The sequence below is a fragment of the Streptopelia decaocto genome (assembly GCF_964273445.1).
Source record: "Streptopelia decaocto genome assembly, chromosome: 1".
In the NCBI taxonomy this organism is placed as follows: Eukaryota; Metazoa; Chordata; class Aves; order Columbiformes; family Columbidae; genus Streptopelia; species Streptopelia decaocto.
This window is the reverse complement of record NC_138663.1, coordinates 1,816,841-1,954,796: the sequence shown is the minus strand read 5'-3', so window position 1 is coordinate 1,954,796 and position 137,956 is coordinate 1,816,841. Positions and strand designations below refer to the sequence as shown.

Here is a 137,956-nt window from a genome sequence, read left to right as displayed (position 1 = left end):
TTTAATTATAGGTGCTTGATGGTTTTGTGAATATCAAGGCTTTGACTTGTGTTTCACTTCACTGTCACAGAGCAAAGCTCAGTTCAGTCCACCAACTGAACTGTCAATATTTTTTACTATACAATAGACGTTGCAGTTGTTTCAAGAGCAAAAGTTGCATCTGTGGCATATGCTAAGTGATTGTTTTATTTTGTATTTTTTTAAGCTATTCACCAAACTGAAATTTGCTTGTTATCTAAGCAAAAATTTTATGTGGTAGAAAGAACAACCACACAAGGAAGGAAAATTGCTGAGTTAAATAAACCAAGCCTATGGCAAAGAAATGTTACAGACTATACATTTTGTAATAGTCTGCATTTCTGCAGAATCTGTTAATAAATTTTAAATAGCTGATTATTAAGAAGTTGTTTCTAGCCCATGCTAGAGCTTTGCAGTTATGTGGTAACAGCCTGAAGAGCAGCTAAATGAGGGGAATGTCACAAAAGGACCAAGACATCGAGATATTAAGAAGTATTAACAAGGTGACTTTGATTATTTTAGTCTAACCAAAGACATGACGGGGAAGGAAGACGTCTACCGAGGCCCGGCCATCCGAGCGCTCTGCAGGATCACCGATGTAAGTACAGATCACATCGCTATCGTGAGAGAGCTGGCGAGTGCATTTAAGCTAGAAAAACAACCCTCTTGCCAGGTGTATTCTCCTAGTAGTAACGGCACTGCTGCTTTAGGGAGGAGTGCTCAGAACCCTCTGCGAGTATAAGGAACTCTGGAGCTGTCGCATTGTAAACATGGAGTTAGAAGGCAGGAGCTTTGGAGCTCTAGTTGCTGATCTGAGATGGCTTTGCTGTAAACTTTGTGTCACTGAACCTTCAGGACTGAGCAGCTGATACTTGTGTCTCCCTTGCAGAATGATGAGTTTTCAGAATTAGCTCAAGGCTTTTTTTTTGAGGGCCTTTTGGATACGCGGTCCACACATTTTTGTCTTATGCTGCTTTTCTGCTCTGCCTCCAGAGTTATCAACGCTTTTCGATTTCCCTTTCGTAGGGTACGATGTTACAAGCCATTGAGCGATACATGAAACAAGCCATCGTGGACAAAGTCCCCAGCGTGTCCAGTTCTGCACTGGTGTCTTCCCTAGTAAGTAAAGCAGCGGATGATTGTAAATCAGCGCGTTGTATTGTGGCTGGAAGGCTGGTCTGCTGCATGTGTAGCTTTGCTTGCCCTTTATTTTGTTATTTCTTCATCTTTGATGTGACTCTTCTTTATCTCCTCACTGGAAAATTAAAAGTAGTACCAATGGACTTTGCTTTCTTTGAAGCAGACTTTGTGTTCTCAAACTCCTTCCTTAATCTTTTGTTTTAGAGTATAACAATTGTGATAATTTTTAAATGCAAAGTGCTCAGTCATCTATGCAGTTACTGTAGAACATTAATTTCTCTGGGGAGGGGCCTTGTCTGCTTTGGAAAGTCAAGCACGCCAATGATGGGAAAGCGCTTATCAGTTTGAGAGTAAGAAACCTGTTCTGTGCTGTGGGAGAGTTAATGACTGTGACAGAATGTATAGGTTCTATAGGAGGCAATAAAAGCAGTCTGCGTTGTGCTCTGCAAAAAGCAAATCCATTGAATTGCTGCCCTGATAAGGCTGCAATTCAAGATTATTTTTGCTAGTATGTAGCAGGAGAGCAAGATGAAGAAGCTCAGTGTTTTTCTCTCACTTCTTAAGAGAAAGGGCTGTAAAATTTCTTGTTATGTTAGTATTTTACTTAAAGAGGAGAATACAAGTGAAAACATGGTAGTCTGAGACTGAAATGTGAGGAAAAAAATGGTTTATAGGTGCATAGGATAAAGAATCTGGCTGTATTGGTAAGTGGAGAAGGCAGAGCAGGAGATGAGAGATACAGCTGATGGAGCAGAGCCTGTGTGAGGGTGCAAACAAAACTGAATTAATATTGACAACTGAAGCCTTCCTGCTGGACTAACCATAGGCAGGTGAATTGTCCTGATATTGTTTTCAGTTCTGCTTGAACATAAAACCTCTCTGAATTACTTTTCTCTTTATTGAAACAAATGCATCCGTATAAATGACATATTTGGGAGTTATTCCTTGTTACCTGTAGTATGCAGCAAAGCCATAGATTGTCTCCAGGTCTTTAAACTTAAAAACTGTTAACAAGGCTCATGTTTACTGTGCTTTGACTGTTAGTTCGTCTGCAGTCTCAGTTTGTGGTTTCTTCCAGCACATGATGAAGATCAGTTATGATGTAGTCAAACGGTGGATCAACGAAGCACAAGAAGCAGCTTCTAGTGACAACATCATGGTGCAGGTACGTTAGAGTGTGGTTGCTCCAGGAAGCTCTTGACCTTAGAAAAGTAACTGGTTTTCCTTTTTCACTTATTCTTTTATAAACAAGAATTGTGACTTGAGGGAAACGACATAACTGTTTCAAAAAACCACGAATTTCTTCATGATTCCAGTGCAAGACTCTTAATTAAAAGCTGACTGTTTCGTCCAAACCCTTTCCCCACCAACCTTCTGGTTGCTGGGATGTCCCTGGCTGTTTCACAGCAGTTTTTGCAGAAGGGCTTTGATTCTGTTTTCAAAAAGCTTAAGAAATTATCTTACTGCCTCCCAGAACCACCAGCATCTCGTCTTGGCCTTCGTAAAACTTGCAAGTTGCTGCAGGACTGCGGAGATGAGGCCAAATATCAGTAAGATGCCCATATTAGCAAAATCTTTGCACAAATGTTCCAAACAGCTGTGGAAATGAAAGTATTATGTAAATTCAGCCAGTGTTGCAGATCAGAAATGAGTCTGGAAAATCAGCTTTGTTCTTGCCCAATTAGCAGCCTCATTAAGCCTTACTGTGAATCAGTCTTATGGCAAAAGAACCCAAAACAATTTGGCAAGCAACTAGAAATGTTTGTTTTTACTTTCACCATAAATATCTCGAGTTTTGTAAGGTCAGTTGTCATTTAAAGTCCTTGGGGTATCTTGGATGTTGAGGGTACAAGAAATGCAAGTGTCATTGTGCAGTATAATTTAATAAGGTGAAGCCTTTGAAGTTGTGACATTTAATGCGGGGAGAAAAGAGAGTAAACTAACTTCACAGCTCTTTTGAGCCTCAGAAATATGTTGAGGCTGTCTTGTGGAAGACAGGAAAGGGAAAAAATTACTACAGATCTTTGTAACTTGTCAGAAAACCTGGAGCATAGAGGTGAGAAGGTATTTCTGCTAGAAAATGCCTTTCCCAGCTGCAGCATGTACTCAATAGCTGCCCATCTCTTTCCGATTTCCTAGTATCATGCTTTGGGGCTGCTCTATCACCTCAGAAAAAATGATCGCCTTGCGGTTTCCAAGATGTTGAATAAGTTCACTAAATCTGGACTGAAATCCCAGTTCGCGTACTGCATGCTGATCCGAATTGCAAGCAAACTCCTGAAGGAATCTGAGGAAGGGTAAGAGTGTGTGAATTACAAAACTAATTAGAAGGAGGGTGGTTAATAGGTCTAGAGAGGTTCTCCTTCCCTTCTCCTCTGCCCTGGTGAGACCACACCTGGAATATTGTGTCCAGTTGTGGCCCCTCAGTTCCAGCAGGACAGGGAACTGCTGGAGAGAGTCCAGTGCAGGGCAACAAAGATGCTGAAGGGAGTGGAGCATCTCCCGTGTGAGGAAAGGCTGAGGGAGCTGGGGCTCTGGAGCTGGACAAGAGGACACTGAGGGGTGACCTTATTAATGTTTACAGATATATAAAGGGTCACTGTCAGGAGGATGGAGCCAGGCTCTTCTGGGTGACAACCAGTGACAGGACAAGGGGTAGTGGGTTCAAACTGGAACACAAGAGGTTTCACTTAAATTTGAGAAGAAACTTCTTCTCGGTGAGGGTGACAGAACACTGGCCCAGGCTGCCCAGGGGGGTTGTGGAGTCTCCTTCTCTGCAGACATTCCAACCCGCCTGGACACCTTCCTGTGTAACCTCATCTGGGTGTTCCTGCTCCATGGGGGGATTGCACTGGATGAGCTTTCCAGGTCCCTTCCAATCCCTGACATTCTGGGATTCTGTGTAATTACAATTTGAAGTAAACATTAGCTAGGAAATTCACTCTCTTTTTTTCATATAGTTTGTGGAAATCTACACAAAAACAGAGAGAACTGTAGTGTTAAAACTAAAAGCAGGTAGAAGCAGAATGCTGGACTAAACTGAGTGGTGGTACGTGTGGCAGTTGTGTGGTGGGGTTTTGTTTTGGCACCACCACCACCAAAAATTGGCTGAGAGTAGGATTAAAATTGCCGAATAATGTCTGGAGAGGTTTTGTACTTTGTCTAGTTAGATGTATTTCAAATGCAATAAGGATCTGCCTGTGTTGTGGGGATATAAGTAAAATAATCTCTTTTATTCTGATCTCATGCTAGCGGAGGAGGGTATAGATACCCAAGAAAAGAATTTCATCAGGAGGTTAATTTATCAGTGGAAATTTTTATTAGTGGTGCGCGATAGCTGATTAATAATAAAATATGTGTTTCTAGAGTGCAGCAGTTCTAGCTTGAATAAGATAATTTAAAGATGAATACGAAGTTTAGAGCTCAAGTGTGAGTTGAGGAATATGACAGTAATTCGGCACCATGCTGTGAAATATCTTCTGGTTTGTAGCCATGAAAGTCCGCTGTTTGACTTCATCGAGAGCTGTCTGCGGAATAAACACGAAATGGTGATTTACGAAGCTGCTTCTGCCATCATCCATCTCCCAAACTGCACAGCCAGGGAACTGGCGCCCGCTGTTTCAGGTTGGTCATGAAATCCTTTGTACCGCTGATGCAGCTGAAAGAAAGGGCGGTAAAGCACATTGGTACATTACAACTAAAATCCTGAACTCAAAACCTGAATTTTCTGATTTTTTTTTTTTTTTATTCCCCAAGTTAGGTGACTTTTAGATCCCGAGCACATTGATCTCTTTTCCCCTATTTCATCTAGAGCTCTAGCAAATGGGCACAAGGGGTGACACAGGGTGATACTTGACTTCCAGCTGCAGGAAATTGGGGTGGGAGGGAAGGCAGAGAACTTGAAAGCACAAACATGCCAGAGATGGCTACACAAACCACTTATTATTGATATAAGATGAAAAACAGGAGGTTATTTTTAACTTGCTTGTGAAGCTAGTAATAAATTATGTATAGAGCTGCACAAACATTCAGCAGCATGTGGTTGAATGTGGATACATGAGATTTTCCTCTGCAGCCTTTCTTTGAAAGAGACCGTACTTGGTTTTCTCCTGTGGTAAATTTTGACTAAACTATTGGCACCTCTAAATATCCAAGTGCTGGCATAAGGCGATTCCCCTTTCCTCATTTGATCTGGTTGTCATGGCTCCTACCTTCTTCTCCCCACACATAAGTGCTGCTTAGAGGTGCAGTTTTCTTTTAACCAGTTTTCTTTAAATAGTCCCTACTCTGTAACATTTTACTGTGAATTATTTCTCTTGATTATTATTTTCTTTCTATTTTCAGTGCTGCAGCTCTTCTGTAGTTCTCCCAAACCCGTCTTGAGATACGCAGCTGTACGGACCCTTAATAAAGTGAGTGCTTCCAAAACCTTCTAAACAAGCATAAATCTCTGAGTATCAGCGGAAGCCAGACTTCAGCGCCTAAAGTAGAGCAGCTGCTTTTGTGATAACTGTATTTGGAAATACTCTGTGTTGGAGAATTGGCTTTTCCAGGCCAGATTTCTTGCTGTGACAGAAGCCTTTTCAGTGCTTGAGCTACGTTTGCTGATTTCTGGACCACGGGGCTATAACGAGCTGTAGCTGGATAACTTGTGAGCTTCCAGCTGTGAGGAAGCAGAGTCCCAGATATTTCATACTGCAAAAAAGCATGAATAAGGTGTGTGTGAAGGAAATAACGTACTGATTTTGAAGTTTTACGCTGCAACAGAAGCAGTTTGTGACTGTCAAACCCGTGAGCTGTAACTTAAAAGAGTTGATTTGAAACCCTGAAGCAAAAGGGGCTTTAATCCTTGCCATGTCAAAAGCTTTGAGTTGTAGGATGTTATTCCTCCCATATAATTTGGAATCGCGTTCTTTACAGGTAGCCATGAAGCATCCGTCTGCGGTCACTGCCTGCAACCTGGACCTGGAAAACCTCATCACCGACTCCAACCGCAGCATCGCGACCCTCGCCATCACCACGCTGCTGAAGACGGGCAGCGAGAGCAGTGTAGACAGGCTCATGAAACAGATCTCTTCCTTCGTGTCAGAGATATCGGATGAGTTTAAGGTGTGGCATTGGAGGCCTCTGCTCTTTCCAGCTGCAGGTTTTTCTCCCATTCTTGTTTTTATGAAGCTTTTCCTGTTTGTTGATCCTTCGGTGACTTAAAGCAAAGCCAGCTTGAAATTCAGAAGGTGTGGTCCCCTGCTTTAAACTTAAATATACTGTGTCATTTCCTCCCACTGCTCCAAGGAAGGAAAAATGTCTTTTGGTGGATTCCTGGCTCCTGTGCAGTATCCTGCAAAAATTTGTGCTGCCTTTGGAGAAGTGTGATTTAAACAGTTCTAACCGAGTCTATATCACTTCAGTCTGATGCATCATTAGGAAATAGCGTGAACTGTAAATTTCTACCTTATTTGTTGAGTTTAGTCACTATGAACTCAAATAATAACTTGGTTAAGGGTGGTAGTTCACTTGTACTCATCCCTTTTACACTGTGGAGTTGCCTTGAGTGTGTCTACAAAGTCATTGTCTGGTTGCATAGAGTGGTCTCAAGTTCTTGTTTTGATGAGAAAAGGAAATAAGTATTAGACAAGTTTAAAATTGCAAAGAGTTTTAATGGCAAAATGTAATTAGTTAAGTTAGAATTAGGTCAGGATTATCACTTGGCAGAGGAAATGAGGGTAAGCCTTTAAATTAAGATAGTCCCTCCTAAATTACAGTCCCTGTAGCAGCACGAGGTCGTTAACACACCCATGCTGAGAGTCCACCACCTGATTTTTATCCTTCTTGTACATGAATTCAGTCTATCAAGGTGACAACTCGAGATAGCAAGAAGCTTGTATTTTTTTTTATAGAAAAATCAATGCACGTGACTAACGTTCTTGTCTGTTGTTTTGCAGGTAGTGGTAGTACAGGCCATCAGTGCTTTGTGTCAGAAGTACCCTCGGAAACACAGCGTCATGATGACCTTCCTCTCCAACATGCTCAGGGATGATGTATGTATGAAACTGTCTTTGTGTAGTTATGAGCAGGCAGCTCTGACAGATAGTGTGGAGGGTCTGTTCTGTCTTGAATCAGGCGTACACAGCAATCATAGAATCATTGTGGTTGGAAAAGACCCTTAAGATCATCGAGTCTAATCATTATCCCAAAAGTGGCACTGATCCGTGTCCCCAAGAACATAATTTACACGTCATTTAAACCCCTCCAGGCTGCCCTGGGCAGCCTGTTCCAATGCCCGACAGCCCTTTGGGGAAGAAATTGTTCCCAAGATCCAACCTCAACCTCCCCTGGCGCAACTTGAGGCCGTTTCCTCTGCTCCTGGTGCTTGTTCCTGGGGAGCAGAGCCCGACCCCCCCTGGCTCCAGGCTCCTTTCAGGCAGTTCAGAGATCAGAAGGTCTCCCCTCAGCTCCTGTTCTCCAGCTGAACCTCCCAGGTCCCTCAGCCGCTCCCATCACACTTGTGCTCCAGCCCCTCACCAGCTCCGTTCCCTTCTCTCAACTCATTCCAGCACCTCAAGGCCTTTTTTGGTGTGAGTTGTACCTTTTTGGGTCAGGGGAAGCTAGGAAGACCCTGTTAGCTCATCCAGCACGCCTTATCTTTATGTGCAAGTGCTTCTTTTTCTCAATGGAAAGAGATAATTGAAGCGTGAGGGGAATGGAGCAGCATTGCGGTCTGAGCTCTGCCTGCTGGGTCATTGTCCTTGATTTTCCTTTCGCAGGGTGGCTTTGAGTACAAGCGAGCCATTGTGGACTGTATCATCAGCATCATCGAGGAGAATCCTGAGAGTAAGGAATCTGGCTTGGCTCACCTCTGCGAATTCATTGAAGACTGCGAACATACCGTCCTCGCCACAAAGATCCTGCATCTGCTGGGGAAAGAGGGGCCGAGGACTCCATCCCCATCCAAGTACATCCGCTTCATATTCAACAGGGTGGTGCTGGAGAACGAGGCTGTGAGGGCTGGTAAGTTCAGCTCAAATTCTTGACTGTTTCATGTCTGAGCTCACCAAGAAATCTTGGGGCTGAAAATTATCATTTTATATGGAAATATCCCCTCCATGTGACCAGGTTTCCTCCTTGGAAGCGTGTCACAGACTGATACTTCCATCCTGCGGAGCCTTTACAACAAACCCTGGAGAGTGTTGATTCTGTTTTCATATTTGGGATGTGGCATTGGAGGGTTAGCAGCATCAGCTTTATCTCCTGCGTGTCGAAGGGAAGGTGCTACTGGGAGGGAGGAAGCAAAACAAGCTCACAAGTACACTATGGTCCAGATTGATTTTTGGTGACAGGTTTTTTAGTCACAGTTTCCTAATTGGGACCTGAAGAGCATCCCCTGAAGAGTGTATGCTGTGTAGAAATTTTGTCGTCGTAAAAATATGGACTCAGAATCACAGAATCGACTGGGCTGGAAAAGACCTCAGAGATCATCAAGTCCAACCCTTGGTCCAACTCTAGTCCGTTTACTAGATCATGGCACTAAGTGCCATGTCCCATCTCAAACTCTTTTAACCACCCAGGCCATAAAGCTTGCACTTTCTTTTAGACCTTTCTCCTACATGTGGAATTTCTTCAAGCCAGTGCTGAGCTAAGATTAAATTACTTTGGACAGGCAGCTCTAAGCAGTTGCTGAAGGGTTTCAGCTCCTTGTGAAGTCACTGGGTGCAGTCTGGCCTTTGTCACCACTGCTTACGTGTTACCCCTGTGTGTGAAACACAGATTTATTGGGGGGATGAGCAACAGGTAATGGCAGAGGGGTCAACAACTGGAATGAGCCATGAAGCTTGAACTAAACTTTCCTTTTAGAGAGTTCTTTCAGAACAGATTTGTGGGGCTGTTAAACTGATCTTGTTCTGTTAATCCCTGATGCAAACTAATTTCCATTTGAAAACATGGAAATAGTTTAGTCTTTCCAAACCACTAAAAGCTTTATGGTGTGCAAGTGAAAACCTGTGTAAATTGGAACTTGAGGACAACACTACAGTTAGTGCTTTGAATCGTGACTGTAAGAACGTGTTTGCTTATAGCTTGAGCGCCTCTGACCTCTCCCCGTTTTCTTCTTTAGCCGCTGTGAGTGCGTTAGCGAAGTTTGGTGCCCAGAATGAGAATCTTCTTCCGAGCATCTTGGTGCTTTTGCAGAGGTGAGTGGCTGCGGCTGTGCCGAGCTTGTTGGTGACACCAGGCGCTTTGGCTCCACGGAAGAGCCTGAGTCAAATCAGGTCAGAACGTGCACTGGGATTGTCACAACATACCAGTAGAGGAGTTGGGAGGTGGCTGGCTGCCTCCCTTCCATCCTGCCCCTGTTGGAGATAAGCAAATGAAAGATGTGATTAGTTGTGAAAACATCTGATAGGAATAGGAAGCTGGGAGGGGACTTCTTACAAGGCAGGTAGTGATAGGACAAGAGGTGATGGCTTTAAACTGAAAGGGGGTGGATTTAGGTGAGATTTAGGGAAGGAATTCCTCACCATGAGGGTGGTGAGAGCCTGGCCTAGGTTGGCCAGAGAGGTGGTAGAAGAACCATCCCTGGAGACATCCCAGGCCAGGCTGGACGGGGCTCTGAGCAACCTGAGCTGCTGAAGATGTCCCTGTCATGGCAGGGGCTTGGAAATAGATGATCTTTAAGGTCCCTTCCAGCCCAAACTCTTCTGAGATGATAATCTGGTCTGAGAAAATACATTTCCATGTTACTCATAATTAACTTTTGTGTAAAGTTGAGTAGTGATTTCAGGTTCATGTCTCTTTTTAAGACCATCCAGCCTCCTGAAATTGTCTGTACCATAAATGTCATGTTCTTCATTTCTATAGCACTGTATTGTAAACCTGTGCCATGTCTGACTTCTGTGGTGAGAGAAATAATTCAAATTATGAAATGCTTCAGGGAGAATGCATCGGTGTAGCTGCGAGTGAATAACGACTTAACAGTTGGACTGGATGGTCTTAAAGGCCTTTTCCAATCTAAACAATTCTATGAATTAAAACTGCCAGAACTGACTTGAGCAATGTGAGGAGGGAGGGAAGTTGCCAGGAGGGGGAGAAAATCTCGTCGTAAATCACCATAACTGAAAAACTGGGTTAATACTTGAGCACACAGCTATTTTTTCCAGTCTGAAATAGCATCTTTAACATGTTTGTTTTTATAATCTCTCTTATTTCTTCTGCTTTTGTTCTATGGTGAAAGAATGCTGTTTAAAAAGAGTGCAATCATATGGTGTCCATCAGAATTATTAGCCCTAAAATGCAGGTGTATATTTTATAACCCAGCGAGTGTGCGCAGTGTTAACAATTCACATGCACATCTCCCTTCATCTTAGTTCTCTGATGTGACGCTTGCACATAAACTTCAAGCTAAACTTCAGCTACTATGGCATATGAACAGTTCTTTTTTTTGCATAATTTGAAAATGAATTGAGGGAGCGCAGGCTGTCATTGTGGTATTGGGTCTGATTTGGTCAGTGCCGTTTTTAACGTGTCCCTCGTGATGTCCTGAGCTGTCCTCTTGTCCCCAAAACAGGTGCATGATGGACAGCGATGACGAAGTTCGGGACAGAGCCACGTTCTACTTGAACGTCCTGCAGCAGAGACAGATCGCGCTGAACGCTGCCTATATTTTTAACGGTTAGTGGTAGAAAGGAAAGAAATCTGAGCTGTTATTTCACATTCTATGTTACAGATGGGCTTTGTTGCCCAAATAATAGTTTTCTGTACCGTAACTTAGGTCAGAATAACCAGAAAGAACAGAACTGTGGGGTTTTTCTGGCCTTAGTGCTTTCCTGTGAAGTATTTGTGCTGAGAACGGCGAAGTGAACAAAATATGGGAAGGATTTTCTAGGAAATGGAGCAGGAATACGGGTTGGGCTTTTTTTATCATCACCTCTTCCTTCACTTGGAATAATTTTCATCACCTTTGCTCCATCTTCTCCCTTACAAAATGGGGATGACACATCTTGCCAGGGTTCGTTACAAAACTATTTTATGGTCTGTGTTTGAAAGTTCATGCGAATAGAGAATTTAATATATTGAAGGCTATTGCAAGGGGACTTTTCTCGAGTGAACTGTTTATACCACAGTACCCTCTGGAATGGCAACTTTCTGTGTCATCTTCAGAGCAGGTTTTTTAATTCCATACAGTATCACGCAGTACTTTGTGTTTACTGAGAAATGAAAGTGCTTTTACCAATGTTTTTATTAGCCAAAGTCCAAACCGTATCTATCTAGCTGTAAACTCGAGATTCCCCACAAGAGTTGTTTTCTCTGCAGCCTGAGCCAATAGCCAGAGAGAAAATCTCTTTAAATAATCATCTTTGCTTATATCTCAAGAGGAAGGTAACTGAGACACAGATAAGGTTTGCTTTGGGGTTTGTTGTTTGGTTTCTTTTCAGACTGGCATCTTTTGGTGCAGTGTGATATGTAAAATTCACACTGTTTATTTGCGAACCTTATAGTGTAGTGCCTGTAAGCCTTAGATATTTTTAATAAAATTAACATTTTCTGCCCGTGCTTCTGCTTTGCAGGGTTGACCGTCTCTGTTCCGGGGATGGAGAAAGCCCTGCACCAATACACACTGGAGCCTTCTGACAAGCCTTTTGATATGAAAACAGTTCCACTGGCTACCGCACCGATCTTTGAACAGAAAGCAGGTAATGGGCTTTATTTAAATAAGCTGTAGGCAAAGCTATAAGCATTTTGCTTGCCGTAATGATACTTGATGTCTGGAAATAGGGTCAGGCTAAGACCAAAGGTGGGTCAGGTGGATTCTGTACAGGTTACAGGTCGCACGCCTGCCTGATATTCACAGATAAAGGAAGACAATACCTTGGCCACAGAGTCATTACTTGTTCTGCTAACCTCGTTATGAACGGGGAGTTTGTAACATCAGCAGGATTTATTAGTTTGTAGGTGTTTAAAAAAAGAACATCCCAGAAGCGCTTAGTCACTTCCCTGGCTTCCTCCCATCATCTTGCACAACTTTTGACTCTGCACAAATTTTTAAGAAAGTGTTGGGGGTTTTTTTTGTCCTTTTTCTCCTTCCAGCTGTTATTTTTTCTGGCTATTCTGGACTAACACGTAGTTCATTATTACTCAAACATCTCTCCTTACAACCCAACATTGCTTAGCAGAAAAGATCTATCAGTGTGTGTAAGGATCCAAGGTGGCAATGGTTTGTAGCAGAATGTGTGGAACACCACAAATTAAGGATTTTTTAGTGGAGATATAAAGACGCTTAAAACTCCCGCGTGATGCAGTTGACAGCACATCTTTGCTTTTTTCTTCACAGAGATTCCCCTAGTGACCAGCAAGCCTGAGAAAGTTGCACCTTCACGTCAGGATATATTTCAAGGTATGAGAGGAGACCAGTGGGTCTCCAGCGCTTGAAGCGTTGGGAGGATTTGCTGCAGGTCAAGCGAGAGTGAGGAACGAGCCTTTCGCTCAGTGTCTGTCACCTTTTCCTTTCCGTGCAGAACAACTGGCAGCCATTCCAGAGTTTAAGAGCTTGGGTCCATTATTCAAGTCTTCGGAACCGGTGCAGCTCACAGAAGCAGAAACGGAGTATTTTGTTCGTTGTATTAAACACGTGTTCACAAATCACATCGTTTTCCAGGTAAGAGAAGTTACGTGCCAGGGTGCAACAGGAGTTGGCCGGTAATGATACAGGAGCGTAGTTTAAATGGTGACTTGGAGATGACAACTTCTCTCTTAAGGGATTTGCGAAGTAGAGTTGAGAGGGCGTGTGTGCTGTTTGCTTCAAGAATAAAAAACAGATGGGGGTTGCGATCCCAGCTGTTAAAGAATTCTAGTAAAATTAGAGAGGAAAGCTGTTTAGTGAGAACAACAGGCTTGATAAAAAGATGCTGGGGCACATTGTAGCTGACTTGGTGTCGTGGTTTAACCTGAGGTGGCAATATAACCACGACAGCTGCCCGATCACCCCTTCCCCTTCTGCCCCCAATAGTGGAGGGAGTCAAAAGGGAGAAACTTGGATTGAGATAAATACAGTTTAATAAAATAACAAAATACTAATACACTACTAGTAAATATATAATAGAAATAAAAGATACTCGAGGCAGTTCCTCCTGAACACGCTGAGCAGCCAGTCCCAGGAAACAGCACCTGGTCCCAAAGCTGATCCCAGACAAAGAGTAAAAACAAAAAGGAAAAAGGCCGAAAGGCTCAGAGGCCTCTGCAAAATGGCAAAAAGCCAAATGAAACGTTCTGATCCAAACTCTCCCGGCTCTGACAAAAAGAGCAAAAAGTCCAGAGCAAGAAATGCCAAAAGAAAGAGCAAGAACACCCCAGAGAGAGAGAAAGAGAGCGGAAGGTCCCGACTCTCCTTAAATCTGAAGCATGACACTAATGGGCTGGAATACTCTTATCGATCAGTCTGGATGTTGATCAAGCTCTGCCCCATCCATCCCCAATTTCTCGCTGCCTCACGCCTGCGGGCAGAGCTGAGAGTGTCCTTGGCTCTCAGACCAGAGCAATTAAAAACATTAACTCTGTGCTGGGGTGTTATCTGCTTGTTCTCAAATTAAGTCCAAGTAATGACTGTGCTAGCTGTGAAAAAGAAAGAAAATTAACTCATTTTCAGTCAAACCAGAAATATTTCTGCTATGCTCAAGTCCTTTTCCATCTATTCTTCTGCAGTTTGACTGCACAAACACGTTAAATGATCAGCTACTGGAGAGAGTCACTGTGCAGATGGAGCCGTCGGACGCTTACGACGTGATTTGTTGCATCCCTGCGCCCAGCCTGACCTACAACCAGCCCGGCATGTGTTACACCCTCGTCCAGATTCCCCAGGACGACCCCACTGCAGGTACCACTGGGAGGGAGGAGTTCTGAGCGACAAATCCCTCAAATAAAGGTTTTTGAGAATATAAAATGTTCGGGGTGTGGGATTTGGCAAGTGCACACTGAGCTTCTAGCATCAGTTTTTTGCTCGTGTGTCGCACTTGCTGGTTTTTATGTAGAACGTGAGTTAGTGCAAAATAGCATACATGCTTTTTACAAATCGCATACATACACTTTAATCAATGCTATTCCTGATTAAAAATGGGATGTTTAAGAGTGTGCAAGTAATACAGGAAAATGAATTTATTACCTTGAGTTGAAAGGACCACTTTTGAAAACATGGGTGTTTGCTGATGGTAGTCAGGAACAGAATTGATAAAAGGAAAATATAAATAGGGGAAAAAAAGGTAGTTTAGCCTTCTACATATCTGGTTAATGCAATTTTTCCTCTCTTTAAAGAATTAGAAAAGACTGTGAAATTTGGGAATGAGTGATTTTCTTGGGCGTAAAACTTCCCTTTCTTGCTTTTATTATTCATGCTTAAAACAAACTCCATCGATTTTGTAATTGGTTTAATACGACTCAGCTCGTCAACGGGTCGATTTCATGATTATCACTTCAGTATACCAGAGAAGATTCGAACTAGTCTGAGTTCTTTGAACTGCGGTTTTGGGTCATAATCCACTTGTTGGAAACCCTGCTGGAGTTTCTCCTGGTAGCAAATCCAGCCTGAATGGTGCTGCAGAACTCCGCAGTGAACCTGTGCTTGTTACACCGTGGCCCTGGCGTATTTGTCCCCCAAAATCCCTTTGTGTTCCTCAGCTTAGAGTCTAAGGGGAAATTTTAAGTGAAAAGTGCTCCAGCTATGATCTTGTCGTATCTTCTGGGGCAAAGCCAATGCGCATTCTTTCTAGTCCCTTCTTGGGAAGCGAGGGCTCAAGCAGAATGAACTGCACCGCTAATCTATACCTTTGTTTTTCTTTCCTCTTCCCAGTTGCTTGTACTTTCAGTTGCACAATGAGATTCACCGTTCGAGACTGTGACCCAAACACAGGCGTGCCGGAAGAAGACGGCTACGACGATGAGTATGTGGTAAGTTCAGGACTGTCGTGGTAATTCTGAACACACGTGGCCATTGGGTTGATGGTCGCCTTTTGGATTTGAAGCCCGTAGAACAGCAGGCCTGACTGAAATACCGTTTCCAAAATACAGCAGCTTGTTGCGTTAGATGCTTCCCCAAAACCTTGTGTCTGCCAATAGCTTAGTGCCCTGTGGAGATGGGATTTGTGGGGACTAACAGGAAGAAAGGAGTAACTTCGCTTGTCTGTTTTTCAGAACTTTGGCCCAATCTTTCTCTCCACCCCAAGCATTTGCACTTCTTTTTGTTGTGTTTGTGTTACCAGTCACTGAAATACAGGTCAGACCTCAGGGAAGTGCTTGTCTTTTGGGCTTGAAGGAAGTAAAAGCTCCTTCTGGATTCTGAGAAAGTCTCCTCAGATGCCCGGTAAGGGCTGGAATGGGCTTTAACTCACAAAGCGTTTGCCCCGTTTTCTGCACTCATTTAATCTCATAAATATTTTAGTGTAAATATTTTTAAGCTTTACAAATCACCACCAGAAGTGATTGCTGTCATTATGCACTTCTCAAATTAAAACCAGGCATGCCAGAGCTGTCTTGGCAAAATGCTGCTGTCTCTCTTTGTCTTTTCTTTCTAAGATTAGGATTGTTTCTGTAAACTGGCAGCTGAAAAAATCTCCTTTCCTGTTCTTTCAGTTGGAAGATCTGGAGGTGACCGTGTCCGATCATATTCAGAAGGTTTTGAAGCCGAACTTCGCAGCTGCCTGGGAAGAAGTGGGAGACGACTTTGAGAAAGAAGAAACCTTTGCCCTTAGTTCGATTAAAACCCTTGACGGTGAGATGATCTCTCCTTGTTTATCGGTGACCCAGTAAATCTGCCATGCTGGGGGTATATTTAATGTGGTAGGAGGAGAATTTGGTGACATTATGTCCCAGCAACACAGATTTGTGTTGTAACGTTGGGATTATAGCGAGGGGAAGCTTGGCAAGTGTGGTTGAAAGGAGGGGTGTGTTCCTCAGTTGTTAAGACAGCAAAAGGAACACAAGGTGTGTTGGTGGGGTTGAATGGAAATGGTAAAGCCATGTGGGTGTTTAGAGAACGTTTTTAATTGCAAACTAGTTCTTATGGAAAGCTTGGCACCAACTTGGAAGTAATTCTCTTCTTTGATCTCTGAATGCAGAAGCCGTCAATAACATCATCAAGTTCTTGGGCATGCAGCCCTGTGAGAGATCAGATAAAGTGCCAGAGAACAAAAATTCTCACACGCTCTACTTAGCTGGTGAGTATTCATGCTCTTGAACTTGATGTTTTCCTGTCCCCAAAGATCTTTATTAAATGAAGGGAAATGGGTTAGGAGATTCCGCTCTTGTCTACAGAGTTTTTCTCTATAGAAAGCTAATTTGGTGCCTGCTGTTGTGGGTGTACTCAGGCCGGGTTCTGCGTCTCTTAGAAAGGAGGGAACAGTAGTGAATCCTTCGAATTAAGAACTTCCAGAGCAGACACCTAACTCAATTCCTTGCCCATTTTTCTCTCAGAATGGGGTTTTTAAGACCATCTTCCTTTCAAGTCACAAAAGACACTTCCTGCAGTACCCACAACTTCTTGTTCGGTGACTGTGCTCCGGGTTTACAATTTTGGGCGATCCCTGGAAGTGCTCTACAAAACTTTATTGAGGTTGTTAAAGCAAAACTGCAATGAACAGGGCACACAGTTTGGACAGAAGGGTCAGATCTCAGTTTATTTCAAGAGGAAGAATTGGGACCACCAGGTCTGCAGAGTGACAGTGACATGGAAGTGGGGCAGGAGGCAGCTCATCCTGCAGCCTGAATTACCTCCAGAAACGCCACTTCAAGCGCTCTAATAGAACTGTAGGAGGACTGTTCCTCCCTTAATGGCAGTGGACTGTGTCTTTGTGACAAAATGACAATATGTGTTGCCATGTGAGCTTCAGTTACCCCCTGTCTGGTTTCTACGTATTTAAATCAACCTCATCTTCCAGCAGCACTTGCTGACTGTTTAATTAGGACAGTATCTGCTATAGAATCGTTTTGGTTGGAAAAGACCTTTAAGATCAAGTCCAGTCGTTAACGCAGCACTGTCTCTAAGAACTTAATTTACACGTCATTTAAACCCCTCCAGGGATGGTGACTCCAGCACTGCCCTGGGCAGCCTGTTCCAATGCCCCACAGCCCTTTGGGGGAGAAATTGTTCCCCACATCCAACCTCAACCTCCCCTGGCGCAGCTTGAGGCCGTTTCCTCTGCTCCTGGCGCTTGTTCCTGGGGAGCAGAGCCCGACCCCCCTGGCTCCAAGCTCCTTTCAGGCAGTTCAGAGATCAGAAGGTCTCCCCTCAGCTCCTGTTCTCCAGCTGAACCCCCCAGGTCCCTCAGCCGCTCCAGCCACTTGTGCTCCAGCCCCTCACCAGCTCCGTTCCCTTCTCTCCACTCGCTCCAGCACCTCAAGGCTTTTCTTGGCGTCAGGGACCCAAAACTGCCCCGAGGATTCATGGTTTGGCCTCCCCAGTGCCCAGCACAGGGACGGTCGCTGCCCTGGGCCTGCTGGCCAGTCTTCATTCTTGGCCGCAAGACTTATGGGGATTTTTGTGTTTTGTTTCATTTTTTGGTCATTTCCTCCCCCTCTGCAACAGGCCACACACTCAAACTGCCTTATACCCACCAGGTTGTTGGCTTCTGGGTTAGGACTAGATCACTGAGCCTCTCCTAAAGTCATCTCTCATGGTTTTTTTTTGTCCTCAGGTGTATACAGAGGCGGCTGCGATGTGCTGGTCAGGTCCAGGTTGGCGCTAGGAGATGGTGTGACCATGCAGGTGACAGTTCGCAGCAAGGAAGAAACGCCTGTGGATGTCATCCTGGCTTCTGTAGGCTGAGCTTTCCAGTGGATCAACTGCGGTGAAAACCTTTGCAAGCACCGGTTGGGTATTTACCGGCTGTCAAGCAGCCTGTCTGTTCTTCTGCATGTAGTTTTTATTCCTCAATTTGGTAAATATTTTGTATGATGTTACAGTAGTGGCTGGTACTGAGCCTTTCCTGTGTCCCTTTCCTCATTGTCACTCACATTCCTGTCTAACTTATTGCATCTCTGGCCGCTTGCAGTAGAGCAGGGAAGGTAACAGGTGCAGGTGGTAAGAAAATGGAATCAGACTTTTGTCCAACTTGATTTTTATTAACAGAAAATAAACACTGGTCCAAGTGATTGAATTCATATGAATTACTGTTAATAAAATAGACATTTCTTGTTCTAATTCTGTTTGCGTCAGTACAGAAAAAGTAGCCCATAATGGCTGTTTACTCAGCAGAATCCCCTTATTCCTAAAGGGATGCTATTAAATTTCAAACCCAAGCAGTCAAAAAAACCACAAAACCTGCACATTTACCATTTCGTGATGATTATCTCCTCTGTTCCACACGGAAAATAATCAGTGTACAAAGAGAGAGGCATATTCAATTCTTTGAGCCTTATGTCAAGCTAATACCAAACAACAGTGCAGCCTCTTCTGGGCTCAAAAATGTGTAATATCGTGTATAAAAAGTTGGGAAGGAGGGACCTCGCGGTGATTTTCGTGTCAGGGAATTTCTGCATCTCTGTGCTGATAAACTGGTGTTTTCTTTAGTCATCAAGTCAGGGTGAGCAAGGAAGGAATATTATTTTAATGCTAATTTAAAGACGTGTCCCAATCCCTGCGGCTGGAACAGCTGATGCTCAGAACACCTTGGCTTTTCCTAGTGCCAGTATTGCATATTCAGCTTGTTTTAGTAAAACAGGCCCAAGCTTGCTTTGGTAGAACTGAGTGTTAAGCTGAGCTTCAGGAAAACTCTGAGACAGTCCCAAGGGTGTAGTGTCAGTGAGTGGCTCTGCTTGTTGAACTGTAAAAGAGATGGAGGTTTAGAGCTTGCTTTTGGGTAACTGGTCATTAAAAAGAGATTACCAAGGACAATTATGGTGCCTAAAAGCATCATTGCCTTTACTTTGGGGGATTACAGATCCAGTTCTCCTGCTGTATTTAATGTAAGGATAGAATTTAAACTGCCTGTGCAGCAACTCAGAAAACCAATATCCACTCCAAATTTTGGGAATATGTGTGTCAACCCATGTTCTTCTAGCGGTCCTGTCTACCTGTTCTCCCTAGAGCCTTCCTGGCCCTAAATACAGAGATATGCCAGACTTAGCAAGGTGAGCGCAGGCCATCACCATGCTGTAACTGTACTCAGGTTGCCAGTTTTGTCTGTGCTTCCCTGCAGACTCATCTTTTTCTGGTGCTTAAAGGATTTAACTGCATAAATGCAGCAGTTTGGCAGCCAAAGATTAGGGCGTTAGTGCAAAGTGTTGGATTTGGAGATTTAAAAAAATAAACAAGGTTTTTCCTGCCACCAAAGCCTGACTCATAAACAGAGAGCAAGAACTGAGCTGCAGCAGCTCAGAAGGAGTTGATGAAGTTCAGATAAGCGTTCAGGAAGCCCATGGGATCCTCCAGCTGTGGATAGTGGCTGATGTGATCGTCCAGCACCGACACTGTGGACGTGGGAAGCACCTTCCTGTTGGAAAAACACAGCAAGGCTTAAGCACAGGAACTTAAGCTCGGCCTGAAACCAGCCAGATGCTACTGGTGAGAAGGGCAATACTACTGCACAGTTGGGATTCTGCCCGTATCATCGTTTTGGGCCAAAAAAGCCATTAGTAGCTCCAGTTGAATACTCTTCCAAGTGCTGGATTTACTTCATGTTAGTTTGGAGAAGACTACCTCGTGATAAATCTTAGCCCTGTCTGATGTGGTTCTCAAATCTGTGATTGATTTGACTGCGAATTGTGACTTTTTTGTGGCTTTAAAATGGGGAAGCGATTTCCAAACTGCAGAAGGTTCCTACCAGATCACCTGGCTATGCAGGTTCTGAGCGGGAATTAAACCCAGATTCCGTGAAAAGGGACCGGAAAGAAATCCCTGAGACAAAACCTCCCTCAAAATGAAACCCCGGTTGCTTGATGGAGGTTATTTTCTTACTTGTAAAGCTGAAGAAACTCTGGATGTGGATTCACAGGGTCCAGGGGCCCGTAGATGAGATGCACTGCAAAAAAAGAAGCACAGGCAGAGCTTCTGTATCCAAGGACATCCCAAAAACAAGCCAAGGAGGTGGGTTGGAGACACGTTCACCCCACTGGGAGGCTTTTAGCAGAACATTGAGTAAATAAATGCCAAATGGCTCTTTTTTCTCTGCCCTGGGGTCAAGTTCAGACTCCAAAAATCCTCCTACAACCATCACACCTTTCCTTGGAGTGGTTGCAACTTCTCTTGAACTTGAAAAGCACCTCAGCTTCTCTGGGGCAGCAGCTGGAGAAACCAGAGGCTGAACCAGCCCCTAAAGGAGACTTTCCTCTTCTTAATAGAACAAACGTTTTGCTCTTACCTTAGCAAACGGAGCCTTAAACTGGAGCAGGGACGTTTGTGATGCTACTGACCAGATTTGAGCCGCATCGTCCTCGTCAAAATAACGAGAGGCTCCCACAATTAGTGGTAGGAGCCAGCAGGCAAGGGGAATGATTCCCAAAGTTAAATCGAGGAAAACTGATTCCTACTCACGTGGCACAGAGGTGGACATCAAAGCCCCAACCCAGCGCTCTCTGTGCTTCTTCCTCTGGTTTATATACTGCAAAATACTGAAAATAAACCTATTGTTACGTAGCAGATGGTGCCTCGAGGTGCTGTAGAGCCTGGAAATTGCGATGCAGAAGCTTGTGGGCATTGCAGCAGCTCTGAAACCATCTCAGTGCCCCGCAGAAGAGGAGTCGATGCTGAACTACTGAGCACGGAGCAACGCAGAAGATAAAGCGCACAGTGGAAATGTGAACAGCTAAAAGCTCCTCAGCCTGTCTTGGCCTCCCATCCTTTCTTCAGCACAGCTCCCAGGGGCTGAGACTCCCAATTTAAACAGCAGGTTTGAGTCAGTTGGGTTATAAAAAGCCTCCCAAGGATGGGACGCTATGCTAAAGAAATAAACAGATACTCTGCCATGTGACATTTGAGAAGCAGGAGATATTTTGGCACTGAGATTCCCATCACCACTGCACTGCAGCCAAAGGTGACGTTGCCAGGATTGGCCGTGACAAGACTCGTCAGCTGTGTTGCCGGGTTTGGGCAAGTATCCCTCGTTATCTTAACAAAACCCCATAAATTTAAGCCCCTAATTTCCAAATATTAAAAAAAAATCCCACATTGTACAGCTCCAGAGTGTCCTCCAACCACGTGCAGGATCAGATCCTCCTGACTCCAGACGTCATTTACCTGCCTCGCATCATCTCAGCAAGAATCCCTGCTCCTCCATTGCACCCCAGCTCTTTTTGTGACACAATGATGATCCCAGATCCCAAAAGAAGCTGGAGGCTCCTGGGAGCCAATGTGCAGGGACCTGCCTGAGCTCTGATAAGCTCTGAGCTGCGGCGCCGCTCTGCCTGCAACACAAGGGCGGCGCGGGCGTAAAACTAAGCTTGTGCGGCAATTAACGGTGACGAACCTGTCCACAACGAGGTTGCCATCGTTAGTCCGCACCGCCGTCCACATATCCCAGTACTCTGCCTGCGAAGGCTGCGTGTACGGCCCAAAAACTGCTCCAAGCCTGGAAAACCAAACAGAATTCAGAGCAGCTCAGCAGCAGCCACGTTATCATATGGCTCAAAAAAAACCCAAAACCAGTCGAGTGCTTCCAGCTTCCACTGTAAAATATGTAGGTGCCAGCACAGCACTACAAGTCATCCCCCACAGGCACCCAGTGCTGGACATAGTGGCCAGTTTAAGAGTTTTTTTGGGGAAAAAAAGAGGGTTTGTAACATCTGATGAAAGTATCTGTGTGATTGTGTGGCCGGGGTTCCCATCGCCACTGTAGCACGTGAAGTCTAACATGGGAAAGAAAGATTTCACCGTACAGTGAAAGGCCGTATGGTTTATTATTAGAATTACAGAATCATTTTGGTTGGAAAAGCCCCTCAAGATCATCAAGTCCAACCATAACCTACCCCATGTCCCTGAGAACCTCATGTCCATCTGTCCAACCCTCCAGGGATGGTGACTCCAGCACTGCCCTGGGCAGCCTGTTCCAATGCCCCACAGCCCTTTGGGGAAGAAATTGGTCCCCACATCCAACCTCAACCTCCCCTGGTGCTTTTGCTGGAGAGAGAATAGCCCAGAGGATCGAACTCATTCACATCCAGGGGCAAATGTCTCCTGGGATATTCACCTACTAAAAATCCGCTCCACTAATTCCTAGATTGTCTCACAGCCCCTGTACAGACTGTGCCCAGCCCGACTCACCCTCTGGAGAAGAAAAAGAAGTTCATCAGCCGCATGATGACGGGAGACAGCAAACCTCCATCCTTGAGGAGCTTGGGCAGAAGGAAAAGAGACAGCACCACTCAGTATCATACAGAGGGGTAAATCCTGTCTCTCTAGAGGGTTTTTCCCCCCCAGCTTCCTCTATCGCAGAAATTTCCCAGTTCAGCCCTGACCCTCGGTAACACCGAGATGTACGTGAGCTCTCAACAGCAAGATATCGAGGGATGATTAATCGAGATGTTGGACGGGATGAGCTGCATCCTGACATCCCCGGCTCCTCCCCACGGCCCCTAACGCCTGTGAGCAGCTCAGGTGCCGTAACCAAAGTGGAAAAAGCAGCAGGTATTTGAGTCAGGTAAAACCCCAAACCCACAGAGTCAGCTTTCTGCTCCAGGAGCGATTGAGTACAACGGGAGCGGGGGGCAGCTCACCTTCTGGATGAAGCGGGGGTAGTGCGTTTCGGGGAAAATCCCTGGAAGGACGGCAAAGAACAGAGTTGTAATGCTACAAGCATTTTGTTCCGCATCTCCCAGTCTCTCCCCTTTGCGGTGCCGCAATGCAGCCTGACGCTTAATTACAGCACCATAATTACAATTTGCTTGGGCCATCCCGTGGATCCCCATCCCTCCCATCCCACTGTGCGGGGTAAACCTCACCTCCGTTGGATAAACAGAGGCTGTTGATCAAGATGCTTCCAGTTTTATTGTGTTCATACCTGGGGACAGAAGAGAAGAAGGTGAAACACAACTAGACCTTCTACAGGCTCTGAGAAATGACTGACCAGCAGGTCAAATTAAGTGTCAGATCATCTCTGCTCCCCTGGTGTTCCCGGTTCGATAAGGAGCTCAGGAGAGAAGTTAAACATCCTGCCAGCTAAGAAATAAGGGACGGAAACCTCGGATCTGCCTACTCAGGATGTGCCCTGAGGCCTCCCAGCCTCCGTTACAGCTGTAGGTCCAGGGAAAGGGGGTTCTGCTCTACGTCCTTCCACTTATCTGCTGGAAATCATCTTGATGGGGACCACAAAGAGCAGGCAGAGCATCAGGGGTTGCAGTGACCTGTGGAGCAGCTCCTGCGCGACCGTGTCCCCGTAATCGTGGGACAGGAGGTTAATCCTCTGCCGGCGGAGGCCAAGGTGTCGCACCAGCCTCTCCACGATGCTGGCTTGCTCGAAGATGGAGTAGCGATGGGGCCTCTGCAAAGCAAACCAGGAGAGGAGCCACAGTGAGAACCCGCTTCGAGCCCCAAAATTGCAGAATAAACACCCAAATTGAGGAATACGTGGCGGAAGCCAGAAGTTTGTGACCTCGGATGGAGCAGTGGGGATGTCCTGGGCCAGCAGCTACGTCCACAAGCCCACTGGAGTGCTGCTCATGCCCCAAAGGGTCTTTGCTTTGGAGTCACATCAAACCCAAAGCAAGATGGTGACGGAGCTGATCTCCGCCACACATCTTCCCCACTTCTTCTGCTATTTTAATGTCTTATTCCGTTTCTGAGGCTGCAAATGCCAATTTTCTGGGGATTCTGTTGTGACAGAACAACCTCTGGGGCAAAAGCAACTGCAAAAATCCCCTTGCCAGGCTACTTACAGGCTTGTCACTGAAACCAAACCCGACAAAATCCAGAGCAATCACCCGGTGAAACCGCTGGGTCAGCCCTTCCCAGATCTGGAAGAGAAATTAATTCAAATAAAAACCAACAACTGATGGGAGCAGAGAGAGGAGAAGTTTGTGGCGACACACAGCCATGGATGGACACACTCCCCTCCACTCCCCCAAATACCAACTTCCAGCTCCAAGAAAACTGCAGGAGGTTGAAATTTCCCAATAAACAGCAAGACCACTCCCAGAACCAGCTAAGAAATAGTTGTGGCTCTTTTCCTCCTGCTTTGGGTTGGGGTGTGGGAAAGGGCCATGTGAAAAGAGTTTGGATCCTGTGCAAGGTGTCAGGTGAGGAACAGGGCTGATCTCCCAGAGATTCCAGAAGAAAATGAAGAGCCTGAGGTGCTGGAGCGAGTGGAGAGAAGGGAACAGAACTGGGGAAGGGGCTGGAGCACAAGTGTGATGGAGCGGCTGAGGGACCTGGGGGGTTCAGCTGGAGAACAGGAGCTGAGGGGAGACAGGGACACAAAGAAACAGCCTCAAGTTGCACCAGGGGAGGTTGAGGTTGGATCTGGGGAGCAATTTCTTCCCCAAAGGGCTGTGGGGCATTGGAACAGGCTGCCCAGGGCAGTGCTGGAGTCACCATCCCTGGAGGGGTTTAAATGACGTGTAAATTATGTTCTTAGGGACGCAGGTTACTGCCAGGGTTGGGTTAACGGTTGGACCTTGATCTTGAGGATCTTTTCCAACCAAACAATTCTATAAAAATCCTCTGGAGCATGAGCCACCACCCATGTCCATCTGCTCATCCTTAGGGAGGGAGAAACCACAGAATTTGGTGTCACCGTCCAACCCCCCCGTGTATTCGCTCCCCTCACCTTGCACCAGTCGTAGCTGGAGGTTGGGAAGCCGTGCAGGAGGATGATGATGTCCGAGCTGCCGACGGCACCGCTCGAATCTGGGGAGAGAACGAGGCACCTCAGGGTCAGCTTTTTTCTTTTTTCTCCCCAAATTTCCTTTCCTGTAAGACAAGCATTGCTGGGAGCCCAACCAGCCCCACAGTGTCCCCTGGTCCCAAAAACCAAGCATGGGTTTGATTTGCACCGTGGCTTCCAGGTGCCAATGTGGCTTTGGAAACCCAGCCAGATGAGCCTCCAGTACCAGCTACTTGATGCAAATTAGGGCTTTATTTAGCACAAATTAATCACAGCTGCCTCTAAATTGCTACAACTGGTAATTGTGGCTCCAGGAGAAAAGTCTTTCAGTATTTTTTCCTTGCTGTGACCTTTTGGGATCGTTCCCCATGAACACCAAGATACTACCAACACTGCACAAAAACCAGCGCTTGTGGTTTCACCCGTTTAAAAGGTTTTGATAACAAACAGTGACGCTGAAACTGGATCCCCAAAGAAGCCGTTATATTTTGGAAGGAATCTGCCATCACCCTGGCCTTGGGGACATCCCTGGGGCCACCAAGAGGAGCAGAGCCCCCCGCCCCGCTCCCCATGGGGACAGACGAGGTGTCCCCAGGGCTCGGCGCAGCCCCGTCACCTCTGTAGAAGATGTTCTGGTCCTTGTAGGTGAAGTAGCGGCCGGAGGATCTCCAGGAGAGGAGAGCTGGGGACAGCTTGGGGGGCGGGATGTGCAGGTAGATGGCGAGGAGGGGGACGAGCAGCAGCCCCACCTGCACCCACCACTCCTTCATCCTGGGGGAGAGCGCGAGGAGCTTGTCCCTCCATGTCCCCATAACCTGCCACCGTGTCCCCAAAACCTCCATGTCCTCCTAACCCACCCGCATGTCCCCATAACCCACCCCCATGTCGCCAAAACCGCCACGTCCTCCTAACCCACCCCCATGTCCCCAAAACTGCCACATCCTCCTAACCCACCCCCATGTCCCCATAACCTGCCCCCGTGTCCCCAAAACCTCCATGTCCTCTTAACCCACCCCCATGTCCCCATAACCCACGCCCCTGTCCCCAAAACCGCCACGTCCTCCTAACCCACCCCCATGTCCCCATAACCCACCCCCTTGTCCCCAAAACCACCACATCCTCCTAACCCATCCTCGTGTCCCCATAACCCACCCCCATGTCCCCAAAACCTCCATGTCCTCCTAACCCACCCCCATGTCGCCAAAACCGCCACGTCCTCCTAACCCACCCCCATGTCCCCAAAACTGCCACATCCTCCTAACCCACCCCCATGTCCCCATAACCTGCCCCCGTGTCCCCAAAACCACCACGTCCTCCTAACCCACCCTCATGTCCCCATAACTCACTGCCATGTCCCCAAAACCCCCACATCCCCATAACCCACCCCCACGTCCTTAAAATCCCCCATCCCTCTGACCCACCCCCATGTCCCCAAAACCCCCATGTCCCCAAAACCTGCACGTCCCTGGGGTGACAGGTCCGTAACAGAGGGGTCTCTGATGTGAAGGTGATGGGTCTAAGGGGGTACATGGGCCCCATTGAGGGGCTGAGGGGGATGAGGGACCCATAGGGGATCAGTGAGGGACATGGGCACCAGTGGGGGTCTAAGGGGGTACATGGGCCCCATTGGGGGTCTAAGGGGGAACGTGGGCCCTGTAGGGAGTCCAAGGGGGAACAGGAGCCCCACTGGGGGTCTGAGGGGGAACGTGGGACCCATAGGGGGCTTGAGAGGGGTTGTGCCCCATGGAGGGGGAACTTGGGCCATACAGAGGTCTGAGGGGGATGTGGCCCCAATCTGAGGGTCAAAGGCCAGTCCAAGACTGGGGGAGGGGCGCCAAAGTACCGCCCCCCGCCACACCTGTTAGTAAGCTCCGCCCACCACAACGGGGCCACACCCCATGAACAGACCCCGCCCCTCTGCCAAGCCACGCCCCCCGGTGCAAAAGCCACGCCCCCCTCCCGCAGTGCGCCCCTTCCCCTGAAGGGGAGCAGGCCCCGCCTCCCGGCGGCGGTGGGCGGAGCCTCTGCGCCCGGCGGGGCGGGTGGGGGCGCCGCGCGCGCCTCACCTGCCTCAGGTGCTTCGGCCGCGCGCCTTCACGGCGCTGGCCCCGCCCCGCGCATGCGCCAGCCGCCCCGCCCCGCCCCTCGTGGGGAGGAGCAGAAGCCCCGCCCCATTCCTTCCCGCGCGTCACAGCTCACGCCGCCGCGGCGTCCTCCCCGTTGCCAGGCGACGCTCGGGAGCTGTCAGCCGCTCGCGCGCCCCCCGAGCGCGGCGTTTCTGATTGGCCGCGGGCGCCACGGGCGGCCAATCGGGGCGGGGGTTGTTGCGGGGTGGGGACGCCAGAACCAGAAGGCGGGTGGGCAGACGGGTGTGAGGGAAGGCGGGACCGGCGGAGAAGGTTGTTGGCGGCCGCTGACGGGAAGATGTCGAGCAGGAGGAGTGTCGGGGACCCTGAGGTGCGTGAGGGACCCTCCCCGTGCCGGCCACCCTCCCAGCGGCGCGGGGCACGGGCTGCAGGGGAGCGGCGGCCTCATGTCCTGAGGCAGATGTGGGACGAGGGGCCCGGCGGCCGCGGCGTCTCCGGGGGATGTGGGGACCGATTCTTTGGGGGCTCTCAGGGGGCTGGTGAAGCCTCCAGAGCCGTGACTCAAGGCGGGTGGGCGGTTTATTTGGTCCCCTGTTGCCGGGTGTGTTGCGACTGGGGAGAGAAAGCGAGAGAAATTCTCCTTTTTGAGGCTTTAATTGGCGGTTTGGCAGAGATTTAATACCGAGTTGGCGATTCCGAGATCTCAGTGAGAGCAGAGCCATAGGATGAGGAGAAACGGCCTCAAGCTGCACCAGCGGGGGTTTAAATTGAATATTAGGGAAAACTTCTTCACTGGAAAGGGCTGTGGGGCATTGGAACAGGCTGCCCAGGGCAGTGCTGGAGTCACCAGCCCTGGAGGGGTTTAAATGATGGGTAAATTATGTTCTCAGGGACACGGGGCAGTGCCAGGGGTGGGTTAACGGTGCGACTCCATGATCTTGAGGCCCTTTTCCAACCAAAATGATTCTATAATGCTACATCTGAGAGGATTCCTGTGGTCTCTCTCATTTCATTGTCTCTTAGAGCTGTTTAAATTGCCTTTTTTGTTAACTTTTTTTTTACTTTTAAAAGAAACACCTGGCTGTATATTGACTTCCTCTCATCTTTTCCTCCTCAAAACAGTATTTAACCAGGCGCATCCCTCAGAACCCCAAATATCAACATATCAAAACCCGCCTCGATACTGGTAAGTGGGAAAAAACAACCAAATGTAGATGTAGGAGTGCACAAAAATACACTGAATGTTTTAACTCTTCCTATGTCCTGAGCTGCTTTACCCCTGATACTGTGTCAGGACTCACGTCGCGATTGTGACGTATCTGACCATCTCTGTTGCGACGGTTCCCATCGAAATTACTGGCCTTGGAGTTTTTATACATGGGCTTTTCTTTTATAAAGTAGTATTATGACAAGGGTGTGAATAGAAATAATTATTTGGGGGGTTGTCATTGGGGAATTTTTGTTGTTATAGCGGTTGCATTTGTAGTATCCACACAAAGGCATTGAGGAAGGGACAGTGTGGCTGCAGTTGCACTTGAAACCACGTGTCACAGGGAGGATTTGAACACCAAGGTCCTGATTTCAGCTGAAACATACAGAGTTTTAGGTCGTGACGTTGTGAAGATGATGATTTTCTTCTCCGAAGCAGCATCAAAACAACTTAACACTTTTAAGCAGAGTGGCCTTGGTGCGGAATTTGTAAACAGGAAAGGTGCCATGAGGTTGTTTTTTGGGGAATATCACCATTCTGTGGATATTTTTACATCCCTTACTGAAAATCATGGAAAACAAAACTCAAGCGTGTTCTGTCGAAGAACTGAAAGAGCACTGTGGGTATATGAAGAAGATTTTTGCTCCTTCTGGTCATGAGCGTTCCCAGTGAGTTCCCCTCTCCCATGCGGAGTCTTTGAAGACAGAAAAACACTAAGAGGAAAATCAATGTACTTTTTGATTTATAGCTGCTTCTATTTTCATGAGGAAACAAGCTAACTGATTATTTTTCTCTCCTTACAGGAAACAGTTTAACAAAATACGCCGAGAAGTTGGAAGAGATCAAAAGAAGTGAGTATCTGGAGAGAAGCGGGATGGAACTTGCGGTGGGTTAGTTCAAAACTGAAAGAGCGTCGAGGAGCTGGTTTGAATCCCAGATTTGCTTGGAAATCTCCGCTCCGATGATTCCCACAACCATTTACAGGCATGAACAGTAGAAAAACGCAGCGATAGGATGCAAAGGTGCTTCTACCCGGGCACTTTCCGCTCTCTCCTGCGCCTTATTTCTCTGTCTCTCGTGGTGCTTTACAGATTTAACTTAAGAAACCGGGGAGGCAGGTCCAGAAGTTTTTCCAGATCCTTCTTTGCGCAGATTTTCTTACTGAATGGCAACCAGGCAGGAAGAAATTCTCTGGACTAAAAAAAATAGACCAGACTTAACTAGGAAGACTCAGACGGAACTTTTGAGGCTTTATTTCACTTTTAGTTATATTATGGTTGGACTTGTGATCTTCTCCTTTTAGATAATTTTACTATATTTGGATTTATATCAGAATACTCCAGGATAAGAAAGAGATGAGCTCGTTCCTGTGTAACTCATTGATTTGACATTTTACATCGATGTTTTGAAGACTTCGGGACATTCAGGCTAACGACAGCTTAACTTATTTTTACTTCAGTCTCTTTTCCCACTGAAAATAGACTTTTAAAAAAATTTTTACTAATAAAACTAACATTTTACATCTTTATTTCCAGCTTCTGTCAGGGTTATTTTCCCATGGAGAGCCAGGAAAGCTATTAAAGCCCAGAGCTGCATTTATTGACGTGCAAGAAAACACCTTCCCATTAATTAGGATTTTGAATGTTTGGTTTGAATTCCTAGACCCATTTCTGTGTTCTTTTCAGATTCAGATTATCAGGGAAGTCACTCATCCATCACATAAATATATTTGTGCTCAGCTTAGCGCAAAATGGTTCTTTGTTGCTGGGTTGTTTGTTGCTTTTTCTTTGTAAAACCCCACAAGTCTTTGGGGAAAATCCAAAGAGAAACAACCTTGTTTTCCAAAATCCTGTGTTGACCGACTAAGATTTCAATACTTAACGCTGGCTTGCCATCGCTTTTTATCTCTGCTGAAAATCTTGTTGCGTGGGCCGAGCTGCTTTTCAATCTCCGCTGCGAATCTGATTCCGTTTCGTGCCGAAGTTCTTTTGTTTCGTTGTGGTTCTGGACTCCAGGAGAAACTTTCTCATTCTTTTTTTGGGTTGAATAGACGCTTTCTGTTCCCAGGCAGTTTAGAAACTTCTCCCCCTTGGTTTCTCATGGATAGATGACACCGTTTGGACACGACTTTTAAATACCCAGCACAGTCAACTCTCTGTCTCTTGTGTAATGTGAGAGAGTGGGATTTAATACCACAGAATCAAAAAATGATAAGAGAGCTGGAACCGCAATGATTTATCCTTTGGAGAACTGACTTGAGGAGAGACACCAAGTCTCTTCACTCATTTCCGAAGCCCTGAGGAGCATCTCCTTGAATACACAATAATTAGAGTTTCAGGCCGGTTCACTGAAGCAAAAAAACATGTCAGAAAATCCAGATGGACCTTCCAGGACAGAACCGGGTACGTCATGTTGCTTTTGTAGTTGGAAACGGTGATTCTGGATGTTCTGATCTCAGCGGGGACTCTCGCGCAATTGTTCAGATTGGGCTGCTCTTGCCTCTGTAATAACGGTTTTATTGTGGTTTTTCTCGTTGCTGGAAATAATTCTGGGTGGTAAAGGCAAGATCTAGGTCCTAAAAGCTTGTTCTGGATTAAATAAGCCTTTCTTGGGCTGGGAGGAAACACCCAGCAGCTGTTTTGTGTGAGCAGTCTGCCCACAGTTCTGCTTATATATCCAGCATAAGCTTTACTGCTTTTAGTTGTCCTTCTAAATTAAGTTTATTTCTTGCTTTTCACATGACTGAAGGGCTCTTTTTGCCCATAACTGGGGAGTTTTATTGATGTGAACATGGGCTACGTGTGGGTTTTGTGTTAGGCAGGTGTAAAAAGGATAATTTTTGCTGTTATTTCCAAACTATAAAGGGAGACTTTAGCAACCTGAGCTTGAGGCTTGAAACCCAAGTGCTTTTGCGTGAGCCGCGAGGGTCATTTTTGTGTTAATTGGCGATCTGAAATCTAATTTATACACAGGTCTTGTACTTCAGACCAGGGTGTTTTGGACGGGCTCCTTTTTTCAGTTGTTCAGCAGCAAATAGGCGCTTGCATTGCAGCTTGATAAACATTATTTAGGGCTCCTACCCTAAACATGCATCAGCTTGAGAGCTTCCATACATTATTTTGCGGTAATTTTTGCTGCGGTGGTTACAAGGATATGGATTGGAGCCCTTCCCCCTTCTGTGTCTTCCCTTCGGGAAGCGATTCAGCGATTCAACAGATGGTTTTAGAGGATTTAGCATCGCTTAACTGGCTGGATTTGATACAAATCCTGTTGTCTGTTATTAGCCGAACAGCATCCAGTTCAGAATATCCTCCAACAGTTGCTAAACTAGTAATAGAAAAATTGCAAAATATTTGCCTTATTATTTTAAAAATCAAAATCTGTGGCTTTGGAGGTGGAGCTGAGTAAGGGAGGGGAAAGAAAAGAAAGGAGGAGCAATTTAGTTTTGTGAGAAGGCTTAAATTCATTCAGAACTCGTTTACAGCTCCAGTACCTGATGGGGAGGAATTTTCTTCATCTTCTTTCCCTGCCAGTACAGCATTGACCTTTTTCTCTTCTTTTCCCCCTCCTTTTCCATCTCCTTTCTCACCATAAATTCCCCAAAGGACGAGGCTTCTATTACATCCCATGGGAGACTATTTCACATCGAGATGTTCCTGCCGATACCCGTTTGAGCTTCTCCACACGCCCTTTTGTTACCCCCTGGAAAGCCTCTCTTTTCCTGCTGTTTAAGCATCACAACTATCTGTTCACAATCAGATTTCCATCCTTGTCATTGCTTATTTAGCACCGTTAATCTCTGCTCTGGTGCTTTGCCAACTGTTCCAACACACCGCTCCGTTTTCTTGCCGCCTAAGCTTTGTTTTCAGGCTTAAGATTCAATTAATCTGTTTTTTCCATGGTGATTATTTGGTGCTTCAAGCTGGTATCCACGGTTTTCTGCATTAAACATCATCCCTGTTTCTTTAGATATTCACCTTACCACATTTTAAGAATCAGAATTTGTCAGAGAAAGAAAAACCGGAGCATTTTAATGGCTAAGATTAAACACACACATTATCTTAGTCTTTAAAAAGACATAGTCTGAGATAAAATGTCTCTGTGCTCTGATTCTGCTGTAACTTACACAAATTAAAAATTCAGGTAAATTAAACCCTTTGGTTTGAGAGGCTTTGCGAGCATAGCAGGCAAGGTGATAAATTCATGAAACCGTTTCCTTCCCCCAGTGAGCACAAGAAGCAGAAAATAATACAAATTTGGGTCTAGAAGCACCTAAATCTGCCTTCCCCACTTTAGATCTGGACAAAAATCTTCCTTGATAACCGCTTTAACTTTTTACAAAGCCTTCGGGTTTGCAGCCGCAGCGGCGAAGAGACTCTACACCAACCTGGGAATGATCTGAAATGTCACATTGTCCTCTTGTCTTTTTGAAGATTACAGATATAAAAAGGACGAGCTGTTTAAAAGACTGAAAGTGACTACTTTTGCCCAGTTGGTACGTATCGTTCCCTCTCTGGCTTCTGGAAATTCTCTTCTATAAACATTTTTGCTTTGTCCAAATCCTCTTGTATAATTATATAGTCTTAGCGCGTAATTCTTCTGTATCGCCTTCTTCCTGCACTCGCAGATTTCCCTTAATCAAAGCAAATCACTCAGGCTGATATTTTCAGAGCAGCCAAATGCTGCGTAAAGTAGTTGGGAAGGTTGCGACTTCAAGGCTTTCTGCGTATTTATTTTAATTGAAAATCTGATCGGTAAATAAGGAGCTGTGTTGCTTATATGTTGGTTCAAGAAAATTAGTAAAAAGATAGAAATTAGTAAAAACTCAAGGGGGAAGGGGAAGGGGAAGGGGAAGGGAAGGGGAAGGGAAGGGGAAGGGAAGGGGAAGGGAAGGGGAAGGGAAGGGGAAGGGAAGGGGAAGGGAAGGGGAAGGGAAGGGGAAGGGAAGGGAAGGGAAGGGAAGGGAAGGGAAGGGAAGGGAAGGGAAGTGTCTGCTCTGAAATGTTTCAGTTGCAGCCAGTGACTGAACTTCATAAATATCAGAGAAAAAAATCTTGTATTTGATATTACCGCACGGCACATCTAGTTTTCCTTTATTCTAAGGCTGATCCTTCTTTTTTTTTTGCTACGATTTTGATTTAATAAAAGGACGCACTTGTAGTACAGGCATCATATATGACCTTGAAGTCCGGTAGAAGTTGCATTGAGATAATTAGTATTTTTGGCTTGGGGATTGTTTGTCTCAAGCTGATCCCTGCTGTCTTTCACTGACGCCGGTGGATGCGTATCAAGGTTTTTGTCCCTCGCCTTTGTTTCCTGCAGGTCATCCAGGTCGCTTCTCTATCTGATGAAACCTTAGAAGTGCCAAACGAGGAGATCCACAAGCTGGAAGGTAACAATATTTATTGTAAGCACAAAGAGGAAGAGCCGTAGATCGCTGACATGGTGAACTGTGTCCTGACAGACGCAGCTGATTATTCAGCAAGTCTTTTAATCATGAGGAAAAAGTATAATTTAACCTGCGGTTTGCAACCATTGCACTTTGGGAACAGAAATACTCTGAAAACAGAAAGGCTCACAAATACTGAATTACTACAATAAGGATTTTCTTAGACATCGTTCATCAAGAATTAAGTTTGAACTGAATTCTTAAAACGCGATCTTGAGCCCTTAAAAATCATACGGCTCTTTATTATTTTTAATATGAGGCTCTCAGTCAATCCTCTTTGTAAGAGGATGGAGATCAGGTTGTCTCTAAGAGAAGCGTTTTCTTCTAAGAACAGAACCCAGGCTTAAAACCTCCTTGTTTTATTTCCTGTGGCATTTTAACTCTTTGTCCCCCGTCCCTTCCCCAGATGGTGATTCTGCTGCTCCAGATGCTGAAGTCACAGCAGAGACAAACGGGAAAGGGAGCCCTGAAGGGACACCCAGTCCGGTCCTGTTCATAGACGACGCGGGAGCTGGAGAATCCTATCGGTCCACGCTGCAGAGGTGCCTGATAATAACACACTATTTTCTTCCTGTCTTAGAAAATCATTATATTTATCCGGCTAGTGATTTTAAATCGCTACAAAGTGGCTTTATATTGTATTTCTCATTAAAGCCTGATTTTTGTAGATCTGGGGATGTGAGTGAGAGAGAGGGTTGGCAGGTTTTCCTGTCTGAACGAGTTTTATTTGCGGCTGTAACCCAACCACCTGATGATTGTCTGAATGGCTGACAAAGAAATATGCTTGTGGGATTCGATCCAGGTCCCTGGGTTCAAGAATCCGTGTTATAAACTGCTCTGATAAACTCAGTAATGTGCCTTCCTGGTGATCTTAATGGATTATCGTGTGACTGAGAGTAAGAGTCCGATTCTAAACAAAATAAATAATTAGTTGAGGTCAGAGATAGGAGGAAGATGCTGGAAGCTTTGTTGCAGCCTTTTCCTTGCTGTGCCTGATGTGAGCAGAAAAGTTAAGCCCGACAGGCTTGGCCATCGCGTATCAAAGCCATCGATTTAGTGACCACCACGAGTATCTGGAGGTTTCTGTTCGTGTGCCGTGTCCAATCAAGGGATGAGATGGGAAATCTCAGCCTAGCACGGCGTGTAGACAACTGACGGCTATTTACTGTGTCTTATTGCTGAGATCTCGATGCTGGCGGCTTCTTAGAATTATTCTCCCTCACCTCAGAGTCATTTAGGACATAAAACACCTGGACTGGACTGATCCAGAAGAGTATAGTATTGCAAAGCTCTACGCTGTTTATTTCTTTATATTGATGTACTGGAAAGCCTGAAATAGAATCTCTCCCTTTCTATGTGGTGTCTGGCTGTACTGGGATATAATTTGCTATTGGAACAGTTGATGGGAAACCACTCTGACCTGAGGAAGAGACACGGAAATATTCTGAGTGCAACCTCTCACCGTAACCTCCTCTCCCCTCTTGCAGCGTGATAAGCGGCATTGGTGAACTGGATATAGAAAAAGATGCTCCGAAGAAAGTGGATGCTCAGGCAAAAGAGACGCCCTATCCCGACTGCCCCTTCCTGCTTCTGGACGTACGAGACCGAGACGAATATGACCAGTGTCACATTGTTGGAGGTGAGGAGACCAACATCCCACAGCAGCCTCATGTCGCCTGGGGTCGTATATTTGACTATTAGGGGGACATCACTTGGGTGCAGCTTGTTCTCAGCACTCATCCAGCACACCCACCTTTCCTGGAAAGGGCTGAGAGGACCGAGCTGATTTTAATCCCTTATTCAGTGGGGTTTCAAGTTTGTTAAACTCTAATAAGTCGTGTCTGTTGTATTCCAGCTTGTCTGATGTTTTTTCTCTCTTATTTTTTTTTCCTTTTTCTCCTCTGCAGCTTATTCCTACCCTATTGCAACGCAGTCTAGAACCATGAATCCGTATACCAATAGTATTCTGGAATATGTATCCTTTACGTATAAAGTGCTGGAATAAAATAAAAGAAATCAGGAGGGGTGTTGTTGAGAGCTTCCAAAAACAGCTGGAGCTAAAACAGTTGCTGTGTCCAGGACGATGCTTAACCAACAACATCTGGGGGGGGAGATTATTTACGGCACCTGCTCCGCTGCCAACATCTGGATTTAGTTTCTGTGCTTCCTCTCAGCACCTTGACAGGGACTCGCTTTTCTCTGGAGGACAGAAAGAGGATTATTCACTAGGATTAGGTTGATAATTTCCTGGGTTGTTCGCTTGAGGGCTGCAGGGGAGAGGGCAGGTTGTAAATGAAGATGTTTCATGCTGTTGCGTCTTATTAAGTAACCAAGTGGTGGGATTGTTCTCCAGTGGGGATTAGGCTGTGCCCTTCCAGCCTCTGGCAAGCTCCAGCTGCTGAGAAATCAGTTTTAAAACATGGATGAAGTGAAAAAATTCCTGCCTGATAGTCACAAATCAAGCAGGGAGTCTCTCGGTCTCCAGTCCTATTTGTTTGTAGCTCTTTTTCTTTCTAAAAGGTACTAAATCCTTAGCTCTTGTACCCATCAGAAAAACGCCCATGGCAAAATTATAATTTTATACGACAACGATGAGAGATTAGCCAGCCAGGCTGCGACCACCATGTGTGAGAGGGGCTTTGAGAACGTGTTCATGTTATCTGGAGGTAAGTGGGGACGGGCAGGACTCCCTGAGATCTCAAGTGGATCGAGAGCAAAAGAGCAACGGTTGTGTGAGCTGGAGGGTGAAAAGAGCTGGATATTCAGCCCTGCCAGGTGTTTTATTGTGACTGGTAAAATTCCTGATGGTGGCCGCTGATAAATTGCCATCTGTACATCTGCAGGCCTGAAGGTCGTTGCGCAGAAGATCCCAGAAGGTTTAGTCACCGGCTCAATCCCCGAATGTTGCTACGTGGCGGCTCCCACCAGATCCGCCCGGAAAAAGGCCCCTCCCAAAGCGCCACCCGCGCCTGCTGAAAATAAATGGAGATTTTCCGCGGACGACCTACAAAAGATAAAGCACCACCTGGAAGAGCAGCACCTTCCTTCGGACACTGCCAGTAAGACTCCAAGACAAACGCTGCTGCCGCTTTCTCTCTCTTTGCTGTGTTCTTTCCATGAAACTGCTGGCACAGAGAGAATTCTTTTCCAAACGGACTGAGAAAATCCACCAAAACCTGGGCTGTGCTCATCCCAGACAAAGGAGCTTGGAGCCAGGGGGGTCGGGCTCTGCTCCCCAGGAACAAGCGCCAGGAGCAGAGGAAACGGCCTCAAGTTGCGCCAGGGGAGGTTGAGGTTGGATGTGGGAACAATTTCTTCCCCAAAGGGCTGTGGGGCATTGGAACAGGCTGCCCAGGGCAGTGCTGGAGTCACCGTCCCTGGAGGGTTGGACAGATGGACATGAGGTTCTCAGGGACATGGGGCAGTGCCAGGGGTGGGTTAACAGTTGGACTCAATGATCTTGAGGGTCTTTTCCAACCAAAATCATTCTATTCTATGATGGCAAATGGGCCCAGTGATGGCAGGCATATACCATTCCGCCCGCTATATTTAAATGTCTTTAAGTTTTCCCAGTGATTAGTAAGTTTTTCAAATTCTTAGACCTGGATTGAGACTGTGCCTAGAACCCCCAGCTGACTTACTTTTTGGTCTATATGTTTCCAGTGAGATCTGGAGAGCCAGCGACAGCGAATCGTCTCTGTGTCCTCATGCTCCATCACACACACAACTTCTGCTCTCTCCATTTCTTCTCCAGGCCGTCTTAGCCACGGTTCTTCAGGCCGTGATTCCAAAGTGACGACCATGAGGAGCAGCCCCAACCTCTCCAGCGCCGCTGGCTCCGTGGGATCCCTCACCACTCGCTCTTTCAGCAAGAGCAACCTCCAGAACAAGCCATGGAAATAAGCAGTCGTGTCTTCTTCCACTGAATAAACGTATGTCCAGGTTCTGGGAACCCTGAGCAGTGCAGCCCGTTTGTCATTTTAGGAATTCCACAGAGAAAATAACCAAAAAAAGCAGCGGTGGTGAATAAATGGCAGCTCGGGTAAGGCTGAGGGAGCTGAAACGGTTGATGTTTTATAGAAGCGGGAGCGTGATCGCTTTGGCAAGGTTGATTTTTTTTTTATTAGGTGCAGAGCCAGTTCAGAGTTGATGCAACTGATTTTAATAGGGGAGGGAGGAAACTCATCGTAAAACCTGTGAGCAGTAGAAATGGTTCTGCTGATGTTATAGTTCAGACAAAATTGTGTCTGTAACAAATACTCTCCCTGTGCTGCGCCCGGAACCTCAAACTGTGCAAACAGGAGAATGCAGGTGACGGTAAATAAGCCAGAAATCGTCTGCAAGCGAAAACCGCCGTGTTTTGTGGCAGAGATACAGACGTTCAGCAACTCGCCAAAGTGTTGGAGAGAGGATTCCCTACGTTTTTGGTTTCTTTTAATTTATGTGAATGGACTGAAGTATTTGTAATAAAGATTTGGAAACAACGCCCAGTGTGTTTGCTTCACGGGCACTTTGTGAAACACTTCTGTGTTTTCCAAAGTGAGCTAGAAGAGAAAATACGTGTTTTCCCTCCGATCTCCCTTATTGTCCGGAAGGTTTCACTTCTAACTGTGCTTTTTCTGCTTCGTTCCTTGCTGTGGTTCTGGAGATCTACTGCATAGTGAGTTTTTTTTTGTTCTAAATGAGATTGAATGAAGCTGAGCAGTGTTTTAACCGACGTATCTTAAAGCAAAATCATCTGCCATGCCCCTTTTCTTGTTACTTCATCTATGCACCAGTGCTTTGCTCATTTTTTGACTTTCTAGAGCAGTTTGCTGGAAAGATACGACATATATTGAAGAGCCGGTTGTTCTTCTGCTGACAAATTGATTTCCTTGAAGCAGCTGCGAGTCCAGGTGAGGAGGCAGAAGGTAAAATGCTTCATAAAACTCTTTTGTGCTACTTAAACTGTATTCTTTGAAGCAGCAAAGAGCAGTTCCAGGGCCTGATGGAAGCTGGAAAGTTATTCCCGCACCTTTGCCGGTGTTTTTGGAGGAGCTGCTTTAAGATTTGGGTGGCTGAAGGGAAATTTTCTTATGCTTGTTCACCAGTGTCCCTAAAACTTTGCAGGGACTGTGAATCTTGTAACTAAAGATTTAATATAAAATTAATAGCGCCGTTTTCATCAAATCAGTGCTTCCACTGTACCAGTATTAGCTGCGTGACCCAGAAATTATCTGAAAACACCCAGTGGCAGAGAGTTACAGACCCCAAAGTTCGCCCATGGTGCGTGTTATCGGGGGATAATTCCAACCAAAGGACAAGGTGAGAGAAATCGCACAGAATTTCTACTTTGACAGTTTAAACTCAACATCCCTGAGCGTGTTTATTGTGTTTCTACGAGTCTTTAAATCCTAAATTGCTGATACAGGGACTGATGGGGTCATTTTGATGCGACCCGTAACCTTGGTTCTCTCTGGAGACGAGCGACGTGACCAGCACAAACCCATAGGGATCCCCCGGAGGGCGAAATCAAGGGACACGAGGCAGAACTAGAATTTAAAAATGTATTTAATGAAGAGCTGAGTGCCCCTGTGTATTCAAATATACATCTATATTTTTAAATGGAAAAAAAATCTGATTAAAGGGGGGTGACTTAAAGCTCCTGGCTTCCCAAAAATAACTCCTTGAATGCTTGGAGTTGTACCAACCAGCTTGAATTTGGATAAACGGCCCTTCCAACCCATTCCACGTGTCCTGGGTTGCCAGAGAGAGTGTGTTTGCGTACGTATGTACTATAAGTTGTACATATATACTATAAGAGTTGTATGTATGTACTACAAGAGTTGAGCTGGTCAGGTATGAAGATTAAAGAACTCGAGATCTTATTTCAGCTTGTGATGCACCTCAGTGTCTTCCTATCTGCTCTGCTTTCTCACCTTCCTCCTCAATTCCCATTTCTGGAAGATTTCTTGCTGTAGGTGTATTTATTTTGAACAAAGTAGCTTGTCCTAGGTCAGACGGGTTCTATGGAACGACAGCATCGCTTTTTGAGGGAAAAAAGCGCGTTTATTTAAATGATGCGAGCCCAAAATAGGAGCCACAGGGACTTGATTTGTGGCCACACTCTTCACTCGCAGCCTTGGGAAGCTGACTCTCCTCTTGAGGTTTTAATTATGAAGTGACGATGCTACGAGGTGGCCTAATCAAATTAATAAAAGCTAAACAAAGATTTTAAAGGAGTTTGGTGCTGAAGCATCACAGAAATCTTGATCTTGATGGCCTGAGGATGGCACCTCTGTTTTTATGTCATCGTGAAATAAAAGCATCAAATGAAACGGCATCTCTTGAGTAATTGAGTTTGGAGCTTGTCTGGGCTGCCTGTCCGAGAAATTATATCATGGGGTTGATTTAGCTAAACGTGCCCAATGGGGAAGTGAAGAGAGACATTGATTACGTGCTCGGAAGATCTTTCAGTTGGGAAATGTATAAAATGCATCTATAAACACAGATGAGCGTAGCGGTCGTTGCGTTGGGTTTAATTCCTGATTTCCACTCTCCAGCCATGGGAGGCAAATGTAAAATCTGTGTGAAAAATCATTGGAAACGGAGGGACAGAACTTGTCCGAATTGTTTGAGATCCTCCCAGTCTGCGGCGTCAAAGGAAGAACTGAACCTACTTTCCCATCATCTTGGTGGATTTGGATGTTTTGTGGCCTTTTGAATTGCTGGTGTTTGGAGGGTAGAGTCGAACTCTGCAGAGTCTGGGAGCTTTAATTGTTTTACTTAACTAAAAATTCAATTGCACCATAGGAATGAGTGTTTCTCGTCAGTTTGAGCTTTGACAGCTCATGGAGAACGCGGAGCGGCACATGTGGAATCCGAGCAACAACGAGGACCTTTCAACCACAAAAACACGTCAAATAAACCACATTAACCCAATTGCGTCATGTCCCAGCAGCACTGGGCGCACCAGGGATGATGAGAACCCGCAGCTGTCATGTCTTCAGGTCTCCACTTGGCTTTTTTTCAGTGTCAAACTGAACCTCTTCCCCTTCCAACCTCTACCAGAGAAAAGGGAAAAAAACCAACAACCTCCTTTTATTTCACATCACACCGTTTTCATGCCTTTTTAATCCCCTTTTTGGGCCACTGGGCCAACATGTGTTGTTTATTCTCTGTTCCCCCCAAAAATAAGACAGGGTCTTATATTAATTTTTGCTGCAAAAGATGCGTTAGGGCTTATTGTCAGGGGATGTCTCATTTTTCCATGAACAACAATCTACATTTATTCTTGAACAAAAACCCAACATTTATTCAAATACAGTCAAGTCATCACATTCTGTCACATCTGTCCTGTTGCGTTCTAGCGCCGATTAATTTTACTTTTTTACATGTACTTACGCTATTTAAATTGACTTTTTAAATGAAATGTAACTAGGGCTTATTTTTGGAGTCGGGCTTATATTTTGAGCATCCTCAAAAATCCTGAAAAATCACGCTAGGGCTTATTTTCAGGGTAGGGCTTATTTTTTGAGTAGGGCTTATTTTCGGGGTAGGGCTTATTTTTTGAGTAGGGCTTATTTTCGGGGTAGGGCTTATTTTCGGGGAAACAGGGTGTTGGCGCTGAGTCAGCCTCCGAAAAAAGCTTTTCACCGCAAAACCAACAAAAAGCATTTCTCATCTTTCTTTATTTATTTCGTTCTTTTTCCCCCCAATCCAGGTGATTCGGCCCCGGATCGTGGTCAGTACGGATGGTCCCTCGCGTGCTGCATGATGACCCTGAGCGCCAGCCACGTCTCCTGGGCGGCGGGGACGATCTGAGAGGCCGGGAGGAGGAACCCGTAACGCCCCGTGTCCCGCAGCTCGAAGGTGAAGGAGTATTTGATGCCCTGGTTGTACGTCCAGTCCACGGTCGAGCCGCTCGCTGGGTCTGGGAAAACAAAGGGAGGGATACGAAATATTCAGTCACTTTGCGTCCGGGATGTTTTTGTCTACGCCGAGGGGTGGTTTGGGGTTATTTTTGGGGCGCCGCCGCCCCCCGTTACTCACAGATGGTGGAGTAGATGCTGCCGTACTCAAAGTCAGTGCCATAGAGAGAAGCCAGAGCTGCCACCGCCTGCTCGGAAATCTGGTGCTGGGAACACACAGGAGAGAGAAATGAGACAGAAAAGGGGAAAATCTGCAGGATAGAGGCTCCAGGAGAGGGTTTTTTTGTTTGTGTCACTGGCAAAAAATGATGCCAGAGCTCAGTAGCCTTGGCCTGGGGGAGTCCCCAGGGGTGGCAGAAGAGCCAGGGCTTCTTCACAACTTGTGTCTCCTCCACAGTGCGTCATATTAGGAACAATTTCTTCCCCAAAGGGCTGTGGGGCATTGGAACAGGCTGCCCAGGGCAGTGCTGGAGTCACCGTCCCTGGAGGGCTGGACAGACGGACATGAGGTTCTCAGGGACATGGGGTAGAGTCAGGGGTGGGTTATGGTCGGACTCGATGATCTTAAAGGTCTTTTCCAAACAAAATAAGTCATGAGCCAGCACTGGGCCCTTGTGGCCAGGAAGGCCAGTGGTACCTGGGGTGGGTTAGAAGGGGGTGGTCAGTAGGTCAGAGAGGTTCTCCTGCCCCTCTGCTCTGCCCTGGGGAGACCACACCTGGAATATTGTGTCCAGTTGTGGCCCCTCAGTTCCAGCAGGACAGGGAACTGCTGCAGAGAGTCCAGCGCAGGGCAACAAAGATGATGAAGGGAGTGGAGCATCTCCCGTGTGAGGAAAGGCTGAGGGAGCTGGGGCTCTGGAGCTGGACAAGAGGACACTGAGGGGGGACTCATTCATGGGGATCAATATGGAAAGGGTGAGTGTCAGGAGGATGGAGCCAGGCTCTTCTGGTGACAACCAGTGACGGGACAAGGGGCAATGGGTGCAAACTGGAACACAGGAGGTTCCACTTAAATTTAGAAGAAACTTGTTGGGGGTGAGGGTGGCAGAGCCTGGCCCAGGCTGCCCAGGGAGGTTGTGGAGTCTCCTTCTCTGCAGACATTCCAACCCGCCTGGACACCTTCCTGTGTAACCTCATCTGGGTGTTCCTGCTCCATGGGGGGATTGCACTGGATGAGCTTTCCAGGTCCCTTCCAATCCCTGACATTCTGGGATTCTGTGAAAATGCTTCTAATTTTATGATGGAGGTTGGTCCTCTGTGTAGGAGAAGAACAGCCTCACATCATCCCACCCCCCCTTCAAACCTCCACATCACCCTACCAGTTCCTGGTGGTCGGGCGCTGGGGTCCTGGTGTAGCCGTAGGGGTAGAGCAGGAGCTGGGAGTAGCTGTGGATGGAGATGAAAGCCTTGATGTTCCCATGGTTCTTCACGAAGTCCACGATGGCCCTCACCTCGGGCTCTGAGTTGGCGTAGGGTCCGTGGTACGTCTCCGAGCAGGGGTTCGAGCTGGAGCCGATCCCTGTGGGGACGTCAAAACACAGCGTGGGTGTTTAGTGGCTTTGGTGGCAGTTGGGTGGCTCAGAGAGTCACAAGGTCAAAAGGTGTTTACTATTTCCAAGCCCAAGAGCTTTTCCCACCCTTCAAGGAACCCTCATGGGGCTCCTCCTAGATGTTTTATGATGGTTTTCTTTTGTGGTCCCCACCACGCTGGTCACTAGGGGATGTCAAAGCCCTGGTGGATCCCAAACCCACGTCTCTGACACAAAGAGCAAATCCCATCTCTTCACCAGGGGACACCAGTGGATCTTTCTGGGACAGAAGAGGCCTCAGAACCTCCACCTGGAGGGCAGAACCCCTCCGTGGGAACAAGGGGAGAGCTCTGACCTCCGAAACCTGCGTCCCAGTTGCGGTTGGGGTCCACACCGATGCAAGAGGAGCTCGAGTGCCGGGACCTGGTCTTTCTCCACATGCGGTTCTGGAAGGATGGAGCCGTCTCAGCTGGTGGCCAGAGCTCCACCAGCCTCCAGCAGGCATGGGGCTGCCATCTGGGGTGTCTAAAGGGTCCCGGTGGTTCCCTTCCCACCCCGTGGAAATGTAGACAAGGAGGATTTGAGCTTTTGGAGGCCTCCATGTGCAGGATGGAGATGCTTCTCATCCCCATCCAGCATGGTGAGGGTGAGGAAAGCCGGGGTGATACCTGGGTGTGGGTGAAGGCGAAGCCATCAGGGTTGGTGACAATCTCCAGGAAGATGTCCATCTCATTCAGGATGGAGGCCAGAACTTCATCTTGCTCATGGTCTGAGACAATCTAGAGAGGATGGCGGTTTGGGGTTCTGGATGACCGTCCCTCCATGGGGTTGGCCACCGTAGTGGCTGCAGGACCTCGTGGCCATTTGGGGACATCAGGCATGGCCAGGAGGTGCCCGTACCTTCTTGGCGAACCAGACGCCGCTGGCTTGTGTCACCCATTCTCGGGAGTGGATGCCGGTGTCGATCCAGATGGCTGGACGGTTCGTCCCCCCTCTGCTGAACTGGAAGAGCAGAGACGGGGGGGTCCAGCTTTGTCCCTGTCCCCTCTTTGGCCACCCCCCGAACTCCAAATCCTCACCTTGAGCACATAGAGCGGCCGATCCTCCGTTGACCGCCCGATCTCAAGTTTGCTGACCAGGTTGGGGTTCTCAGCCACCAGCAGGTCAATGAAGTCATAAATCTGGAGGTGGGGACAAGGGTTGGGGGGGTCACACCTGGCTCATCCCCTGCCCTTGCTGCTTGTGGAGCAAAGGGCTTTGCGAGAGCAATTCCAAGATGTCATTTTTTTCCCCTAAAATGCCCCAGATCTTGGGTTTTTTTTCTCACCTCAGCCAAGTTGTGGTAGGAGTCATAGCTGAAGGTGTTGGTGGAAAGTGGCAACCAGCGGCGGGCACGAAGCATCTCCTTCTTCTCACGGTCCACCAGCGCCTGGGCGATGGGGGGTCAGGATGAGACCTCGTCCCCCACCATCCCGAGACCCCCACGTCTCCCCCGCCCCCGCTGACCTGCACGTCCTTGATCATGACGGAGTAGGAGATGCCGTTGGACTCCAGGTGGGCTTTGAGGGGCTGCAGGCTGGGTAGGGGCACCCGGACATCGACGGGGTGCCCAGGCCCGCGGGGTCCCAGCCAGAAATCCAGCTGGAAGGGGAGGAATCAAAACGTGGGGGTTGCATCCAGCCTTTTGCTGCCCCCCCCGCACCAGCTTCTCACTTGTGTATCACCACATTGTCCCCATTGTCCCCCATCCCTGCTTTGCAGTGTGTCTTGGAAGTTGAAAAGTAAGTGACATGGGCTTGGGGGTGTCCCCAAAAGCCGCCCCCCCCGCCGCTTCACCCCGTACCTGCAGATCCTCGAGGTCTTGCAGCTCCTGCACCTTCTGCAGCTCCTCATGGGTGGTGGGGACAATGCGCAGCACCTGGTGCCTGCGGGATCAGCGGGTGCTGGGGGGGCCCAGGGCCAAGCTCTGGCCTCTGTAGGTCCAGCTTAACCCCCACTCCATCCAACCCCCCACCCTGGGGATTTGCACTGGGTGACTTTGTCCCCTCAGGGCTGAACCAGCTCCTTCCGTCCCAAGCGGTGCCACCATCCCCATCCCGGCCACCCCCCCCGCCAGCCAGACCCCCTACCCAACAAAAGTCTCGGTGCTGGTGGCCACTGCCACCAGGGCAGCCAGCAGGACGAGGACCCTCATGGTCACTGGAAAGAGCCTGTTCTGTGTCCCAACAGCAACCCGAAGCCTCTTAAATCCCGTGGGGATGGTGACCCGCAGCTGTCCCCTTTCCCAGGGCCGTGGGAAGGCTCCGGCTGACACCGGCCAAGGTTGGACACCACCGAAGGCTGGACACCACTGTCCTCCAATCTGCAGCACTCCTGGTCCTGGCTAAACTGGTCCTGGGAACTGGCCAGAGCTGTTGCAGAGTCACCCACTGGTGATGCAAGAGTTGATGATGTGACAAGATCCCACTGCCCACAGAGCTGCGAGGAGGAGAAGCGTTAAACTGGGCTGAGAAAAACGTGAGGTGTGGTGAAGCTGGGGAAGGGGCTGGAGCACAAGTGTGATGGGAGCGGCTGAGGGACCTGGGGGGTTCAGCTGGAGAACAGGAGCTGAGGGGAGACCTTCTGATCTCTGAACTGCCTGAAAGGAGCTTGGAGCCAGGGGGGTCGGGCTCTGCTCCCCAGGAACAAGCGCCAGGAGCAGAGGAAACGGCCTCAAGTTGCGCCAGGGGAGGTTGAGGTTGGGTGTGGGGAACAATTTCTTCCCCAAAGGGCTGTGGGGCATTGGAACAGGCTGCCCAGGGCAGTGCTGGAGTCACCATCCCTGGAGGGCTGGACATGAGGTTCTCAGGGGACATGGGGCAGGGACAGGGGTGGCTTAATGGTTGAACTTGATCTTGAACATGTATTCCAACCAAAATGATTCCATAATTCTCTGTGAATTTTGGCAGGGAGGGCTCAGTGAGCCAGATGCCTAAACTGTGGCCATGGTGATGCCGGCACGAAATTGGTTTAAAGGCCATCACAGGACAGAGGTCAGAGCAGGTGACGACCATCCCTGGAAGTGCTTTGCACCAGCGATGGCCCTGAGGGTGCCCAGTGTCACCTCTCTCAGCCCCAGGGAAGGGACAATGGAACAAAGTTGCCCAAAACCCCACAAATTTGCATTTAGTTGCCTAAAAAACACCCATCCTTTCCCAAATCCTTCAGGGCTGTTGTCCCCAATAGATGGGAACTTGCAGGGTCAAAGCCACAGGGGAAGAATAAACCTGTAGGGCTGGGGATCCTTTTTCACCATTTTTTTGAAATCTAGCATGGAAAAAATACAGGTGCCAGCCTTAAACCCTAAACTCTCCGGCATTATTTATTGAGACAAGGCGATTTTGTAGGGGACACCAGGTTCAGTACGGATGCTCCAGGACGTGGACCATGATGTCCAACAGCGCCGGCCAGGTCTCGGTAGCGGTGGGGATGATCTGGGCGCTGGGCAGCAGGAAACCGTAACGTCCCGAGTCCCTCAGCTCGAAGGTGAAGGAATATTTCACCCCGTTGTCGTAGGCCCAGTCGATGGCGGTGCCATCTGCTGCGTCTGTGGGGAGAAGAGGGGAGATGTGGTCCCAACGCTGAGCGTTCGTGGTGGACACGACGCCACAGGATGAGGGACACTTACAGATGGTGTCTGCGATGCTGCCGTAGGTGTATTTTGTCCCGTACACGGCAGCCAAGTCGCTCACCGCCTTTTTAGCCAGTTCGTTCTGCAAGGAAGAGCCCACAAGTGGTGATAACTGGTGGGCCAAGACCTTTGGGCAACAGAAAACAGGGGGCAGCGGGGTCTAGAGCCCCCTCTGCTCTTGCTTTTCCCCAAAACACCCTTAATTTTTGATGGATGGGAGGTACATCTTGCAATTGCCCTCCCTCCAAGAACCAAGTGATGGGCTCCAATGTGCAGGTTGTATCTCATGGGAGGAGCAGGGAGGGTCCTGGCATGATCTGACCTGACTTTTCCAGCAAGGCTGGTGCTCACAGCCCCACGTCTACATTTTGGGGCCATCTCACCATTTCCTGGTGGTTGGGCACGGGTGCTGTCTTGTAGCCATAGGGGAAAAGCAGCATCTGGGAGTAGCTGTGGATGGAGATGACCGATTTCACGTTCCCGTGGCCAAGGATGAAGTCTGCGATGGCTTTTACTTCACTTTCGGAGTGGGCGTAAGGGCCATGGTAGGTCTCGGAGCAGAGGTCGCTGCTGGCGCCGGGGCCTGGGACCATGCAGAGAGGTGTCCCCGGGGAAAGGTTTGTAGCCCCCAGGTATCTCCCCTCTAGCAGGAAACTTCAACGCTTTGAGGCACAAGTGATGCCCAATGTGGGGACCTGGTGGCCCAGCTCTCACCTCCAAAGCCAGCGTCCCAGTTTCGGTTGGGGTCCACGCCAACACAGGGGGAGCCGGCGTTGATGGACCTTGTCTTGCGCCACAGGCGGTCCTAGAATCGTAGAATAATTTGGGTTGCAAAGGACCTTCAAAGCTCATCCAGTGCCACCCCTGCCATGAGCAGGGACATCTTCACCAGCTCAGGTTGAGGTGGGGTTGAAGTTGGGTCAAGGAGGTTGAAGAGGTTGAGGTTTGAGTGGGGGAGGTTGAGTTGAAGAGGTGCAGGTTGGGTTTGTAGAATCTTGGAAGGGTTCGGGTTGGAAGGGACCTTCAAAGCTCCCCCAGTGCCCCCCCTGCCATGACAGGGACATCTTCAGCAGCTCAGGGTGCTCAGAGCCCCGTCCAGCCTGGCCTGGGATGTCTCCAGGGATGGTTCAGCCACCACCTCTCTGGCCAACCTGGCCCAGGCTCTCACCACCCTCAGGGCAACAATTTCTTCCTCATGTCCAGCCTGAATCTCCCTCCTTTAGTTTCAAACCATCACCCCTTGTCCTGTCACAACAGGCCCTGCTCAGAAGTCATTCCTCACCACTCAAAAACCATGACCAGCCAAGGTTGCTGGAGACAAGCGCAGGGACATGTCCCCCACACCCCACAGTGTCCCCGCACTCACAGAGCTGTGGGTGAAGACAAAGCCATCAGGATTGGTGACAATCTCGAAGAAGATGTCCATGCTGTCCAGGATGGCGGTGACAGAGGGGTCCTGGCCGTACTCCTCGGCAATCTCCATGGGGAGGAAGAGTGGGAGATCATAGAAGAGTTCGGGTTGGAAGGGACCTTCAAAACTCATCCAGTCCCACCCCTGCCACAAGCAGGGACATCTTCACCCAGACCAGGTTGCTCAGAGCCCTGTCCAGCTCGGTACCCCTTGGGGACAAGGGACACAACTGAGCAGCACCGCAGGGTGGGGTAAGAACTGGTGTTCCAGAGCACGTGGTTACCTTGTTGGCTGTCCAGATGCCGGTGGCTTGGGTGATCCATTCCCGTGGGTGGATGCCGGTGTCCAACCAAATGGCCGAACGATTTGAACCCCCAGTGCTGAACTGGATGGAGAACGTGGATTTCAGCCCCGTGTTCTCCCAGGGCTGGGCAAGGTGAAGGTGACCCTGGTACCCACCTTCAGCACGTGCAGGGGTCTGTTCTCATAGCTCTGCCCAATCTGGATCTTGCTAACAAGGTTGGGATGATCCTCCACCAGCATGTCCATCCAGTTGTAGATCTGAAAGGAACAGCTGCTGGATCACGAGGCTCACCCTCACTTTCCTTTTGATATTTAGTGTATCCAGCATCAGACACAACATGCAGAGCTCCTCTGGAGAAGACCAGGTTCTTCCCTGAGGAAGACCAAGTGCTTGGACCTTTGTGCAAGTAGAGAGGTTCATATGGCAAAGGTTTTTGCAAAAGCAGATGAATGATGGGGGGGAAAAAGCCCAGAGATGCCCCAACACCATCACAACCTCCATCAGCCACCCACCGGGCTCCAAGCAACAGGGTTTGACCCCCCAAAATGAAGCTGAAGATCGTCAAATCAGTTTGGTTGGAAAAGACACTCAAGATCATCAAGTCCAATTGTTAAGCCACCCCTGTCCCTGCCCCATGTCCTGAGAACCTCATGTCCGTCTGTCCAACCCTCCAGGGATGGTGACTCCAGCACTGCCCTGGGCAGCCTGTTCCAATGCCCCACAGCCCTTTGGGGAAGAAATTGTTCCCACATCCAACCTCAGCCTCCCCTGGCGCAACTTGAGGCCGTTTCCTCTGCTCCTGGCGCTTGTTCCTGGGGAGCAGAGCCCGACCCCCCTGGCTCCAAGCTCCTTTCAGGCAGTTCAGAGATCAGAAGGTCTCCCCTCAGCTCCTGTTCTCCAGCTGAACCCCCCAGGTCCCTCAGCCGCTCCCATCACACTTGTGCTCCAGCCCCTCACCAGCTCCGTTCCCTTCTCTCCACTCGCTCCAGCACCTCAAGGCCTTTCTTGGCATTAGAGATCAAGATGTCTTCAGTGAGGTGGGAAGGTGCCGGGACAGGCCACGCTGCACATGGAGGGACGCCCGGTCTCCTGGATCAGCTAAAACCTCCACCCAAGGAGGAGAGACATGTCCCAGGGGTCTTGCTGCCACTATGAATGTCACCACATGGATCCAACCATGGCACAGGCTGAGCACGCCCCTCTGTGAGATGAAGCGAATGTGCTGCAGAGCAAAGTACCTCGTCTATTGTGTGGTAAGAGGCAAAATCGAACGTGCTGGTGCTCCTCTCTATCCTCCTAGACTTCACCATGGTTCTCTTTTCCTCGTCCAACAGTTCCTGTTTAGGAGGAAGAAAAAAAACCACCAACTACAAACAGGCTGGAAGGCACAGGGGGTTGGGTTTTCCTTCCATCTCCTCCTGTTTTCCAACTTTTTGGACCTTCTATTGCAACAGAGCCACTGCTCCCCACCGCAGTCCTTACCTGCACGTCCTCAATCATGATGCTGTAGGAGATGTTGTTGGACTCCAGGAAGGTTTTAACGGCTGGGAGGCTGGAGAAGGGCACCCGCAGGTCGGCCGGGTGGCCAGGGCGGGTGGGGCGACGCCAAAAGTCAACCTGGTGTGGAGGAGAAGAAAGAGCTTGGCCCTGTCCTGTGCTGGTGAGCTCCCCAGCACTGAAAAGGCTCTCATACGAGTTTCCACTGAAGGATTTTAAAAGGTCTTTGGACAAGTCTGGGGACGTGTGTGGGTACCAGGAAGGTTCAAGGTCCCTTTGCCTCCCTCAATGGATCTTCTACATAAATGTTTTTCATTGCAAGTCACTTGGTTGCAAACATCCCTTTGAATGAGGAGTTTCTGTGATTTGAGCAGAAATGATGAGACGCTGGGGTTGCCGTGTGCTAGTTTTGCTTTTTAATTCAATAGAAGTATCTCCTTACATCAGCTTTGTGATGCAGGTTATAGAATGGAATCACAGAACTATTTTAGTTGGAAAAGCCCCTCAGGATCATCGAGTCCAACTGTTAACCCAACCCTGGCACTGCCCCAGGTCCTGAGAACCTCATGTCCATCTGTCCAACCCTCCAGGGATGGTGACTCCAGCACTGCCCTGGGCAGCCTGTTCCAATGCCCCACAGCCCTTTGGGGAAGAAATTGTTCCCACATCCAACCTCAACCTCCCCTGGTGCAACTTGAGGCCGTTTCCTCTGCTCCTGGCGCTTGTTCCTGGGGAGCAGAGCCCGACCCCCCCCCTGGCTCCAAGCTCCTTTCAGGCAGTTCAGAGATCAGAAGGTCTCCCCTCAGCTCCTGTTCTCCAGCTGAACCCCCCAGGTCCCTCAGCTGCTCCTTGTAAGACTTGTTCTCAATTTACATATAAATTAAACGTACCCAAAATGTGAAGGAAAATTGAATGGGCCAAAAGGAGGAGGGAGCCCTGGATGTCATCAGGGTTTGTTTAATGCTGGAGGGAGCTCAAGGCCCCATCGCACTCACCTGCAGCTCTGCCTGCTCCCCGAGTACCCTGAGCTGGGTGATCTGCTCCTCGTTGCTGGCCGTGATGCGGAGAACCTGGTCCCTGTAAGGGAGGCAGAGACATCAGGACATGGGGGAGGGATTACAGGATGAGGGGAGAAGGAGCTGTTCATAGAATCATCAAATCGTTTTGGTTGGAGAAGACCCTCAGGATCATTGAGTCCAATCGTTACCCCACCCCTGTCCCTGCCCCATGTCCTGAGAACCTCATCTCTGTCTGTCCAACCCACCAGGGATGGTGAGTCCAGCACTGCCCTGGGCAGCCTGTTCCAATGCCCCACAGCCCTTTGGGGAAGAAATTGTTCCCCAGATCCAATCTAAACTAATAATGCATCAAAAGCTGATGGATTTCCCTCCTTTGGGATGTTACCCTCATCACTGACCCCAAAGGAGGATGAACGAGGCTGGATATCTCTCAGTTCAATCCCTGTCCCCAAGCAAGGTGACCCACCACCCCCTGTTTTCAGCAGGACTCACCCCGTGAAAAGCTTCTCGCTGCGGGCGGCTGCCCCAAGGGCAGCAAAAACCAGCAGGATCTTCATGGTGAGTGGGTGCAGACGAGCCTCAGCCCCCGAGGACGTATATACCCCCCTATATACAGCCCCAGGGGCTCTTGGGGACCTTCTCACCAATGCCACGTCTGCTGTCCCCACACAGCAACAGAGCAGAGAGGAAGGGCTCCCAGGAGCCCAAGTGTCCGCTTGATTTGGCGAAGTCAATAAGAGAGCAGCCAAATTAGGGAGGAACTGATACCGTCCTCCTCGGCGCTCAGGGAGGACGCGTGTCCACGCACCCGGTTTGGTGGTCGCGGTCACAGTCACCACCCAGCCCACGGGTGTGCGGCGGTGGCAACAGTGGGGTCAGAAGACCCCAGAGTACACAAGGACACGGTGCTTCGTTTCCACAAATTGCTTTATTACAGATTACTATTATAAGTCAAGTGTAATTATGATTAGTAAAGCAAGTGTGTATTACAAGTTACTACAAAATTACTAGCAGAAAAGCAAGCATATAAACGTATATTTATGATTAATTACTTATATGCACACCTATACATATATAAAAAATTCAAAATATACCATTCAAATTATTACCGGTGCCGTTCATCAAACCGCTCGCAGGAGTGGGGCCAGTTGACAATGGATGGAGTTTCACTTGAAAGACGATGGATGTCACGGTGGCCCGAGTTGGGCACCCCCAGTGAGGCTCCAAGGGGTTGTACAGGTATATTCACCTGGGATTCATCCCTGCAGGGCCTCGGTTTGGGGTAAAAGGGGAGTTATTTTTACGTCTTTAGTGTAGATGCACGAGTGGGCGCAGGACAGCGGCTCCTGGAGCAGCCGGTGCTGATTTTTGCTGTCGTAGGTCAGTTCATTATAGTGGTTTCTTTGTTCCCCAGGTTACAGCAGCGCCTTTGTTCCTCAGGTTACAGCAGCGTCTTTGTTGGACACTTATCTACGATGACCCCGAGCTCCCACCTGCTCTTGTCAAGGATGTTCCGTGTTCCTGGGCCGGGTTCCCAGGCTGGCAGACGTCGTCTCGGGCAGTTTTTTAGCAGACATCTTCTGTGTTTTCTTTTGTTTTGATTTGTTTTGGGGTTTTTTTTTTCCCATTAAAATCAGGTCGTCTTTCTGCTTGCGCCAGGTGGGGAAGGCACCATGGTCGGGGGGGTCCGTTATGGCTCAATAATGTGGAACTGGTGATGCTGGTGGTGCCAGTGTAGAGGTTCTCAGTGAGGCAGGATCATGGGGTAGTTGAGGTGGGAAGAGACAACAGAAAGTCTGTATCCAACCTTCTGGACAAAGCCAAATCACTTCTAGGGGCAGATCAGGTTCCTCCACATTGGGTCTTGAAGTCCTCCAAGGATGGAGCCCCTTTGGGTGACGTGTCCTGCTGCTGGAAGAACATTTTCCTGTGTCCATGTTGCTTCATCTGATGCTGATGTCTCTCCCATCACACTTTGTAGTGAAGAGTTTGGCTCCGTTATCTCAATAACATCATAGAGACAGGAGGGGCTGTGTTAGGTCCCCCCACCCCAAAGCTGTCTCATCTCCAGGCCAAACCATCCCATCTCCCTCAGCATCTCATCATGGGACACATCCTCCTGTCCCTCTTGGTGGCCTCCATCTGTCTTTCTCCAGGTCTCCTTGGTGCCAGGTGTCCAAGAACAGGATGCAGTTGTCATCAGCCATGTGCTTACAAGAAGGCCCAGGTGGCCTCAAGATCTGGATGAAACTTCAAAGCCAGGGTGATGCTCCTCAGGCTCTGCAGCTCCTGTCAACATTTGTCATAAGGTCCCTGCTCCGGTGACAGCGGCTCAGCTGGATCCAGGAGCCAACCGTGTGCCCTGGGTAAAACCTTGGGGGTTTACCAGCTGTGGCTTTTATGAGCAGCTAGAGGACGAGATTTTGGAAGGGTGGGTCAGTTTGGGAAGCAGGTGCCACCAGACAGGGCCACAAGCAGAGGGGATGGGGACACGAGCAGAGAGCACCAGCTGCCCTGTACTCAGGTTTGCTTTCCAAAAACATCTCCATTTAAAACAAAACCAAACCCACGTGGTTCTTCTCAAAGCCTCAGCTGCACCTTCACCTTCTTTTCCCTGTGAAAAGCCTCCTTGGACTCTGAACTAATAGTTTACTCGCTGTGTCAGGTGTGTTTTCTCTCCTGCCACGTTCACGGAGGAGTGAGTAACTCCCCAGCTGCTCAGGGGACCACAGGATATCAAGATAAACCTGTTAGACTTGATAATCCTGGCAACAGCAGCAGGGATTGCTAATCTCTGATCCCTCAGTGGCTCCTACACGTGGCCCTGAGCTGTTTGCTCTTAATCCACAAGAAATTAGCAGGTTGAACAACCGAATGAGGGAGGAAGGCTCTTGAGGGAGTGAGGAGGAGAGGGGGTGTCCTCCCACCTCCGTTCTCCCTCTAAGCAAGACAAATATTTGGGGAAATTAGGCCAGCAGACCTCCCCGTTTTACCAGCAGTTGGTGGTTTGGCAGTGTCCTGAGGCTCATTAAAGGAAATTAAATGCCTTCCATTTCCTCCTGTGAAGTTTCGCAGCCTGAATTACGTTGCTTGAAGTCAGGTTCTCCGCACCAGCCCGTTCTGCCCCAAAAACTGAGCTCTGCCAGAGCTCCAGGATGAACAAAAGCAGCAACACGGAGCTGAAAAAGGAAATTCTTCCCTGTCCTCTCTAAACAGCCACCAGATGGTACTGGAGGGTAGGGCAGGGTCACGCAGTTCCTGCGCTGCTTACAGGGCTGGTTGGGAGGTGGCTGCTGCAAGGGGCTTTGCAGAAGGACAAAATGCTGCTAAGAGTGAGAAAATACATTTTGCATTGACTAAAAGAGATGGAGCTGCAGAGGGCACGAGGCAGGACGGTTTGCAGCAGCCACGAGCATCTCCTCCTTCCCTAGAACCTCCTTCTGCTCTTACATTTAATCTCTCCTCACCTTCCACACTGATACAAGACCCTCAGATGATTTCTTGTTTCTCTGGGTGGGAAAAAACCTGCTCACTTCGCCTCACCGGAGGTCGCTCTGACATCTCAACAGCCACACGAGTGCTCACATCTTCCATCCTCCCCTTGTCACTGTTCCTACTGTGTCTCCTTGAGGTGGACGACAACTGCGTCTTCTAAAAGGTCTACTACGTGCACAGAGATGCAGTGAACAAGACAAGCGCTAAATGCTTTTTATACACAGATGTATTAGCTGTAGGAGGAACGCACACGGCGTCTTTATTCAGCCAGGTGCTGTCACAACCACGTCAAGGGAAGAGGATTTATGACCTTGCTGTACAGAGAGCAGATTCCCACCCCAGCTTTTAGTAGGGATTGTCTCGCACGTGCTCCATGATTTTTTGCAGACCCAGCCAGGTCTCCTGTGCAGTTGGGATAATTTGGCTGGCGGGCAGGAGGAAACCGTAGCGACCTGTGTCTCGCAGCTCAAAGGCAAAAGAGTATTTGATGCCGTAATCGTAGCTCCAGTCAATGCTGCCACCACTTGCTTGGTCTGAAAGAGAAAGGGAGAAGAGCCAGAGGGGTGAACAGAGGATTGATTTCAGTTCTGCTACTGGTTGACAGCGGCTGAACATGAGCCAGCGTGTGCCCAGGTGGCCAAGAGGCCACCAGCATCCTGGCTGGGACCAGCACTGGTGTGGCCAGCAGGCCCAGGGCAGTGACCGTCCCTGTGCTGGGACCTGGGGAGGCCAAACCGCCAATCCTGGGGCAGTTCTGGGCCCCTCACGCCAAGAAAGGCCTTGAGGTGCTGGAGCGAGTGGAGAGAAGGGAACAGAGCTGATGAGGGGCTGGAGCACAATGTGATGGAGCGGCTGAGGGACCTGGGGGGTTCAGCTGGAGAACAGGAGCTGAGGGGAGACAGGGACAAAAAGAAACAGCCTCAAGTTGCGCCCGGGGAGGTTGAGGTTGGATGTGGGGAACAATTTCTTCCCCAAAGGGCTGTGGGGCATTGGAACAGGCTGCCCAGGGCAGTGCTGGAGTCACCATCCCTGGAGGGTTGGACAGACGGACATGAGGTTCTCAGGGACATGGGGCAGTGCCAGGGGTGGGTTAACAGTTGGACTCAATGACCTTGAGGGTCTTTTCCAACCAAAGTGATTCTGTGATTCTTCTTTTTATATTAGTGCAGGACACATATTAGTTTTTTATGCCAACACTCGGCTCTGACGTTCGACTGGTGGTGTTTCTCTACAGTCATCGCTGCTTCCAGGAGACTGAGAGAGACCCTGTGGGGAGGACAGAGACTGTTTCCCTGGGACAGCCCAAAAAGCTCGGACTAGTAAAATACTCACAGATAGTATTGCAAATGCTCCCCACTGTAAATGTGGTGCCGTACAGGGACCGGATGGAACGGGCAGCAGCTCTTCCCAAGGCATCCTGGAGAGGAGATGATGAAGGACGAGTCAGAAAATGAGACAAAATGTTAAGATTGCACCAGTCTGAACCACACTCGGGAATATCTCCACAATCTTTCACAAAATCTCCAATCTTTCACTCCCCCCAATAAACTAATGCCAAATCAATCTATTTCATCACTCATACTAGTGACAGCGCTCACGGTTTCCACAGTATTTTTGGGAAGTGACATTGTAGGTGAATTAAATCATAGCAGGTTCTGTATCTGACCACCCAGTGTGTCGTCTCACCGGCTGTCTTGTCAAGAGCAGGTTCAAGAGATACCAGAAAAACCCAAGGCAATTGGAGATCTTCACTGGTTGGCGTTGGACTCACTTCAACCAAGTAACAGGTGGTTGTGGAGAAAACAGAGCCAGGATTTTCTTGGAGGTGTAGGGGAAAAGGGCGAGTGGCAACAAACAAATCGCTACAAGGGTATTTAGGTATCAGGGGAAAAGAAAATCCCCGTGACAGTGGGGAAATTGGGTTGGAGAAACTGTGGAATTTGTCTTCAGAAACAGCAAAACAAATCAAAACAATTAATCAAGCGTGGAGAAAATGAGGCTGAGGGGACACCTCACTCTCTACAACTGCCTGAAAGGAGCTCGGAGCCAGGGGGGTCGGGCTCTGCTCCCCAGGAACAAGCGCCAGGAGCAGAGGAAACGGCCTCAAGTTGCGCCAGGGGAGGTTGAGGTTGGATGTGGGGAACAATTTCTTCCCCAAAGGGCTGTGGGGCATTGGAACAGGCTGCCCAGGGCAGTGCTGGAGTCACCGTCCCTGGAGGGTTGGACAGACGGACATGAGGTTCTCAGGGACACGGGGCAGTGCCAGGGGTGGGTTATGGTTGGATTTGATGAACTTGGGAGTCTCTTCCAACCTAAATGATTCAATGATTCTATCAAAAGTCAGCTGGGCAAGGCCCTAAACAACTCAATCCAACCTTCGAACTGGCTTTGACTCCAAAGCCTGCCTGCTCTCAGAGGGTTAGACTAGAGACCTCCAGAGGTCTTTTCTATTTAAATTATTATTGTGACATCCTTATCACCTCGAAGATATTATTACAGAAGGAAAAATGGATGAGCAAAGAGGGCTGAGAATGGGTGGGCATGGCACAGGTTTGCATACAATCAAATTTTTCTTCTAAAGGCACCACATTGCGCTGGGGTTTTTTTCGCTCTTGCGGATGGTTATTGTTACAGACGGCAAAGTTCAGCCTCTTGTTTGTATCCCGATATCTCACCGTCATACTGGAGTATGGAAAGACAGTTGGACAGAACAGAGGAAGCTAAAGCCAAGTCCTAAAGTCTCACCAGCTCCTTGTAGTCTGCTGGTTGAGTGCATTTATAGCCGTAGGGATACATCAGGAGCTGAGAGTAGCTGTGGAGGGTGATGAAGGCCTGGATGTTCCCGTGATTCTCAATGAAGTTGACAACAGATTGAACTTCCACCTCAGAGTTGGCCCTGGGTCCATGGTAAGACTCGGAACAGGGATTATTACTGGCGCCAGGACCTGTTGGTGCACAGAGGGAACAAAGGCAAACCTGCAAGAACTGGAATTCAGGAAAGCCAGGCTTTCCTAAGAACAGCTCTTCAGCCAAAGCAAGGCCTTAATTGCTGATAAATGCTCAAACTGCAGTGATAGAGCACAAATACTCAAGGGACTTTGAGATGATACAGATTACTGCCTTCATCTTGTGCTCACTGGCAATTAATCAATACAAAATTATCTTTACAAAATACAGCTACCACAGTATCACAGTATGTTTGGGATTGGAAGGGACCTCGGAAGATCATCTAGTCCAATCTTACCATTCTAATTGACCATTTTCTTTCTGAATGCCTTGTGTTAAGGCAATTGCTGGTCCCTTGTAACAGGATCCAGGAATATGAAAAGGAACTTTCTTCTTAGCGACAGGCCGAATGCATAAACTTCATTCCTACCTCCAAAACCTGCATCCCAGTTCCGGTTTGGATCAACTCCAATGCACAGGCTGCCTTGATTCCTGGAGCGGGTCTTGCGCCACATGCGATTCTAAACAAACACACACTCTGGCTTTGAAAAGGAGCAAATCTCAGTCCTTGCATTATAACCGCCACCCAGAAATAGTCGCCATTCACCAGGCAGAGATCCCAGGCATGAACCTAAAGTTATTTCTGATGGGCTGACTGCTGAGATGGGCCAATGGACAAAAATCGAAGGGCTGGTGAATTTACAGCAGGTTAAGCTGGGTTAGAGAAGTAATTAGTATTTTTGGATGCTCAAATCTTTCGTAACTCCTGCTTGCAGCATTAAGAAACGGACTTTCCAAGCCTACTTCCCTCACATTTATTGTTTACTTGGAAGAGCATTACTCACTGTGGTGTGAGTGAACACGTATCCATCAGGGTTTGTGACTGTCAGCAGGAAAATGTCCATTTTGTTCAGCAGAGAGGTGATGGATGGATCCTGCCCATAGCTGGAGGCGATCTAAGCAGAGAAAATACAGCACACAATGATTATCAGTGTATTCCTTCCCTGCATAAGTTCAGTGGCAAGTCTGGTTTTCAGGGCAGGCAGACAAGAAACATTAATTATCTGCTGGCCATAGCTGTTCCTCATTAGATTTGGAGCTTGGATGGAGTAATTAATCTATTTTACTAGTTTATTCTGAAGACAGGACGTTAATGGAAGAATGCAACAAAATATTCTCCTGCCTGTCCTGGAGAATGAGCCAATGCTGGCACTAAGTCTGAGATGGGAGAATAAAACTGCGCTGTGCTCCTCTGGTGGCTCAGTCATTCTTGACAGAATTTAAATGTTCATTTATATCGAGCTGCAAGTTTTGGCACTTTAGTGGAAGGTAACGAACCACAGTGTTCCCCTGTGTCAGCAGAGCGAAGCAGCAAACTAATCTTCAAAAAGTCCGTGGTTATTTGTGTAACTATCAACCCTGCAGTCCGCAACAGCTTCACATTTTGTCCACCTGAACTTCGCCCAGCTGTTCTAACAAAACACAGGATTTTTTCAACTCTTTGTGTAGGCAGCTGGCTAAACACATACAGGTGTGCTGGACTGTTAAATAGTCCGAGGAATTCCCAAGATAAATGAAAAATCCAGCATTGCTGAAGTGACCTTTTTAGCTATCCAGACTGCACTCGCTTGGGTAACCCACTCTCGGGAATGGATACCGGCATCGATCCAGATCGCACGACGGTTTGTTCCTCCGGTGCTGAACTGTCAAATGAAACAAAGTTTTAAAGCTCTCGCTGCCATATTTTAGTCAATAAAATCTCATACAGGCTGGGAGGCTTTGGACTGTATCTATAATGCATATGTATATGTACACACATATGTGTGCACGCATTTTGTGATGTATGTCATACCTTGAGTACATACAAAGGTCGGTTTTCATAGGATCTCCCAATCTCGAACTTACTGACAATGTCACTGTACTCATACGCAAGATGATCCAGTTCTGCGTAAATCTGAAATGTAAAGTGATTATGACATTTACGTTACATTTATGTACGACATTTACGTTACATTTATGTACAGTACTGCCCAGAACTATCGTAGGACCTGATGAAATTTCCTTTTCTCTCATTTTGCCTTCATTACTAAGGCCTCTTGAAGCCCCATCTGACCTTAGGTCACTATAGTCAGTGCTGTTCCGAACATCACAAAGAGGAAGGGAGCATGGCTATACCGTCAAGTTCTACGTATTTCAGGAACAAATTCAAAACCCTCTCTAAGAACTTAAAAATACCGTTCCCTCTGCTCTGCTTGATGGCTACTGGCTTCCTATATTTCCTTACTTCAAGATACGTTTATTTCTCAATCTCTTTTGAGGATCAGAAGGAAGGGGTTTGCCAGAACTCTGCAGTATTTGCAAAAAAATATGATGGACATTTGCCTGTTCCAACACTCTGACAGAGACAGCGTTGGCTCATTGTGCTGACCACAATATTAATACATTTAAAAACAAAACCATGTGCCAAAAGAAGCTGGAAAGACATTTTACATCCTAATACAGGATGTTCAATTGAAGATAGCATGAAAAAAGCTCAGAAAAATAATCTGCTCCCCTCAAAACTGAGGTACTCACGTCATCTAAGGAGTGGTAAGTTCCATAGTTGAAGGTGCTGCTGGCGCGTTCTCTTTGTTGACTGTTGGCCATATCTTGCTTTTCTTGATCTAGGACAACCTGAGAGAAGCCATTCAAATGCTGAGAAAAGCCTGCTTCATTTGCAAACTTCTGCCCAAAAGTTTCTCTCTAAAAATGACATTGTGTGCTGCATCCCGGCTCCAGCCCCAAACTTCCCACAGGTCCAGAGCAAATAGATGCTTCTGCTGAATGTATCTGTAGCGCAGCGGGCAAGAAAGCCAGTGTTGAAATCATAGAATGGTTTGGGTTAAAGGGACCTTCAGAGCTCCTCCAGTGCCCTCCCTGCCATGAGCAGGGACATCTTCAGCAGCTCAAGTTGCCCAGAGCCCCGTCCAGCCTGGCCTGGGATGTCTCCAGGGATGGTTCATCCACCACCTCTCTGGGCAACCTGGGCCAGGCTCTCACCACCCTCAGCATACAAAATTTCTTCCTCATGTCTGGCCTGAAACGTTCAGCATTATGTTTTAAATGCTTGGTAAGAGTAGCACTGGAAAGCTTGGAGGAAGAACAAAAAAAACCAACAACCAACAGGCAGTGTTTCTGCTCACTTAATCCTATTTTAGATGCCATTTTGAGATTACTGCTCATGAAGATATGTTGGATTAGCACCCAAGGGGGTGACTTCTCTCTCACACGGTGCTTTTGGATTATGATCCAGAGCTGCTCGTAACACAGTTCACTGAATTCTGAGTAACTTCAGTGTTGTAATTCCCAAACCCCTGAGGCCAAAACACCACATGAAATTCCTCAGGGGTCACCAGGAGCCCTGTGGAGCCTGTGAGTTTATTGATGTCACTGTCCAACTTGTTTTCAGATCACATCTGCAGAGCGATCCACACATCATCTTTGAGAAATTAATCCACAGACTACATGGGATGTGGTTTAGTGCTAGAGTTAGGTTATGGTTGGGTCGTGAGGGTCTCTTCCAACCGAAATGATTCTATGAGATATAAGGGGGGCACCTCATGGCAAACAGAGTGTAGAAGAGTCCATGAATTAATGAACAAGGTCAGATTGTGAATCGCCATTTATTTCCCCAGGATTTAAAAGCTAATCGTGTGCTAACGACGTTGCCCACCTGCAGATCTTTGATCAGGATGGAGTACTCGATCCCGTGGGATTCCAGGAAGGCTTTGACTGCTTGGACATTGTTAGCAGGGATTCGCAGATCCACGGGGAGAGCAGGACTGGAGGGACTTGTCCAGAAATCAAGCTGAAAAGAGAAAGGAAAATGGGTTTGGTGTGGGAAAAGCATTCCGCGCACAGCTCTTCTAAAGCTTTAGAAATGCTGATTTCTCCCAAATTGATCAGTTCCTGCAGCATTGCACCCCATGATGTTTGCAGCACTTTCCACTCTTTAGTTTGGCCTCACCATGACCTTGTATTAGTTAATGCGAGGAACAAAATAAAGATCCACAGAGGAGGATCTTTATTTTCACTGAATTCAGAGCTTCAGTCACATAAGCAAGAGGAAATTTTAGTCTTGTATGATGATTATTTTACTATTCTCCCCTTTACCATGTTACAGTGTTAGGTAATATGAAACCCATTGTTTCATTTCTCCCCGGTAGGGCTTATCTAATTAATTTCTATACTATTCAAATCAATGTTTTTAAAGAAAGTGATAATAAAAATTATCACCAATGGCAATACAAACAGTAATAACCTAGAATTTTATAGTGTGTTTTCCTGCTTCAATAGAACGTAGACTCCAACTTAATAAATTCCTCCCACACGCTGGGAGACAAGTACAAAAACATTAGCAACTCCATTGAAAAGACAAGTTTTTTGGTATAAAGATTAAGAGCAGCTCAGTTCAAATATAACTGGAAACACAGCAGGCAAAAAAATATGAGTGCAAGCACTCCTGAATTCCAAGCTGGTTCTAGAACTTGCAGATCAAACACCATGCATTGAGATAGTAAGTTTATTACAGCAGCTGCCACAGCATGGTACGAACCTTTCAAATGAGATGTAAAGTCCGACCCTGCTAAGTCCAACTCCAGTCTGAAACGTTAAAAAATGCCGCTGTGGTAACAACATACCTCAAGGTGTTCCAACGATTCCAAAAGCTGTAATTGCTTAACCTCTTCCTCATTTCTTGTCTTGATTCGGAGAACCTGGTGCCTGCAATAAAACATTAAGTCTGCAGAAATGGTCTCAAAAAAAAGGCCTGGTTGAACCAGCTTGTTATTAAGATCATTAGTTTGGTGGGTTGAGTGTTACCAGTCAGTACAGGCTTTTTTAATGCAGTTGAGTTAGTGTCACCCCAAAGTTCAACTCACAACCTGCTGCATGTGCACCAGATTATTAACTAGTTAAATGGCAATTTTTAATATTCCATCATAAACAAGATGTCAAGTGGATGAGTTTTTAATTGCTTACAAGGATCATTCTTGCATCTCTTATTTTTTGTCAACAACTTGCAGAGCAAGAAATATTCTGGTTGAGTTTGCGAATGGTCAGATGTTTGGGGAGCAAAGGAAACACTAAAGGTGGGATTAACTTAATCTTCAGCTTAGTCAAAGACAGCTGACAAACTTCCCTGTGTTGTCAGAAGCTGATACCATCAGGGGCTGACTTGTACCATTCCTGGTGGAATGAATCACTGTCTGGAAGTGCCTCGCTCCACCGGTCCTAGAGGTAATCTTGGTGATTAATTTAGACTGAGCATTTTCCAACATCCAGCGATCACGACGTACAGTGTCTGAGTGGTTTTTAGATCACTAAAAACATAGAAACCATTTGAATACAGAAGGCAAGCAGTACTGAAAAATAGAGATGACTCAGAGCTAAGATTATTTTGCTGGACCCAGTTAAATCAACACTGGCAGCACTTTACCACGTTAATAACTTATTATTGGCTTCTCCACCACCATAAGATTTATTTCTGGAATGGATTCCTCTGTGAAGGGATGAGGTTCATCAACCACAGCTACTGGACGTGACTGAGGGATGAATTAATGAGAATCCAGTCTAAATTATGCCAGAGCTCAGATTAAATGATCAGAATAGTTTCTCCTGGCTTCACAAATCCCAGAGTTTTAGTAAATTATGTATATTATTTCTTAATTCTTACATCTTCAAATACAGATTTACTCGCTGGAATGTAGTGCTCACTTACTACATTTCAGCAAGTATCTATTATGTTTTTTTTGGTCATCCTCTCAGTTTCAAGACTGTGAGAAAATACACCAGAAGGAGATAATTTTGCAATGCAACATACAGATAATGGTTGGAAATAACGATTCAAATTGCTCAGAAAGGCTCTGAAGAGGATTAAGCACTGAAAGCGAGACAAGAAACTTCAAAACCAAAGGGAAACTAGTGACCTCAAGCCAGGTTCTGGTCTTTCAGCTCAGCTTTGTGCAAGACCAGATCTCTCAAGCTGAACTCTCAAGCTTTGTGGCAAAGTTCAGCTCCAGATCAAGGCTCGAGATTGTTCCCTAAGTACAGTCAAAGCCAAAACAAAGCCTCGGTGAACATGAGTTTAGGAGTTCAACAATGCAGCTTGACCCTTCTCCCTGGGAAACCCAAATGAAACTAAAGAAAGAAGTTCCTTTAAACACTGGAGTACCAAAGCCAAGACAGGTCAGTCAAAAAAGAAAGCAAAGAACGTGCCCCAAGCAGATTTTGTAAAGTTAAGATCATGAAAAGCAACAACTGGATAGCACAGCCTTAAATGAAAGGTCTTCCACAAAGCATAACTCACCCAACAAAAGTTTCCAGGCACAAGGAAGCCCCGAAGAGGGCACTGAAGATCAAAATCAGCTTCATGCTTGGTGTGAGGTTGAAGTCAGCCTAGCAAAGGTGAATTTATACAGGATTTGTTAAGAAAGCCCTTTTCAGATAAAACGTATCTGTATTCCATGTGACTTAGTTCTCACATTTATCAGAGCTTACAAGGTCACATCCAAAAAGAATTATTTTCCACCGACACATTCAAACCTGTAAGGGAGGAATTGTTTTCAAAGCTTTGCCCGCAAAGCTCCGCGGTGTCCTTTGACACATTTTTCTACGCAGAGGAAAACAGAGTCAAATTGAATGTTACCCAAACTCTTAACAGGGTGAGGAGATCTGCCACTCAACTCTTGGTCATGGGTTTTTCTCCCACTGTAGATTTTTAGTAGCTCACTCCTCATTACAAAGAGGCAGCCAAAAGAAAGACCTCATTCCAGACAAAATATTCAATTTGAGTGATTATTTTGAAGGAGGAACTCCGGGTCCTACTCGCTATGAAACAAGTTGTCTCTCATAGAGTGGGACAAGGCAATGCTACAGATTCACTCATATATGTAAGTTACACACTTCCAGATATAAGCCAGACAGTTTAAATCCATTCTTTATTGAAATTACTAGCATTCCTCCAATCTTCAGGTTTCAAACAGATCCAGCCAAGCAAATAAAGGTTGCAGCAAGATTCACATGCAAGAAAGTTGTAATGTAGGAGCAGGAAAAAAGCTTTTAGTGAACAGGAACTTAGAGGAGCCCAACTCTGCAGCCAGACCCTTCTCATTGGACAGACTTGCTAGACATCCTCTTCCCTGAACCAGCAGCTCTCTGCGTCCCTTTGCTCCTGTGCTGGACTCTGTCTACGTCTCACTCCTTGGGGAATAGGCTCCATCTCCTTGACCTTCTGTAAAGATGCCCAGATATTTGAGTTTTCGATATCTATGCTGAAGGAGCAACGGCGACGGGCAACGTCCTGGCTGAGCTTTGGGAACCATCTCTCTTGGCTGTGGGAACACCCGGTTGCGGTTGTCCCAGAACGACAAGTAGAGTCGGCGGGCTGTTGGACACATTTTTCATCTGTCTCATTTAAAATGCTTTTGCCGAAGAGCCAGGTGCTGAACCAGGTGCTGACCTTGCTGCAAGAACTGCAGGTGTGCTTCCTGGGAACTAACACGAGACAGAAGGGAGACGGTTCAGCTACTCTGTGATCAACCTCAGGAGACCGAGGAAGCAAAGTTTCTAATAATCCCCAGATGATTGCACCCATACCGCTCCCAACATTCGTCAGCGCCTCCCCCAATCTCCACTCCCACCCCACTCCTCCGTAGCAGTGCCAGTGACTTTGTCTCATGGGTTCACATGACTCCAAGCAAGTCTTCTCTAAGACCAGGCCTCATGTTTTTTGAGAACAAAAGGAGCCCCAGGCAGGGATTCTGCCTGTTTTGACATTTAGGAGTTAGTCATCCTGCAACTGTTGTATCCTGGGGGCAGACTGTGGAGAACATAGGTTCTGCAGGCAGGTATGTTCCTGCGAGTCCCTGGGTCTTTGACATTTAACCTAAAACAACCCTTGGGAAACAAGTTCTCCACGCCCCTTGACGTAAATCAGGTAACACAAGTTTATCCTAAGAGACAGGAACCACCATGAGAATTTCCTGCTTCCAGCACTACATTAATTCTGGTTGAAGTCAAATCTCACCTACAGGCTTCAACATTTTCTAATTACCCTACAGACTGTCCACTCCATCTCCTGTGGATTCACTCGTTGAAAACAGGAAGGAAGAACTTAATTTTAGGGCACAATTATAACTCGCTTCATTACTCATGCTACATCCCACACGGATTTAAAGACTGCCAAGAGATCCCGCCAAACATGATGTCAGGGGCTAAAGTATGCCAACAAGCTCCGAGTGCCCTGAACAGCCTCTTCTGTGGCCTCCACCCATTACAATTAAGGAGCTGAATTGAAACCCAAACCTTTGTACCCACTCCTAATAGATGCCGCATCCCTGGAGACATCCCAGGCTGGACAGGGCTCTGAGCAACCTGGTCTGGGTGAAGATGTCCCTGCTCATGGCAGAGGGGTTGGACTAGATGAGTTCTGAAGGTCCCTTCCAACCCAAACTATTCTACGACCTCCTTCTGTAGCCACAAGATCCACAGTTTGGAGATCAGCCTTGAACCACAAAGTCCCATGAGTGAAGTCCTGCAAAGGCCAGAACCCTCCATAGTGTTCAGCTTAGAGCCTAAAACACCAGAGCAAATTGGGGAGCTGCAAGAGAAGAGGTCGACCACCACAGCAAGCCAGAAGCCAAAGGTGACAGCAAGGCAGGAGGGGGTAAAGAGCTCACCACAAGCAGAACGGCCCCACCGGACAGCAGAGCAGGTCTGGTGGCACTAACCAGGGACAGTCACAGTCCAGATCCTCAGGTAAATCACACAGCAGGTCCACAGCCAGGATGTCAAGCACTACAAGTCCATTGTGCACCCACTGCAGCTCAAACAAGGACCAGGACAAATGGCCTCAGCTTAAATGCAGCGCTGGCACCAAGGGGCGGAGGGTGCGTGGGTGGGGGCCCCACATTAGCCCTGTCAGGGCAATTAGCATTCTCAGAGCCCAGGCACACTAAAGCCTGTGGTGCTATGAATCATGAACATCCTGGAGACACGTTAAGAAGTGAAAGGTTAAATGAGTCTCATCTAAACAAACTTTGTTGTCTTGCTTAAAATTGCTGTACCGACATGGAATCGTAGAATGGTTTGGGTTGAAGGCACCTTCCCAGCTCACCCAGTGCCACCCCTGCCATGAGCAGGGACATCTTCAGCAGCTCAGGTTGCTCAGAGCCCCGTCCAGCCTGGCCTGGGATGTCTCCAGGGATGGTTCATCCACCACCTCTCTGGGCAACCTGGGCCAGGCTCTCACCACCCTCAGTGTAAAAAAATTCTTTATTCCAGCCTGAATCTCCCCTCTTTCAGTTTAAAACCGTTACCTCTTGTCATATCGCAACAGGCCCTGCTCAGCAGTCATTCCCCATCTTTCTCATCAGCCCCTTTTAAGTATGGAAAGGCCACAATAAGGTCTCCCCGGAGCTTCTTTTCTCCAGGCTGAACAACAGACAGTTTGCCTGTGCTCTCATTGACGGAGGGACAGAATGGATATTGAAACCCTTGCCAACTAGAAAGGCCTCAAAATTTATAAAATGTAGGTAGAGTCGGTCCTTTTCATTAAAGTCTGGATGCTCTGTTGTTGCCTCCATCTAAAAAAAGTTCTTAAAATGAAGATACACCATGCTAGTTCTCTCCTATCATTTCGGAAGGGTAAGTGAGCCCATGGCTTGAATTTCCACTTGTCTCACATCCTTCAAAAAAAGTGTTTGGCAATTCAGTAGGAAAAGGGAGGAGAGAGAACAGGAGATGACCTATGCTAGACTGAGCTCTCCTTGTGCTCCTGCTGCTCCTTTTGTCCCCTCTTCCCTTTCCACTTACATTCTGCATCATCTCCTCCTCTCTCATGGGGTCCAAGGTACCTTCTAAACTGCTTTTTTGAGCCCTATGCATAAGCTTCAAAAAGTCACCTTTACCTTTTGAATTGCTTTGCTCTTCGTCAGAACATGATCTTTCATCTTGGACTTTATGGAGAATCTGTTTCAGGAAAAAAAAATCAACATTGTACAGAGGTCGTTAGTTAGAACAACATATAAACATTAATTCCTTATTTAATGCTAATTCTCACGGCCCAGGAAAATGCAGCCAGGAGGGAAGAGCCCTCACACCTTCACCATTTCTGCCGAGACTCTCAACAAGCCAACATTCCTCAGAAATCCTGTAAATATTTCACCTTGGGATAGAAAAGTTTCTTTTCTCAGCATCTCGAGCCAGATCTTTAACACTGACATGACAAAGGGCCCCACCTGCAACTCATCTCCCGGATGATCACAGTTAATTGGTTGTAACACTATTTATTTTGGATTACTGCTGAGAGAACTATTATTTCTCTAAGTAATGGATTATTTCCACCTTCCTAACCCACAAGGCACGTTGTGAATGCCCTGGAAAAGGAACGAGTAGGGATTTCAATACATGGCTCACATTTGTAGATGTGACTGGCATCATTTTAGGAGCAATACCCTCATTTTGATCTCTTGGAAAACCTGCAGCTGTAGCAACACTGTAGTGGAACCACTTATTTCCCACTTAAATTTACTTAAATTAGAAACCAAGACCTTCATCTTCCCAGGGTTGTCCCCAGATTTCACGTGTCAGAGTCACACGTGTTTATAACATACCACACAATCCGTGTTGTAGCTTTGTGTTTTAGGACGGGAAGCACACGGATGAATTGTAACTGGTAATAAGAAGAAGGGGATGGGAAGGGTACTGGGAGAGATACAATCAATTACCTAAACCTGGAGATTTAAGACCGGTTCTAACGGTGAACATCATCCCATGAGACAGTTATAAATAATAACAACTTCCAAGGCTCTAAAAGCCTTTTAGGCAAGAAAGTTTTGTATAAGGCCCACAATAACCTCCTGCTAAGGGCCAGAAGGTGTCAGCAGAAAACACAGAACTAAATAATATCTTACTCGAGCACAGCAGATGAGACAGATAATCAAAACGCCGGCAGAGAAGCAGAGCAGGGTTTTCCCTTCGATCCCCAAAAAGTTTTCCTCGTCCTCATCATATTCCATCTCACGTGGGTTCTGATTAATGCCAGAGGAAAAAGGGTCGTTCTGCCAGTAATACCGCGAAAGAGAAGAAAAAGGGTAAGCCATGGAGCCTCGGCGCTGGACGTGGGACACCGGGCTGTCCCTTCTCAGCGTTTCTATGTTCGGATCAGCGCTTGGCAACGCATTGTCCAGGCAACCACCTCAGAAATCCCCAACACATTGGCCAACAGCACTTGAGGAGCTATGGGGACGGTGGCATAGTTAAATTGTCTTTTTTTCTGACCATTATTTCCTTTGGTTGTGATATGAGGAAGGTCAGAGTGTCCTCAAGTCCTCTTGGTCCGTAGTGTTTGGGGAACATTGGGTGGGATTCATCTCCTCTCGCTCGAGCTGAGTCAAAGTTGGGAATCGCACCAAAACAAGACTCTTCTTCTTCTATAACTGAAGAAGGGTGACTCACCCCATCCTCAAATAACCACTCAAGACCAAAAAAACAAATTAGGCTTTTAACCATCCTTCAATATTACCTCCATTTCATGTTTTTCTTGATTTCATAGACGTAGATGTAAAAAAAAAGCACCTTTTGGAGCAAAAATTAATATAAGACCCTGTCTTATTTTTGGGGAAACGGGGTACTTTTTTACATGTATAGGTGCCTGGACACTATTTAAATTGACTTTTTCAATGAACTGTAACTAGGGCTTATTTTTGGAGTAGGGCTTATATTTCGAGCATCCTCAAAAATCCTGAAAAATCACATTACGGCTTATGTTTGGGGTAGAGCTTATTTTTGGGAAAACAGGGTAAGCACTTTCTGGAGCAAAAAATGTATAAGACCCTGACTTATCTTTGAGGAAACAGGGTAGTACCGCCCCACGTTTACACCCCTCTTTCCAGGACTGGATAGTAATTTGTATATGGTTATGCAATTGTTTTCTTGTACTATGCATGTTTGTGGGTTTGGGTCTTTGCTCCCGTGGGTGTGATTTTTAGTAGTATAATGAGCAAAGTTCTACTAAGGGACACTTTATCTGACACTCTCAAGATATAAACTCAACTAATTGTGCAGGTTCCAGGTTGTTCAAACTGAAACAACAGGAGCTCCTGATAAAGGAGTTCTTCAAATCACTCTTATTTTTGTTAATGGAGTGGACAGACCCCAAAGTGGTCCACTGATTCATATATCTTTGGGTTAGTAATTGCTGACAGGATTTAAATATCTTTAGGTTAGCTATTGCTGACAGGATTTACAGAGAATTGTAGGATGGTTGGAAGGGACCTCTGGAGATCATCCAGTCCAACCCACCTGCTAGCACAGGGTCACCGGAGCAGATCACACAGGATCATCTCCAGGCGGGTTTGAATGTCTCCAGAGAAAGAGACTCCACAACGTCTCTGGGCAGCCTGGGCCAGGCTCTGGCACCTCAAAGGAAAGAAGTTTCTCCTCATGTTTAGATGGAATCTCCTGAAACTAAGAAATAAACTTAAGAGCAGAGTCAACGATACTGTTAAGTGACATTCATTATTTTATCAGCACTGGGGTGCTCTGGGGATCATCCTCCATAAGAGCTCCTGAAGAGAAACTGCCAAATTAATGTATACAGTGATTAAGTTACAAAAGACGTACCCATCATTAACCAACTGGCATGAGATAAATGCTTTCTGACCACCTGCAAAACGAGGGGATATTTTTAACTTTTAGATCCTTCTGCATGACAAGAGTGAGACAGAATATTAAGTAATACATTGTTTAGAAGCAAAGTGCTTAGTATATATTTAATAATTAACAGATGTATTGTAAGTAAGAAACTAAACAATTATAACTAGCATCATCAATTATTTCTTAGTATGGATGTATCGTATGTCAAAATTTTCAAAAATTGTGATGCATATGTAATAATTATGTGAATATAAGCAACTCAAGAGCATCCAGTCTTTGGAGTGAAATGAAGAAATAAACTTAACAGCAGAGTCAATTAAACTGTTAAGCGACATTCTTTATCGGTGTTGGGGAACACTAGGGTCATCCTCTATAAGTGCTCCAGTAAATGTATGCTCTTGCATTGCTTATATTCACATAATTATTACACATGCATCACAATTTTTGAAAATTTTGATATACATCTATATTTATCATGTCAATCAGTCAAAGATGGGCACGTCTTTTGTAATGTAATCACAGTGTACACTAATTTGGGAGCTTCTCTTCACTCCTGTGTTTCAGTCTGTGCCTATTGCCCTTCATTCTACAAATTCACATATCCTTAAATTAGCAATTGCTGACAAGATCACAGAATGTCAGGGGTTGGAAGGGACCTGGAAAGCTCATCCAGTGCAATCCCCCCACGGAGCAGGAACACCCAGATGAGGTTACACAGGAAGGTGTCCAGGCGGGTTGGAATGTCTGCACAGAAGGAGACTCCACAACCCCCCTGGGCAGCCTGGGCCAGGCTCTGCCACCCTCACTGGGAAGAAGTTTCTTCTCATATTTAAGTGGAACCTCCTGTGTTCCAGTTTGCACCCATTACCCCTTGTCCTGTCACTGGTTGTCACCCAGAAGAGCCTGGCTCCATCCTCCTGACACTCCCCCTTTCCATATTGATCCCCAGGAATGAGTCCCCCCTCAGTCTCCTCTTGTCCAGCTCCAGAGCCCCAGCTCCCTCAGCCTTTCCTCACCCGGGAGATGCTCCACTCCCTTCAGCATCTTTGTTGCCCTGCGCTGGACTCTCTCCAGCAGTTCCCTGTCCTGCTGGAACTGAGGGGCCACAACTGGACACAAGATTCCAGGTGTGGTCTCCCCAGGGCAGAGCAGAGGGGCAGGAGAACCTCTCTGACCTACTGACCACCCCCTTCTAACCCACCCCAGGTACCATTGGCCTTCCTGGCCACAAGGGCCCAGTGCTGGCTCATGGTCACCCTGCTGTCCCCAGGACCCCCAGGTCCCTTTCCCCTACACTGCTCTCCAATTTACACTGGAACCTGGGGTTGTTCCTACCCAGATGCAAGATTCTACACTTGTCTTCGTTATATTTCATTAAATTAATTCTTTTAAGCGGTAACGACTACAACTCCCGCCCATCCCCTCCTTCTTCGCACCTCCCACAGCGCGGCCAACATGGCGGCCGCGGCGCCCGCCTCACACGCCCCTTCCCGCCAAAACACGGCAACGAGCGCTGCCCCCATAGCAACAGGCCCCGCCTCCCGCCGTACGCGGTGACGTAGCCGCGGCGCTCGCGCAGGCGCAGACGTTGCGGCCGGCTTGGGCCGCGTGTGTGAGGGGTCGCTGTGCTGTGTGACCCCCCCCGGGCGGGAAAAGGGGGGAACTCCTGCCCTCTCTGAGGGGAATTGTGTGTCACCTCGCGTCCCCCGGCCCTCAGACCTGCGGCAGGTACTGTGACTGTCCCCCCAGCACCCCCCGGCTCCTCGGGCCTGCACGGTGGGGGGGGCTCTGAGGGGAGGCTGCCCTGAGTGGGTCCAGGGGGCGCAGGGTCACCCGTGTGTGACAGGGCTGTGGGGCCGCTTCTGGGTGATGGATCAGGGCTTGGGGAGATGGCGGGGCCTCCTCCGTGTGACAGCGGGCAGGGTGGGGGACAGATGTCGGTTCTTTTCTGTGCGATGGGGTGCGGGCTGTGGAGCTGCCCGTGTGGGGTCTTATATCTGGGCAGGAACAACCTCAGGTTCTGGTATAAGTTGGGGAATGACCTGTTGGAGAGCAGTGAAAAGGGGCCTGGGGGTCCTTGGGACAGCAGGGTGACCATGAGCCAGCACTGGGCCCTTGTGGCCAGGAAGCCAATGGTACCTGGGGTGGGTTAGAAGGGGGTGGTCAGTAGGTCAGAGAGGTTCTCCTGCCCCTCTGCTCTGCCCTGGGGAGACCACACCTGGAATCTTGTGTCCAGTGGTGGCCCCTCAGTTCCAGCAGGACAGGGAACTGCTGCAGAGAGTCCAGCGCAGGGCAACCAAGATGCTGAAGGGAATGGAGCATCTCCCGTGTGAGGAAAGGCTGAGGGAGCTGGGGCTCTGGAGCTGGACAAGAGGACACTGAGGGGTGACTTCATTAATGGTTATAAATATGGAAAGGGTGAGTGTCAGGAGGATGGAGCCGGTCTCGGTGACAGCCAGCAATAGGACAAGGGGCAATGGGTGCAAACTGGAACACAGGAGGTTCCACTTAAATATGAGAAGAAACGTCTTCTCAGTGAGGGTGGCAGAGCCTGGCCCAGGCTGCCCAGGGAGGTTGTGGAGTCTCCTTCTGTGCAGACATTCCAACCCGCCTGGACACAATCCTGTGTGATCTGCTCCAGTGACGCTGCGTTAGCAGGTGGTTTGGGCTGGATGATCTTCAGAGGTCCCTTCCAACTCCCAACCATTCTGTGGTGCCATGAGGTTTTGGACACAGGGAACTGGGGGGTTTGGGGCAAGTGGAAGTGTGGGGACCTCAGTGCCTTATGGATTGTCAAAGTGAGGCCTTTCCTCATTACTATGTCTTAGTAGAAGAGGGCAGGGTGTATGAGAGGACATATTTCAATCTGGAGGTGAAGCCCCCACACCCAACCCTCCTCAATAAATAGAATGGGCGAGGATCTCTGCATTGGGCTGCTGCCTTTGTCAGTGGGGAAAGGAAAACCTCAGGGCTCAAGCTGTATGAAAAACCTGTCCAAAAAGAGCACCAGGGAACTGAGTTTTGTATAATTCTTCCAGTAATCCCAATTTCACCCTTTAATCATGATACCAGTAAGAAACAGGCAATGTGATTTAGGTTTTGTCTTTTTGAATATATTTTTTTTAGGTTGTAATGTACGGTTTAAGTATTTGTCCCCCAAAAAGCAAATTATTTGTGTTCTCATGTAGTGAAGAATTACGTGACAAGTTTTTAAGTGAGTGGTAGGAAGGAATGGTAGCGTATTTTGGTGACAGGACTAGCAGAAAAAGTCACCAAGACCATTTATTTCATGTAAGGTGTTACTGGGCGTAAAGGCAGAAATGTGTGCAGAGAGTATTGAGACGTATTGAGCCTACAAGAGGTGGCTGCACAGTCTGAAAATATTCTGTTACCTACTGAAATGAGCATTGATTTTAAATAAAAACCTGCAGAGCTGTGCAAGGCCTTTTCTTCCTCTGGCTTCCTTTGCCTGGGCAGGCAGGAGCTTTGCCTTGTGCTTCTGAAGGATGTTATTTTTCAAAAATGAGGTTGAAACATCTCTCTGTCCTCTCATTTGCATCTTGCTGGAGTAAATGTTCCTCAGTAATGACAGTGCTGACAGCAGAGCTCATCAAAGAAATATTACCTATTTTTACCAGTAAAAATAATCTGCTTGGCTTTTTTTAATACATTAAACATGATGCTGGCTAAAGGTAAAGCCCATTTACATAGTTTGTTTTGAATGACTTCTTTTTGTCTTTACTCTTAATCCGACTGAGAATCTTACCATATAAAATTTGACGGATTTGGTGTTTTCTCTGTATTGGTTACTACAGACAATGACGCCAGAACAGAGTCCAGCGACTTCCCTCATCGACAGGACCATCAAGATGAGGAAGGAGACTGAAGCCCGGAAAGTGGTCTTGGCCTGGGGACTCCTGAATGTCTCTGTTGCAGGCATGATCTATACTGAAATGTACGTTCCTTGTTACATCTGGTTCAAACAAGCAAACCATCTACTTTGTTGATCCCTAAATATTTCCAGGGACTCAATTGTTACAAAATTATAACTTGTTTTTCTTTTCAGGACTGGAAAACTCATAAGCTCATATTACAACATCACATACTGGCCGCTCTGGTATATTGGTGAGTCGCTGCAATGTTTCAATTAATTTTAGGGATTCTTTTCTTTTTTAACTTGTCAATTTTATTGCTGGGGGGGGGTCACTTTTAAGTGAACTTCTTTTCTGTTTTAAATGTAAAGGAACACTTTGTTTTGATTTTTGTTGTCTCTCTCGAAACTGTTGGAATTTCATCCTTTTTAGTGAGAGGTGTTAACAACTTTCTTCAATATATTGTGAAAGGACATGAAGAAATTCTCAGTGCATTAAATCTGTTTAACATGTGGAGTAGGGCTTAGGCGAACACTGCAGATTTTACTACTCTATTGTACTGTGGGTATGGATGGCATTTCACAATAATTAAAGTAACATTTCACAATAATTAAAGTTTGTTTCAGATGAGTAGACTATTAAGCTGTATCAAACGGGATGAAAAGGAGCAAGGGGGAGAGAAAAATCATGGGATGAGTGATAGATGATTTGATGAAAAATAATGGTTGAGAAATATTGTGAAGCTTCAGTAGTTTCTGTCCATTTTGGAAAATAACCATTTAAAAAAAATAGTTTTTGGCAATATGAATTAATCTCAACATAGCAAGGAAAATTATCTCCAATTGCATAATAAAGTGAAGAAATCTTAGATACTTGCCCAAATTGGTACGTACTGGTGGCACTAGTAGTGACCTGTTTTTAATGAGCATCCGCCTATTTTTTGCAAATAATATCCTTTTATTATTCCTCATGCTCAAGCTGTGGTAACAACTTCCATGTTTCTTCTAGAACTTGCGCTTGCGTCTCTGTTCAGCCTGAATGCCTTATTTGATTTCTGGAGGTACTTCAAATACACAGTGGCACCAACAAGCTTGGTGATGAGTCCCGGCCAGCAGACCCTGCTGGGGCTGCGGAATGCAGGTGAGTGTCTTAAATATCCCTGGCAATCTTATTTCTTTGTTACATTTTTTGTTTCGAGATGGTATCTTTCTCAAGTGCGGGATTCTTTAGTGAAGCGAGTTCTGAATTATCTCATCTGACATGAGCGGTGCACTAAATTACTTGCAGCTTAAACCGTAAAGGTGTTTTCCAACCCAAATGATTCTATAAAATTCACAACATCAAGTGGTAATTTGAGGAGTGTTTGTGGGGAGAAGTGGAGGTGAAACACACAGTGAAAAACAACAAGCGGCTGCTGAAGGACAGGGAAAAACTTGAATGTTTAGAGGTTCGACAAGGAATTTGTAACCTATACATGGGACTAGGAGCAAGGCAGAGAGTGCAGGTTTATATTTAATTTTGATACCCTGCTAGTATCACGCTGGGTATCAAGAAGCAAATCAGAGGGACAGCCAGACCTTCATGAGAGGTTGGAAGATGACAGCCCAGAGCGCAGTCACCTCAGAAAGCGTTAGAACATCAAAGTGAAGTTCTAAAATACACCAGAACCTGACAAGGTACATAAACCAAAAGCAAAATGGGAACGTGGTAGTTTTTCACCCTGATAGTCTGCCCCTAGAGAATGGGGAGCAGACGGGAATGATGCTGTATCACTGAAGTTCAGGGATCTCCTATGTTTATTTGCACAAATAAATTAAGGCATTCAATATACTAAAGATGCATGAAGTAGGGAAGTAGCTTATGAAACAGGTTAAAGAAGCTGTCCTGGTTATGTGAGGTGCCTGGTAACATTTAACTGAAATCTGAAGCTGCTGTATGTTTGTGTTGAGTTGTGGCCACATGTCTCAGTCTTCTCTTTTTCTTCTGTCAGTTTTCTGACTCAAATCTCTAGGGGTCAGATTTTTCTAGTGTCCCTTCTAGCATCTGCATAAAATCACCTTCAGATAACATTGTGTGCGTGTTTTGTCACACCTTTAAAAGGAGGAGGAAAGTTTGACGCTGCCACATCCACAGCATTAATTCTATTTTCCCTTATTGCAGCCGTACAAACGACTCCACCACGTGAGCTGGCAGCAAAGAAAGTCCCGTCTTCGACAGCTTCTCCTCCCATCCAGGGTCAAAGTGTGCTGAGTTACAGCCCGTCCCGCTCCCCCAGCGCCAGTCCAAAGTTTACTACCGGTTGTATCACAGGGTACAGCCCTCAGCTCCAAGCTCTCTCGAGCAACAACGCTTCTTACAGCGGCGCAGTAACTTATTCACCAGGCAGCAGCTACAATAAGGTAATGACCAAGACAACTCTCAAGGGTACAGCTTGGTCCGTGTGTTGTGCCAGATTCCATCGAAGATGAGCAAAGTTCTATATTTGTGTTCGTTCCTCTTGCAAAGTAAATGTAAATTTGTCATATAATTCATCCTTTTTCCCCTAGTGTCACTTAATGCTTTTTTTAGAGTGGCTGCTTTGAAATAAACTAAAATATAAATGAAAAAAAAGAAAAATACCAAATCAACCCAAACCCCAAACAAGAGTCTTTTATATTCATGTTGTTTACCAACCAAGGTGCAATTCTGTCTTCCTCATACAACACAACCGTTTGTCTTTATTCACTCCAGGTTTCCAGCTTCAGCCCCTCTCCTGGCGGCTCACCGTACCCCGCGAGCATCGGAGCGGTGGAAAGCGGCGGGCTGAGGTCTCGGTACCGCTCCTCACCCATTCTGTATAATTCTCCTACTGGCAAAGAAGATTATATGACAGACCTCAAGTCCCTGGACACCTTCCTTCGAAATGAAGAAGAGAAGCAGCACAGAGTTCAACTAGGTAAATAAACAGATTCGATCGGAAAAGCTTGGTAAGGAAAAGGCGTTGGTTTTATTTGAGGTTAACTTTTGAGGATGAGAAAAGTCGCAAAGGATTCCAGCGTATTCATAAATAGACATAAGTCTTTTATAGTAGTCACTTGTGATCTTGGGAAAGGTGGCTGCGAAACAGTTTGATCATCTACTGAGTAATTAGGATGTGAGGCAGAGCGTCATCGTTCTGGCTTAGGAGCTTCAGGAAGTTTTCCTCCAAATTATTGCTTTGGATAGGATATATGCCGCTGTTGCAGCCTATTGGAATGTGTGCTGATCGATTCTTTCTGTGGCATTTGTTGGCTGTGACAAGATGACGGACTTTACCACCTTGGTGAGAGGAGTATCTTGTGGAGAAGGCGTTTTAGATAAAGGGGGTGAATTACCCACAGGTGGTTTTTGTCCTGTGTGGGGACAATCAAGGGTGAAATCTGTATTTATGCAGATTGACTTCAGTGTACATATTAGTGACAGTTTGTGCTCGTGTCTCTTATTAAAGCCTTAATATACTGAATATTGCCTGTACTGTTGCTTCCAGAATGACTTGGCAATAATTACATGAGTATTTAATGATTGGGTCGTTTCAGGGAGTTCAGATTCCAGCTCTCCTTCCAGCAGCCCAACATTTTGGAATTACAGCCGTTCCATGACAGACTACGCGCAGATGCTGAGGAAATTCCAATATCAGCTGGCGTGCAGGTCCCAGGCACCATCGGCACACAAGGACGAAGCCGATCTGAGCTCGAAACAGGCCGCAGAAGAGGTAAATTCAGCAGGAACCTGGTCAAGAGGGAGAAACAGGCCTCTGAAGTACACAGTTTCATGCAAAGGTTTGGATTTGAGCTGTATCAAAAATGCTGGAGGGGGAGAAATCCCCCAGCATTTAACCATCTCCATACAGCTTCACTTTAAATTGACTTTGCAAATTCTGAATTGTAGTTGGAAAATGGTTTCTCCCTTGGAGAGCAAGGCGTACTTTGGATAAAATACATTTGTGATATAAAAATTGACTTGAAATTCATCTGCGTTTAGCCCATTGAAGGGTATAAAGCATAAAGAAGCCTAATGCAAAGGAATACAATCCATGCGGCTTGAATTAAATTATACCAATTTTCTTTATTTCCTATATTACCTTAATAAGAAGAATTTGAATGGGAAACTTTAAATCAATCTACAATTCAGACTAATTTTATCCTAATAGAGCAAAGAGCTGAAAACTGAGTTTGGGCTCATGCAAGATGATTTTAGCATGAATAGAGGGTGGGAGTGTCGTATGTGAAGCTGCTGTCAAAGTCAAATGATACAGATATATAAGAATTTGGGGGGAAAAATGAAATTTGAATTATGTACTGGAGTCAGTAGCAGAAATTGTCATAGAGCTTGGTAATTTGTGACATTCTTATATGTATTTAATATTGTCCTTTCCATAGGTTTGGGCACGGGTGACAATGAACCGACAGCTCCTTGATCACATGGATTCCTGGACCGCGAAGTTCAGAAACGTAAGTTCCATTTTTAGGATTTACCTGGTTTTTGAAACAAGCACAACCGAGGGGAAAAGCACCTTTGTGTCCCGTGTGTGCCGACGGAGGGGGGGAAGAGTTGTGCTGTCGGAAATGACAAGATTTGGTTATTCTTTCTGCAACTCAGGTCACTAAATTGATGTTTCTGTGGCATTTCAAACTCATTCTGCTGGGCTCAAAGCGCTGAAAACTCCAACCCAAAGCTTGACTCTTTCTGACAGTCCTGAGCAGCATAAATAAAAAGCAAAAAGAAAAGCCTCGATGTTATCAATAGGAATTGCTGTAGCAGAGGAGACTTATTTGCAACACAATGGCAAAACAGTCAGTAAATCTAACTTTTAATTGCCACTTCAATCATAGCATCCATCAAGTATGTAGTTTTGCGTGTGTGTTTTGTTTTGGGATTGTTTTTTAAAGTATTAAGGTTGGTGAAAAGCAAAGATCTGTACGAGATCCATACCAGATTCCTGGACATTATTCCTAAACCCAGGGTCAGTTTGCCTCAGTTCCTAAATCCTCTCACATACAAATCCCAAACATTGGGTTTATCAGCTCCTTGATTTCCTGAAACAAATGTAAAAGGGAGCGGACCCATCAAATTATAAATTATCTGGATGGTTGTAGAGCTGTGCTCCATAATACCGCTTTTCACGTTGTTCAGAAAAGCTTTATCTGATACTTTCTAGAGATTTGCTTTCCTGATTCCTTTACTTAATTTTCTGGCCTTTTAGAAGGTATTAAAGAGTCATTTAAACTCTGCCTAACTTGGTATTCTAATTTAATTACTTTCCTCCTTGGTTGGCTTCAGTGTTTCTGTTATTAAGCTGCTTTGTGATGGTAACAGTGATGATTAGAAGGATATAAGCTAAGGGCTAGGGGTTTTTTTTTAAATTTGTTCGTTCTGACTTCTTGAATTTTCACCTTTTTCTTTCCTTAGTGGATTAATGAGACGATTCTAGTGCCGCTTGTCCAAGAGATCGAGTCTGTGAGCACTCAGCTGAGAAGAATGGGGTGTCCGGAACTGCAGATTGGAGGTAAGATGAGGCAATTTTGGGGTTCCTGGTGGTGGTTAATGGAGAGCCGCTCTGTAGCTGGGGTGTTGGATGGATGCTAAAATAAATTACATGTTAAATATTCTTGTTCCATTTCTGCTCGGTATTGGTGTGGTCTTTATTCCATGTCATGCGTTTCATGAAGCTGGAAAGGTTCTTCATAAGACTTGTGGAAATATTGAAGTCACACTGATGATTGTCTCGTAGAAAATTCATCAGACTCTTTTTTTTCCCCTTAAACTTATTGCTGGGGAATTACGGGCTCAAATTATCATTGGTTACTGTCAGAAAACGTTTCCAAGATAAATGTGCTATAAATTCTCAGTGTCTCCCCATGAAGTCTCACTGTCTCCAATGCTATGTGTGCTTTTCCAAAATTGTCCTTAAAATCGGCCACTTTCTGAAAGAACTATGTTGTTTTAACTCTGATGTACTGGAGTTCTCTTTTTCATGACATGATACAAATCTGAAGGCCATGCTCTTCTTGTTGCTTCAAATTTATATGTCCTTAACTAAGAAGTTCATTTGATATGCTGCATTTAAATTAAATTCATATGATTCTACGATTCTAAATCCACCTTTTGCGGGGCTGTTTGTTGTTAGTGTCTCCTCAAGCGCTTCATCTGTTGTGATGCCTGTAGAAAAACTGATCAGTGCTGGCATCATCTGCACCTCATTACTCTTCAGAGTGGTTCCTTGTAGCTTTTCTATTCTGGGATGTAAAGCAGACCTTTATTTCATTGGAATTGCAATGAGCGTTTGGGGCAGTGTCACGTGTTCATAGAATCATCAAATCCCAGGTTGGAAGGGACTTCAAGGATCATCTGGTCCAAACTTTCTTGGCACAAGCCTGGTCTAAACAAGCTGGCCCAGCACCTTCTCCAGCTGAACCCGAAACGTGGCCAATGTTGGGGAATCCACCACTTCCCTGGGGAAGTTATTCCAATGGCCGATTTTCCTCATTAATTTCCCTCTTGTGCTAAATCATTATCTCCCCAGGAGTAACTTGTGCTCATTGCCCCTCATCTTTTCCATGGGACTCCTTGTACAAAGGGACTCTTTGTCTTGTTTGTAGCCACCCTTTAGATATCAGAACAAACTTTTTCAATATTGGGGACAGACTTTTGAGCAGGGCGTGTTACGACAGGACAAAGGGGAATGGTTTTAAACTAAAAGAGGGGAAATTCAGGCCAGACGTGGGGAAGAAATTGTTGGCCCTGAGGGTGGTGAGAGCCTGGCCCAGGTTGGCCAGAGAGGTGGTGGCTGAACCATCCCTGGAAACATCCCAGGCCAGGCTGGACGGGGCTCTGAGCAACCTGAGCTGGTGAAGATGTCCCTGCATGGACAGGGCTTGGACTGGTTGAGCTTTGAAGGTCCTTTCAACCCAAACTGTTCTGTGATTCTAAGAACATGGTGCTGAACTTCATAAGGTTCTTTTTAGCCCAATTCTCCCAGCCTCTCCCGGTCATCCTGCCAGGTATAATCAGCAAACTTCATCCCGGTACGCTTGATCCCATCATCCAGATCACTCATGAAGATGTCAAACAGTGTTGGGCCCAACATTGATCCCTGAGGGATATGACAAGTTGCCAGTTGGAAAAGGAGCCATTTGCCACCATCCTCTTGGTTCCTGTCACCCAGTTCCCCACCCACCGCAGAAACAACTTACCTAGACCATAACACCCCCGTGTCCCGTGGGAAACTGTGGTGAAAGCCTTGGAGAAAGGCTAAATATGAAATATTTTAGGACTTTGAACGGTGCGCCAAAAAGGAGAGCTCATGGTGACCTGCGCCGCTCTGGTTGTGTTGCAGAAGCCAGCATCAGCAGTCTGAAGCAGGCAGCGCTCGTTAAAGCTCCGCTCATTCCAACCCTCAACGCCATCGTGCAGTATTTGGATCTCACACCAAACCAGGAGTATTTGGTGGAAAGGATCAAAGGTACGTGGTGTCACCGTTCTGATTTTAAAACGCTTCTGTTACCGAAGTCAAATGTTGGTGGCGTCGGATGTTCCTTCAGTGGAGACGTTGGAAGGGTCACGGCAGGGTAAGAGCTGCTTAGAGAGATGTTTCTTCATATCTTTCCCTTTTTGTAGCGTTGGCTGTAACTTTGGGAATGTTTTTAAGAGCCTTATTTCCCATTTTCTGCGCGCTTGGGGTGCAAAGCGCTGGATTGAATCCCTTTGTTAACTACAAATAGAAATTACCTTGTCAATTTACCTCCCAGTATTAATATCTTTACAAGCATTTCATGAGTTGAATTTCTCCTATTTTGTATGTGCATGAAGCCCCTGAAACCAGCATAAAATACCACTCCTAGCCCCAGAAATACTAAAAAATGATAAATAAGAATAAATCTTGTTGCTTTCAGAGCTGTCTCAGGGAGGATGCATGAGTTCGTTCCGATGGAACAGAGGAGGGGATTTCAAAGGCCGCAAGTGGGACACTGACTTGCCCACCGACTCCTCTGTAAGATTTCAAAGACCTCCCGATACGACGGCTTAAAGCGGGTTTGCTTTTGGTGGAGATTTTGGAAGGGGAAATAATAATAATAAAGTCTTTTGAGGAGCATGGTAAAATCATCTTTGCATCCCTTACGCAGATAATCCCGCTCTAGTTGGTGAGGAATAAGGCAAACGGGATCAGATGTTGCGTAGATGACAAAAATGCAATTGTGTATCTTAGTCTTAGGCTGGGATTTTACTTGGACTCCTCTGAAACATCTGTCACATAACTACAGAGGGGAAAAATGCAGATTGAGCAGCAGAACTGCTGTTTAATTGAATATTTTGTGAGAAATCTGAAGCTGTTGCTTGAGAGAAGACTCATGCTGCCTGATCTGAAAGGGCAGGAGGAGCAGCGCCTTGGTGCGTACGACAACTTGAAAATTCATCTGAAGTAATTAAAATAATTACAAGGAAGACCATAGAACAATCCAGGCTTTCCAGTGTGAGTCTTCAGCTGAATTATGTATCCGAAAGTAGGTTGAATTATTGTTTTTTTTCCCCCCTGTAAATAGATTTTTAGTTACTTGAGAGACTAAAAATCTGAACATCAGAGCTTCACAACTTTGCTGACAAAGCTGAGATTCAGTTGCTTGGAAGCTGAAATTGCACAAAATCAGCCTTGAAACAGGATTTGATTTTTTCTATTTGCGAAGGTGATTAAATATTATTATTTCATTCTTAAATATATATTATTTTATTATTAAATATGTAGTATTTTGTGGCTGCAAAGCAGCTCTTAGTGTCTCGATAGGGTGAGCGGCTCCAAAATCTTTAAAGGTCATGAGACAGCCTGGAATTAATTTTTTTTAATCAAAACCAGCTTTTAAGAATTCTAAGAATAAATTTCTCATATAAAAGATTAATATAAACATGAACTTTGGACATTAACTTGCTCAAGACAATTACTATTTAAAAAATAGCTATACAATTTAGCATTGTTTTAGTCGCACCGCTGTGATTTCCAAGGTGCATCTCCCAAACTTGAGGCTTTTGGCATTTAGCCCCATAAACCTTTTATTTTGCCTCCAAACCAGATCATGCTGCATATAAAGAACACAGAAATGATCAAATTACGGCTAATTTGGGGGTAAAATATCTCCACCAAAGGTTAAAACACACATAGGTTGTGCTGTGGTTTTTTGGGTGCTTGTTCTAGGACTTGATTTCAAAATGGAATTAATAAGACTCTTGGCCAGCTCAGATTATTTGGGGTGGTTTTTATTTCCCTTTTTTTGATGAGAAAGTAGAAATTTGCTCCATATATTTAATGTCTGCAAAACCATCGCTTGATTTCACCTGCGCTTCTCAGCCAAATCCTCACCGCTAGTCCAGAACTCAGCGCTAAAACTGGGCAGTTTCTGGCCTTAAACTGCCTCGGGGTCCTAAATTTAAAGGGGTTAAGTCAACGTTGTGACCACAGACTATCAAATACCGTCTGAGATAACAGCAAAAAAGCTGCTGGATTTTGAAGGGCGCAAAACTAAGATGAGTTTTTCTTTCCCCAGATCATCATGCACGTTTTCTGCACTTATCTCGACTCCAGGCTGCCGCCTCACCCCAAATATCCCGACGGCAAAACCTTCACGTCCCAACACTTCCTGCAGACGCCGGATAAACCAGGTACCGACGCTCCAATTTTGCTGCTCTTCACCTTTTGGATCCCATCAGCGCTTTGGAAATGTTTTAATTTTTAATGTTTTTAATTATTTGTAATTATTTTATCCACAGACACTTCAAACGAAAACGTCTTTTGCATCTACCAGAGCAGCATCAACCCGCCCCATTACGAGCTGATCTACCAGCGCCACGTCTACAACCTGCCCAAGGTTCTGCTCCTGCTGCTGCAAAATCATCAGTTTTTAATTCTATTTTTAGGAACTAACCACATTTCTTGACTATTTACACATAATAACCATTAATTTGGTCTTTGACCGCGACTTGATCTGCTACTAAACAGCTTTAGTATCTATTTAAAATACATACGTATGTAGCCAGGAGGGTCCTCTTCTTTATTTTCTGGCTGTTTATTTAAATAATATTCTGACAACTTATTTTAAAATAATCAATATTTAAAATAAAACGCCCTGATGTGCGGTGTCACCCCCTAAAGCCGGAGCTTATGTAGGAATTCAAGGGGAAAAGTTCCGCTTTTGAGAATAACCCACCATGTAAATGCTATTTCACAATGTCTTGCTGTATTCTCCCCAAAATATTGCTGTTTGATTTTGAAACTGTTCTTTTTTCCTGTGCATTCAGGGCAGAAACAACATGTTCCACACCTTGCTCATGTTCCTGTACATCATAAAGACCAAAGAATCTGGGATGCTGGGGTAAGTACCCGAAATTCTGAGCTTTTCAAACTGAAACCGCCACGGCGCCAACGCCATTAAAATCACTTTATTTTCGCAGACGCGTCAATCTCGGTCTGTCGGGAGTCAACGTGCTCTGGATTTTTGGAGAATAATCTCTCCAGCGGGACAAACTGAGCCGCATCGTTACGTTACGTTAAACATGAATTTACTACAAGAGGGGATAATTTAAGCTCCGCTTTGTGGGCCAACGTGAAGCGCTTGTAATTCCCGCGCGGGTTTTATGATGATATTTAATATTTCTTTGCCAAAACGCTCCAACGTATGAACACCGGGTGGGTGTTCTCCTTCCGGCTCCTCACCCGGACAAATCTTGGTTTTAAAAAGCCTTTTTCTGTTCTACAAATCCATTGGTGCCATCACCGCTTAACTGAGCTTAACTAATCTCAGGACTAAACTCCAAGCGCATTTGAGGGCCCAGCCACAAGTCGTCAAGTGGGAAAATACAACAATTTGGCCAAATTCAGGACTCAAGAAATCCCAGATAAGCACGAGAAAAGCCAAGTTTAAAAGTTTGGACTAATTTTGGTTCATTTTATTACGTATAACAAGAAAAAAGTGATTTTTTTGATCCCTTGCTCTTGGTGTAATGGGATTTTCTGCCCCGCTGGATGTGTTGGGGTCTGCGCGGCAGCTGGGAAGGGAAGAGAAAACCGCCTTCGATTCGCCGGTTTCAGTAAATACGATTTTAATTTGTATTTTTATTCCTTTATTCTTATTTTTTCGAACAAAATAAGAATTCCATCCCCCTTTGTCAGTCTTGCGATGGAGGGGGGAACATCTGCTGTAAATTGTGACAAATAAGGGGTTTAGAAGCACATGTAGAGTTGTTTTTTTTAAAGGAGGGTAAAAATCCCTAAACCCTGAGGTGCTGAAGATGAGGACGTCACTTGTCCCCACGCTGCGTCTCGGTGACAAACCGTCCCCCCCGTTGTAAACCACAAACATAGGAGGTGTGAGAATTACACCGGGTTGCAACCGGGTACGAGAACACCGAGTGTTTTGTGATATATTTGTGATATAATGAAGCTATTTTTTTACTGCGTGCATCGATGGGAGGGAAAAGAATTTATGCCGTGCTCAGGCCGGGGGCGCTCGGTTTTATCTCTTTTTTTTGGTGTGAAATAACCATTTCTGGTGACTCCGTCCCCCCCCGGGGAGGCACGAGGTGACAAAACAGCTCCTTTGATTCCCAGATTAAATGAGTTTGTTTTGTCACAAAACACTTGTTTGGATGGTTGGTTTTTTCCTGGGTTCAGTGTCACTAAACCCACGGATGTGCCAGGGAGGGATGTTCAAGAACCGGGTTTAACTGAGCTTGACTGCGAGTCTTGCAGAGCGGGGCTCTCCCCGTGTCCTTTCACCCCTCGAGCTCCATCGCACTGAAGTGCTAAAGACTCTTCAAGCACAGAAACACTCTTTTTTTGACCCAAAAATGGGTGGTTATTGAGAAAAGCCAATGCCACAGAGCACCCCTGGGGGCACCGGGGTCCCTGTGCACCCCGATAAATAAAATACCACGGACCCTGGTCCCTGTGCACCCCAATACATGATGGAGCCCAATAGACTGCACCGCAGTCCCTCTGCACCCCAATATGTTGTGTACCCCACTAAACCCAGCACCCTGTGCACCCCAGTACATTGTGCACCCCAATACACTGTGCACCCTGCTCCCTCTGCACCCCAGTTTGTTGTGCACCCCAATATACCATGCACCACAGTTCCTGTGCACCCCAGTACACCGTGTACCTTGTTCCCTGTGCACTCCAATACATTGTACCCCAATACAGTGTCCCCCGCTCCCTCTGCACCCCAATACATTGTGCACTTCAATATACCGTGCACCCCAGTCCCTGTGCACCCGATATGTTGCGCACCCCAATAACTCTGCATCCTGCTCCCTCTGCACCCCAATACATTGTATACATCAATATATCATGCACCTCTATCCCTGTGCACCCCAATTTGTTGTGTACCCCAATACATGGTACACCTGGCTCCCTGAGCACCCCAGATTCTCATGCACCCAGGTCCCTCTGCACCCCAACACACCGCTCACCCAGCTCCCCCTGCACCCCACATTCCTGCGTACCCCAGTTCTCCTGCATCTTGACATGCTGTGTACCCTGGTTTCTTTGCACCCCAGTATACGACACACCCTGGATCCTTGTGGATCCTTGTGCATCCCTGTCTCTGTGCACCCCCATACACCGTGCACCCTGGTCCTGTGCACCCCGATATACCACAACCCCCTGTCCCCACGCACCCCACATCCCCATGCACCCCGATCCCCACACACGCCAGATCCCCGTGCATCCCGGTCTCTGTGCACCCCCATACATCGCGCACCCTGGTCCCTGTGCACCCCGGATGCCTGTGCATCCCTGTCCCTGTGCACCCCCATACATTGCACACCCTGCTCCTTGTGCACCTCGATATACCACACCCCCTCGATTCCCATGCACCCTGCATAGCTGTGCATCCCCATCTCTGTGCACCCCCATACATCACACACCCTGGTCCCTGTGCACCCCCGTTCCCACGCACCCCACATCCCCACGCACCTGATACCTGTGCATCCCCAATGCACCATGCACCCCACTTCTTGTGTACCCCAATATACCACCCCCCATTCCCACACACCCCACATCCCCACGCACCCCACATCTCTGTGCACCCCCATACATCGTGCACCCTGGTCTCCGTGCACCCCTGTTCCCACGCACCCCAGATACCTGTGCATCCCCATCCCCGTGCATCCCCCATACACCGCGCACCCCGGTTCTTGTGCACCCCAATAAACCACCCCCCCCCCCACGTTCTGACACACCCCAGCCCCGTGCGCCCCACATCCCCACGCACCCCGGATCCCTATGCATCCCCATATATCGCACACCCTGTTTCCTGTGCACAACAATATACCACCCCCCCGTTCCCACACACCCCAGGGCCGTGCACCCCACATCCCCGCACAACCCCGTTCCCACGCACCCCACATCCCCACGCACCCTGATCCCCACGGACCCCGCAATACCTGTGCATCCTCGTCTCTGTGCACTCCTATACATCACGCACCCTGGTTCCTGTGCACCCCAATATACCACACCCCCCGTTCCCACGCACCCCACAACCCCATGCACCCTGGATACCTGTGCACCCCCGTTTCTGTGCCCCCCCATGCATGGCACACCCTGGTCCTTGTGCACCCCATTATACCACATCCCCCGCTCCAACACACCCCAGCCTCGCACAACACACATCCCCACGCCCCCCTGTTCCCACACACCCCCATCCCCACGCACCCCAGATGCCTGTGCATCCCTGTCTCTGTGGTCCCCCATACATCACGCACCCCGGTTCCTGTGTACCCCAATATACCACATCTCCCACGTTCCCTCGCACACCCCGCATGCCCACGCCCCCCGCGTCCCCCGCACATCCCACCCCCGGCGGAGGCGGGTCGGTCCCGTGGAGCAGTGGGGAGGGGGCGGCTCCCGGGGGGGCCCCGCGCATGCCCGTCCCCGCCCGTTAAATAGCGGCGGGTCGGGCCGCACCGGCACCGCCGCCCCCGGAACCGCCGCTGCCCCCGCCATGACCGGTGAGGGTGAGTCCGGCCGCCGCCGCTGCTGCTGCTCGCAGGACGCGCCCGGTGAGCTGGGGGGGCTCCCCGTCCCGAGCATCGCACTGGGGGGGTCCCTATAGCCCAGGCACCAGAGGGTCCCCCCTCCCGACCACGATACTGGGGCGGTCCCCCCTATTGTGGGTACCAGGTGTGTCAGCCCCCACCTGAGTGTCACCCCAGGCGCTGTGCGGGGGGTCTCACTGTTCTGGGTAGTGGGGGTTTCCCCTTCCTGAGCAGTACAGAGGGCACTGGGGTGTCTGTCCCCCTCCCCATTCTGGGCACCAGGATGTCCCCCCCTTCCAAACATGACACTGGGCACTAGGGTGTTCCTGCTTCCTCTGGTACTGGGGGTCCCCCTTCCTAAGTATCATACTGGGAACTGGGGTGTCACCCCCAGGCACCAGGGGGTCCCTCCTCTGAAGTATCATACTGGGAACTGGGGTGTCACCCCCAGGCACCAGGGGGTCCCCCCTCTGAAGTATCATACTGGGAACTGGGGTGTCACCCCCAGGCACCAGGGGGTCCCCCCTCCGAAGTATCATACTGGAAACTGGGGTGTCACCCCCAGGCACCAGGGGGTCCCTCCTCTGAAGTATCATACTGGGTACTGGGGTGTCACCCCCAGGCACCAAGGGGTCCCCCATCCTGAGCATCACACTGGGCGCTGGGGGTGTCCCCCCACATCCCAGGCACCAGGGGGTCCCCCCTCCTGAGCATCATGATGGACATTGGGGGTGTCCCCCAACATCCTGGGCACCAGGGGGTCCCCCTTCCTGAGTATCACGCTGGACACTGGGGGTGTCCCCCCACATCCCGGGCACCAGGGGGTCCCCCATCCTGAGCATCACGCTGGGGCTCCCCCCTGGGTGCTCTGTGTCTCCCCTGCGGGGTTTGGGGGCCAGGGTGTCCCCCCAGTACAGCAGCACATGGGTGTCCTGTGGTGCTGACCCCGGGCAGGATGCAGCCCCAGCATGACCCCAGTCTCCCCCACAGATGTCCCCAAGGCCACCGAGCCCCAGGGTGACAGTGACGGCCCCCGCCGCGGCTCCCTCTGCGACCGGCACTGCGCCGCCATCAACAACCTGCAGGGTGACCTGGGCTGCCACCTGTACTGTCCCCATGTCACCCCAGGTAGGTTTGCCAGGGACGGGCTGGGCGCAGCGTTCCGGGGGGAGGGTCCTGCACACTGTGTCACCCCCGTCTCTCCCGCAGCCGTGTCCCCTCCGTCCTGCTGCCAGCAGCACTCGGAGGAGGTCTGCGAGAGCTGCGTGGTGAAAACCACCCTGACAGCCGAAAATGCCGTGGAGGCCAACAAGCTCTCCAACAACTACAAGGTGGGTGGCTGTGGCATGCGTGGGGGCACCCATGGGTGCTCCTGGGGGGTTCTAGTGAGTTTTCTCACCCAAAAAATAACATTTCTGTGCAGTTTGGCTTCAAGAAATGGAAGAGCCACGTGACGGCGCGGCCATGGGAGGACCGATCGGAGATTGTCAAGGAGCTCTACTCTGACCTCAATGTCATCCGGGGTCCTGGAGGTGGGTGACCTTGGGGACAGCCCTGTGTGGTGGCAGCGTGGATTTGGGGTGGTGCAGGTGACAATGACTGCACCCCCTCCTCTCCCGCAGGGTCCACAGTGACGTTTGGGAACATCCTCTACCTCCTGCTCTTTGGCTGGTGGCTCTCGGTCCTCTACGTCCTCGTGGCTGCCGTGATGTTTGTCACCATTGTGGGGGCTCCTTATGGTGAGTCACAAGTTTGGGACCCTCATGCAAAGGACTGGGGGTGCTGTGGGTCTCCTGGATCCCCTTTCTGCGGGGTGGCCCTGTAGCTGGAGGGGACACTTGTGTCCCCAACAGCGCTGACGCTTGTGTCCCTGCAGGGCGGCTCTGCTGGGACTTGGCCAGCTACTTCCTCTGGCCCTTTGGCAAAGTGATCCAGAAAGTGGAGGTAACGGTGCGCCCCGAATTCGGACCCCACTTGGGGATAAACTGGGGTGTCCCATTGCCACACCCTAACATGCGCCCCCATGTCTCCCAGGTCCCCAAATCCCACCAGGCGCTGGGTACGTCGGAGAGCGGAGGGGACACGAGCGGCGCAGGGGAGAGCTCAGCCCTGCTGGGTGGCCCTGTGCCGCGGCGCTGGCGCCCGCGGTGCTGCTTTAACACCGGATATTGGGTGAGCCCCATGCTGGCCACGGTGTCACCCTCCCCTTCCCCGGGCATGGGCACCCCCGTTGTGGTGGGGATGGCACCCACGGGTGCCTCCGCTCCCCCGCGGTGGGTGTTTTGGGGTGGGCAAACCCTAAAGGTGAGCACCCGTTGGCAGCGGCACGCTGGCACCGCGGCGTGGCTGTGCCTGGGCTACCCGGTGCTGGCGCTGGCCCACGGGCTGGCGTGTGTCACCGCGTGGCTCCTGGTCGTCCTCATTCCTGTGGCCAAGCTGAGCGCCCGCGCCGTCACCCGTGTCCTGCTGCTGCCCCCCGAGCGGGTGCTCGTCCGGCGTCTGAGGATGGTGGGTGTCTCTGGGGGGGGCTGAGGGTGCTTTTTGGGGTGGGGGGGGTGCTCGGAGCGGTGTCACCCACTTGTCCCTCTGCAGACGGAGGTCCCGCTGGAGGGGGAGGTGATTCTCTGCTGCTACCGTGCCCTCAACCCCTACTACTACAAATATGCCGTGGATGGCATCAATGTCTTTGCTGTCAGTATCCTTTGGTTGGGTTGGAGGGGAGTGGGGTGGGGGGCGCTGACCCCAAATCCCACCCCACCTCAGTCACCTCCTTGACCGGCCACCCCAGACCTGCTGCCGCTGGTGCTGGTGACACTGGTGCTGGGTTATGTGGACAGTCACAACCACCTGACCAGCTCCCCTGTCAAGTTCACGTTGGCCTTGCTCTCCATCATGCCCCTCTCCTACTACATTGGGATGGCTATCGCCAGGTGAGCGGTGACAAGGGGGACGCTTGGTGGCAAGTTGGGGACATGTGCCAGCCCTGCTCACACCCTCCTTCTCCTCCAGCATCTCAGCCCAGAGCAACTTTGCGGTGGGAGCGGTGGTGAACGCCACGTTCGGCTCCATCACGGAGCTCACCTTCTACATCACGGCGCTCATCAAGGGCTCCCGCGAGGGCAACCGCTGCTACGCCGAGATCGTCAAGTCGGCGTTGACGGGGACGTTGGTGGGCTGCGTCCTCTTTGTCCCGGTGAGCCATGGTGGCACAAAAGCACCCGGTCTCTGCGGAGAGCTGGGAGGATGCTCCAAGCAAAGTGCTGATGGAGATTTTTGGGAGGATGAGTTGCCCTCCTCGCCCCTTCTCTCTCCTTTTTTGGGGGTTAGACTAGATGACCTTTGAAGGTCCCTTCCAACCCCAACTCTTCTCTGATTGTCCATCCCCAAGGGTCTGTGCATGGTGATTGGGGGCATCCGGCACCAGGAGCAGCGGTTCAACAGCCGCTCGGCGGGCGTCAGCTCGGCCCTGCTCTTCCTCTCCGTGGGAGGTGAGTTGGGGACAGGGGTGTCCCCAGCTCTGTGTGTGTGGGGGTCCCACCAGCCTGGGCACCCACCCCCTGTCCCTCCATCCCCGCAGGTGTCTTTGCCCCGACGCTCTTCTCCAAGGTATATGGGAAGCTGGTGTGTGGCGAGTGCCACAATGTCACCCAGAACCCACTGGGCCACTACCTCTGCCACAACTGTCACTTTGACCTGGTGAGTGGGGACATGGACCCCAACCGTTGGCATTTGGGGTTAGGAATGCTCTGAGCCCACCTGGCTCCTGCTCTTGCTGGTGGCATTGGGGCTGTCCCTTGACCCCTGCATCCCCGTTGACAGGTTCTCTCTCTGCAGATGGACAACAACGGCACCCTCTACTACAGCCACGTCCAGTGAGTGTCAGCTGGGGTGGGGACAGGGCTGTCCCCATAGTGTGGTGGCACCTCCCAGGCTGGGTTGTGGCCCTGTGTCCCTCCCAGGTCCCCTCTTCACCACCATGAAGGGCTCCAATCCCATGCCCCCATCTCCTCCATCAATAGATGGTGCAGGCAACCCCACTGGGGTCTCCATGCCAGACCTTGGTGGCACTAAACGTGTCACCTGTGTCCCACAGACCCCTGGTGTACACCGTGTCCCTCCTGCTCCCCGCTGCCTACCTCATCGGCCTCTTCTTCACCCTGAAAACTCACTCACACATCTACGACATCCACATCAGCGACTGTCACAGTGAGTGTCCCCAAATCGTGGGATGTCCCCGCTGCAGGGCTGGCTCTTCTCATATCCCTGGGGTGTCCCCTCATGTCTCTGCTCTTCCCCCAGTGCCCGGCCACCACCACAGCGCTGTGGTCCACTGGTCTCGCTGGCGGGCCCTGGTCATCCTGCTCCTCTCCACCCTCTGCATGTCGGCCTGTGCTGACCTGGCCACGGAGCACATCAGCCCCATCCTCACCAACTCCACCATCTCACAGGTGAGTGTGGGGACAGGGATGGTGGTGACCCAGGTTGCATGGCCATGGGGACCAAGATGTGTCCTCCGGGGATGGGAACCTGACCTGGCTGCAGGGCTGAGCCTCAAAAGCTTGGGAGACAGATGCTGTGATGCACTGAGGAGCTGTGGTTTGCCCAGGGTGGGATGTGGTCCACACATCCACCGATGTCCCCTCTTCCCTGCAGTACTTCATTGGTGTCACCGTGCTGGCGATGGTCCCGGAGCTGCCAGAGATTGTCAACGGCATCCAGTTCGCCCTGCAGAACAACTTGAGCTTGAGGTGAGATGGCTTGAAGGATGAGCTTTGGGGTGTCCTCCTCCAGCATGGTCTCTGTCCCCATCCCATAGCTGTGTCTTGGTGCCAGTGATGGGCTGCCCAGCTCCATGGCACTGGTGGGACACATCCTTGCCAGCTTGTCCTCAAGAGAACTTAAAGCCACCCAAGAAATGGGACCAGAAACAGGTTGGGCTCCATTATTTGGTTCCCCGGGTTGGGTTTGTTCTCAACACAAGGGCTGCTGGAGACCTGGCACATGCCAGCTCTGATGTCCCTCTGTCCTCCCCAGCATCGAGATTGGGAACTGCATCGCCGTCCAGGTCTGCATGCTCCAGATCCCCATCCTGGTGCTCTTCACCATCTTCTACGTGAGTAGACCCAGGACAGCCCCTGGGTGACCTCCCCCAGTGGGGGTGGGGACATGCAACACTCCAAGGGCGCAGCCACCATCTCATGTCTTCTCCTCTGCTCAGTGCAGGGGAAAGTGGGGTCAGATGTCTCCTCCCTTGGGTGATGCTGTCCCCAGCCCCAGGGACATGTGGCCATGGGGGTTCAAGGGGTGACATGCAAGCCCACAACCTCAGTTGGTGGAGGGTTGTCTTTGCTTGGCCATAAATCCCAAATCTTCTCTACCTTGCAGCCGACCAACTTCACGCTTGTCTTCAGCGACCTCCACGTCTACGCCAGCATGTTCAGCGTGGTCCTCATGAACTACATCTTCATGGATGGCAAATGTGACTACTTCCAAGGTGACTGCTCGCCCATGGGGCTACTGTGGGACTTAGTGTCCCCACCTTCCCTCTGCTAATGGAGTGTGGGGGGGGGGGTCTCCTGGTGACAGCCCTGGGGTCATTTGCTTCCTGCAACTCTTGTTGTGGTGGCTTGAGCAATTCTGAGGTGTTGGTTGACCATCTTGGAGGTGCTGGAGATGCCACCCAAGGGATTGCTCCCTTTCCATCCTCAAGAGGGAATTTTGAACCCATCTTGAGTGAGATTTTGCAGAGAACCTTGCAAGTCCTCTATGGTGAGCTACTCCAGACCACACCAGAAGGTTTTAAAAGCAACTTTTCCCCCTTCTCCAAGGAGTAACCTTCTCCAACCTGCTCTGTCTGCCCTAGGCACGGTGCTGGTGATGGTCTACTTCATCCTCCTGGCTGTGTACTTCTTCGCCCCGTCGCCCAGCGGTTGCTGAGGTTCCAATTCTGGTTTCTCCAACCTTTGAGTTGGGTTTGGTGCCTGTTGAGGTGTTATCTGGTGTCTCAGGGACTCAGCCAGGCTGGTTCCAGGCTGAAAACACCGTTTGTTGAAGCTCCTTGGAATGGCAACGGGGCTTCAGTGATGGGAAAGGTGGTGGCCACCTGAACCAAGAAGGAGCCTCAACGCCAGAGCACTTCATGGAGGTATTTCCAGCCCACGGGTGTGTGGTTGGAAGGAAAATTGTCCTTAGTGGAGGGTCTGGAAGGGGTTTCAGTGTGTTCTTCAGGACAGACCCCTCCCTGGGCATGTGTTGCACTGGGAGAAGGTGCCTGAGAAGAAGCTCTTGTGCTTCCAGGCAGTGGGTGACCCTGGGCCTGGAAGGGACTTGGACCTGGGGATCTCAAAGAGCTTCTTGATGGTACTAGAAATGCACCAAAAGTATTTTGCAGCTGTTTTGTCATTAAAACAGTTTTGTACAAATCAGAAACAAGCTTGTTTCTCCTTCAGTGAGCCTTTGGTCACCTGTCTGGGCCCCTCCATGCCCACCACCTGGGTTAGTGATGGTTTTTGGGGGTGTTGGGTAGCAGCCAAGCCTCAGTTGGAGCCACCGTACCTGGGAGTGGAGCAGGACTGGACTCCATGTCCTGTACAGGTGCCAGATGAGATCCACCACCCTGATGTGGGGACAGGTGAGGTGCTGTGGGCTCCAGATGTTCTCCATGACCCTCCCCAAGCTCCAGCTCTTTGTTTCCAGCCCGGTTTTGGCTGATTGTCCTGGGTCAGCCTTTCTCTGAGGTCTTAGGAAGGGTCGGGGATGCTCCTGGTGCTGTTTGCAGGGTACGAGGTGGGACACATCTGCTCATCTCCTTCTGCAAACACCAGTGGGTGAGGTGAGAGATGGAGCAGGTGGCTTGGGCTGATTATCAGATTTAAAACAACAAAAAAAAGGAAAATACTGACAGATGCATAAATACAACATTGCGCTTTTGTCCCTTCTCCCTCCCCAGAATTGCGGGGAATTAATTTGGCATAAAAACCAGGGACTGGTTGCTGCTGGCAATGTGAACGTCAGACTCTGAAAGGTCCTGTAGTCAATGGATAAGCAGGACTGGACTTCAAAAAGCCCAGAGTAAGGTGGGCAATGGCCTGGGATCCCCCTCCTTCACAAAACTGCTCATTAGCAATTAATGATACTGCTTTATTAAGCTTTTAATTTTTCTTAGCGTAGCATCAGTGGGGACAGGACTGCTGTTAATTTGGGGAGATTCTGGGTGAGGACCTGGTGTTGGCTGATGGTTGGATATGGGTTCAAGGGCACGGGATAGGAGGGGGCAGTTCTGGGTCCCTCACCAAGAAAGGCCTTGAGGTGCTGGAGCGAGTGGAGAGAAGGGAACAGAGCTGGTGAGGGGCTGGAGCACAAGGGTCATGGGAGCGGCTGAGGGACCTGGGGGGTTCAGCTGGAGAACAGGAGCTGAGGGGAGACCTTCTGATCTCTGAACTGCCTGAAAGGAGCTTGGAGCCAGGGGGGTCGGGCTCTGCTCCCCAGGAACAAGCGCCAGGAGCAGAGGAAACGGCCTCAAGTTGCACCAGGGGAGGTTGAGGTTGGATGTGGGGAACAATTTCTTCGCCAAAGGGCTGTGGGGCATTGGAACAGGCTGCCCAGGGCAGTGCTGGAGTCACCATCCCTGGAGGGTTGGACAGACGGACATGAGGTTCTCAGGACATGGGGCAGGGACAGGGCTGGGTTATGGTTTGATTTGATGATCCTAAAGGTCTCTTCCAACCCAAATTATTTTGTGATTCTGTAACACCCACCCCCTTACTCCCTGTGGTCACATCAGGGAGAAGCTCCTGTTTGTCCCCATAAAACTGCCAGAGCACGGAAGACATTAAAGAATCCACTTGCTCAGAGGTCCAGGCTTGGATGGTTTTAATTTTGCCTTGGTGATGATGGGAGATGCTCTTGACAGTCGGCAATGGAAGAACCAGCACATGTAGGACTTGGTTGTTCCAGTAGAAAAGTCCCAGCAAAGCTTGAGTCCAGAAGGTGTAAAGTTAAGCACAGCCCATAAACGGCGTGTCCTGCAAAGGTACAAGGGAGGGGATGGATCCAAGAGCTACAACCACCTGCCACCACCTTCTCCAGACAACACTTATTATTCTGGGCTTTTGCAAAAAAATAAAAGCAACTGCTGGTCCAGAAGAGGGAAAAAATGTCACTAAGAGCAGGGGAAGCTTAATCTTGGGCCAAGTGCTAAAACTTCAGCTCCTTGAGAGGGGGAACAGTGACTTGATCAGCCAGTGCTGTTCAGACTAATAACAAGACTGTGCTATGGTTTATTTAAACAGAAATGCCACCTCTTAACAAGAAATTAAAACCCCAGAGTCAAAGCTTTGCCTTTGATGGAAGGGGAAGGTACTGGGCAAAGCTGATTTTAAAACAAAATTAAAAAGGCACTTAAAAATGGTCTCCAAAGGAAAAGGTGAAGTGGAGCTGCTCAGAGTTCGGTGGTCACTTATATATGTCACAGTATATGAAGTAAGATGAGACAGACAGACAGACAAACATCCCTGTGAGAGATGTTTCCTCTCCCTTTTTCTTTTGCTGCTGTGTTTCCTGGGATGAGGCCCCACAGTAAAACCGCCCATGGCAAGAACATCCCCACCCCTGGAGCAACATAAAAACCTGCACATCGGATGTTGTGCCACATAAAGACAGCTCTGAAATCTATGGGGGATTATTTGCAAGTAGCTCCTTCAGAGTGAGCAGAAAGGGTTAAAAAAGCTCCAGGAAAACATTTTCCTTTCCCCATCGCCACCCTGAGTGAGCTACACAGTAGTGGTCACTTTTAAGCCACCTTCCCAGCAAACCTTTCCATATGAGAAGGTGAGGAACGCAGACATGGGGTGTTTCCAATCGACCGCGCCGGAAAAAAGCTGCAAGGGGAGAAGCTTCGCTCGCCGCGACGTTCCAGCCGTCTTGTGAAGCTCAACGAGACGGGAACGCGCCCGTGAAACACACGCAAAGCCTTTGAGTGGCGGGATTTCTCAGTTTTTATACGTTACGGGGATGAGCATCACCCAAAGCTTAAGAACAGGTTGTTTTCTGCGCTGAATGTTCTGTTACGTACACCTGGTGTAAATACTAAGAATGCACCACATGCGAGCGCGGACTCAGACATTCGCTAAGCTCCCCACCCTCCCCAATTAAGTCGCAAGCGTGTGCTGATGACGCTTTGATGGTTGGAAGTTACGGATCAGTCCCAGAGCATATCTGATTAAAGGTGTAATTGAGAGCTCCATAAATAAAAAGTGGCTTTTGGACAACGTAAAAATTTCTAGAAAGGCATCGATGTATTTGCTGAGTAAGGCGCTGAGCGGGCTCCTCCACGTTCTTCGCAAGATCATCCACGGTATCTATAAATAGGGGGGGTGGGACGGGGCTTCTCGATCGTAGTGCGGAATCGCGGGATATTCTCATTTTAGTCGCTCAACGAGTCCCTGCGTCAGTCCGAGGTGCAAAAGCTGAGATCTGGAGAGAGTCGCTAAGTGGGGGAAATACTCCAGCAGCTTCTCCCAGGACAGTTCCAGCAGGCTGGGCACCACCAGCCACATTTTAAAGAGCGAGCCAGTCCGTTTGTTTTCGTGGATGTTCACCACCCCTCCGTGAACGTACATGCAGCCGGCCTGGGTGGGAAATGGGGGAAGAACAGTTACACGGAGCACGGAACAAACCACAAGGTGCTGAGGAGCGACACGGCCACAAAAATGAGGATTTGCTTCTCTGGATTCTCAGTTGTGAGAATTAGAGAGTGAGATTCAGCATCTCACGCACCTTTGTGTGGCGATAAGAGGAGTGTCCCTGGTCATAATGATGTTTCAGCTAAAGTAATGACATGCTGCATCCCCACTGCTGGCTCAGTGTAACCCTGCTCCAGGAATCACAGGAATGCAGCGAGAGAGGGGAAAAGCTCAGCTGTTGATCTATTTTGAAAGTGCCATTTCTTCAATATAGAGGCAAAAAAGGGAATTCCTGCTGGCCAGGCACCCACCTGCCTGAGAAACACCTTTCTCCATTTCCCAAAGTTGTATTTATAACAATCTCCAAACGAGGTGACACTTGCTCTTAGAACCAAAGAACCCGATTGCTGCCCAAAGGGGACAATCAGCTGATGGAGGCTGAAGCCACAGCTAAATCCATTTTTTGCTGCCTGTTATTTATCAGCCACAGGTCTCTAAGCTTCTAGTTACAGCAAAAAGCTCCAGTAATTCCAAAGAGGGCTGCTCACCTGCTCATCTTTCAATTTAGGCTGTTCTCAGGAGGCTAAAACCAGTTTACTCGGGGGATTATTTGTGCTTTTTTTTCCCTTTTGTAAACAGGAATTGCTGTTCACATGGGGAATTTCTCCTTGGAGCTGAAAATTAAAAGCTGAAATTCTACAGTGGTGCTTGTAGAAAGCAGCACACGCCGAGCGCGGAGTAAAAGGTGTCACTAAAGTGACCTCACACCAGCCCTTGGGCTCCCTGATGATGCTGCATCCAGTGGTCACCTCCTTGGTGACATCAGTTCAGCTGTTTGCAGCCCACGCAACCGTCGGAACGTTTGGGTGAAGGGCTTGAACTTCAGCTACGTAGGAAAGAAACGAGGCACTTACGGGTGTGACGGCAGCGCAGTGGAAATACACCGGCTCCGGCATGGCAGCGGGGAGCTTGACCCACTGGAAAGTCTGCAGATTCAGCTTCCAAACGTCTCCCAGAATCACTTCTCCGTTGTAGCCTCCGCAAACGAACACATCTGTAAGAGAGGAGACCCCCGGTGCTTACGGGCCCAGCCGTCCCTCATCCGCTGATTGCTGAACACGTGGTGACTGAAGGCAGCGATGGGCTTTCCAAAGTGGATTTAGGATCAACAATTATTTTACCTCAACACAAGCTCTTGGTACCTCCCAAATCAATCGCAGTACTGGTCATAACCACAGAGGCTGCCTGGAGAATCAATGAGTGGTTTGGGTTGAAGGGACCTTCAAAGGTCACCCAGTGCCACCCCTGCCATGGGCAGGGACATCTTCAGCAGCTCAGGTTGCTCAGAGCCCCGTCCAGCCTGGCCTGGGATGTCTCCAGGGATGGTTCAGCCACCACCGCTCTGGCCAACCTGGGCCAGGCTCTCACCGCCCTCAGGGCCAACAATTTCTCCTTCCTGTCTGGCCTGAATCTCCCTCCTTTAGTTTCAAACCATCACCTCTTGTCCTGTCACAACAGGCCCTGCTCAAAAGTCTGTCCCATCTTTCTTATGGGCCCCTTTTAGTACAGAAAGGCTGCACTAAGGTCTCCCCAGAGCTTCTGTTGTCCAGCTGAACACCCCAACTCTCTCAGCCTGTCCCCAGCAGAGCTGTTCCAGCCTCGGATCATTCCTGTGACTCCTCTGGCCCCTCTCCAGCAGGTCCATGTGTGTCCTGTGCTGAGGACGCAGAGCTGGACCAGCACTGCAGGGGGTCTCACCAGAGCGGACACACACACGGGCACCTGCGTTTGATAGAATTCTTGTGGTTTTAAACCCCTAAAGAGCAGCCACGGCTCCAGCTCCTCGTCCTGCTGCCTGCCAGGGGCAGGTCCTTGCTCCTGCCTTTGCCCAAGTTCTCAACTCAGAGGCTTGTCCTGCTGAGGAAGGCGACTGGAAGCACCTCCCAGCCTTTGCCTCACTTTTATTGGCACAATTAGCACCCCTAAGGAATATAATCAGGTGTATCACTCTACCCTTTAACATACTGTGTTCAGAAATCGATCTGATGAGTCTGGAAATGAAGGATCAATATTGCAACTGCTTCTTCTGTCCATTACAAGCAATTTGGGTTGTATCACGTTTAGGTGAATGTGATCCTGGAGGACAACGAGGCTATGGGAGAGATCCAAGTCTGGTTGAAGGAACATTCTACCATTTAAAATTGTGGGTAATTGCACATGCAGAGCCCTCTCTAAGCTGGTCACTTAAGCAAGAAAGAACATTTGGATGATCAAAGTGAAAAACAAAAGGCTCTGCTAAGCTCTGGGAAGCTCCTAACATATAAAACAGCCCCCACTTACTAGGGCATCATGGAATCACAGAATAATTTGGGTTGGAAGGGTCATCTAGTCCAGCCCCTTGGAAAGACTCAGGTGCAAACTATTGCCTCATAATCCACTCCGTATGAGCACCTCAAATTTGAAACACCACAAAAAGGATCCCCTACCCAAGAAATCCTTGAACAATCCTATGCCTGAAGAACTTGGCTTCCAGGACTTGGCCCCACTTTGTGTTTCACAGCAAACTGTAAAGCTAAGAGGTCACCGAGCGGCAGCAGGAGCATCATTCATACCTGTTCAGGAGCTTGTAACCAACACATTGCAAAGCACAGTGGCCACTCATGGCTAAAATACATGATATATTTCACATTGAAGTGGCCACGTGAGATTTACGTGTTGCATAAAATACTGCGGAATTCCAGAGAGCGACAGTGCAGTGCAGGAGTGAATCTGCCTACAGCAACAAGATCCCTCGTATGGAAAGTGGTGCCAAGTGGGCAGCTTAAGGCCTGTTACTGAGAAATCCTCGTCCAGAAAAGACACGTGTGCCCTGCAGCTCTCTCACACATCTCTCGGAGGCCAGTGTATCTCAGGCTTGTCATTTCTACTTTGTGTAGGATACACCGATTTTCAAGAGGCAGATCTTACCATTTTTTATCTGGACGCAGCTATGGCATCTTCTGGCTGCTGGGAAACCTGAGGAGAATTAAAAATAAGTATCACCTATAGTTGTTTTAAAGTGTCTAGGCAAGCAGTACTTATATCTCAACATATAATCATGAATAGGAGTAATTTTTAATTTACAAGGGGCTTCTACTTTACTACAGTCACACTCCCATAATACACTCCTGCAAAAGCTGGGAGCCCATGGCTTGGACAAGTGCACTCTACGCTGGGTTAAGAACTGGCTGGAGGGCCCAGAGAGTGCTGGGGAATGGGGCTGCATCCAGCTGGCAGCCAGTGCTGTCCCCAGGGGTCAGTGTTGGCTCCAGTCCTGTTGAACATCTTTATTGACGATTTAGATGAGGGGATTGAGACCATCATCAGCAAATTTGCTGATGACACCAAGTTGGGAGGGAGTGTGGACCTGCTGGAAGGCAGGAGGGCTCTGCAGAGGGATCCGGATAGACTGGAAAAATGGGCTGATTCCAATGGGATGAAGTTCAACAAGGCCAAGTGCCGGGTGCTGCACTTTGGCCACAACAACCCCCTGCAGCGCTCCAGGCTGGCACAGAGTGGCTGGAGAGCAGCCAGGCAGAAAGGGACCTGGGGGACTAATGGACAGGAAGCTCAACATGAGCCAAGTGTGCCCAGGTGGCCAAGAAGGCCAATGGTGTCCTGTCCTGTATCCAAACCAGCGTGGTCAGCAGCACAAGGGCAGTGACCCTTCCCCTGTGCTCTGCATTGGGGAGGCCACACCTGCAGTATTGTGTTCAGTTCTGGGCCCTCAGGTCAGGAAAGAGATTGAAGTGCTGGAGCGGGTCCAGAGAAGAGCAACAAGACTGGGGAAGGGACTTGAGCACAAGCCCTATGGGGAGAGGCTGAGGGAGCTGGGCTTGTTTAGTCTGGAGAAGAGGAGGCTCAGAGCTGAGCTCAGCACTCTCTAGAACTACCTGAAGGGCAGTTCTAGCCAGGTGGGGATTGGGCTCTTCTCCCATGCATCAGCAATAGGACAAGGGGCCGTGGGCTTCAACTCTGCCAGGGGAAATTGAGGCTGGAGATTAGAAAGCAATTCTGTGCAGAGAGAGTGGTCAGGATTGGAATGGCTGCCCAGGGAGGTGCTGGACTCACTGGCCCTGGAGGTTTTTCAACTGAGATTGGACACGGCACTCAGTGCCATGATCTAGTAAACGGACTGGAGTTGGACCAAGGGTTGGACTCGATGATCTCTGAGGGCTTTTCCAACCCAGTCAATTCTGTGATTCTGTGATAACATCTTTTATTTAGCAACTGGCTGTTTCAAAAGGTTTGTCTCCTACTGGATGTGGTGGAATCTCGTTCCTCAGACTCCAGCTTGGTGAAAAGCAGCAGATAGTTTTGCAGGGAAAATGCTGCTGCTAAGCAGGCCGGCACGTGGCCCTTCAGAGAGAGAAGAGATGATGTGTGGATCTTCTTCTGGGAGCAGAGCCAACCACTATCACCTTCCCCACCCAGCGAGAGAAGCCAAATTGCTAAATATGCTTCAGACAGCTTAGTCCTCACTGCTAAAGCTCCAAAGGAGCAGGACCTCAAATCCAGCGTTAAAATCACATCCTGCGCAACAAGGTTATGAAAAATACCTCCAGCTGGCCAGCAAACTGCATCTTAGCCACTCGTTTTCAGGGGAAGACGCGTGAAATTCCAGACTTACCGACTTTCTCGTGAGGTTTTGTGGCAATTTCCTCCCAGGTGTTGGTTTCAAGGTTGTACGCGTGGATCTGAAGGGAGAAAGAGGAGGCGTTAGTTCCTTGCGCTACGGTGACGCGGTTACGGGCTCTGACCCAGGGAGCCACTATAAATAACACCTTTTTTTAATTGAGGGTAAAACCAAAAGCAGCTCATCACAGCCAGTGACTGAGCAGGTATCAAATCACCTTAAAAAGAGTACCAGGTTAATAAAGCTTTCACCTCAGGCTTTGCCATTTGAGCCCCACAGCTGAAGAAAAAGAATCCTGATTTTAAAAAGTTAGAACAATTAAACCCCACACCCTCCAGTTCTCTGAAGTATTTACAAGTATCTATCTCATACTGCACATAAGGAGAAAAAGATGCAGAGAATGGCGAGATAAAACTCACAAACTACGGCCATTTCAACTCTTTTGGAAGTGGAGCACTATTTAAAGTCTCCTCATTTATCCTTTTGGCATTCAAGATGAATTTGCTCTTCCCTCTCCAAACTATATTGGAGAAAAGTGTTTGCAAGGAAATGAAAGCATAGGAATAAAGGAGAAGATTCACCATGTCAACATCTGAATTCACCATCAAGGAATTCCTTCGCTTTCTTGTTTTGGCACAAATACAACATTTAGAAACACGTCCTCAGCGTTTTTAAAGGAGAATCTTTGTGAACAGATCGACTGAAATGAAGCTGTTTCGCAGATCGGCGGGTACCACAGATGCACCATTTGTAAGTCAACAGGACGCGTTTGTGGCAGCAGCAGTTTTCACATAAATAGAACAATCTGCTCCTAGTTATTTATTTTATACCAAGCTCTCCAGGCAAAACTAGATGAAGAGATGGTGCCGGTTACGCTTCACTGCAGAAAATGTCACGGTTTCTGATCATCTCACCTTATCTAAGGAATAAGCCGTCCAGGAAGTTCCACCTCCCAAGATGTAAATCCGTTGACCATCATGTGCGATTTCATGTCTGTACCTGAAGGTGCAAAGAAGGACATTTAGCAGCACAAGAAATCAGTGCAGGAGAGCAACGGCAAAGCTTTCTGGTAAACACAACCAAAGGTGAGTGGTTTAAGCAGACACCGTGAGCCTGGTTGTGCTGTATCGCTCAGGCCGGGAGCTTTCAGAAGATGTGGAAGCTTTCATGAGCAATCTAAGCAGCATCTCAGAAGCTTCAAGGGCATTTTCTGAGAGCAGAGCATCACAGATGCGAAGTACAACAATTTTGGGAGCCATAAATACTCCAGTTCCTTCTCTCACTAAGATGGTCACTGATTGATCTCCCTTCTTCCTGCTGGAGCACTGGATGTGCAAGGTTCACAGCCAAAAACCTGCCCAGAAGCCTGTCTGTGCTCCCTCAGCTTCTCATTCCCAGTAAACATGGTGATTCCCCAGTATAAAAGCTCTCTGAGACTGGCCAGCTTCTCACCTCTCCTCCGGCATGTCACAGGACATGTTGTTTGGTTTCAGCTGGATCCACTCTCTCGTGTTGAGGTCCAGCTTATGCAGGTCGGTACTGTAAATGTAACCAGTTGTTCCTCCAAACACGTAGAGACAACCATTGATGATGGCCATGGCCTGGAAGGTGACAGAGAGAAACCAGTTAGAAAGGACGCGTGACACCAGTGTCGGAAAGAGAGAGAAATCCTGCCGTCCCAAAGCAAGACACTGCTTGCGAAATGCTACCTACAACATACAGAATGACGCGTTCAGGAGGAATATGAAGGGCGAATAAAGATGATAAACAAAAGAGGGGGCTGGGAGGGTCTGGAGGAATGGAAAGTAACTCTGTGGTCACAAGGTGAGGACTTAGAAGTGGAGCTGCTGAGTTTCAGGTATCAGAGATGGATCTGTGTAGCAGGAGCTCAAAGCAAAGCACAATTTGCCTGAAACTCTTCTACACTGACCTTATAGATACTGATATGGAGAATCTTATAAACCAGCTATCAGCCATCCAAGGGATTGAGCGCAACAGAAAACGCTCCAAACACAATGGATAATGAGGCTGGTGAGGGGCTGGAGCACAAGTGTGATGGGAGCCGCTGAGGGACCTGGGGGGTTCAGCTGGAGAACAGGAGCTGAGGGGAGACCTTCTGATCTCTGAACTGCCTGAAAGGAGCTTGGAGCCAGGGGGGTCGGGCTCTGCTCCCCAGGAACAAGCGCCAGGAGCAGAGGAAACGGCCTCAAGTTGCGCCAGGGGAGGTTGAGGTTGGATGTGGGGAACAATTTCTTCCCCAAAGGGCTGTGGGGCATTGGAACAGGCTGCCCAGGGCAGTGCTGGAGTCACCATCCCTGGAGGGTTGGACAGACGGACATGAAGTTCTCAGGGACATGGGGCAGAGGAAGACTTGGCAGTGTTGAGGTAACAGTTGGACTTGATGATCTTAAAGGTCTTTTCCAACCAAAACGATTCTATTATATTCGAGTCTAACCTATTTTGCAATTCCAAAGCACATGGACTATCAGGCCATGGGAACTGCGAAGGTGCTGAGGGCACGTTCCCTGATGCAGAGACGTGGCTCCTGCTCCCAACCGCCTGCTTGCCAAAGGCCAACTCGAGCCCAAAAGGACAATGGGAAGACAATGTGCCCTCCCCAAGTGTCAGGCGCACATCTCAATGAGAAAGGAGATGAGTTCTAAACGACTCCGCTACAAATACCTTGGCAATATTGGAAAGCACAGCAAAAGCCGGCACTCCCCCTGTGAGCGAATCTATTCTTTTGTGCACCATGCTCGTCCAAGCCATTATGGGCAGTTTTAAAAGATGCTATTCTAATGCAGATAAAACCTACTAAACTCTGCTTTCATTTATAGTTTGGGGTTTTAAAGGCTTTAAGGAGGTTAGAAAGCAACTCCAGAAAGTACCAACCGCTCCTTCAATCAAACATACCTTTTCATTCAACCGCAGCTGGCATTCAGTTAACAAATTCTGGCTTTTCTAACTACAAGGAAACTATTCCTTTCCTTTGAAATCTCAAAGAACCAAGAGGGCTCTATTTCTTTATGAATGTTACCCGCCTTTCCTTACTCTTATGTACGCGGAGCACAACTCTGGTTACCAGCAGAGAAAAGATCTCCGTGCTCTGGCCCCTTTTTTTTGGGACCCCACAGCGCAGACGCACTCAAAGCACCTCGACGAGGAGCATCCTTTGTACCTGGCCGTAGATTCGATTGGGTTTCTTTCCTCGGCAGCTGAGCAGAGCCCATCTTTTGTACTTGACATTGCAGACGTGGACGTCGTTGCCGTTGCTTTCCCCGAAGGGGATCCCGGTGCCCCCGAACACGAGGAGGTTGTTGCCATGTAATACAACTAGGAGAGAGAGACAGAGCAGAGATCCTCGTTGCTGTGAGACGCAGTGAAACAGAACGACTCCGCTCCGGAGACAGTAGGCAGCGAGCGTTCAATATTGTTCAAATATCTTACAATTCAGACTATGCATTTGAAATGCTCTAAAAGAGAAAGAATGCAAGCTAAAACCATGGTAACCAAAGGCTTACTTTTAAAAATGGCTAGGGAACAAAGAGATCTATTTTTGGATGCTCTCAGATGTCTGCACTGGGCACCTCGCTGCTGAAAGCGCAGGTGCCTTGCAACTATCGAGCTAAATACCTGAAGACTATCTCTTATATTTGATTGGTTTTCTTCCCCTCTGCCTCAACCCAAGCGAAATGGGTAAGAAAAATACACCAAACCAACCCAAACTTGCAGAAGAGTTGGAAACAGGATCCAGATTTCCCAGATCCTGCCCAGTTTGACATTCCACCAGGGACAGCGATTAAAATAGCTTCCCAAGGAGGCGCGTAGGAATTGAATTTCCATACGTACGTGACATGGAAGCCAGTTCCCTGGGCATGTAGCCCTCAGTGCCCATCTGATGCCAGGTGTCTGTAGCGAAGTTGTATCGCCAGAGCTCCCTGAAGAGTGGGTAGTCTTCATTCTCTGGCCCGCCGGACTCGTCGTAGTCGGGATTGTAGCCTCCGAACACATACAAGTTGGCATTATCTGCCACGCAACGATGGCCGCTTCTTGCTGGGGGCGATCGATGGCCTACGGCAAAGAGAAGGTAAAAGAGATTCAGGAGGTGAGTTTGTTGGAGGGTCAGGAATACACGTGGTGTGGTGGTTGTCCAACAAAAGATGTTTGCGGTCAAGAAGAAACGGGTCTGTGATGACAGATCCACCTCTCTGAGCAGGAATGGGGAGAATGGTGGGAGAGTAGTGAGGTGGGTTGCAAACTGGCTTAAGGAGAGAAGCCAGAGAGTGGTAGTCAATGGTGCGGAGTCTAGTTGGAGGCCAGTATCCAGTGCAGTGCCTCAGGGGGCAGTACTGGGGCCAGTATTATTCAATATATTCATTAACGATTTAGACGAGGGAATAGAGTGACTATCAGCAAGTTTGCTGATGACACTAAGCTGGGAGGAGTGGCTGACACCGGAAGCTGTGCTGCCATCAGAGACCTGGACAGGCTGGAGAGTTGGGCGGGGAATAACCTGATGAAATTTAACAAGGGCAAGTGTAGAGTCCTGCATCTGGGCAGGAACAACCCCAGGTTCCAGTATAGGTTGGGAAATTACATATTAGAGAGCAGCGTAGGGGAAAGGGACCTGGGGGTCCTGGTGGACAACAGGATGACCCTGAGCCAGAACTGGGCCCTTGTGGCCAGGAAGCCAATGGGACCTGGGGTGTATTACAAGCGGGGTGGTCAGTAGATCGAGACAGGATCTCCTTCCCCTCTACTCTGCCCTGGTGAGACCACACCTGGAATATTGTGTCCAGTTCTGGGCCCCTCAGTTCCAGCAGGACAGGGAACTGCTGGAGAGAGTCCAGCACAGGGCAACGAAGACGATTAAGGGAGTGGAGCATCTCCCTTATGAAGAAAGGCTGAGGGAGCTGGGGCTCTTTAGTTTGGAGAAGAGGAGACTAAGGGGGGACCTTATTAATGTTTATAAATATATAAAGGGTGAGTGCCACGAGGATGGAGCCAGGCTCTTCTCGGTGGCAAACAATGATAGGACAAGGGGTAATGGGATCAAGCTGGAACACAAGAGGTTCCACTTAAATTTGAGAAGAAACTTCTTCTCAGTGAGGGTGGCAGAGCCTGGCCCAGGCTGCCCAGGGGGGTTGTGGACTCTCCTTCTCTGCAGACATTCAAAACCCGCCTGGACATGTTCCTGTGCGACCTCACCTGGGCGTTCCTGCTCCAGCAGGGGGATTGGACTGGATGAGCTTTTGAGGTCCCTTCCAATCCCAAACATACTGTGATACTGTGAATTTGTGTCGCCGTCTCATCGCGTCCCTGGACCACACCTGCCTGAAGTGCCAACACACAACAATCCTCCCACATGGCGATCCTGCCATAAAAGCTATTTCTGAGCTACCTTACAAATTCCCCCCTTCTGTCGCTCTGTACGGCAGATTTCACTCAGGAAATGGTTCCAAAATGTTTATATTTAAAGCTGCCCTGTGGGAACAAAGAAGGAAAATAACGATTTCTCTCCCTCCTACACAAACCTTCTCCTTGTTTCTTCTCTTCTGCTCCTGCCATCATTTATCTCAATGAGGCTCTTTCACCTTGGGCTGCCCAAATATTAAGCAAGGCGGGTTTGATACAGCAAATAAAATCTGCTCGTAGATAAAGGCATTTGCAACACCCTTTTTACTAAAAACTAAATAAATAATAAACTAAATAAATAATAAACTAACTAAATACAAGCGGGGAGGGCAATTCCAACTCAGAACTCAACTGGAACAGGCAGAAAGACCAAGGAAAATCTACGCAGTGATATTATCGTTGGCCAACAGCAATTGAAGCTGACAAGTGATTAAAAAGTAATTCTGAATTTGACGCCCAGCAAGAGCCAAAGGTGGATTTTTCTTCAGTGAGATGCGTAAAGAGTGAGGAAGAGAAAAGGAGCAGAAAACAATCAGGTCAACAAGGAGCTGGTTGTGAGACATGTGGGACATCTTGAGCTGGCTAAACCAGGCTTCGAAAACTGGGGTTGTTTTACGCAATACAACAGTGAGAGGAACTCTAAGCCTCACCTTGAGAAGGAGGATACATAACAGTCCCCTAAAACGTATCATTTTGATGTGTGACCTCAAGCAAACCCTCTGCTTGTTGCGCCTCAAGACAGTCCCGCTTTGGTTCAGTTGACAATAAAGAGTTTTTACACCAAAAGACGATCCCTGAAGACTCCTCACCCCAAAATTCCAGTGATTTTCCTCACCCAGCTGCTCTCACAGCTCTTTTTGGACCTTACAGGACCTAGAGAAGCATCTAATTAAGAGCTGTCGTGTTTTCTTCTTAGAGCCTGTTACAATTATCAGACACGCGGAGCAATAACAGATGAGGCATCAAGCGTCTTTCCTCCAGGAAAGGTGAAATAAATGATTTGTCCAGGCTGAATAATGAATTTCAACTCAGCACAAGCAGCTTTGCTTAATCACGTCACCCATTTGCTGCCACTTTAAGCTCCAACTCTTGTCCAAAATTAAGCCGCTCTACAGGGTTCAGACAAACTCCTTGTGGTTAAATTTTGACGGATTTGGGTTGTTTCCAGTAATAATTGTGTCTCGCAGCAGTTGCCATGTAGAAAGCTAAGAAGCACTGGCTGAAAAATAGGGGAAAGTTATGGAATTAGCAGCAAAATCTGTAATTTTTGCCCTGGTTGCTGAGACAACGCGGTGCCATCGGACATTCGCACACAAGAGGGTGGATTTTACATGTCTTAATAGCGGCAGCCGAGAATTTAATGGTCTCGGTGCCGGACTAAATGGTTAAACAAATATTACATATTTTAGAGGTGATTCACAAAGGGAAACAGAAACATCCATCCCTTTTGGCTTTTTATTTTCAACTCTTTTAGGGTCGGATCTTTTTTTATCCGAAGAGGTGGATTCGTTTTTCCTAAGTGGGCTCACTGACAATACAGGTATTTACAATCAAGGTGATTGCTCAGACTCATAATCAGGGATGATTGTAGAGAGAAATTCATCTGATCTTGGAGATCTGTGAACAAAACGGTGGTTGAGAAGCATCCCCACCTCTCTGCAGCCTATAGAGGAAAACCGGGCTCGTCCTCCTTGTTCCTTCTTCTGTGTTCGCCTTGAAAACCTCCAAAAAATAGACCTGAAAGAACTGAAATGGGAGCTCAATTCCAGGGAGCACCAACACACACATTTTGCAGGAGGTTGGGGATTTAATTCAATCACCCGTCAAATTTAAAAGGTGTTAAGGAATTAGGAGTTCATCTATTCCATTAACTCCAGATCCTATTTTCCCTCTAGTTGTAATACCTGCCATGAGAACTTTCCAGAGAGAATAACACTGAGTTTTATATCAAGCCAACAAAGAGGTAAATTCAAAGAAAATTAATTAAGAAAATAATCAAGGAGGCCACCTCTGTTATTCACCGCTCAAAATTAAAAAGGGAAGATGCACAACTTTGCCGTAAATCCCCAGAATTGTTACGTTTCAACAGAAAGGGATCAATATGACGCACACAGGTCTTGGAGATAACAAGCTGGGTTGGTTAAGCCCATACGCAACCCAGCTGGTTTCACTTCTTCCTATCAACCTGAAAACCTGCCTCTTATCTTTAAAACATCTTTTTTTTTCAAGATATTTTCAAGACACGGAAAGAGCATCAGAAGCTGGAGCTGGTGTCCATCAGATACTCGCAGGTACCCAAGCGAGACGATGTGAAAGGACCATCAAACCACATCTGCCACCAGCTCCCACCACTTTTGCCAACAACTCCAGCAGCTCAAGGCCACAAACACACGAAATTTCATTTTGCTCTGCTTAAGAATAACAGATTTTTAGCTCTATTGAAGCAGATCCCACCTGCGTTGGCTCAATGTTGCGCTCCACGCTCCATAGGCTTCATGTTTCCAGTCTGTTGGTTTTGGGCTTCACTCTTCACTAACCGCTTCTCAATGGGCTAAATCCTCCCGCTTGCTGAAGCCAAGAGAAGGTGACGTATCTACCCATCAAACAGGAAAAGAGACTATGTTCTGAGTCACCCATGCAAGCGCACTTGCCAATGTATCAATGAACCGAGTTAAACTGTCACCAAACTCTTCTGTTCACTGGAGTGACGTTAATTTGCTTCAGAAGAAGATCTCAAGGAAAAGATTCCTCTAGTTCCACCTTTTTAAAGAGGAGACCTGTAAAAGCTGAATCTATTCAAGAGTTAATTGAGATTAGTGTCTCTAGCAGACAAGCTCCATGACTTGTACCTCCAACAAAGAGCCGCGTTTCCATTTAATTATGTTTTATGAGATAATTCACATCTCCTACTGAAATTCTTCGTGCAACTTCTGGATCTGCTTTTGCTCCAGTGTCAGCGGCGCAGGACGAGCCCATCGCACAAGCACAAACTTTAGATGGTGCAGGAATGTGGAACACGCAAGGGTTTGCTGAGCTCCTACTCTAATTAGCAAACCCATCTCCCCCAGAGCTGAACCTGGCCCAGATTAATGAAGAGCTGAAGATGAAGCACCACAAGGCACCATCACTGTGAAATATTCCAAGTCACCGGGCACCATGACGAATTCTTTGATGCTGGACATGGAAAGTAGCGGCACAATGTATTGAGCCAAGATGGATCTGTGGGAAATAGGTCGTAAACCTACATCTAGAAAGTTGGTTTAAAGCAGATGGATATAATCTGGAACGCGCTTCCTCTACCAGTTTAATACCCCAAAGCGAAGCAGGAAGGAAGGATGGGAAGGGAAACGGGAACAATAAAACTTGCAGAGAATAAGCAGCTCCACGAACAGAATGAAGTTGAAACAAAGATGCTGGAGGGAGTGGAGCATCTCCCGTGTGAGGAAAGGCTGAGGGAGCTGGGGCTCTGGAGCTGGACAAGAGGACACTGAGGGGGGACTCATTCATGGGGATCAATATGGAAAGGGGGAGTGTCAGGAGGATGGAGCCAGGCTCTTCTCAGTGACAACCAATGACAGGACAAGGGGTAATGGGTGCAAACTGGAACACAGGAGGTTCCACTTAAATGTGAGAAGAAACTTGTTCCTGGTGAGGGTGGCAGAGCCTGGCCCAGGCTGCCCAGGGGGTTGTGGAGTCTCCTTCTCTGCAGACATTCCAACCCGCCTGGACACCTTCCTGTGGAACCTCAGCTGGGTGTTCCTGCTCCATGGGGGGATTGCACTGGATGAGCTTTCCAGGTCCCTTCCAACCCCTGACATTCTGGGATTCTGTGAAACACTGCGACATAGACATAATTAAGGAAAGTCCTAATTTCAGACTAAGCCATCTGATAAAAACTCATTGCTACGCACCAATCTGTTAACACCCTCTTAAATTCACCCTTTTCAAGTGGGTGATTTCAGAGGGAGCAGCTTGGATGGACTTTGTTCAAGTGGATTCCTAATTGAATACATCTCCAGCAAGAGCTTTGATTAGAACGAAAGGAAAGGAAGCAAAAAATCAGCAGGAATATCTGTTCCCAAGTTTCCTGACGTGACACAGCCCAGCAAATGATGTGTGAGACGTTTGTTTTCTGCCTCTCCAAAATCTTTGAATACAGAATAGACCTATAGCAAGAAAGAGGAGAAAACAGAGATGTCATTAATTGAAAGAAACCCTTTATTTTAGAGGCGAAAAGTGTAATTCTCTGGAATGGATGCCCAAAACATCTCTGTTACGGGGAAGACAAAGCTGAATTGCACCATAAACATGGTTCCCATTCTGACTAACACAGGCTTGAAAGTTTATTAAATTCCAAGTACGGGACCTTGACAGCTACAGAAATCTATGGAAAGCCTGGAAAACAAAACAAACCCCCAAAATCCTTCGGTATCAGTGGAAGTTACAGAGCAGATAAAAACCACCAGCACGCCCGGACAAGTCAGGTCTCCCAGATTTCTCTCCTATTTTTCAGTAGCTCTATAATAAAGTTCTGGAAGAAGAAAATCAAACTGTGAAGCACCAAGCGGCTGCGCCAAACCCCGCGCAGCACAAACGGAAGGTGAGAGGCGCTTCAAATGCTGCAAAAAGACAAGATTTGGAGAACAAAGGTGTTTTCTTTCCATTCGATTATCGTCCTTTTATGACCGCAGGGAAAAAATAACCCACACTGGTGTCACCTGGGTTAAACAAGAGGGGAGTACCTGCTATTTGAGTTAGTAGCTAACCAGCTGGCTTTAAAAAGAAATAAAACCAAGGGGAAAAAGGTCTAATGAGCTGAATTAATTTCTTAGAAATAAGCAATGAATGAGTTGAATGTGAAGTTGTTTTGACAGTCTGCCTGAAACGATCCTTTTTCTGAGCATGACCATGCCGCTAGAAAAACCTCCAAAAACCAACAAACAAACCAAACCCCACGTAAATCTATTAATCCAAAAGAAGCTCTTGGCGGACAGTGAGGTTTTGCCTACGCCATCAGGTTCTGCAGGATTGAATTCTACTTTTTAAGGGAGTTTTCCCTTATTGCTACCGCGCTTTATGGGTTTGCTCGAGGTGGTAAATCCACAACCGCCACCTCCCTTTCCCAACCGGCCTCGGAAGGAAGAGCCCAAAGGTCTGAGCTGTTCCATCATCTGCTCAGAAACCTGGACGTAGAAAGAACAAAGGAGAATAATCCATGGCCAGGGGCAGGTATGAGGATGAGCAGCCAAAGCAACCTGCAGTGGAAATAATAGTGATTCTTAGATTCTTTGGGAGCTGTGGCAGAATGCAAACCCCCTCTCCCCCCTTCCCTCCTTCATCATGGAAGGAGTAGGCACATCTCCCTCTCTCTCTGCTGCTTGAGGCTGACAGCTTCTTTTGTTTGGCCCCAGAGCACCCTGGCCAGGGCTGTTAAGAGAAAGGAGAAGGGAGCGCCGAGGCGCCAGGGAGCCGCTGGGCGCCCGTGGCCAGTGTGGGGGATGTTTGGAAGCCTCAGGGGCACCCACAGCCAGTGTGGGGGTGCAGAGAAGCTTCTGGAAGGCCTACAGTCAGATCTGAAGGCCAATGGCATCCTGGGGTGTATTACAAGGGGGGTGGTTAGTAGATCGAGACAGGTTCTCCTTCCCCTCTACTCCGCCCTGGTGAGACCACATCTGGAATATTGTGTCCAGTTGTGGCCCCTCAGTTCCAGCAGGACAGGGAACTGCTGGAGAGAGTCCAGCGCAGGGCAACAAAGATGATTAAGGGAGTGGAGCATCTCCCTTATGAAGAAAGGCTGAGGGAGCTGGGGCTCTTTAGTTTGGAGAAGAGGAGACTAAGGGGGGACCTTATTAATGTTTATAAATATATAAAGGGTGAGTGCCACGAGGATGGAGCCAGGCTCTTCTCGGTGGCAAACAATGACAGGACAAGGAGTAATGGGATCAAGCTGGAACACAAAGGGTTCCACTTAAATTTGAGAAAAAACTTCTTCTCAGTAAGGGTGACAGACACTGGAACAGGCTGCCCAGGGGGGTTGTGGAGTCTCCTTCTCTGCAGACATTCCAACCCGCCTGGACATGTTCCTGTGCGACCTCACCTGGGTGTTCCTGCTCCAGCAGGGGGATTGGACTGGATGAGCTTTTGAGGTTCCTTCCAATCCCAAACACACTGTGATACTGTGACACTGTGATCAGCCTATAAAAAACGGGGTTCTCGTCAAGACTCTGCCCTTTGTCGCGGAACTCTTGGAGCACGCGCGAGATGCTGCTGCTGAGAGCCCCCCCGGGATGGAGACTCCGCTTGCCGTGCCGCCACAGGGGTGAGTAAAACTGCTCCTTGCAGGATTGCAAGTGTATCTACTTTCCGTGCACATTTGCACGTGTATTTATACTTTCCGTGCACATTTGCACGTGTATTTATACTTTCCGTGCACATTTGCACGCGTCCTTTCCGTGCTCAATACGAGCATGTGTATAAATTATTTCCTCGTCTAACTGCGAGTGTATTTTCCTCCCGTGCTTCCACATAAGCACGTGTAATATTCCGTGCACATTTGCACGTGTATTTCTCCTCGCAGGATTGCGAGTGGATTATAAATTTACCCTCGCAGAATCGCAAGTGTATACTTTCCGTACTCAATACGCGTATTGTATCTCTTTAAAATAATCCCACACCGTGTTCAGGCAAGTGTGGACTCTTCCCAGACTCAGGGACGGGTCCAGCATTGTTTTTGGTGAAGCCACGTGCATGCACACTGTGGAACTCCTGTTGTATTAGTTGTTGCCCCTTAATAATTTTCCTCAACTGATATCTGAACCTGTATTCAAGTCACTTTTGGAGTGCTAAAACCTTGTTTTGGACTCTGTTGTCCCTTAAATGAACCTCAGGGTGCTGCCGTGACAGGAGCGAAGGAGATGAGGGAAGCGGAGCAACCAACCTTAGGCTTAAAAAGCAACTCTGGAAATGGAAACAGGTCAAGATCTTCTGTCACCGCAGCAACCAAAAAGAGATTTGGCTGCAAAGAGCAGAAATTGCAGGGGAAGGGCTAAAGAAATGTATTTCTCTTGTAAAAACACACCCTTTCCTGTGGGTTATTGCTTTGTAGATGCAAATGCAACGACTTTCCAGCTTCGCGACGCCTCGTTTCTAAACTCTATCACGTGCTGTTTCTTGCTAAGGCTGCAAAATAAGATCCTTTTGCAGGGTTGGATCAACAGATGCCAAGACACAAGTGCCAATTTTGAAGTTTTGCTTCCATTCCTTCAGCCTTACAGGATCGCTGAAGACTCAGAATGATGGAAAGATCCTGACAATGCAGCATTTTTGTCTTTCCCATGTACTGCTTGTTCATTTGGCTGTTTAAAGACATCGCCATTCACAAAAAGTGCATATGATAAGGGCACCAGAAATTAGGGAGAGCTGTCGATTCTGTTCGGAATACACAGCTAACAGAATCACAGAATCAACTGGGTTGGAAAAGACCTCAGAGATTAAAATAGGCTGAGAAGAAAAGGGAGACGATCAAAAGTGGTGCTGGGGTTGCTGTTTCGGGAGGTGTTTCAGGCCACGTCTGGGTATCTGTTGACTATGCTCCAGGAATAAATAACCCCGTGCTTTATTGCAGGTGGTCTGGAGGAGAGGGAAGAGGGGCTTGATTTGAAATACTTCAGCAGAGTCATCAAGTAACAATTTGAGCTGCACATAAAATGAAGAGCATTCGTGTCTGTACCTGCAATTAGTTTTCATCAGTAAATGTAAAACCAGGCCGGCAGTTCTAAGAAGAACGTGTCTCTAGGTGTGAGTCTTTAACCAGAATGAAAATTGAGAATATTCAAACCACCAGCGCTTTGCTTGCAGCCCAGGAATCTGCTTTTTCATTCTAGCGATCTGTTTGGGCTGCGGTCTTTTTGTAGCCTGATCCTTGCTTTTATTTCACTTTTTCACAGAATCACAGAATCAACTGGGTTGGAAAAGCCCTCAGAGATCATCAAGTCCAACCCTTGGTCCAACTCCAGCCCATTGACTAGATCATGGCACTAAGTGCCATGTCCAGTCTCAGTTTAAAAACCTCCAGGGCCGGTGAGTCCAGCCCCTCCCTGGGCAGCCATTCCAATCCTGACCACTCTCTGCACAGAATTGCTTTCTAATGTCCAGCCTCAATTTCCCCTGGCAGAGTTGAAGCCCACGGCCCCTTGTCCTATTGCTGATGCCTGGGAGAAGAGCCCAATCCCCACCTGGCTAGAACTGCCCTTCAGGTAGTTCTAGAGAGTGCTGAGCTCAGCTCTAAGCCTCCTCTTCTCCAGACTAAACAAGCCCAGCTCCCTCAGCCTCTCCCCATAGGGCTTGTGTTCCAGTCCCTTCCCCAGCCTTGTTGCTCTTCTCTGGACCCGCTCCAACGATACTCAAAGCCACAAATAATAATTAAAAGCCAACGTGAAAGGTTTCACTCAAATCTCGGGGCCATGTCTGACCTCAAATATCCGTATTTTCCTTACAGCACGTGGCTTTCTCCAGAGAAGACGCAAATCCTTGCTTTTGTTTTATTTTCCTTTTGTCCAGCTCATGATAAAACATCCAAAAAAGCAAAGTCTCAAGCACAAGCAACCATTTTGGGGTTTTTTTTGTGTTTTTTTTTCCAGCCAAGATGCATTTGAAAGAACCACTCTACCTACACAGAGTATTTTTCACCGACGCATCAAACCTCAAAGTTCTTTAAATACAACAAGACTTTGAAAACTGTGAGATAACATCAGTTAAAAGTTGACAGATTCTTATTGCTAAATGAACTTTGCTTCAAACACCATCTATTAAGATGACGGCAGCTCAACCACAAGCTCATGATGGCCGGATCCAAATCATTATGACCGACATTAGACGCCCTTTTTTAAGCTAATTAATTAGAGCGCCACCTCAACCACGCTGCAAAACACACCAGGTCACCAATAATGCTCAAATTTAGCCCAATTTATCCAAGTGGCAGCTTTCACCTCCAACACAAACCTAACGAAGCCACCGCACGCGTCCACCACCTAATTCTGCTTTGCAAAATTAAAGATGAAATGCTGATTAAATGCGTAGTTCCTTGAGTAATATTATCAAACGAGATGGAACAGCCGTCCAAGGGCGCAGAGAGAAAGTGCCTGGATTCAAGATTGTGTTGTAGCACTTACGCTGCACAAGCTCCCAGTTTATTCCCTGAATAAACCGGATCATTTTTCTTGTGTGATTTGATGGATGGAATATCAGGTAACCTGAACCAGATCAATGTTGAGGATCTCGTCCAGTTTAAACAGTGAAATAAAAGCAAGGATCAGGCTACAAAAGGAAACGCAGCCCAAACAGATCGCTAGAATGAAAAAGCAGATTCCTGGGCTGCGAGCAAAGCGCTGGTGGTTTGAATATTCTCAATTTTCATTCTGGTTAAAGACTCACATCTAGAGACACGTTCTTCTTAGAACTGCCGGCCTGGTTTTACATTTACTGATGAAAACTAATTGCAGGTACAGACGTGAACGCTCTTCATTTTATGCGCAGCTCAAATTGTTACTTGATGACTCTGCTGAAGTATTTCAAATCAAGCCCCTTCTTCCCTCTCCTCCAGACAACCTGCAATAAAGCACGGCTTTATTTATTCCTGGAGCATAGTCAACAGATACCCAGCCGTGGCCTGAAACACCTCCCGAAACAGCAACCCCAGCACCACTTTTGATCGTCTCCCTTTTTTCCTCAGCCTAATTTAATCATTTTATCCACTGCAGGGTCATTTACAAAGCACAGGCTGCAAGAAATCAGCGCAACAAAACTCAAGGTGAGATCTTAGGGAAGGTGATTTGATTTTAAAAAAATCTTTAAATGAGCTGGTTCTGGATGCTCATACCCACAAGCACCACGTATATCTACGTGATTTGGCCACGACAGCTGCCAAGTCTTCGCTGCGATTCCTGGGCTGTTCTTCATTTAGAAGGACAGACAAATTTTGGCCACGTCTTTTATACCCTCTGGAATCCCCTGGCTCCTACCGCAAGATGCTTTGGCCTCTGAGTTTTGCTTCCTCCTGCTCCCATAAAGCTTAAGCAGTTTTGCTGCTTATTGTCTGCGTTTCCTTATTTTCAGTTTCTTCAGGTTCTCCCCGTCGGGCTAACAGGAAAAGGAACATTACAGGCGTTGCATCACAACCGCACCGACTGTCCTGTTATCAGGGTGTAGAGTCTTCACTTGCCCCAAACACGCTGGTTCTTTCCATCAATCTGTGATCTTCAATCCTGCTAATCCCCGGGCAACACTTATATCACGCCGCTATATCGTTAGCATTACTACTAGCAATATAATTTGTATTTCAAGCGCTATTTTTGGAAATATAAACTAAACAACTAAAGGATGTAAAGCTAATTAATATAGTGTGGCTTTTGATAGTTCAGGTGTGCCGACGCATCCTCTTTATTGTTTCTTAAAGCTTTCTAAAGATGGTATCAACATTATTTTCCCTCCTACCTAGTTTTTCAACATGCAGAATAACAGGTTTCAGTAACTCCCTTTCTACTGATGATTTCTGCAAGGCTTTTGAAGGACATTTAGGTCCAGGGCCGAAGCCAAAGCGCTGCTGACTCCTGAGAGAGAACAGGACAAGTCAATATTGACTTTGACTCTGGTCTTCAAAGCCTCATCTTCTTCACACCAGCCAGACTAAAGAAGTTTGTAACTCACATAATTACAAGCATTTGGATGAGCAGGATGTGAATGTGTCGCCCAGAACAAGGTTTAAAACCCACAGTCTGCCAGCCAAGAGCTTTTCAAATATCTGAAGTCTCTAAAGCAACGTTTCTAAGAGGACGATCATTCTCACATCCAGCTGTGAGAGCTTTTGGGTTTGGATCAACGTCCAGAATGGTTTTGCTTCTTTCTCCTGCTTCTCAGGGGTTTTTGTTTTCAAACCTCTTTGTAGCAATGATGCATTTCAAACGTTTCCACAAGCATGTGATTTACTGTTGGTAGGGACATGGGTTAGAGGTGGACTTGGTTAATGGTTGGACTCAATGATCTCAAAGGTCTTTTCCAACTAAAATTATTCTTTTGATTCTATTTCCTGTGCTTAGTTAAACAGGAACAGGTTTAAAATACGCAAGAGCAGAGAATAAAATCAGGAGTCCTCATGAGTAAACTGTCCTTATTGAGAAACCACAGAAAAAGAGGAAACATTTGCCCCTGAAATATATATATATTACAGATTGCGGTGTGTTTCTGTGCTAATAAAATTGAGTGCTCCTTGATTATTATTTTTTTTTTTAATTAATGTGAAATGACAATAAAGGAATTCTGGAAAATGAGACCCATAGAATAGTCCAGGTCAGAAGGGACCTGGAAAGTTCATCTGGTCCAACCTCTCATGGTAAAAAAGCTGAGATGGGATTATCCACCGCCCTCTCCAGTTGTCCAAGTTGCATCTTGAGATCTTCAAGTGACGGGGGCTCCGCCACGTCCCTGGGGAAGTTGTTCCAGTGACTATTCTCACTGTAAAAAATGTCTTTCTTACACAGAGATGAAACCTCCCTTGTTTCAACTTGTCCACATTGCCCCTTGTTTCCTCCACGTAGCTCCTTGTGATGAGAGACTCTCCATTCTCTTTGGAGCTGGAAAACTGGGATGATGTTCCACCCCTCAAACCTTTGCTTCTCCAGAGATCCGATGTGGCTGTGGGCTTGTTTCAAAGGGATTTTGGATATTTGGGGTTTGCTGCTGTTATTATTTTTTTGAAACACACGTTAGAAACTTTGAACCGTGACTGGTACACCGGGAAAATTATAGTTCGAGGTAAGAGCATCAATGCTGAGCACAGGAGAAGCAAAGATATATTTAGGTTTCCAGATCGTTTCTATCCACTTAACCCCGAGAGTCTGATGAAAACACTGAATAAAATTTAAATGTGGACAGGAAGATTTCCAATGAGGAGAAGAACAAACCACACACCACCTATATTTGACAGTTTAGATCTTTCTAAAGCTTACAAACACCTAAAAATAGTTCCTTCCTTTCCCTTATCCAACATACAATTTTACCCATCACGAGGCAGCAAAAACACAAAAAATTTGCTGATTTTTTTAGCTCTTATGCCACCAACGAGACTGTTTTGCAGACGCTGTTTGAGAAACGCCGCTATTGAGAAACTCTCGACGGAAATACTCTGCTTGAGAAAGTGAACAGAGCAGCACAACCCTGGCCCAGCTCACCGTGCGTAACCATTTCCCCCTGCAAACAAAATACTCCAGAGTGAAAAAGGTGACAGAAGTTTAAAATCTTCTCTAGAAGTAGGTGAAAAAGGAGAATGTGACAAAAGCGACACCTAAATTAATGTGTATGATCTCGTGTTTAACAAAGAGATCGTCCAGATCTACTTCAAACGACGCACAGGAGCAAAAGAGCTTGTAGCGAAAACATCCGACATCAAAGTGCACTCTGAGCTTTTTGCGTGCTTTCAGGACAGTAATTAATTATAAAAACAGGATTAAAAGGAGACAGCGTGTGTTATGGAAGGAGGCTAGGGCATTGAGGTGAGGGGAAAATGAAGAAACACCTCCTGGAAACTCGGAAAGAGAACTGAAGAGGTGAGAAAACAAAGCTGGTGGGAGGAAATGGAAGGAGTGGGACAAAAGAAAATATTCCTCTCTAAAAAATATTCGTCTCTATCTCAACGGTTACGTAAGAGCGGCTGCTGGAGCTCTATAAATAGGATGTTAACAGGTGTCAAATGGGGAGAAAACTCCGGCAATTGACTCAAATGGGATTTTTCCATCAGGTAGTTTTTTTAGCAAGACTGACGGTCAGCTTCGGCTTTGCTAAGGCTGGACTTAAGTGCTAAGGCTGAGCTGAATGGGGGTAGTTTGTCCGCGGGGCTGCAGCGTCTGCCCCTGTGTAGGTGGCGGAGGGGAGGATTCCACATCAGGATTTAATGCAAAGCCAAAAGCGGGATCGTTACAATGTCAGGACAGTGTGCTACTGGTTTGCTCGAGACAATGATTAAAATTCCGGAACATAAAGATAACCAGCCCTTCTGTTACCAAAAAAGGCCCTTATCGCACAAGGAAGGAAATACGGTTGAGAATTTGCCCCAAAATAGATGTGGAGCCACTCTGCAAATTCACAGCGGTTTTGCGTGAGGCTTGGAGGTGTTTTTGCTGCAGATCCCGATTGTGACAGGGATGGGAACAGGGACCATGGTCTGGAAGCCTGTTCCAAGCTGTCGTCAGTGCTCTGGACACACCAAACTCAGGCTCCTGCCCCCAAGGGGCTTCATGGCCCCCCACAAGGGATCTGATCAGTGGGGCCAGGGGCAGTGGGGACAGAAAAGGGTGTCCTGGGTCTGGGGTACCCACCTCTGGGGTGGCAGCACCCCAGCAACATGGGGCCCTTGAGGGGAGGGGATACCCCAAATCAACTGGGAATAACCCATTACAGAACCATGGGGTGTCCCATGTCCCTCCCAGTATTAGGATGGAGGTGATCGCCCCAACCCTGTGATTTTGGGGTAACTTCAGCCTCCTCCCCCTCATATCCTGGAGCTGTTGGGGTGACACACACATCCAGAGACTACAGGGTACCCCCTCACGTACCAACACTGCCAAAGGAAGGTGGAAAAGAAAAAGAGCCACCTTTCCTAGGGCACAGGATGGGGCTGATGTCTCATCCAAGGGCTGTCTGGTAGCCTGGACTCCTTCCCAGGATCACCCATCCCATAGGTGTGGGGCACCCCAGCCCAAAATCCTAAAACGTTAGGACTGGAGGTGCGGGGTTGTCACTGTCATAGACTCATAGAATCATTTTGGTTGGAAGAGACCATAAAGATCACCATTAACCCAACCCTGGCACTAACCCATGCTCCTGAGAACCCCGCCTACGCGTCTTTTAAACTCCTCTAGAGACGGTGACTCCACCACTGCCCTAGGCAGCCTGTTCCACTGCTTCACAACCTTTTCCATGAAGAATTTTTTCCTAATATCCAACTTCAACCTCCCCCGGCAAAACTTGAGGCTGTTTCCTCTCATCCTGTCACTTTTTCCTTAGGAGCAGAGACCAACACTCTCCAAGCACCAACCTCCTTTCAGCCCAGGCCCACACAGGGTCCTGGGGTGACTGAGATGGGGCTGAGCCCCCCCCGGGGACCATGGGGCACCCACATCCCATGTCCATGGGAATGGCGACATGTTGCCCATCTGGGGCACCCCAGCATCCCCCAAAGTGTTGACACTGGGGAGGGAAGAACTGTGGTCCCCTGGGGTCATGGAAGGGGTGAACCCTCAACCATGAGACTGTGTGCTCTCCTCAACAGCCGAAAACCATTTGAAAATGGGTTCCAACTGAACATGAGAAGAAACTTCTTTGCTGGGAGGTGCCAGAGCCTGGCCCAGGCTGCCCAGAACGGGTGTGGAGTCTCCTTCTCTGAGACATTCAAACCCGCCTGGACATGATCCTGTGTGATCTGCTCTGGTGACCCTACATTAGCAGGGGGGTTGGACTGGATGATCTCCAGAGGTCCCTTCAACCCCAGCCAGTGTGTGATTCTGTGACTGTGTGACTGCCCACATCTGTACCTGTGTGTCCCATATCCCAGGGCTGTTGGGACAGGGATGTCCTGGGTCCCTCCACAGCAACAGAATCCCAGAATGTCAGGGGTTGGAAGGGCCCTGGAAAGCTCATCCAGTGCAATCCCCCCATGGAGCAGGAACACCCAGATGAGGTTACACAGGAAGGTGTCCAGGCGGGTTGGAATGTCTGCAGAGAAGGAGACTCCACAACCTCCCTGGGCAGCCTGGGCCAGGCTCTGCCACCCTCACCCCCAACAAGTTTCTTCTCATATTTAAGTGGAACCTCCTGTGTTCCAGTTTGTACCCATTGCCTGCTGACCTATCATTGGTTGTCACCGAGAAGAGCCTGGCTCCATCCTCCTGACACTCACCCTTTCCATATTTATAAACATTAACGAGGTCAGCACCCCTATCCCAGCTCTACAGAATCGTGTAGGTTGGAAAAGACCCACAAGTCCAACCATAACCCACCCCTGTCCCTGCCCCATGTCCCTGAGAACCTCATGTCCGTCTGTCCAGCCCTCCAGGGATGGTGACTCCAGCACTGCCCTGGGCAGCCTGTTCCAACGCCCCACAGCCCTTTGGGGAATAAATTGTTCCTAATATCTCATCTAAACCTTCCCCTGCCCATGACGGACGGGGGTTTCCCGGTTCCCCACACCCGGCAGTGGGGTCACCCCCCCGAACCAACCGCCACTCACCCGCCGAACGCGGACCGGCCGGCAGCTGCACGAAACGGTTGAGGAGGCCGCGACCACCCGCCGCTCCGCCCGCGCCCTCCCTGGCGCCCTCCCGGGCACCGTCCGCCGCCGACATGGCCCCGTCAGCTCCTCCTCAGGGCGAGCCCAGGCGGCAGCCAGAGACAGGCCCGCTCCCAATCAGCGGCGAGCTTCTTCAGACGCGGCCTATGAAACGCGGGCTTCTTGGCAGGTGGGGGAAGACGGTGGCGAGAAGGCCGCTGCTGGGGAGGGATGAGCGATGGATCATCGCGCAATCGATCGCGCGCCTGCTCGTCGCCGCCGCTGTGGAGACGGGCTGGAGCAATCGGTCGCCGAAAGCGGGAGCGGCGGGGGGTGCAGCGCCCGAGGTTTAAGGGGCCCGGAGCTCCGCCGTGGAGGTGTCAGCGTCCCGGTTACACCCCCGTGGGGACGAGGAGGCAGCGCAGGGCTTGCTGGGATCGTGGTCGCCCCCACGGTGGGGCCGGAACGCGACCGCGTTTTCTTCCCCCCCCCCCCGCCCCGCGCTTCCCCCGCGCCGTTCCCTCAGTGACGGGCTGAGGGACCAAGATGGCGGCGCCCAGCGCCGGGGCGGCGGCGGCGGGAGGGGGGGCCCGGGGGAGGCCTCCCCCTGTCACCCCCCAGCAGATCCGCGACCTCATCGACGGCGGCATCGCCCCTGAGGCCGCCGGTCCCGACGGGTGAGCGGGGAGCACGGGGGGGCTCGGCGGGAACCGGCGCTGAGGGGGGCGGGGCGGGCGTGTGGTAGCGGAGGAAAGGTTGGGAGGCGCTGGGAGTTATTGGAGGGCACTGGGAGACTCGGAGGGGGTCTTGGGTGACGGCAGGAGTTGCTGAGGGTGTTGGAGAGTAGTGGGAGTGATTGGGGGGGTACTGGGAAAAGGGGGCGCTGGGGTGGGTGTACTGGGAGGGACTGGGCAGCCCGAGCGGGGCACTGGAAGGTGGGAGACGGTGCTGGTGATACCAATGGGCACTGGGAGGCAATAGTGGAGGGACTGGGTGGCACTGGGGAGTACTGGTGACACTGGGAGGCAGTACTGGAGGGACTAGGTGGCACTGGGGAGTACTGGTGACACTGGGAGGCAGTACTGGAGGGACTAGGAGGCACTGGGAGGCAATACCAGTGGCACTGGGAGGTAATACCGGTGACACTGGGGGGAAGTACCAGGGAGACCAAGGGGCACTGGGAGGCAGTACCAGAGGGACTGAGAGACACTAGGAGTACTGGTGACACCAGTGGGCACTGGGAGGTGGTACTGGTGGCACTGGGAGGCAGTGTCAGAGGGACTAAGAGGCACTGGGAGTACTGGAGAGACTAAAGGGCACAGGGCAGCAGTAGCAGAAACCGAGAGACCCTGAGGCACTAGGAGGCAGCAGTGGGAGGCACTGATGTGCACTGGGAGGCATGGGGAGCGCAGGGGCAGTTCAGTGACCTGGAGAGCTCTGGTGTCCCCACAGCCACGTACTGGGTCTCTGACCTCTGAAGTGGCGGGGGGGGGGGACACACTGAGAACCTCTGGGGGCACTGAGTGGCTGAGCTTTGGGGATATCTGGCTAAAGCCAAGTAACCGTGGGTGTTCTCAGGGACACGATTTGCGTCCCCAAATACTGGGCGGAAGAAGAGCACTGCGGAGAAGCTGAAGGGCCAGGGTTGGTGTTCTGGGCACAGATGCTACTGCCGGGATCCGGCATAACTGGTGTTGGGAGCGTCCCTGACTTCAGAGACGGGCCACAGTCATCGAATCATAGAATAGTTTGGATTGAAGGGACTTTTCAGGTTCCCCCAGTGCCCCCCCTGCCATGAGCAGGGACATCTTCACCAGCTCAGGTTGCTCAGAGCCCCGTCCAGCCTGGCCTGGGATGTCTCCAGGGATGGTTCAGCCACCCCCTCTCTGGCCAACCTGGGCCAGGCTCTCAGGGCCAACAGTTTTCTCCTCATGTCTGGCCTGAATCTCCCTCCTTTAGTTTAAAAGCATTGCCCCTTGTCCTGTCATAACAGGCCCTTCTAAACACTGTCCCCATCTTTCTTATAGGCTCCTTTTAGTCCGGAAAGCCCACAATAAGGTCTCCCCGGATCTTCTGTTCTCCAGCTGAACACCCCAACTCTCTCAGCCTGTCCTCCCAGCAGAGCTGTTCCAGCCTTGGATCATTTCTGGGCCTCCTCTGGCCCCTCTCCAGCAGGTCCGTGTGTGTCCTGTGCTGAGGACCCAGAGCTGGACCAGCACTGCAGGGGGGTCTCACCAGCATAGGGCGGACGGGCAGGATCCCCTCTCTGACCTGCTGCCCACGCTGCTGGGGATGCAGCCCAAGATACAATTTACCTTCTGTGCTGCAAGCACACATTGATGGCTCATGTCCCATCTTTCACTCCCCAGCACCCCAATTCCCTTTCCTGGGGGCTGCTCCCCATCCCTCCATCCCCAGCCTGGGTTGATACCGGGGGTTGCCCTGACCCAGGTGCAGGACCTTGCACTTGGCCTTGTTGAACCTCACGAGGTTGGGAGCTCTGGAGAAAAGGTTCTTGGAAGGGTAAGGCTGAAGGACGAGAGGGTAGAAAGTGGTTTGTGCAATTTTTTTATTCATGAAATCTTCCCAGCTTGCTGACTTGCTGTTCCTTTTAGGACGGACACATCCGACTGGTCGGAGTTGGCTAACGGCTCTTCTCAAATGGACGCTCTCTCCTTGGAGTCGGCCAGCAAGGAAGCTTATTTCAGCAGAGTTGAAACGTTCACCATATCCTTTCCGACGCTGAGCTTCCAGTCGTCCCCCTCCCTGCTTTGCCATCACCCTTCTGCTGTCACTTCCCCGCAGGTTCCGTCTTCTCAGAGGTTTTTCTTTGGCCAGATAAACCCTGGCTAAACCTTTGACTGCTTACCTTGTAATTTATGGGGTTTTATCCTTAACGCGAGCACCCGCTGAAGTGGGCGGGCAAACCCCACGATCTCTCCCCCCTGGTTTGCGCCAAGTATGGCTGGGTCAACGTGGAGTGTGACATGCTGAAGTGCTCCAGCTGCCAGGCCTTCCTCTGCATCAGCCTGCAGCTCGCATTCGACTTCAACAAGTGTACGTATGTCCTGCGGCTACAGGGGGTGGGCTGGGGACTCACTGTGTGCGTAAACGGCTCCCGTAGTCTTGTCCTGGGTGGTGCTGGGTGTTGGATGTCTCTGAAAATAAAGTGCAAGTCAAATAGATTTCCGTTAGTTTGTGAGAACGCGTTGAAACTTCTTGCTGCTGTTGTTGGAGATGGGTTAGAATAGTTCCAGTTGGAAGGGACCTGTGATGGTTGTCACAACAACCCCATGAATGCTGCAGGCTTGGGGAGGAGCAGCTGGAAAGTTCTTGTCGGAAAAGGACCTGGGGGTGTTGGTGGCACTGGCTGAACATGAGCCAGCGTGTGCCCAGGTGGCCAAGAGGCCACCAGCATCCTGGCTGGGACCAGCACTGGTGTGGCCAGCAGGCCCAGGGCAGTGACCGTCCCTGTGCTGGGACCTGGGGAGGACAAACTGCAAATCCTGGGGCAGTTCTGGGCCCCTCACGCCAAGAAAGGCCTTGGGTGCTGGAGCAAGTGGAGAGAAGAGAACAGAGCTGGTGAGGGGCTGGAGCACAAGTGTGATGGGAGCGGCTGAGGGACCTGGGGGGTTCAGCTGGAGAACAGGAGCTGAGGGGAGACCTTCTGTTCTCTGAACTGCCTGAAAGGAGCTTGGAGCCGGGGGGGGTCAGGCTCTGCTCCCCAGGAACAAGCACCAGGAGCAGAGGAAACGGCCTCAAGTTGCCCAGGGGAGGTTGAGGTTGGATGTGGGGACCAATTTCTTCCCCAAAGGGCTGTGGGGCATTGGAACAGGCTGCCCAGGGCAGTGCTGGAGTCACCATCCCTGGAGGGTTGAACAGATGTGGAGATGAGGTTCTCAGGACGTGGGGTGGTGCCAGGGGTGGGGGAATGGTTGGACTCGATGGTCTTAAAGGTCTTTTCCAACCCAAACAATTCTGTGATCTAGTCCAACTGCCTGACTACTTCAGGACTAACCAAGAGATAAAGCCTGTTATTAAGGACACTATCCAAATGCCTCTTAAGCAGTGACTTGGGCCATTGACCACATCTCTAGGAAGCCTGTTGCAGCATTTGACCACCCTCGCAGTAAAGAAATGTTTCCTGATATCAAGTCTAAACCTCCTGTGACACAGCTCTGAGCCATTTCTGTGTGTCCTGTCGCTGGATCGCAGGGAGAAGAGCTCAGCACCTCACTCTCCCCTTCCCCTCCTCAGGAACCTGCAGAGAACGATGATGTCGCCTTTTGTCCTGTTTTCCAAACCAGACAAACCCTGAGTCCCCAGCCGCTCCTCCCGGGATGTTCCTTCCAGCCCTTTCACCAGCTTGGTTGCCCTCTGGATGCACTCAAGTATCTTCGCATCCTTTTTAAAAAAGTTTTATTTCCCACATGGTTAATCCACTGCCTTGATTCTCCACTAAATGTTTCTGACGTGGGCTGTTGGTGGCTGTTGGTCACCAAATCAGTCCATTCAGGTGGTTGCATTGTGTAAGTTATTTAATAAATTCCTCCACTGCCCTTTTTAAACTACTTGGACCACCAGTAGTAAAACTTTCTCCTGTTCTCCTTATCCAAACCCGCCACCAGCTTCACTCATTCCCACGGCGTGTCACTCGTGAGCTTTATCACCTGTCAGACCTTCACTTTCATTTACCTGCATCTGTGACCCCACCTGCATTTATGACCCCACCACAAATAAGTGTTATCCTCTTCTCAGTTTTCTTACTGCAAATCCCTGTTCTTGTTCCCTGAAAGGCGGCAGAGAGCACGACCCTGATGTCTGACAAACGAAGCGTGGGTTGTGATGAGGAGCTGCTTTAGTGCTTCGTTTTGGGTCCCTCTGAATATTGACATCTGCTGTTTGTTCGGACTATCTTTTCTAAATAAACCTTGGCCTAATTCCGTTGGTAATGGCACTGGTTTAGGGAAAATCTAAAATAATCAGAGGTTGGAGGAAGAGCTTGAAAAAGAAATTGAAAAAATAAATGTTTTGAGTCTGAAAGGTGTGAGTAAGTTAAATTAGGTAACAAATCATTTTTGGGGGAAGCTTGATTTCCAGATATGGTTGTGATTTGGCTCCTACAGCCGGGATGGAGGGGTCAGATGAGTTAAGTGGGGACTGGCAGCAGCCCAGGAGGTAAAACTGGCAAGAGCAGCTGGTTCCTGTGCCGGTGGTTGGCTTGAGCTGTGTCTCTGCAGCTCTGTGGTTGCCATGCCTGGGAATGGGAGGGGATTCGGGCTGTGAGGAGTTGGAACTGCCCTGTGGTTGTGGAGATAACCCTGTGAGCCAACCTGGCTGCCTGCAGGGAGGCTGGAGCTGCAACTGCTCCTTTTGGTGGGGAGATGAGTTTGAGGTGAAAGCTTCAGGCTCTGCAACCTACAGCCTGGGGCGACATCCGTCACCCCCAGGGGAGGAACAGGGAAACCCTCGGAGCCTGGTGCCTTCCCCTCCTGCTTTGGTTTTTCCCAGCTGTTCCCTAAGGATGTGGCTCTGCAGGGGTGTAAAATGCGCTTTGTCTTGCAGATAAGGAGCGCTGCGCGGAGCTGAAGAAGGCTTTGTGCACCGCGCATGAGAAGTTCTGCTTCTGGCCCGACAGCCCCTGCCCAGGTTGGTGTCTCGGAACCTGGTTAGCACACGTGTCTACCCTTAGTCCCTTTTTTCCTCTTTTTCTGTCACTACTGTTGTATCCCATTGTAGAAACTGTAATTTCTCTTCACATTCTCAAACTGGGCAGTGTTGTCACAGTCCCCTTTTTCATAGAATAGTTTGCGTTGAAGGGAACTTCAAAGCTCATCCAGTGCCCTCCCTGCCATGAGCAGGGACATCTTTACCAGCTCGGATTGCTCAGAGCCCCGTCCAGCCTGGCCTGGGATGTCTCATCTACACCCTCTCTGGCCAACCCTAATTTTTCTGGACCCTCATGCCAGGCTGTACCCATCCCCTCTCAATCTTTGAGTGTGTCTAGGGCTGTTAAAGTGCTTTTTTGGGTTGTAACTGGGATGGGACAGGGGAGATTGGATGAGGTGGGATGCTCAAAGGGTGATAGATCTCATCTTCAAAGCCACAGTGCACAGGGAAGGGCAGTTGCAAAGGTAAAAAGGCTGCGCTCAGCTTTTCTTTGAAAAACCAAGAGATTCTTATGGTGCTGATCACATCTTGTGTTTGCTTTCTGCCAGATCGCTTTGCCATGCTGCTGGTGGATGAACCCAGAGCCCTTCTCCAGGATTTCCTGGACCGTTTTCAGAGCCTGTGCCAACTGGAGCTGCAGCTGCCCTCCCTCAGACCAGAAGACATGAAGAACATGGTGAGTTTCCCTCCACTCCCCAAGACTGGGTGCATTCGAGTCCTTGATGATGATTCTGGACATGCCTGTGCTGTGCAAATCTGGACTGAAACAGTTGTGAGGTTTAAACTGGAGGCTCCAACTTGCCAGGTGGGCAAAGTTCAGCCCTTCTTGTGCTTGTGAGGGATCTGTCATCACCTTGGCATTCTCCTCGGACATTCCCCATGTGGTCGTTTCACCTGGTGTTTTTAAAAGCATGTAAAATGGAGTTTGGAAAGGCTCACCTGCCGTGCAAGCCCTTGACCAGCACAGGCACAGCTGCCTCATGTCACCATGATGTTGCTGGTGGGAAGTGTTCACTGTGAGGATGGCGAGACACTAGGACACGCTGCCCAGAGAAGCTGTGGATGCCCCATCCCTGGGAGTGTTCAAGGCTGGGTTGGACAGGGCTCTGAGCAACCTGGTCTGGTGGAAGGTGTCCCTGCCCATTGCAGGGTTTGAACTGAATGAGCTTTCAAGGTCACTGCTAACCCAACCATTCAGTGATTCTATAAGTGGGTGTGGTGTCCGGTTCCCGCTCTGCGCTTTTCCTGGCACACGAGATGCTCTCTGGTGTCCAGAAGAAGTGATTTCAGGACCCACAGACTCCCTGGGAGCTCTTCCTGGCAGCTCCCACACCTGTTTGTCACCTCCAAGCGCTCCATGAGATGTGGCAGCTTGCAGATCACTCCTTTAGCTGGGATCTCACAAGAATGGAGACAGTCATTGCGGTAGGTGGAATCAGAAATTTGGGGTGCCAGAGGCTGCCCTAGTGCAGAGATGTGGGCAGAATCATAGAATCATGGAATCACAGGATGGTTTGGGTTGAAAGGACCTTCCCAGCTCCCCCAGTGCCCCCCCTGCCATGAGCAGGGACATCTTCAGCAGCTCAGGTTGCTCAGAGCCCCGTCCAGCCTGGCCTGGGATGTCTCCAGGGATGGTTCATCCGCCACCTCTCTGGCCAACCTGGGCCAGGCTCTCACCACCCTCAGGGCCAACAATTTCTCCTTCATGTCTGGCCTGAATCTCCCTCCTTTAGCTTAAAACCATCACCCCTTGTCCTATTGCAGCAGGCCCTGCTCAGAAGTCTGTCACCATCTTTCTTATCAACCCCTTTTAAGTCCGGAAAGGCCGCAATAAGGTCTCCCTGGAGCCATATAAGTGTGGTATAGGGTGGCCTCTTCTGCAAGGATGCTCAGCAGGCAGGGGGGAAGAACAGGAGCTACATCAAGAAAGGCTGGAGCATAGCAAGGGTGGAATTGTCTCCTGGTAGGGACCTGGCCAGGTCCTGCTCTACTCCGGCCAAGTCTGGCTCATTGGGCGCTCACTCACCAGGAAACAGATGGCTCTTGGCGGTGAGAAGCTGTACAGGCAACTCTTAATCCGTTCAGCAGGAATCACAGAGGTGTTTTATGGTTGCCACCACGGGCTGGCTGAGCTATAAAACCCATCAGAGCCCCCCAAGAAGAGACAGCATAAAGCCAACAGCTGTATCACATCTCCACAGCTCCCCACTAGCTGCAAGGTCTGGAGCCCGACCAACAGCCTTCAGGGGGGTCTCTTTTCTCACTGTGTCTCAGCAATGGCCCCAGAAGCGCTCCCAATTTGCCTGAGCACAGGCAAACACAGTCCCTGCTGCCTGCCTGCGAGCAGAGGGACAGACAGACACTGTTCGGGCTCACGCTTGCTTTGAGCAGTGGAGCTGTGACCTGCTTTGCTGTCCCTACACATCCTTGGGGGAGCAAATGGTGCTTAAACAAGAGTCGATGCAATGGGGAGAGCCTTTCCGTACCTAAAAAGGGCTGGTATAAAAGATGGGGACAGACTTTTGAGCAGGGCCTGCTGTGGTATGACAAGGCGTGATGGTTTTAAACTAAAGGAGGGAAATTCAGGCCGCACATGAGGAAGAAATTTGTTACGCTGAGGGTGGTGAGAGCCTGGCCCAGGTTGGCCAGAGAGGTGGTGGATGAACCATCCCTGAGACATCCCAGGCCATTCTATGATTCTGTGCAAATCAGATGGTCACCAGGCAGGAGGAAACCATTGCTCCATGTGGCTTTTGCTTGTTAACCACAGCAGAATTGCTGAGGGTGCTCATGCATCCAGCCATTTTGGGGAATGAAAAAGGGATTTTTCTCCATGTAGGATGTGATTTGTGAGTAGAACCAGTGTATTTAACAAACTCTGCCACATTTCTCTGTCCTGCAGTCCCTGACAGAGGAAAAGATCAGCCTGCTGCTCCAGCTGACTGGGGAGGAACTGGAGCACAAAACGGAGGGAGAGAAACTGCCAATGAAGTTTACCACGGAAATCCTGCAAGTTCACGTTCCTGCCTGTGTCCTGGCTTTGTGCGGCTGGACGTGCAGGTGGGTGGGGGCGTAGCCCTGAATCCTAAGTCTCTGCTGCATTTTGTGGTTGTGGTGAAACCTGTTGAAGGCCAGAGGAATGCGTGTGTCCCTCCTGTGAAATGTTCAACATCCCCATTTCACTATTTTATTATGATCTCCAGCTATTAAAATTGACAGATTTCCAGAAATCCCACTCCAAAGCTAGTTCAGGTAAAATAGATATCTCTGTGAGGCAGCAAGAGGCCGAAACAACCGAGCTGTCGCTTGTCCCGCTTGTTGCTGATTTAGATGCTGAAGTCGATCCCTGAAGCATCATCCCCAGTGATGCTTTCAGTGCTCGTCAGGCCTGCGGGAAGGGAGGGAAGGTTTGTGACCTGAAGGTTTGTGGCTTCCCAAAGCGTGCGCTGGGAGCAGAACAGCCTCGCTGTGTGTGCCGAGGGCAGTTTGCTGAAGGGGAAGCGGCTGGAAAAGTGCTGCTGGTGGGGAAGAGCGGAGCTGCCTCTGTGGCTGGGTGGGATGGGGACACCCTTGGCTGATTTACCATAACCAAGTGTGTTCCTGCTTTGTGGCAAGCCAAAATTTAACCAAACTGATTTAAATCAGCACTACAGGTGGATTTTAATAGTCTTGTTTTACTTCTTGGCACACGGCGCTACAGAAGCAGTAAGTCTCTGCTTCAGTTGAGGGGTAATGAAGGAGGTTGTAGCATAGAGGGTGTTGGTCTCTTCTCCCAAGGAACAAGCGCCAGGATGAGAGGAAATGTCCTCAGGTTGCGCCAGAGGAGGTCGAGGTTGGATGTTGGGAACAATTTCTTCCCAAAGGGCTGTGGGGCATTGGAACAGGCTGCCCAGGGCAGTGCTGGAGTCACCATCCCTGGAGGGTTGGACAGATGGACATGAGGTTCTCAGGGACATGGGGTAGTGCCAGGGGTGGGTTAACGGTTGAACTTGATGAGCTTGAGGGTCTTTTCCAAGCAAAGTGATTCTATGATTCTTGAAACGTGCTGGCTCAGATACCTGTGACTGAGACCATTCCTGTGCTCTGCCAAAGACATGCATCTGTTCTGAAAGCTGGGATTTTGGGGAAGGGCCCAGGCTTTTCCCTGACCTTTTCATATGACTTGTCTCTCTCCCCGCAGCTCCACGTCTGGCTCTGTGCACCTCTCAGTGATCACCTGCTCCCGCTGCATGAGGAAGGTGGGACTGTGGGGCTTTCACCAGCTGGAATCTGCGGGGCCGGAGCTGGACTCCTGCAGCCCGAGCAGCACTTCGCCAGCACCCACTGAGCGCTGCCCCCTCCTACCAGCTTCTCCACGCAGGATGCTCACACGGAGCCAAGACACGCTCCCTCCAGGCTCCGAGCAGGTATGGCCCAGAGCATCTGGCCTGTGAGCTCGGGATGGAGAACAGGAGCTGAGGGGAGACCTTCTGATCTCTGAACTGCCTGAAAGGAGCTTGGAGCCAGGGCGGGTTGGGCTCTGCTCCCCACGAACAAGCGCCAGGAGCAGAGGAAACGGCCTCAAGTTGCGCCAGGGAAGGTTGAGGTTGGATGTGGGGAACAATTTCTTCCCCAAAGGGCTGTGGGACATTGGAACAGGCTGCCCAGGGCAGTGCTGGAGTCACCATCCCTGGAGGGTTGGACAGCTGGAGATGAGGTTCTCAGGGACATGGGTCAGTGCCATTTTTGGGTTAATGGTTAGACTTAATGATCTTAAAGGTCTTTTCCAACCCAAATGATTCACAGAATCCCAGAGTGTCAGGGATTGGAAGGGACCCAGAAAGCTCATCCAGTCCAATCCCCCAACCGGAGCAGGAACGCCCAGATGAGGTTACATGGGAAGGTGTCCAGGTGGGTTGGAATGTCTGCAGAGAAGGAGACTCCACAACCTCCCTGGGCAGCCTGGGCCAGGCTCTGTCACCCTCATCGGGAAGAAGTTTCTTCTCAAATTTAAGTGGAACCTCCTGTGTTCCAGTTTGTACCCATTGCCCCTTGTCCTGTCACTGGTTGTCACCGAGAAGAGCCTGGCTCCATCCTCCTGACACTCCCCCTTTCCATATTGATCCCCATGAATGAGTCCCCCCTCAGTCTCCTCTTGTCCAGCTCCAGAGCCCCAGCTCCCTCAGCCTTTCCTCACACGGGAGATGCTCCACTCCCTTCATCATCTTCGTTGCTCTGCGCTGGACATTCTGTGATATCTGGGTGATACAGCAGCACACAGGAGTCAAGACCAATGTAATTTAGTTGTCCAGCTTGAAAGAAGCTCATCCTGGTACCATGTCTCCTGTTGCATGTTGCCTACAGCCAAAGTGGGTTGCTGCTGCCTTTCCCTTCCCTCCCACACGAAAAAAGACCTTTCTAACCAGGATCCTGATGTTTGTCTAACTCGAGGTGCTCTGAATCAGATGCTACCGTCACCCACATCTAACTAGACACATCTGAGATGCTTCTGGTGGGAAGGGAAGGTGGCACAGCTCCTGCCAGGGTGACTGAGAAGGCTTTGAGCTGGACAGGGCCCCCCTCTCCCCTTCAGGGACATGCTGGTGAGCAAGGGACATGCTGGTGAGCAGAGGACCTCTATTAATTCCTTGTTCTTTCTCCACTGGCAGCATGAGAAGAGCCCATCTCCGGCCATCTCTCGCTCACGGGGTTGGGACTCTCCTGTCCCCATGGACCGGGCTGAGTTGGAGGTGACCAGCCCCCCGCTGAGGAGCCGCCCTGTCACCCGCAGCATGGTACAGAGTGACAATGCGGAGGTGCCGTCCAGTCCTCTGCGCAGAGCCAAGCGGGCACGGCTCTGCTCCTCCAGCAGCTCGGTGAGTGAGGGCACAGGGCCAGCCTGCATGGGGAGGAGAGGGATTTGGGCAGGGTGCTCCTGATCCAGGAGTCAGTGTTGTCCCTGTAGAGCAGCACTGGGCCAGCTCAAGGCCGGTGCTTAAGTACAGAGAGGTTTTTGTCCTGTCACTGGAGTCTGTTTTAAACTATGCTGATGCTGCCCTCCTTCAAAGTCGTAGAATCATAGAATAGTTGGGGTTGGAAGGGAAGTTCACAGCTCTCCCAGTTCCTCCCCTGCCATGAGCAGGGACATCTTCAGCAGCTCAGGTTGCTCAGAGCCCCGTCCAGCCTGGCCTGGGATGTCTCCAGGGATGGTTCATTCACCACCTCTCTGGCCAACCTGGGCCAGGCTCTCACCACTCTCAGAGGCAACAATTCCCTCCCCATTTCTGGCCTGAATCTCCCCTCTTTTAGTTTGAAACCATCACCCCTTGTCCTGTCGCACCAGGCCCTGCTCAGAAGTCTGTCCCCATCTTTCTTATGGGCCCCTTTTAAGCCTGTAAAGGCCGCACTAAGGTCTCCCTGAAGCTTCTGTTCTCCAGCTGAACACCCCAACTCTCTCAGCCTGTCCTCCCAGCAGAGCTGTTCCAGCCCTTGGGTCATTTGTCATCTCCTCCCCCATCCAGGACACATCTTTGAGGAGCTTTTTCGACCCCAGCTCACAGCATCGTGACTGGTGTCCCTGGGTCAACACAGTGGAGGGAGGAGATGCCCTGGAAGATCCCACAGCCCAGACAGAGAAGGAACCTGCCAAGGCAGAGCCGGGCTGGCGAGTGGTACTGAACACGCTCCTCGCCACCAGAAAATGTGACAGAGTGCCTGAGACGGAGCCTGTGGTGAGTCTGCGGGATCCCCAGCCCCAAAGTCAAGTGCTTGAAACACTCCTTGTCTGGAGCAGAATTTGAGGTAGACGTGCTTTGTTTGGGCTAAATGCAGGGCCAGCTGGGTGGCAAGGACCAAGGATGTGTCTGCAGAGTCTCAGCTTCCCCTCCGGCTGTGCTGACAGCCTCTCATAGAATCACAGAAGTTTTAGGTTGCAAGGGACCTTCCCAGCTCCCCCAGTTCCCCCCCTGCCATGAGCAGGGACATCTTCACCAGCTCAGGTTGCTCAGAGCCCCGTCCAGCCTGGCCTGGGATGTCTCCAGGGATGGTTCATCCACCACCTCTCTGGCCAACCTGGACCAGGCTCTCACCACCCTCAGGTACAACAATTTACTTATATCTGGCCTGAATCTCCCTCCTTTAGTTTAAAACCATCACCCCTTGTCCAGTCACAACAGGCCCTGCTCAAAAGTCTTTCCCCATCTTTCTCACAGGCCCCTTTTAAGTCCGGAAAGGCCTCAATAAGGTCTCCCTGTAGCCTTCTCTTCTCCAGGCTGAATACCCCAACTCTCTCAGGCTGTCCCTGGCCAGATCTCATCTGTTACACTGATCTGTTCAAGGGCCACTATAAATAACAGCCTGTCCCGAGCGGCTCAGCGCTGCCCAAGATCCAGTTTCATTTCATGTCCCGATAGAGCTCCCGACTGTCCCTGCAGCCCTGAGCTGTAGAACTGGGGGGTTTGCAGAGCCTGGAGAGCAGAGCTGAGACAGAGCCCCCGTCCCCAAGCTGCTGCTGCTTCCCCAGACCCCCTGAGCCCCATTATCCGCTCAGATTTCTCCTCCTGGCTCCATCCTGCTTTGCTCGGGGCTGCAGGGACCAATGAAGCAGTCACAGAATCACAGAATGATGTTGGTTGGAAAAGACCCACAAGATCATCGAGTCCAGCCATTCCCCCACCCCTGTCCCTGCCCCATGTCCCTGAGAACCTCATCTCCGTCTGTCCAACCCTCCAGGGCTGGTGACTCCATCACTGCCCTGGGCAAGTCCTGCTTCAGCATTTGTCATGGGGTCTTGGTGTGAGTTGTGTCCCCAACAGGTCTGTCCTTTCTGGCTGTGCTACGTGCTGGGAAAGCGCCAGCAGGTCCTGTGGGATGGGACGTTAGTCAGAGGTGTGAGACCCAGCTGGAGGAGGGGTGGTTGGAGTCCTGTCTGGCTCCTTGTACTTTTCTCCCCCTCCAGTTGTGGTAAATAGGGATAATAAAGAAGAGGAGCAAATTGATGTCTTGGCAGCCAATTAGGATATTTCATATGTTTGGTTTGGTGAGGTTTTCTTTGTTTTGTTTTTTCTGTGATTTCACAAACTTGGTGGGCAGGTCCTCAGGGGTTTTGGGGTGAATTGTAGAATAATTTGGGTTGGAAGGGTCCTTCCCAGCTCCCCCAGTTCCCGCTGCCATGAGCAGGGACATCTTCAGCAGCTCAGGTTGCTCAGAGCCCCGTCCAGCCTGGCCTGGGATGTCTCCAGGGATGGTTCAGCCACCACCTCTCTGGCCAACCTGGGCCAGGCTCTCAGGGCCAACAATTTCCTCCTCATGTCTGGCCTGAATCTCCCTCCTTTAGTTTAAAACCATCACCCCTTGTCCAATCGCTCCAGGCCCTGCTCAAAAGTCTTTCCCCATCTTATCGGCCACTTTTAAGGGCTGTGCCTTAACCTCTGGTGCCTTAACCTCTGGTTTTCGCTTTGCTCATCTCTCCCGCAGAGTCTCTCGGTCAAGTCCTCCAAAGTGTTCCGTATTTTCCGGCAGTGGGAGACCATGAATTCCTCCTGAACCGAACTGCCGCCTGGCTGGCAGCACGGAGCAGAGATCCGCAGCATCTCTGTCCCCCTGGTGGGGGGACACTGAGGATGTTTCATGCCAAACACAGCCCCCAGCAGCCTCTGGGGCCCCCTCCTCCCTCACTGTCCTCCTCAGACCCCCCCCCCGCCTTCACAAATTGCTGCTGTGGCCCTTGGCCCCGTACAGAGCCAGGACGTGCCGTGGGCGCGCGGGGCCGACGAGGAGACGTGGTCACCTCACCGGGGTGACCGTCCTGTCCAGCTGTGACTTGCCACCAGCGGCGCAGGGAAGTTACGCCAGGTGGGAATAAACATTTCACTTTTGTTTTTATTGATTTTTCTTTTTCCTTACTGCCAGCATGGTCCTTCTTCCCGGGGTGGGATAAGCTCTGGACCTTGCACGTGGCTCCTGTATCCCTCTGGATGCTCATCTTTGTGGGATCAGTGTCCGGCTGCCTCCTTCTCCTGTTTCCCACTCCTCGTTTCACCGCTTCCCCTGCCTGATCTGGGCTCTTTGCCGTTGTCTCAGCCCCTGAACACGCAGAGATGCCCCTGGCTTGATACCCCAGCATCAATCAGCTGCC

The 137,956-nt window shown here is 48.8% G+C and overlaps 10 protein-coding genes across 11 annotated transcripts in view; 5 read left to right on the top strand and 5 right to left on the bottom strand.

The window, feature by feature from the left end:
- Positions 1–18,294, top strand: part of COPG2 (COPI coat complex subunit gamma 2) — a 23,393-nt gene extending 5,099 nt beyond the window's left edge. The window contains exons 6-24 of the mRNA XM_082058860.1: positions 541–616; positions 1,045–1,137; positions 2,237–2,323; positions 3,298–3,455; positions 4,649–4,782; positions 5,503–5,570; positions 6,079–6,267; positions 7,101–7,196; positions 7,923–8,166; positions 9,269–9,344; positions 10,718–10,821; positions 11,718–11,843; positions 12,482–12,544; positions 12,666–12,805; positions 13,849–14,020; positions 14,990–15,087; positions 15,769–15,907; positions 16,254–16,352; positions 17,829–18,294. Of these exons, the coding sequence (XP_081914986.1) occupies positions 541–616; positions 1,045–1,137; positions 2,237–2,323; positions 3,298–3,455; positions 4,649–4,782; positions 5,503–5,570; positions 6,079–6,267; positions 7,101–7,196; positions 7,923–8,166; positions 9,269–9,344; positions 10,718–10,821; positions 11,718–11,843; positions 12,482–12,544; positions 12,666–12,805; positions 13,849–14,020; positions 14,990–15,087; positions 15,769–15,907; positions 16,254–16,352; positions 17,829–17,959 (2,293 nt within the window). The 3' untranslated portion in view covers positions 17,960–18,294. The remainder of the gene's footprint in view (positions 1–540; positions 617–1,044; positions 1,138–2,236; positions 2,324–3,297; positions 3,456–4,648; positions 4,783–5,502; positions 5,571–6,078; positions 6,268–7,100; positions 7,197–7,922; positions 8,167–9,268; positions 9,345–10,717; positions 10,822–11,717; positions 11,844–12,481; positions 12,545–12,665; positions 12,806–13,848; positions 14,021–14,989; positions 15,088–15,768; positions 15,908–16,253; positions 16,353–17,828) is intronic.
- Positions 18,295–19,106: 812 nt separating this feature from the next.
- MEST (mesoderm specific transcript) lies at positions 19,107–27,067 on the bottom strand. The gene is made up of 12 exons (XM_082058872.1): positions 27,014–27,067; positions 25,564–25,718; positions 24,891–24,970; positions 24,001–24,078; positions 23,470–23,606; positions 23,068–23,126; positions 22,843–22,883; positions 22,391–22,461; positions 21,597–21,698; positions 20,666–20,742; positions 20,090–20,153; positions 19,107–19,625 (listed from the first exon to the last, which is right to left on the bottom strand). Exons 2-12 carry the CDS (start codon positions 25,715–25,717, stop codon positions 19,508–19,510), a joined length of 981 nt encoding a protein of 326 aa, XP_081914998.1. The 5' UTR covers position 25,718; positions 27,014–27,067; the 3' UTR covers positions 19,107–19,507.
- Positions 27,068–27,265: 198 nt separating this feature from the next.
- Positions 27,266–38,179, top strand: CEP41 (centrosomal protein 41). Of its 2 annotated transcripts, XM_082075136.1 has the most exons (11): positions 27,266–27,404; positions 28,157–28,220; positions 29,048–29,095; positions 32,678–32,739; positions 33,567–33,636; positions 34,100–34,235; positions 35,181–35,332; positions 35,601–35,668; positions 36,245–36,359; positions 36,537–36,752; positions 37,448–38,179. In XM_082075136.1, exons 1-11 carry the CDS (start codon positions 27,372–27,374, stop codon positions 37,594–37,596), a joined length of 1,113 nt encoding a protein of 370 aa, XP_081931262.1. In that variant the 5' UTR covers positions 27,266–27,371; the 3' UTR covers positions 37,597–38,179. The 2 variants fall into 2 exon arrangements, with proteins under 2 accessions (XP_081931262.1, XP_081931263.1); XM_082075137.1 differs by lacking the exons at positions 27,266–27,404; positions 28,157–28,220; positions 29,048–29,095 and adding an exon at positions 30,452–30,646.
- A 3,238-nt stretch (positions 38,180–41,417) lies between these two features.
- On the bottom strand, positions 41,418–45,326 carry LOC309451498 (carboxypeptidase A1-like; the record flags this gene model as incomplete). Its single annotated transcript, XM_082075187.1, has 11 exons — positions 41,418–41,605; positions 41,725–41,809; positions 42,923–43,122; positions 43,488–43,578; positions 43,801–43,911; positions 44,033–44,134; positions 44,212–44,313; positions 44,460–44,561; positions 44,639–44,773; positions 44,976–45,057; positions 45,262–45,326. 11 exons carry the CDS (start codon positions 45,324–45,326, stop codon positions 41,418–41,420), a joined length of 1,263 nt encoding a protein of 420 aa, XP_081931313.1.
- A 1,204-nt stretch (positions 45,327–46,530) lies between these two features.
- Positions 46,531–51,590, bottom strand: LOC309451513 (carboxypeptidase A1-like; the record flags this gene model as incomplete). The annotated part of the gene is made up of 11 exons (XM_082075212.1): positions 46,531–46,718; positions 46,800–46,884; positions 47,186–47,385; positions 47,517–47,607; positions 48,169–48,279; positions 48,497–48,598; positions 48,673–48,774; positions 49,756–49,854; positions 50,000–50,134; positions 51,010–51,091; positions 51,526–51,590. 11 exons carry the CDS (start codon positions 51,588–51,590, stop codon positions 46,531–46,533), a joined length of 1,260 nt encoding a protein of 419 aa, XP_081931338.1.
- Positions 51,591–54,873: 3,283 nt separating this feature from the next.
- On the bottom strand, positions 54,874–63,885 carry LOC309451505 (carboxypeptidase A2-like; the record flags this gene model as incomplete). The annotated part of the gene is made up of 11 exons (XM_082075200.1): positions 54,874–55,061; positions 55,861–55,945; positions 57,274–57,473; positions 57,905–57,995; positions 58,320–58,430; positions 59,076–59,177; positions 59,327–59,428; positions 60,049–60,147; positions 61,187–61,321; positions 62,154–62,235; positions 63,821–63,885. 11 exons carry the CDS (start codon positions 63,883–63,885, stop codon positions 54,874–54,876), a joined length of 1,260 nt encoding a protein of 419 aa, XP_081931326.1.
- A 7,825-nt stretch (positions 63,886–71,710) lies between these two features.
- TMEM209 (transmembrane protein 209) lies at positions 71,711–85,680 on the top strand. Its single transcript, XM_082070598.1, has 15 exons — positions 71,711–71,898; positions 73,986–74,125; positions 74,237–74,295; positions 75,051–75,182; positions 76,203–76,441; positions 76,773–76,977; positions 77,597–77,772; positions 78,440–78,511; positions 79,470–79,566; positions 81,397–81,522; positions 81,953–82,050; positions 83,594–83,708; positions 83,817–83,914; positions 84,345–84,418; positions 84,498–85,680. The coding sequence occupies exons 2-15, from the start codon at positions 73,989–73,991 to the stop codon at positions 84,550–84,552; spliced, it is 1,683 nt and encodes a 560-aa protein (XP_081926724.1). The 5' UTR covers positions 71,711–71,898; positions 73,986–73,988; the 3' UTR covers positions 84,553–85,680.
- Positions 85,681–89,050: 3,370 nt separating this feature from the next.
- Positions 89,051–94,019, top strand: LOC309439822 (uncharacterized protein; the record flags this gene model as incomplete). Its single annotated transcript, XM_082052911.1, has 19 exons — positions 89,051–89,210; positions 89,292–89,413; positions 89,506–89,614; positions 89,705–89,821; positions 89,959–90,026; positions 90,117–90,254; positions 90,405–90,590; positions 90,675–90,777; positions 90,871–91,012; positions 91,092–91,275; positions 91,471–91,570; positions 91,660–91,778; positions 91,917–91,954; positions 92,176–92,288; positions 92,382–92,530; positions 92,736–92,830; positions 93,117–93,195; positions 93,468–93,576; positions 93,946–94,019. The coding sequence occupies 19 exons, from the start codon at positions 89,051–89,053 to the stop codon at positions 94,017–94,019; spliced, it is 2,205 nt and encodes a 734-aa protein (XP_081909037.1).
- A 1,911-nt stretch (positions 94,020–95,930) lies between these two features.
- KLHDC10 (kelch domain containing 10) lies at positions 95,931–123,299 on the bottom strand. Its single transcript, XM_082075125.1, has 9 exons — positions 123,133–123,299; positions 106,290–106,511; positions 105,619–105,773; positions 103,893–104,041; positions 103,355–103,439; positions 102,435–102,501; positions 100,733–100,780; positions 98,680–98,819; positions 95,931–97,711 (listed from the first exon to the last, which is right to left on the bottom strand). The coding sequence occupies exons 1-9, from the start codon at positions 123,245–123,247 to the stop codon at positions 97,502–97,504; spliced, it is 1,191 nt and encodes a 396-aa protein (XP_081931251.1). The 5' UTR covers positions 123,248–123,299; the 3' UTR covers positions 95,931–97,501.
- Positions 123,300–123,433: 134 nt separating this feature from the next.
- Positions 123,434–137,705, top strand: ZC3HC1 (zinc finger C3HC-type containing 1). Its single transcript, XM_082075104.1, has 10 exons — positions 123,434–123,848; positions 125,787–125,898; positions 126,078–126,228; positions 128,737–128,820; positions 129,390–129,517; positions 131,744–131,901; positions 133,022–133,247; positions 134,490–134,696; positions 135,342–135,551; positions 137,296–137,705. The coding sequence occupies exons 1-10, from the start codon at positions 123,718–123,720 to the stop codon at positions 137,362–137,364; spliced, it is 1,476 nt and encodes a 491-aa protein (XP_081931230.1). The 5' UTR covers positions 123,434–123,717; the 3' UTR covers positions 137,365–137,705.
- Positions 137,706–137,956: the final 251 nt, after the last annotated feature.

Bases quoted from the DNA above. Each gene is read 5' to 3' on its own strand.
- MEST (XM_082058872.1), bottom strand. From the start codon at position 25,717: ATGAAGGAGTGGTGGGTGCAGGTGGGGCTGCTGCTCGTCCCCCTCCTC. The intron at 22,884-23,067 runs GTGAGGTTTACC...CCGTCCTTCCAG, and splicing joins CCTCTGTTTATCCAACGGAG to GGATTTTCCCCGAAACGCAC. The intron at 20,743-21,596 runs GTTCGTCACCGT...GTTTATTTTCAG, and splicing joins GGCAACCTCGTTGTGGACAG to TATTTTGCAGTATATAAACC.
- TMEM209 (XM_082070598.1), top strand. From the start codon at position 73,989: ATGACGCCAGAACAGAGTCCAGCGACTTCCCTCATCGACAGGACCATC. The intron at 82,051-83,593 runs GTAAGATTTCAA...TTCTTTCCCCAG, and splicing joins ACTTGCCCACCGACTCCTCT to ATCATCATGCACGTTTTCTG. The intron at 84,419-84,497 runs GTAAGTACCCGA...TTATTTTCGCAG, and splicing joins AAAGAATCTGGGATGCTGGG to ACGCGTCAATCTCGGTCTGT.
- CEP41 (XM_082075136.1), top strand. From the start codon at position 27,372: ATGTCGAGCAGGAGGAGTGTCGGGGACCCTGAG. The intron at 32,740-33,566 runs GTACGTATCGTT...TGTTTCCTGCAG, and splicing joins TGACTACTTTTGCCCAGTTG to GTCATCCAGGTCGCTTCTCT. The intron at 36,753-37,447 runs GTAAGACTCCAA...TTTCTTCTCCAG, and splicing joins CCTTCCTTCGGACACTGCCA to GCCGTCTTAGCCACGGTTCT.
- KLHDC10 (XM_082075125.1), bottom strand. From the start codon at position 123,247: ATGTCGGCGGCGGACGGTGCCCGGGAGGGCGCCAGGGAGGGCGCGGGC. The intron at 104,042-105,618 runs GTACAAAGGATG...GTCACCTTCCAG, and splicing joins CCAATCGAATCTACGGCCAG to GCCATGGCCATCATCAATGG. The intron at 100,781-102,434 runs GTAAGTCTGGAA...AATTCTCCTCAG, and splicing joins AAAACCTCACGAGAAAGTCG to GTTTCCCAGCAGCCAGAAGA.
- ZC3HC1 (XM_082075104.1), top strand. From the start codon at position 123,718: ATGGCGGCGCCCAGCGCCGGGGCGGCGGCGGCGGGAGGGGGGGCCCGG. The intron at 126,229-128,736 runs GTACGTATGTCC...TTTGTCTTGCAG, and splicing joins CGCATTCGACTTCAACAAGT to ATAAGGAGCGCTGCGCGGAG. The intron at 128,821-129,389 runs GTTGGTGTCTCG...GCTTTCTGCCAG, and splicing joins GCCCGACAGCCCCTGCCCAG to ATCGCTTTGCCATGCTGCTG.